This window comes from Gobio gobio (assembly GCF_949357685.1).
Source record: "Gobio gobio genome assembly, chromosome: 21".
Taxonomy (NCBI): Eukaryota; Metazoa; Chordata; class Actinopteri; order Cypriniformes; family Gobionidae; genus Gobio; species Gobio gobio.
This window is the reverse complement of record NC_137117.1, coordinates 13,052,465-13,174,360: the sequence shown is the minus strand read 5'-3', so window position 1 is coordinate 13,174,360 and position 121,896 is coordinate 13,052,465. Positions and strand designations below refer to the sequence as shown.

The following is a 121,896-nucleotide window of genomic DNA, read 5'->3' as shown; positions in this document are numbered from 1 at the left end:
GCCACAACACAACGAAAACAAGCCACAACACAAAGAAATCAAGCCACAACACAATGAAAACAAGCCACAACACAAAGAAATCAAGCCGCAACACAACGAAAACAAGCCACAACACAAAGAAATCAAGCCACAACACAATGAAAACAAGCCACAACACAAAGAAATCAAGCCACAACAAAATGAAAACAAGCCACAACACAACGAAAACAAGCCACAACACAATGAAAACAAGCCACAATACAACGAAAACAAGCCACAACACAAACAAATCAAGCCACAACACAACGAAATCAAGCCACAACACAACGAAAACAAGCCACAACACAAACAAATCAAGCCACAACACAACGAAATCAAGCCACAACACAACGAAATCAAGCCACAACACAACGAAAACAAGCCACAACACAAACAAATCAAGCCACAACACAACGAAATCAAGCCACAACACAACGAAAACAAGCCACAACACAAACAAATCAAGCCACAACACAACGAAATCAAGCCACAACACAATGAAAACAAGCCACAACACAACGAAAACAAGCCACAACACAAACAAATCAAGCCACAACACAATGAAAACAAGCCACAACACAAAGAAATCAAGCCACAACACAACAAAATCAAGCCACAACACAATGGAAACAAGCCACAACACAAAGAAATCAAGCCACAACACAACAAAATCAAGCCACAACACAATGAAAACAAGCCACAACACAAAGAAATCAAGCCAGAACACAATGAAAACAAGCCACAACACAAAGACATCAAGCCACAACACAACAAAATCAAGCCACAACACAATGAAAACAAGCCACAACACAACAAAATCAAGCCACAACACAATGAAAACAAGCCACAACAAATCAAGCCACAACACAAAGAAATCAAGCCACAACACAAAGAAATCAAGCCACAACATAAATAAATCAAGCCACAACACAACAAAATCAAGCCACAACGCAACGAAAAATCCACAACACAACGAAATCAAGCCACAACACAACGGAAATGCTCCCGACCACTAGGGGGCACTCAGAGCGCGGTAAAATTGCCACTGTTCTATAGAATTGGCAATCTTACAAAGATATCAATACCACAATTAGTTTTAACAGTATGTAGCCTAATCATTGTTTATCGACATTAAATATTAATTCAAAATCACCTACATCCATTATAGCTGCATATTTATGTTCGAGAATGCTTTGACCTGCTGCCACAGCGCTAAGGGAACGTCTGCCAATTCCACCAAGTGGTTGAAACGTATAATTACTATAAAATTACTTTTAACATTTAAAAACAGACATGTTAAAATTCCACAGCTTGATTGTATTGGTAAAACTGACTTAGTAATGCCCAACACAACATTAGAATTTGAACATAAAAAAAAAAACAAAGGTAAATGATATGTTTCAGCTCGGTGGAATTGGCAGATGTTCCCTTAGTGCTATGGCAGCGGGTCAAAGCGTTCTCGAGTATAAATATGCAGCTATAATGCACGTAGGGGATTTTGAATTGATATTTCAAGTCAATATACAATTGCACACTTAAAACTGATCGTAGTGTTTAAATATTTGTAAGACTGGTGAATCTATAGAACAACGCAAGGAAAACTAACTTTACAGCACTCCGACTGCCCCCTAGTGGTCGAGAGCATTTCCGTTGTGTTGTGGCTTGATTTATTTGTGTTGTGGCTTGATTTCATTGTGTTGAGGCTTGATTTTGTTGTGTTGTGGCTTGATTTTGTTGTGTTGTGGCTTGATTTTGTTGTGTTGTGGCTTGATTTCGTTGTGTTGTGGCTTGATACTGTTGTGTTGTGGCTTGTTTCCGTTGTGTTGTGGCTTGATTTCATTGTGTTGTGGCTTGATTTCGTTGTGTTGTGGCTTGATACTGTTGTGTTGTGGCTTGTTTCCGTTGTGTTGTGGCTTGATTTCATTGTGTTGTGGCTTGATTTTGTTGTGTTGTGGCTTGCTTCCGTTGTGTTGTGGCTTGATTTCGTTGTATTGTGGCTTGATTTCGTTGTGTTGTGGCTTGATTCCGTTGTGTTGTGGCTTTATTTCGTTGTGTTGTGGCTTGATTTCGTTGTGTTGTGGCTTGATTTCGTTGTGTTGTGAACTTATGTATGCTTTTTAAATTTCGTTGTGTTGTGCACTACTGGGCCACCGTACATCTGAAATAATAAACTATGTGCAATGTATTGTTGCGAAAAATATAGATTTTTCAATACATATCGATACTAAAATAATACTTCCAATATTAATTTTCCACAGAATAGATACACGACACCAGCTGCGCTTTTCTGTCTCTCATCTCTCCGACGGCGAGTTACACACAGACCCGCCTCCACTCACTCACTCGTTTCATTTGCTCCGGATGAATATTGTTGCCGTTACAGGGCTTGAATTTCAGCATGGGATTGCATGTATTGCGCATGATTTTACTCATTCCCACAGATTTGTGTGCATGCATAAAGCCGCCCCTCAGCACTAAATTGAGTTCTTTTCCGCTGCTTATTGGGCTTTAACAGTCAAAAACACAAAAAATAATGTCAAAATGCCGGTCTGGCGAGTATTCACAAAAACATAGTTAGTTATGTTTTAAGTGAGTGTAAACACGCATGTGTAACGGTATAATGGATCCATGTGTCATGTCTTAAAGTGACAGCAGCCTAATACCTCTTCTGTCAAATTATGAGATAATATGAAAAATATCTACAGGGAGTGCAGAATTATTAGGCACGTTGATTTTCTGATCATATTTTTTTTCCAGGCACATTTGACCAATTCCAAACCACAGTAATCCTAATAACTACTATTGATTTAGTATTTAATAATGTATAAGTGATATATAATTGTTCATGAAGGCTGGAAATGAAAATCACCTTATATTCAGGTGTGCAGAATTATTAGGCATGTTTTCTTTTACAGATAAATTGAGCCAAAAAAGAGATTTAACTCAGACTGAAAAGTCAAAAAGTATTAAATGCCCATGAGAAGGATGCAATACTAATGCAATACTAGACATTGCAGTTAAGGCGTGACCATTGGACAGTGAAATGCTCGTTGGGTCAGCAGGATCTGACAAAAACAGGTGGTGAAGAAAAGACACCTGTTAACTGCAAAAGAATTAAGAATTAAGGTGAAGAATTAAGGGTGAAACCATCAGGAACCCTTTAGTCTCCAGCGCCACCATTTTCCAGAGCTGCAACCTACCTGGAGTCTCCAGAAGTGCAAGGTGTCAGGATCTCAGAGACTTCAGTTAGGTAAAGAATCCATAAAAAATGACCCCCACTAGATAAGAATCACAAGCTGAAGTGTTGTAAAATACATGAAGAAGGTTTTTTTATAGGCTTTATGGACAGATAGGTTGAGAATGACTCTTGAAGGACCAGCACCACATCCTCTAGTACCACTGTTTGAAGAATTCATCTTCCAGAATCTGGCAGTACGTTTTGGGAGTTCATTTTAGTCCATCCTGAAGTCCGTTTTGCAGAGATGGGCTAAAAATGAACTCCCAAAACTCCCAAAACATCACGCAAAGGTGATTTTCATTTCCAGCCTTCATGAACAATTATATATCACTTATACATTATTAAATACTAAATCAATAGTAGTTATTAGGATTACTGTGGTTTGGAATTGGTCAAATGTGCCTGGAAAAAAAATATGATCAGAAAATCAACGTGCCTAATAATTCTGCACTCCCTGTATATGGCAGTTTTTCCCCATGATATTGATGTACACATTTTGGCCAGTGATAATGCTGAGTGGCTAGTAACTTTGGAAAACCACTAGCCACAGTGACTTGTGAGCAAAAAAGTTAATGTCAAGCCCTGGTTATTATAACTTTTTAATGACTATTATGTTTCTACTCGTTTTTAAAAACGAGTGGCTGTCATAAAAACATGGATTTATTCAAACAATAAATATTGAAGAACAGGTTTAAAATACAGTGAATATGTGCATATATTTAGCTAAAAGCTCCTCTCTAGAGTTTTTCTAGCTAACTATTGAGTTTGTGGACTGGAATGGCTTTCCTGAGGTAAATGTGACCACAAGCTGTTTTTTAATGTCTTTCTGAGGTTGAAACAGTGATTGAGAGATTACATGAGACATAATATGGATTTCAGTAAGTTGTACTGTATACTTTCAACATATCTTCCAATGTCCATTCATGTTTATTTGCTGCTGTTAATATTAGTAAAGAGGAAGAGATGATCAGTTCATAGCGCTTGAACCGAGGCGCTACAGCAATCTCTCATGACACATAAACGGTATTTATTGTTTGAATTTCGTAATGAAATTGATAGAATTTGAAAGCTGAGACTTTGTTTCATATCAAAATTCACAAAGATCTTTATAATAAATTTCCTTAAAAATATGAATTTTCAACATTTTTTCACAAATTTTGAACAGTAGTGCAATGTTTTGGTATAAAAGGGTAACATTTTCTTACATTCCATACATTTCCCAAGAAACATTTTCTAATTTTGAGAGATCACGTTTAGTATTGGGGTATTAAATATTTTAAGAAAAATAGAAATATCATAAATACCTATACTTGTTAAATAATAATCTTAATATTTGGGGATCTCCCTATGCTGGATCTGTAATATCTGGTCCTGTTTCTTTGAGCCTGAGATGGTGAAAAACTGATTTCTTGAAGCTTTTTGAACAATAATAAAAATGTCCCTGAGTATTTCTAGCACAAAGGGAGCGTAACCCATGAGACTTGATTGCAATTGCTTTCAAAAGCTGCTACAGCTCATAATAACTTTTGAACTCTTAAACAGCATAGAGACGCATTCACACTAAAGTGAATTGTTTGATTGGAGACAATCACTCTGAATCAGCGTTTTAACTACATGTACATGATTAGCATTTTAAACGCTCTTGCATGCATGTATACAAATGTGTGTGCATACATATGTTGAAATGGTTCTTGACGACTGCTACTTCATTAACAGCCACTACAGAGGAAACACTGAGTTGAAATGAAACAGTGTTTTTTTTTTCTTTCAGTTTTCAATAACCTCAATTTTGTGGCATAATGACTATCCATTGAAAAAGGAGAAATTTCACCTTTGTGCGAATGCTGGTATTAGCATTACATTCTCTTTCTATTTTAGCATGCACATTCTGTATGCTCTCTCCATCTGCAAAGTGGGTCAGAACAGCATCCACAATTGATTGTAATTTTTGTGAAGTGACGTGTAGCCAAGTATGGTGTCCCATACTCGGAATTTGTGCTCTGCATCTCACCCATCCAAGTGCACACACACACACAGCAGTGAGTATTGAACACACACACCGTGAACACACACCCGGATCATTTGGCTGCCATTTTTTTGCCGTGGTACCCGAGGAGCGATTGGGGGTTGGGTGCCTTGCTCAAGTGCACCTCAGTTGTGGGTAATGAGAGTTGAAGAGAGCGCTATTCATTCACTCCCCCACCTACATTTCCTGCCGGTACTGAGACTCGAACCTTTGGGTTACAAGTCAAGTCAAGTCACCTTTATTCATATAGTGCTTTTTACAATACATATAGTTTCAAAACAGCTTTACAGTGAAAACAGAAAAAAATGCAACAAGATTTGTTTCAGCTGTACAGAACAAACAAACAGAGTATGATTAGGATTCAGGCAGCATTACAGGTCAGAAGTCACATTGGATCAGAACATTCAGAATATGTATCCAGTTCCATCTGGTTGAAGATCGGAGTCATCACGCCAGAGACGGGTTTGTTGAGGATCACAGTGTCGTGTCTATGAGGCCTTCACGGGGGAGAGTCTAGTTGACACAATCTCTGCAGACACTTCATAGAAGCTGTGTGGTTGTGTTTAGGCGCAGATCCACCATCTGATCTGGATCCGTGTGACTACATCATGCGTTGTGGTCGTGTTTAGGCGCAGATCCACCATCTGATCTGGATACGGCTCAGATCTGTGTGACTACATCATGCGTTGTGGTCATGTCTAAACGCAGATCTACCATCTGATCTGGATCCGTGTGACTACATCATGCGTTGTGGTCGTGTTTAGGCGCAGATCCACCATCTGATCTGGATACGGCTCAGATCTGTGTGACTACATCATGCGTTGTGGTCATGTCTAAACGCAGATCTACCATCTGATCTGGATCCGTGTGACTACATCATGCGTTGTGGTCGTGTTTAGGCGCAGATCCACCATCTGATCTGGATACGGCCTGGATCCGGCTGACTACATCATGCGTTGTGGTCGTGTTTAGGCGCAGATCCACCATCTGATCTGGATCCGGCTCAGATCCGGCTGACTACTGTAAACCTTGGGATAAACAAAGAGACTAACATTAGCGTAGATGCCATTCTTCTGATGATGTAACAAGTACAATGCAGCCTAAAACAATCAATTGACTGATTTGAATGATAGAAATGGATAATGTTATATGTGTATGCAAAGGTAAAGAGATGTGTTTTTAGTCTAGATTTAAACTGATAGAGTGTGTCTGCTTCCCGAACAATGCTAGGAAGACTGTTCCAAAGTTTAGGTGCTAAATAGGTAAAGGATGGACCACCTGCAGTTGATTTTGATATTCGAGGTATTATCAACTGGCCAGAATTTCTAGACTGCAATAGACGTGAAGGACTATAATGCGTTACTTAAGAGCTTGTTCAAGTACTGGGGAGCTAAACCTTTATTTAGTGCTTTGTACGTAATAAGCAAGATTCTTTTTTAAAAACAAGTCAGACTCTCTAACTATTAGGCCACAAATGGCCCCTTATGAGAATATCTGAAGATGTATGTGTTGTGTTATAAAGGAGACCTGCATTTCTATGCATCACTCACTCATTTAATTTTCTCTCTCTGCAGGTGTTGTGTAGTTTGCATCCTGAGTGTGAATATATTTTTCAGTTGGCAAGGGATGAACAGCGGTGTCTGCGAGAGATCACAGAACTTGGGAACCTCAGCAGCTCCTCAGGTAGAAATAAACTAAAGCTCCTGATGAGATGTTTGTCGTTCACAGGACGTGAGATGCATGCTAACAGCGCTGAGAGTACATAGAGAGCAAACTTAGACCTTTTCTTAAGGCACGTTTATAAAAGCTACTTAATCTAGGTTTATAAAAGCTAATTGGGCTTAATCTAAGCCCTGTCTGTGAAACCACGCCATAGGCTATTCATGTTTTGGAAATAAGTCTCTCTTCTGCTCACCAAGGCTGCATTGATTTGATCGCCTAGACAGCAACATAGTGTCGGCCCAGATCCAGCCCACATCTGATACGCGTTGAATCCACACGTACCAGATGTGGCCCGGATCTGGGTTGACACTATGTTGCTGTCTGGGCAATAATTAGGGTTGGGAATCGAAAATCGATTCTAATTCTGGAATCGGATACTTAAGGTCAGGAATCCCGAACATGTTATAAAATAAAAAAATTCGATTCCACTTATTAATTACTCTGTGTACATTTTAATGTGTTTTTAAACCATTCAAGCGTAAGAAGATGCACACAAAAAGCCGCCTCTCATATGCACGAATACCCAATTGAGTTCTCTTTCGCATTGTCTTGCACTTGAACGGACAAATACACGCAAAATTATATAAATATATCCTCATAAACACAATCAGTTGTGTCTTGAGTGAACATAAACAGTTGTGAAAGAAAACGCACGTGTAACAACATTATGCATGTGATCTGTGCATTGTTTTAAAGAGACAGCAGCCTAATAAACCTGCTGCCGTCTGTGTCATTACTGTTAATCAAACAACAAAAGACAATCACTCACTGATCTTGACCGAAGAACTTTTGTAACTTTAATAAATATTATTCTATTTTTTTCTATTATTTATAAAAATAAAACTATGCAGTGTTATTTTACATTTGATTTCAATTTCTGAACTTTGTTCAGTTGTTTTTATTTGTGCTATTGCAATTTTTCTTATTTGTTCTTATTTAATAACTTGACTGTTTACTTGTTTTTAATAATGTTTGAAATGTATATAAGTTAGTCTAGTTTATTAGTTAGTTGTTCTTTAGGCTGCGGTTTTGTTCATGGTATTCAGCTGCAACAAAATGTTTTGCAAAAAGACAGAATAAATATGTTTGATATCTAAATCTTTGACTTCTTTTTTTTTTTACTTTATTGGAATTGAAACTGGGGATCAATAAGAATTGGAACCGATAAGTAGAATCGGAATCAGTAAAATTCAAACGATACCACACCATCGTAATAATAACAGTAAAATCAGTAATATTGTGAAATATTATTAGAATTTAAAATAACTGTTTTCTATTTTAATATGTTTTAAAATGTAATTTATTTCTGTGATCAAAGCTGAATTTTCAGCAACATTCCTCCAGATCTTCAGTGTCACATGATCCTTCAGAAATCATTCTAATATGATGATTTGAAACATTTATGATTATTATAAGCAGTGTTGAAAACAGTGCTTAATATTTTTATGGAAACTATGATGCACTTTTTCAGGAATCTTTGATGAATAGAAAGATTTTGAAAGTTCAAAAGAACAGCATTTATTTGAAATAGTAATCTTTTGTAACATTTTAAGTGTTTTTACTGTCACTTTTGATCAATTTAATGCATCCTTGTTGAATAATAATATTTTTTTCTTTTTTCTTTTCTTTTTTTAATCTTACTGACCCTAAACTTTTGGATGGTAGTATATACTGTCCACAACTTAGAAATAAACATAAAAGAGAGAAAATTAGAAAATACTGTAAAAAAAAATACACTCTATACTGAAGCTAAATGACTTTTAAAATGACTTTTAATGACTTTAAAACACTTTAAATGACATACAAAAGCGGGTCACAAACCCATTACATGACATTTAAAATAAATCACATCTGCATAGCATTTTACACTGCCATAAGCTGTCAGTGGTGACATTCAGAGACAGAGGTTAATACGAGATCACACTCATTGTAATGCAGCGCGTTGCGTTTGCGTTTCGTGTTTTACAGGAAATCTATGTATTTGTGCCGATCCAACATAGCAAACTGTACTGTAATAGAGCAATTCTAGCTGTGATGTGCCACAGAAAGCCCTATCAGATACATTGTTTTCTTGAGGTTTGGTGCTTGAGTGCATGGGTAGTTATAAGTGCATGCTATTTATATATATGTATATGTGTGTGAAGGTTGCCTACCAGTATGGGACTCTGTCGTGTGCTGGCCCAGAGCTGCAGTGGGTGAGACCGTCCACACTCCCTGTCCGGCTGTTTTCTCTCTCTTCAAGAACAATACTGGTACGACACACAAACACAACGTCCACTTCAGGGATGTGCACAATTTAAAAAAAATTGAGAATGCAATTCAGTACCTGAATGTGAATGAGATGGAAAACAAGATGCATAATTGTGAATCATTAAATTTTAATTTACAGTAAATGGATAGAGGTAGTTAAATAGGAATGAAATACAAAGAAATTGATGTACAAATATTAATGGATAAATGAAAATGCTTAAACATTTAAGTGCCCCTATTATGCTATTTTAAAGGTTCCTTCTACAAAAGGTTTACATGCATCCAAGGTAATAGTCATATAAAAAAATAATACGTGATAAATAAAATTATTTTTCACTATGAATTATCAATGCATGCTATTTTACAGAACAAAATTCAAACAGTGGTTGAGATGCTAGTTAGAGACATTTGTATTCTTCTCTTTGTATTTATTATATTTAATAATAACTTTAATTTAAAGGACTTTAGTTGAAAACAATTAAAAAGAATGTTATGGTCAATTTGTTGTGCTGTTTGCAAAATTAAAACCTTTTCAGATTGCTGTGTTCAATTTTTGACACCACTGAATGAAACCACTTACACAATACACATAATAGAATACGTTATTAGGCAAATTGATGTATTAGGGCCAGGCATAAATGGTGTAGTTATTTTTGTTTTGAGAATGAAATACCACAAAATGTGTGTATCCAAATGCCATAGAGACTTAGGGGTTAGCTCTTTTGACTCGAGAAATTCTAATAAATTAAAAGAGAGAGCGTTCTTAAGCTCTGAGTTTTCCCAACCTTGGTTCACACATGCATTTCCATATTAACAGCTTCTGCAAGCAAACGCGTTGTCTCAGTCTGTGGGCTTTAACAATAGACACATCTACCTTGAGAATATAAGCTGAAACCTCAAATGGTAAAATGCATGGCCCCAATTTCAAGGCTTCCTAAGCTTGAGCAAAAATAGGCAGGTTTTTATTTTTGCCACTGCAATAACATCTCAAATCTTCACAGATCTGCCAGTATAACAAACTAAACCCAGTCTAAACCTGGCCAACCAACACTACATTCAAATCTGAAAGACCACAAATGAAATTGTGCTGCTGCAGTTCATCTGATGACACAAGTAAAGTGTCACTCCATCACTGACTTGGAAAAGGACACAGACCTCATTTCACATTCAGCTTTAGCACTAGCTAATTTTATGCATTGCGTCTTGTTCTCCAGAAAAAAAAATCTCAAGGAAATCCTCAAGAAATACCAATGAAGTTGCCTGTGAATGTATAAGCATACAGTATTTAAATGTTTTTTTGAAAAGCTTGCAGAGTTTGCCTTGGATGATTTTCACTGACCTTTGACCTTGATTGATTACTCTAGGTATAGTGAGTCGTAACTGCAGCGCTGGAGGCTGGTCACGGACGTTCCCTCCTTACCATGAGGCCTGCAGTGTTGAGGATGACATCCCAGAGGTCAATGAGATGTTCTCATTTCAATTCAATACAAATATTTGATAAGAATGTTCCATTTATTCATACACTTCTGCTTCTCAAGTTGTTTTTCCATGAAAAGACCCCATATATACACACTATATTCCCAAAAGTTTTTGGACGTCTGCCTTTACATGCACATGAACTTTAATGACATCCCATTCTTAATCCGTAGGGTTTAATATGGAGTTGGCCCACCCTTTGCAGCTTTAACAGCTTCAGCTCTTCTGGGAAGGCTTTCCACAAGGTTTAGGAGTGTGTTTATGGGAATTTTTGACCATTCTTCTAGAAGCGCATTTGTGAGGTCAGGCACTGATGTTGGACGAGAAGGCCTGGCTCTCAGTCTCCGCTCTAATTCATCCCAAAGGTGTTCTATTGGGTTGAGGTCAGGACTTTGTGCAGGCCAGTGAAGTTCCTTCACACCAAACTCGCTCATCCATGTCTTTATGGACCGATGCTTTGTGCACTGGTGTGCAGTCATGCTGGAACAGGAAGGGGCCGTCCCCAAACTGTTCCCACAGAGTTGGGAGCATGAAATTGTCCAAAATGTCTTGGTATGCTGAAGCATTAAGAGTTCATTTCACTGGAACTAAGGGGCCAAGCCCAACCCCTGAAAAACAGCCCCACACCATAATCCCCCCTCCACCAAACTTTACACTTGGCACAATGGAGTCAGGCAAGTACCGTTCTCCTGGCAACCGCCAAACCCAGACTCATCTATCGGATTGCCAGACAGAGAAGCGTGATTGGTCACTCCAGAGAACACGTCTCCACTGCTCTAGAGTCCAGTGGTGGCGTGCTTTACCCCACTGCATCTGATGCTTTGCATTGCACTTGGTGATGAAAGGCTTGGATAAGCTGCTCGGCCATGGAAACCCACTCCATGAAGCTCTACACACTGTTCTTGAGCTAATCTGAAGGCCACACGAAGTTTGGAGGTCTGTAGCTATTGACTCTGCAGAGTGAGCCTCAGCATGCGCTGACCCCGCTCTGTGATTTTACGTGTCCTACCACTTAGTGGCTGAGTTGCTGTTATTCCCAATTGCTTCCACTTTGTTATAACACCACTAACAGTTGACCGTGGAATATTTAGTAGTGTTAAAATTTCACAAATGGACTTATTGCACAGGTGTCATTCTATCACGGTACCACGCTTGAGTTCACTGAGCTCCTGAGAGCGACCCATTCTTTCACAAATGTTTGTAGAAGCGTCTGCATGCCTAGGTGCTTTATTTTATACACCTGTGGCCATGGAAGTGATTGGAACACCTGAATTCAATGATTTGGAGGGGTGTCCCAATACTTTTGACAATATAGTGTATATGCACTATATACACACACTCACTGGGCACTTTATTCAACTGCTCACCAGTTCAACTGCTTGTTAACGCAAATATCTTATCAGCCAATCACATGGCAGCAGCTCAATGCATTTAGGCATGAAGACATGGTCAAGATGATCAGAATCATCAGAATGAAGAAGAAAGGTGATTTAAGCGACTTGAATGATGTGATTGTTGGTGCCACACAGGCTGGTCTGAGTATTTCAGAAACTGCTGATCTTTTTCTGCGGATTTTCACACACAATCATCTCTAGGGTTTACAGAGAATGGTCTGAAAAAGAGAAAATATCCAGTGAGCGGTAGTTCTGTGAATGATAATGCCTGGAGGTCAGAGAAGAGAGGCTAGACTGGTTCAGCTGATAGAAAGGCAACAGTTACTATATATAGTTAAATAAGCACTCGTTACAACCAAACCGAGGTCTGCAGAAGAGCAACTCTGAACACAGAACATGTCCATCCTTGAAGCAGATCATGGGCTACAGCAGCAGAAGACACACCGGTGCCACTCCTGTCAGATAAGAACAGCAAACTGAGGCTACAATTCACACGGCCTCACCAGAACTGGACGATAGAAGATTCTGGTCTGATGAGTCTCAATTTCTGCTGCCACATTTAGATGATCGGGTCAGAATTTGGCATAAAAAACAGGAAAGTATGGATCCATCCTGCCTTGTATCAGCGGTTCAGGCTGATGGTGTGCGGGATATTTTCTTGCACACTTTGGGCACCTTAACGCCACAGTCTACCTGAGTATTGTTGCTGACCATGTCCATCTCTTTATGACCGCAGTGTATCATCTTCTGATGTCTACTTTCTGCAGGACACACACACACTCTTTTTAATTTTTCAGAATAAACAGGCTTTAGGCATTCACTCTTATGTCTGTCTTAATACAGATCTGATAATACAGATCATTCTTTCATTCATTCATTCATTCATTCATTCATTCATTCATTCATTCATTCATTCATTCATTCATTCATTCATTCATTCATTCATTCATTCATTCATTCATTCATTCATTCATTCATTCATTCATTCATTCATTCGTTCATTTTAAACAGACACTGTGAAATGAACATGTTATCTACTTGAAAATACATGTAGGTTGATTGTAATTGATTTCTGCTCATTTGTCCCCCAGGAGTCGTATTTTGCCACTGTGAAACTGATCTACACTGTTGGTTATGGAGCGTCTCTGCTCTCTCTCTCTGTTGCTGTGGTTATACTGCTGCTCTTCAGGTATTGTGCTTGGTGGACAAAAAACAAAAAACAAACGCACCACTGATGTAACCTTAAAGTTACTGTAAAAAATATTGCTTTAATGTAGCTAGTCTCTTTTGTGAGTAACATTTAGCATATCTCCAGCTACTTTTTCCACATGCACTAGTCTTAAAGTAGTTACTGCAATATTCTTTACCATTTTATAATTAAAATAATGCTGTTTGTGTTATAGGCGATTACACTGTTCTCGAAACTACATCCACATGCAGCTGTTTTTCACCTTCATCCTAAAATCCGTGGCTGTTTTTATCAAAGATGCTACGCTGTTCGCCAGTGACGACACGGACCACTGCACACTCTCTACGGTGAGTCCGTCACACCAGACCCGACAGCCTGTCAATGCTGTTTAATGTGAAAAGAACAAACCTGACCTTCACATACACATATGTTCTAATATATTTTAAAATGTAAATTATTCCTGGGATGCAAAGCTGAATTTTCAGCATCATTACCCTATAGTGAAAAATAAAAATATCACAATATATTTGAAATACAATTATTTTATGCTAAGTATACTACAAATATATTTACATATTTTTGTACTTAATATAAATGCCTTACGATTGTAGTGTTGGCATATTAAATTGATATACTGAAAGTCTGCTAAACTGGAACAACTAATTTTGTACTTAATGCACTTTAGTTATCCAGAAATAGTGCTGAGATCCAACTAAAGATACTTACAGTATATCTGATTGTGCTAAAGTGGAACTATTGCGAGTATACTTTATGTACACTTTAAATATCTTGAATTTAAAGACTGATATTATACAGAGATCATACTGTCCTTACTAATTGTGATATTAAAGCACATTTCAGGCTTAATATTTAGAAATGTGCATTGTGCACTCCAAATAAAAGTTTAATTAGAATATTTATACATGTAAGTCTCAGGGGATATGTAAGTAAATACAGTATGTTAATGGTTTTGTAGTATAATTAGTATGAAATAAATGTATTTGAAATACATTTTGGTAAGTTTTTTTCACTAGGGTACTTCAGTCTTCAGTGTCACATTCTTTCAGAAATCATTCTTATATGATTTGATGCTCAAGAAACATTTTGAAAACAGTTGTGCTTCTTCATATTTTTGCTACATTTTTCTTTCAGGATTCTTTGAGGAATAGAAAGGTCAAAATAAAAGCATTTATTTAACATGGAAATCTTTTGTAACATTATAAATGTCACTTTTGATCAATTAAATCCATTCTTGCTGAATAAACGCATTCATTCCTTTGTCCAAAAACAGACCCCAATCCTTTAAACCAGGGGTGTTCAAACTCGCTCCTGGAGGGCCACTGTCCTGCAGCGTTTAGCTCCAACTTGCCTCACACACCTGCCTAGAAGTTTCCAGTATCCCTAATAAGACCTCGATTAGCTGGTTCAGGTGTGTTTAATTGGGGTTGGAGCTAAACTTTGCAGGAGAGTGGGAACAGGATTGGACACCCCTGCTTTAAACTGTAGTGTATTTAATGTATAGAAAATATTGTTAAGCACCTCTGAAAAAGCACCTTTTATGCTAAACTGTAAACCCGAATAAGTTGGGCTGACTCAAAAAATCAAATCGTTTGAGTTATGATGTTCCCAATTTTAAGCAGAACTATCAGGTTTATAGTACTCATGCATGTTAATTGCTCCTAACTTGAAGTATTGAGTTAGCTAACTCATACATTTGGATAGAAATTATCATAACAAATGTAATTAACTTTTTTATTTTGAGGTCTTGCAAATCAAATGAGTAATTTACTTCACTGCAAATCCTTGTTTAGTTGTCAGAACGCTGTTTAAGTAAGATTTTTATTTTGTACTCATACATTTTTATTGTTCTTAACTTGAAATATTTGAGTACACTAATTAATACATTTAACTTAAAATTCTCCGGTTATCTCAACATAAATATTTTGCTAGCTATAACAAACTAATTTAGAAAATGCCAACTTGCTGATTTGCTAACATGTTAACAATTCATAGTTTTCACGTGACATCACACGCTTATAGGAACGCCCACCTGGAGGGCAAAACAAGACTTTCCTCCATTGCCCGCCAGTCATTTTTACCAGGTTTGTAGTCAGTATTAATGCAGTAAGACGGTGATATTAAAATACCAAATTCAATATACACATTATTGATGTTGCATACTTTGCACAGGCAAACAAATGAACACAGAACATTAATGCAACACAAGGTTTCTCGTTAAGTGTTTTTCCCATCGAAAACCATTATAAAGAAAACACGCTTTGCATTCATATTCTTGGCTCATCTGCTTGCCTGTATAGTATGCAGCATCATAAAAAGGGTGTAAACTGAATTTAATCTTTTAATATCACTGTACATTAAGGCACTTTAAGGGTTGGTAATGGTCTTTCTACATGGTTAATCTGTGTTTAAAATTAAGTGGTGCAACATTAATCTTGCACAAAAAAAACACAATATTACACTTAATTTTAGCATTTACTCTCCCTTTCGAGTGCCATGGGCAAAGCATGCTGGGAAATAAAAAATCCCAGCCCAGTTTCACTTAAACTTAAGTTAAATGAGGAAATGGAAATGAGTTCATACAACTCAAAACAATGAAACAGTTCAGTTTACTTGAAATATGTCAGTGCTGTGAACTCAAAAGAAAAAGAAAGTTCTAAATACTCATAACAGTTCATTTAACTGAACTCATTTGTTTAATTTAGGTTTATCCTACTCAAAAACAATTAAGTATTTTGAGCGTTAGGTTTTACAGTGTAAAAAGAACGATGAAATCATTTCAAGGTTTATAAGAGTGTTAGACCCTATTTTGTACATTATTCATGAAAAAAATCATTGATTTCTTCCAGAGTCCTCCATAGCTGCATTCATTTTTTTAAAGTAGAAATATTCACCTTCCTCTATTTCCTGCTTAGTTGATACTTTCTCCACCTGTTTATCTCTTTCCTCTCCAGTTTTTTGCTGTCATGCCCTTTTTATCATTCTCAGAGTGTCTCTCTCTCATTGTCCTCTCTCTCTGCAGGTGGCCTGTAAGGCGTCTGTGGTGTTTTGTCATTATTGCATCCTGACTAATTTCTTCTGGTTGCTGGTTGAAGCCGTCTATCTGAACTCTCTGCTGGTCTCTGCCTTCCCGCGCAGCCGCCGCTGTCTGTGGAGTTTCGCTCTGCTGGGCTGGGGTGAGACTCTCATATCGTCCCTACAGCCATCACCGCCCTGTCCCCTCACACACCCTTTCCTCTGGCCATCACAAATGAGTTTTATCTTGTAGTTTCGACTATGTCAGTTATTAAAGGAACAAAAAGGCAAAAGGAGAAATTAGTCCTTACTCCCTAACTGTGACAGTCCCACTTTCAATTCACACAACTTTTTCCAGCACTTCGAAGCTCAAAAGTCTAAATATTATCCAATATAAATGTTATTTTTTAATGTGATGACCAAAAACCTTTTTTTTTTCATCTTTCAAAGATTGTCCTCACTTGTAAAACTAAAAGTTTTGCGATAAAGGAAAACTAACACTTGACTACCACTATAGCCAGCAGAATAGTAACATTTAAAAATCAATTTTTTTTACTGAAGTATTTGGGAAAAGACGATTTCTTTATTTTAAGGTGTCAGTGTTACAGTGTAGATATATATTTATGTACTGCGTAATAATAATTAACTTACCATAGGGTTAGTTGCATGTAATTATGCATAATTTATAGTTTTATTACTACTGTAACTACATAACACATAAAGTGTTAAACCGAAAAGTCTCATTTAAACAAATTTCCTCAAATTGCGAATGAAATTAGACTGGGAATAAAAAGCGCTTCCTTTATAATCCCTGACGCTGTGTTGAGTGCGTTTTTCAATCAATGAATCTGTCAAAACTGCACCATGAATCTTTTATTTACATTGTGTCTCCTCTTTGTTTGTTTTAATGAGAGGATTTGTGCACGTGCAGAACTTAGTAAACCTGCACTAAATATAAACTCATACAGCGTTTTGAGAGATACTGAGTGGATTCTCACTACCGGTAACTTGAACACCTCTGATTGGTCATTATTTTCTACAGAAATCCCAGCGATTGGCTACAATACGCAACGCTGCAAAATCAGGTTGTAAATAGACACTTTGACAGCGCAGTTGAACTCACTTGACACTAATATAACAACCAAACTTACTTACATTTCTTGTTTTATTGAACAATACAAATTATATGTTACACTTAAACGTAATATAACCGGCGTTGAGTAAATGAACGGCCAAAAAGTTGAAAAAGGTGTCGTGTACACACCCTCAATCAGCTCTCTAGTTTAGTAGTCAGGGCACTGATCAGGGGGTCGGCCATTTTAAGGGCTGTCTCAGTCGCAGAATCCGTCCAGTGCGCTGAAACATTCGTTCCCTAAAAAGTCCCACAATCCACAGCAAAAACCAGGGTGCATCGATGCTCACTATGTTCGCTTAACGAAAGTTTTGAAGTGCGAAACATAAACTCACTAGACATAATGACACACGATAGTTGTTTTTAAAATACAAACATTATTTTATTGTATTTCAGGATAAACATACATCGCCAGATGGGTAATGAACATAGGGGAGCGCGGGGCATAACCTAACACGGGGTTAATTGTAACACGCATGGTTTAAAACTTTCTACACATGCCAGGACGACGAAACTTAGTGTATTTACTAGTTGCCATATCAACATTATTTAGAGAAAAAATTGCAAAATTAAAAAATATTTGGAAGATATTACTGAACATTTATTTAACCATAGCAAAAGTACATTTCCTACTTAAGTTTAGTTTCCATCTCTGTTTTTTGTGTTTTTTTTTAAATAAGACAAATCTGATATTATTGTAATCTTATATCTGTTATTTAACAGTTGAGATCGTTCTTTAATGCTGATCTAACAGCAGAAGACACAAGCCGCAATTTAAATCCCAGTTGCGCAGGTGGGGTGCGTTGTAACACTGCGTTACAATTAGCCCCTATTAAAAATATGCAATTATATTCTATACTTTTATGAATTCTTTTGAGAAATCATAAGAAAAGGACAAATAATGACTGAGAGTCAATGTTCAGAAATTATTAATTATTATTATGTTTTGAACTATGCTGTATAGCTGTATTATGTGTTTGTTGTCAAACTCAAAAATGTGTATATTTTAAATGATTATTTTAGTTTATTAATTGTATTTTATTGACAAAATATTTAAGTTTGTCTTGGATATTTTTTTTATATATCCGATAACATTTTAAGCTGTCATATGTTAATGTTACATCGTTCCCCTCACATGTTACAATGTACCAGAGAGAGAGAGAGAGAGAGAGAGAGAGAGAGAGAGAGAGAAAGGTTCTATATGGCACCAAAAATAGTTCTTGGCTCGTAATCATAGGGGAACCTTTTTTAGTGCTATATAGCACCATTTTTGGTGCTTCAGTGGTTCTTCAGCGGTTCTTCAGAGGTTCTTCACCGGTTCTTCAGAGGTTCTTCACCGGTTCTTTGACTAAGGTGCTATATAGCACCTCTGAAGAACCACTGAAGCACCAAAATTGGTGCTATATAGCACTAAAAAAGGTTCCCTTATGATTACGAGACTTTTTTTTTTAGAGTGTACGGCTCTGGACGTATCACAGGAATAACTTACATTTGAAAAAAATATATTCATATTGAAAGCAGTTATTTTAAATACTATTTTACAATATTACTGTATTTTTGATCAAAGAAATGCAGCCTTGGTGAGCAGACTTCTTAAGACATTAAAACTAACCAACTTAAGATATTAAATCTTACCAACCCCAAACTTTTTAATGTATGTGTCGTGATCACTTGGTCTATTTTTTTATTTTTGCAGTATGACCGACGGATTGAACATTATGTCATTTCTTGGCTACTTAATCTATCATCATTTATGGTTCTGAAGTCTATTATTTTTCTCATGTTAGCAGCTATTATAGTCTCAGCGGCTCCAATCAGTGAAGTACGGCATGATCCTTCTGTTGTTCTATTTCTCAATTTCCATTTATATTCTGTCTGTCTCGCTCTCCTCTGGTCTCCCGGACCCTGGGAGGGCTGAGAAGTGTCAGAACAACTGATTGGCACCTCCGTCGTCTTTGATTTGATTTGAGCAGACAATTGACAGAACAAACAGTTCAAATGACATTATAGATGCAGTACTCAACATATGTGCAAATCATTGTTCTCGTTCTTATACGTGTTCCTGATCTTATTGTGAATGATGCATCAGTGCATGTTATGCTAATGAATTATTTTTCGTTTATCAAAACATTCTGGTATATATATAATGCTTTTTACAGTCAATTCCTGAAGTTTTAAATCAAGTCCTGTTTTGCATCACATTAGGAAAGTTAAATGGATTCCAAACTGCATTTCATGATGATATTTAGGAGATATGCTAATTTCTGTTTTAGAAATATGGAAAGCACTTGAAAATGGCCTTTTTCTAGTGCAAATATGTTTAATACTTCATGAATGCTGTCTAATTTCCATAAAGATATAATTAACATTTCTTAAATTATACATTTTTGGATTATGCCAACTTTTGGCGATTTAACTTAAAGACACTTAATATTTCATGCTGCACAGCTCTGAATATTCTTTTAATATGTTTCTCTCTGAGTATCGTTGAAATAAGTCTGAATCAAACTGTTCCAGAGTCTACATTCAGTGCCATTATGAATGCTGTCTGGCTATCACCAGACCAAGCTCAATTTAAGATTGAACATTGGTCTGGGGAGTCTGCTCTGTATTTTCTACTGCACAAGAGGCGTGATAAACAGGCATAATTCAAATGACTCTGTACGCAATTGTATAGTCCTTCAACCAATCAGACCACAAGAGGCGTGATCAACGGGCATAATTCAAATGACTCTGTACGCAATTGGATAGTCCTTCAACCAATCAGACCACAAGAGGCGTGATCAACAGGCATAGTTCAAAGGACTCTGTACGCAATTGGATAGTTCTTCAACCAATCAGACCACAAGAGGCGTGATCAACAGGCATAGTTCAAATGACTCTGTACGCAATTGGATAGTCCTTCAACCAATCAGACCACAAGAGGCGTGATCAACAGGCATAGTTCAAATGACTCTGTACACAATTGGATAGTCCTTCAACCAATCAGACCACAAGAGGCGTGATCAACGGGCATAATTCAAATGACTCTGTACGCAATTGGATAGTCCTTCAACCAATCAGACCACAAGAGGCGTGATCAACAGGCATAGTTCAAATGACTCTGTACGCAATTGGATAGTCCTTCAACCAATCAGACCACAAGAGGCGTGATCATCGGGCGTAGTTCAAATGACTGTACACAATTGGATAGTCCTTCAACCAATCAGACCACAAGAGGCGTGATCAACAGGCATAGTTCAAAGGACTCTGTACGCAATTGGATAGTTCTTCAACCAATCAGACCACAAGAGGCGTGATCAACAGGCATAGTTCAAATGACTCTGTACGCAATTGGATAGTCCTTCAACCAATCAGACCACAAGAGGCGTGATCAACAGGCATAGTTCAAATGACTCTGTACGCAATTGGATAGTCCTTCAACCAATCAGACCACAAGAGGCGTGATCATCGGGCGTAGTTCAAATGACTGTACACAATTGGATAGTCCTTCAACCAATCAGACCACAAGAGGCGTGATCAACAGGCGTAGTTCAAATGACTCTGTACGCAACTGGATAGTCCTTCAACCAATCAGACCACAAGAGGCGTGATCATCGGGCGTAGTTCAAATGACTCTGTACACAATTGGATAGTCCTTCAACCAATCAGACCACTAGAGTATCAACAGGCATCGATCCATCGCTTCTCTATCCGTCATTGTGTTAAACCCGCCAATAGCGCGCCAGGTGGATAAGCCAGTCTGTGAAGTGTGACAGAAGCAGGATAAACGAATGTACAGGTTTCCAGCCTGAGCTGCAGGGCGAAATCGCTGACAGATCAGGCTGGGTTTACCCAGTCTAATTATCATGATCATCATTAAAAGTATATTATCCATGCTTTTTTTTTTTTTTAAGGCTGCGTTCACACTGTCAGTCCAAATCCAATTATTTGTGTATCGGATTGGAATCTGATCTAAAATTATTGATGTCAAGTCAACTTTATTTATATAGCGCTTTTTACAATGCAGATTGTTTCAAAGCAGCTTCACATTGTTGAACTGAATTTTATTCGACCGTACAGCCACTCCGGAGAAAACGGTGATGCCATCAGCTCATTTCAATTATCGTACAGTTACAATGTGGGCATTAGATCAGTTATTAGATCAGTAATTTAGTTTACTAATCAGATTTATTTGGATATTTAGTTGAAAATTTTGTGACCACATAGACGTCCACATTGTGTATTGCAACTGTTCAGATCCGATTTTCAGATCCGTCTTCTGAGGCAGTGGCAGGAATGTAGGAGGATGGCTTTATTTCATGCTGCCAGTTACAAAAGTTTTGAGTTTATTGTGAGTTTATATCTTGCAATTGTAAGTTTATAAAATCACAATTGTGTGTTGTAAAGTCTTAATTACGACTCTATATCACACAATTCAGACTTTATATCACATAATTCAGACTTTTTAGGCTAATTATATCATGTAACACCGCATTTATTTGCGTTTAAGCCTTTTTCTCTTCAAAAAGTTTTTCCAAACTAGTTTTTCACGACATTTGAAGTATTGATATCTCTAAAATTAAACAAAAATATTTTGTCGACATTTGCATAAATGACAGATAATTGGCATTTCCATCAGCTATAATGGTAAACATTTTGATGCACTAAACCTTTTTTCCCTAAAAAAATCCTTGGACAGAAACCTGGCTAATTATGTGGTGTATGAAAGTCACATAAACCCTGCGAAATCCGATCAGAGCAGTCAGACTGAGACAGGTTTCCAAAAATGAGATTTTAATAGGATTTCAAACCACATATGAATGTAACTCGAAAACAGATTTGCATTAATCGAATCGACCTGCTAAATATAATCAGATATGCACAAAAATCAGACTTTGACTGACAGTCTGAACGAGGCTTAAGATTCCCTCATCAAAAATCATTTTGTCTCTCTTTCGTCTTTTCCTGCAGGTGTTCCGTTGGTCTGCATCGTCCTCTGGATCGGCTCCAGAGTGTATTTTGAGGACACAGAGTAATTGCACATTTTCTCTCTACCTTAAGTAGTGCTTCTCGTGAGGTTTTTAAACAAGCCCCTAATGCCAAACACACACTACAAGACTCAATCTCATCGCCTTTGAAGTTTTCGATCAGCCGCTAGTCCCAGATTGCCACCTGTGAAACACTCTTCTGGAATGAATGATTCACTTATTATAAAGCAATGGCTTTTATCATTTGCTGCTTTATTGCATCTTACATGGTTAAGACGTTGAAGTTGTCTCTCTAGGAACCTGGGTGTGTTTTTATTTTTTAGGTGCTGGGACATAAATGAAGATTCTCCTTATTGGTGGATCATCAAGGGTCCCATTGTAGTATCCATAGGGGTAAGATAGCGCATGAGGACATGGATGGATGGATGAATGAATGGACTCACACACAGTTATTTTCATGTCTGGTTTTTTTTCATGTCCCAATAAGGTGAACTTCCTTCTCTTCATGAACATTATCAGGATTCTGGTGCAGAAACTGAACCCTCGCTTGATCCAGTTCAACAATTCGGCTCAGTACAGGTACACGCCAGCTGTAACACAAAACACAAACCCATGAGCCGGGACATCTGAAGGGACACTAGCGGCATGTGTGGAGATGAGTGGGTGTTTTCAATTCCTTCTCTGTGGGAGATAAGCGGCAGGTTTGCGTGGGGGATTGTGGGATTGATAGCGGTAAGAGCTTTACAATAACCCTAACAATTTACTAGGCTCTATACCGCAATGCATTAGGTATTATGAACTAAAACCATTTAGCATGTTTTTTATCTTAATATATTTTAAAAATGTAATGTATTCCTGTGATCAAAGCTGAATTTTCAGCATCATTACTCCAGTCTTCAGTGTCACATGATCCTTCAGAAATCATTCTAATATGCTGATGACTAAGAAAAATGTATTATTATTATCAGTGATGCATAACATTTTTGTGGAAACTCAAAACATTTGTAGTAAGATAAAAAAAGGCAGAAATCAATGTACTTTTATTAATCAAGGATGCATTCAATTGATCAAAAGGGACATTTGTAATCAAAATCAAAAGTCAAAGTAAAGACAAAAGATCAAAAGTAAAGACATTTATAATGTTACAAAAGATTCCTATTTAATACATCCTAATATTTCGCGCCACTCATTGATAATGATCATAAATGTTTCTTGGTCATCAAATCATCATATTAGAATGATTTCTGAAGGATCATGTGACACTGAAGACTGGAGGAATTATGCTGAATATTCAGCTTTGATCACAGGAATATTAATGATCATGGCTTGGCTTCACGAACGAACGAACAAATTAATATTTAGGAAGGACATCCACGTCATCTACAGGCACGCTGGTGGCTGACGAGGCCTATGCGGGACAGGTCATGCCACAGTGGCTGCAGGTCAAGGTCTGGTCCAGGATGGGGACACGGTTTTTCCTTCTTTTCCTTTTATCCTCTATAGTGGCCCTACGGGTATCTTCAAAGAGGGACATGGCCTGATGGACTGTGATGATCTCCAGGAGTCGGGATCAGTTGCTTGTGTTGCCCACTGATGGTGATCAATGCAGCAAGCAGTGAGGGACTTCTTAAGGGAGTCTTTGTACCGCTTTCGTGGTGCCCTAATGTTGCGGTAACCAGAGGACAACTCCCCGTACAGCACGATCTCTGGTAGGCGCCGGTTCTCCATCCTGGAGACGTGCCCTGTCCAGCGGAGTTGTATCTTGAGGACCATGGATGCTAATGACCTCCGCTGACTCGAGGACTTCTGTGTTGGCGACGAAGTCACTCCAATGTTGAGGATTGTACAGAGGCAGCGCTGGTGCTCAAGGTCTCAGGTGATGACGGTACGTGACCCAGGACTCAGCGCTGTGCAGGAGAGTGGTCAGCAAAACAGCTTTGTATACACTGACTTTCGTGTCTTTTTTGAGGTTGTTGTTGTTCCAGACACGTGTGTATAACCTGCTGAATGCACTGCTTGCCTTGGCCAGCCTGTTGTCAACTTCTTTGTCGATCATGGGTTCAGACGAGATCACGCACCCCAAGTAGCTGAAATGGTGGCCAACCTTCAGTTCTGTTTGTTCGATGGAGATGCTTGGTGGATGGTACTCTTTTTGTGGTGCGGGCTGATGCTGAACTTCAGTCTTCTTTAAGCTGACTTCAAGGCCGAAGATCTGAGCAGTTTTTACATATTCAAATATATTCACATAGAAAACGTTCTTTTAGTTTGTAGCAATATTTCGCAATATTACTGATTTTACTGCATTTCTGATCAAATGAATGCAGCCTTGGTGCGCAGAAGAGACTTCTTTCAAAAACATGTAAAAAAGGTGTAATATTCCCAAGCTTTTGACAGATACTGTTATATTGTTCATTTTAGTTCATAATGCATGAACTAATGTTTACATATTCCTTAAATATTATAATGTAGCAGTGTTATTTCAGTGTTTATTGATATTTTGAATGGGCTTTTATTTTTTATGAATTATTTATTCTATTTAGTTTAGTTTAATACATTTTATTAATTAATTGTATTAATTATACATTTATTAAAATTACTTATTCATTTAAAAATTCTAATATATGTAACAGTTGGTGGTTTTTATTAAAGCGCACAATGATGAAATAGCAAAACAAGCACACTTTATAAACAATATAACCAATCAGTGGCGGTTCTACATTGAATTGCACCCTGGGCAAGACCTCCTTTGAGCGCCTCACTAGTATTAACTAAAAAATAGTAGTTTATTAGCATGCATATTAGGATATCGGCTGTTTATTGTTGCAAATATTAACGCCTTATTCTGCATGACCACATTGTACATCCCTTATCACACCCAGGACTGTAGGCAGGTTTATAATCACGAGATCCCAAGTTAGTAAGGAGGGTTCGGGGGCATGCTCCCCCTTGAAAATGTTTATTTCTGTGATCTACATATGTGCATTTTAAGATGTTCTGAAGGCCAAAAAATTAGTTAACAACAGCTTGGAAACCATGTCAGTGGGCAGAAATTTTCATCAGTGAAGAAAGTAGTAAACGTATGGTTAACTGATATTTATATGTTTTATTAATCATTTTCGTAGACACGTTAATTTGAAGCTAGGTAACTAAGTTTATTAAATTAATTCACAATATGCACACATTCATTACTAATCTTAAGCCCAATACAGGCTGAAAAAAGCTGAGCTTTTTTAATTTACTGAAGGCTATGAAATTATATTAATTTACAATGTACACATTCATTATTAATCTTATGCCTAATCTAGCTTTGTTAGTATTAGTTTGTTAATATTTCTTTGTTTGTTAATAACATTATGAATCACATTACATAGGCCTATTTTCAATTAAAAATGGCGAAATTAGACACAAGTTTATTCATTTGCCTGAATATTTTTGTAAAACGTTCAACATTTCTGACTTGAAGGAGATATGAAATGTGTTGAGATGCGCTGCTAAAATTCGCCCTCAGCAGCATTTGATTGGTTTTCTCAAATATTTAGACATTGACGAGCGGTGACAGACCAGTGAGGCTCTCAGATGAACTCTGCTTCTGACGTGCGCTCTGCTCGGTGCCGCTGCGGATTGAAGAACACAATGATAACGCAGACTGGGACGAAGCCAAAGCCTCCCGCCAGTTTCATATGTTTTAAAAGTTAATCACATATTTTTTAGGGGGACTGAAGCCCCTCTAAAAGGGGCCTTGTGACACCCATGGTCGTACGTAATTGAAAAAGTGACTTTTTGAATCAGATCGCGGTACAGATACATCTATAACAAATTAAACATCTCTAGCAGAGTATTAATCTCACTCGTTTGTGTAAAATAAATGTACTTTGCTGAGTACTCGCCGTCGTTGTCATGTGACAGCGGCTCCTGCACAGATGCGCTCTTCAGTCCCGTTTATGATTATTTTGATGCAAGGAGGATGAAACTGTTGCATTAAAAATAGTTTCTATATATTTCATGTTAATAAATTAAACTCTATGTGCTATTGAAATTGATTTCATGATATCATAATGCTTTTTCCCCCCTCATTTCGCCAAGTGTTGTGTAAATGCAGATTTAAATGCGGATACAAGTCACTTTTTAAAGATGATGTAAGTTAAGAGGGTAAAAAATAAATTCAGTATAGTCATTGGAATTGGCCATCAACACCTGCAGTGTAAATTATGCGGCCTAACTTTCAGGGAGGAGCCATTCTCCCTCAGGAATTCTATGCATGGCACACTTTTAGTTATGACTTGTTTAACTATACTTTGTCACGAAATAGAGTTGTAGCAAATGGCAAATGTTTGTCTTTGAATCTACCTACAGATTTGAAAATTCCGTTGGCTAATTAAAGGGCCTAACGTTAACCCAACTGATGGAAATAAATAATAACTGAACTTGTAACCGTTTTGTTGAAAAAACCCCACAATATTATGGTGAAATTAAATCTTGTGTTTGTTGAGCTAAAACCAAATTATTGTTGTTTAAGCATAGCAAGCAACATAGCAAAAAGGCTAACAAATGAGTTATAGCCCTTCATTCATAGCATGGGTAGCGTAATAATCATACACAGAGAACATAGTTGCATACCTTTTATCTTTTGTTCTTTTCTCCTCTTCTTCCTTTTTTTTTCTAAATTGGGCACCTGATGGCTTTGACCTTTTTCTTTCCATATTTGTATTTATTAGGCACTTGACAATCAACAGATTTCCCGCCCCAACACTGTCACACAAGACCAGAAGTCAAGACTAAACCAATTCACCTTGGTGATCACTGATCACATAATCGTTTATACCTATTATTATTAGCATTTCGGCAGAAACTACCGTATATTCCTGTATTTATAACTTTATGAATGAAATTATTTGGAAGAAAGTTGAGGTGTGACTGACTTTAGCCCAGTAATTCCATTCCATTATTAGAGTATTGCTTACTATAGTGAAAAATGAACCAGATTAGTTGCTCTTTTAAATCCCATAAACACACATGAACTCCAGGGATGTGCTGATAATGCGTGGAGCGGCTTTGAGATCATTGGATAAGCACTACAGATGCAAAGCTGAAGCAAAGCTCGTATGCTAACAGGAAATATAATTGTGTTCCTAGAATGGAGCTCGACGCGTCATCGTCACTGTTATAGGATCCCCTGATAGTTTTGAAGTGCTGTGCCTTTGTTCTTTCAGCCTCTAGCGTTTCTACTGTAGCCTACTCTCAACCCCCCGCAGAGTCATGAGAACAGTCACTGGGAATAAAAGTGCTTTTGCTGTTTTAGGTATTTTATTAGATAACCCACAAGCAGAGTTATTTTGATATTATTAAGTTGGCTTGAGAAAGCCAATTTACTGACCTACAATTTACACTTATTATTATTACTACAAACTTGGCCTAGAGACCTTCAGAATATTCTGACTCGGGTTTCTATATATTTTCAAACTGATCTGATATCTATCAAGCTAAAACGTGTTAGCAACACACTAAGTCATGCTTACAACACACTAAAACATGCTAGCAACACGCTAACTATGTGCTGGCAACACACTAATTCGTGCTAACCTGTTAACATGCTACTTCATTGTAAAACATGTTAGAAACACATTAAAACGTGCTAGCAACACACTAGGAACACGCTAAATCGTGCTAGCAACACACTAATTTGTGGCAGCAACATGTTAATTTGTGCTAGCAACACACTAATTCATGCTAGCAACATGTAAAAACTTACTAACAACAACATGTTAATTCATGTTAAAATGTGATACCAAAACGTAAAAATGTGCTAACAACCTGCTAAGTCATGCTAACAACACGAAAAATTGTGCTAGCAACACGTTAAGTCATGCTTACAACACGCAAAAACATGCTAGCAGGACGTTAATTCATGTTAAACATGCTAAAACCTACTAGCAAAATGTTAAACCTGCTAGCAACATGATAAACATGCTAGCAACATGTTAAATCCTGCTAGCAACACATAAATTCATGCTAGCAAAGAGCTAAATTGCTAGCAACATTTTAATTCATGCTATCTATCTACCGTATCTACCGTATCTACCGTATCTACCGTATCTATCTATCTATCTATCTATCTATCTATCTATCTATCTATCTATCTATCTATCTATCTATCTATCTATCTATCTATCTATCTATCTATCTATCTATCTATCTATCTATCTATCTATCTATCTATCTATCTATCTATCTATCTATCTATCTATCTATCTATCTATCTATCTATCTATCTATCTATCTATCTATCTATCTATCTATCTATCTGATTTTCTGAAAACATTTAAACTTCAAACGTAAAACTTCAAGCATTTAAAACTTCTTAAAACTTTCTGGTCTGGCTTTCTCAAGCCAGTGTGTAGAAAGACTGTATGGTGCGTTCACAAAAAAAAGTACCATGGCATTACCATAATGTGTTATTATAGTATCATAACCGTATAACCCAGGGGAATAGAGTACATTTGTGCCGCCCACTTTTCCATTCATTTTTACCATTGGGATTTTTAAAAAAAAAGCCTTATTTAAAGAGTTATAAGCCATGAACCAGGCCAACCAGCTACGAGGTGAATCACATCACAAACCTTGATTTGAAGCAAAAAAGTATTTGAAAAGGGTAAGAACTACAATCCCATGAAGCATTGCGAACAGCATAATCAAATTAAAAACTATGGAGAAAATTAAAACTACTCATTTACAAATGATTATATATATATAAACAAATGTTTGTATATGTATGCATATTTTGCAATAAACGTATATTAAGTATAGGCTCTCTGATTGGTGTAATTTTCTGTACAGCATCATGTGTAATGTAGTTTTTTTACTAGGAATTTCGCAGTTAAGCACGATTATTTTAAAAATAAGTTGAAATAATGCAGGCTGACGGCTTAAACAGAAGCAAGTACCATCAAGTAGGCCTAGCTCACAATGTCCAAAATACTGTACTTTTTGGTAGGTTTTTTGTAAGTATTAACAATTAAATGAAACAGAAACATGTCAATACCATGGTACATCTTTTGGGATATGGAACCATGGTAGTACCGTGGTTTTGGGCATGTACAACGGTAGTACTATGGTTTTCTTTGAAGTACCTTGGTATATGATTATGCCATGGTAATCAATTGAAACATTAACAATAATCACAAACCATTATTTTGCCAAGTCATATAGTTAATTGGCCAAAATGTAGGCTGTTGCCAAGCAACAATCATATTTCTACTGTTTTTACATCCACGTGTCAGGATCATTTCCAGTACATTTCTGCTCATGTTTAAGAGCACTGACCTGCACAGATTATCTGGAGAGAGAAATGTGTATCTGTTCGGCTATTATGTATCCTGTTAATGCTGTTATCATGAAGAGACTCTCTTTTTTGCCAAAATGAGTGTTGGCTGCTGTTGAGTTTATACTCATGCATATGCAGATTTCCGGTGAATGGCAGCATATGCTCTCAAGAATCTGAAGTTTCTGCCAGATTACTCTACGGTTTTGCATTAAAACAAATTTCACTGTGTGCAGTGGTGCTATCATAGTAAAACACCACGGGTTCATTGATCCGTGAGTGAAATTTTAATATGTTTAACACTGAGGGACCTCATCTATATTTATAGTTAAAGGAATAGTTCACCCCTTACGAAAAAAAAATGGCAGTACATTCCAGTGAATAAAGTTTCAATTTCACACAAAGCTATTGTATGGCTGCTTCAGAAAACTTCTAATATATTGCACAAGCTATATGGACTACTTTTCTCGATACATACATACATACATATATATATATATATATATATATATATATATATATATATATATATATATATATATATATATATATATATATATATATATATATATATATATATATATATATATATATATATATATATATATATATATATATATATATATATATATATATATATATATATATATATATATATATATATATATATATATATATAGGACTTCGCTCCCCACGAGTATCAATGAGCCTTGGCAGCCCATGTATATATATTATTCGGCAGCAATTGAACATTTTGTCCTCAAAGTTGATGTGTTAGATGCAGGAAAAATGGGCAAGCGTAAGGATTTGAGCGAGTTTGACAAGGGCCAAATTGTGATGGCTAGACGACTGGGTCAGAGCATCTCCAAAACTGCAGCTCTTGTGGGGTGTTCCTGGTCTGCAGTGGTCAGTCTCTATCAAAAGTGCTCCAAGAAAGGAACAGTGGAGAACCGTGGGGAGTGAAGGCTGGCCCGTGTTGTCTGATCAAACAGACGAGCTACTGGAGCTCAAACTGCTCAAAAAGTTAATGCTGGTTCTGATAGGGCTCAGGGCTCAGGGCTCTTTACATCCATATTCAACGAGTCCCTTGCTACATCTGTTGTCCCCACCTCCTTCAAACGATCCTCCATCATCCCTGTACCTAAGATCAGTAAACCCTCTTGCCTAAATGACTATCGTCCAGTGGCTCTCACATCTTTAGTCATGAAGGTCTTTGAGAGACTCATTAAAAACAACATTTGCTCCTCCATTCCTGACACTTTGGACCCTCTTCAGTTTGCCTATCGTCCCAATAGATCGACTGAAGATGCCATTTCTCACGTCCTTCACTCCTGCCTCACTCACATCGACAGCAAAAGTGGGAACTATGTCAGGCTGCTATTTATTGACTATAGCTCAGCCTTTAACACCATAGTTCCCATTAAGCTAACACACAAACTCCTGGATCTAGGCCTGAATTCTTCTCTCTGCCTCTGGATTGAAGATTTCCTCACTGGCAGACCCCAGGCGGTGAGAGTAGGCCAGTTCACCTCCACCTCCATCACCCTGAGTGTTGGAGCTCCACAGGGCTGTGTGCTGAGTCCCCTGCTCTACTCTCTCTACACCCATGACTGTTTGTCCACACACAGCTCCACCTCGATCATCAAGTTTGCTGATGATACTGTTGTCCTGGGTCTCATCTCCAACAACAATGAGACGGCATACTTGGACGAAGTGGAGCAACTGACATCATGGTGCCAGGACAACTGTCTCTCTCTGAATGTTAACAAGACCAAAGAACTGATTGTGGACTTCAGGAAGAGACAGCATCGGTCATACTCCCCTCTCATGATCAGCGGGACACCGGTAGAGAGAGTGAGCAGCTTCAAATACCTGGGTGTGAACATCTCCGAGGATCTGACCTGGACTACACACATCCAGACACAGGTGAAAAAAGCCAGGCAAAGACTGTACCACCTGCGCCAGCTGAGGAAATTCAGGGTTTCACCAGCCATCCTGAAAACTTTCTATCGAGGGGCGATAGAAAGTGTCCTGACTCAGTGCATCACAGCGTGGTACGGGAACAGCACCAGTCACGACTGCAAAGCCCTGCAAAGAGTGGTGCGCTTATCCGAGCGCATCTCAGGCTCAGCTCTCCCGTCTCTGCAGGACATCTTCACCAAACGCTGCAGAGGTAGAGCTACTAAAATCATCAGAGACATTAATCACCCTGCAAACTCTCACTTCACCCTGCTGCCATCTGGTAAGCGCTTCCGTAGCCTGATGGCAAAGTCTGAAAGACTCAGGAGGAGTTTCTTCCCCCAGGCCATCAGACTCCTGAACTCAGTCACGTGACTCACTTCACCCCCGCACACGCATAAACATACAGTCTTTCAACATTAACATCCACATACTGCAATTGCACTGCACTTTACGTCCCTATTGTTACTGCGTAACAACCTGTAATAAACCTTGCACATTATACTTCTTTATATATACATATTATATATTTTATGTTAACCACTTATTTTTAAGTCTACAGTTTATCTCACTTATCATATCCACATATTTTTTATATTTTTATTTTTATCTTATTTCCTATTTTTATCTTTTACTTGATTTATTTATAATTCTACTTATGTTAATACTTTTTATTCTAATTTTATTCTATTTCTATTTAATTTCTTGTAACTGTTATTTGCACTGTCCATGGAGCGGACCTGTTTACATTTCACTGCCAGTTGTATATTGTGTATATAACTGTGTATGTGACAAATAAAACTCTTGAATCTTGAATCTTGAAAAATCTTGATAGAAAGGTGTCAGAATACACAGAGCAGTTTGTTGAGTAGGGGGCGGCATAGCCACAGACCAGTCAGGGTGCCCATGCTGACCCCTGTCCACCGCTGAAAGCACCAACAGTGGACACGTCAGCATCAGAACTGGACCACGGAGCAATGGAAGATGGTGGCCTGGTCTGATGAATCACGTGGATGGCTGGGTGTGTGTGCGTTGCTTACCTGGGGAACACATGGCACAGGATGCACTATGGGAAGAAGGCAAGCCGGTGGAGGCAGTGATGCTTTGGGCAATGTTCTGCTGGGAAACCTTGGGTCCTGCCATCCATGTGGATGTTACTTTGACACGTACCACCTACCTAAGCATTGTTGCAGACCATGTACACCATTTCATGGAAACAGTATTCCCTGGTGGCTGTGGCTCTTTCAGCAGATAATGCACCCTGACACAAATCAAAAATGGTTCAGGAATGGTTTGAGGAGCACAACAACGAGTTTGAGGTGTTGACTTGGCCTCCAAATTCCCCAGATCTCAATCCAATCGAGCATCTGTGGGATGTGCTGAACAAACAAGTCCGATCCATGAACACCTCACAATTTACAGGACTTAAAGGATCTGCTGCTAACAACTTTGTGCAAGATACCGCAGCACACCTTCAGGGGTCTAGTGGAGTCTATGTCTCATGGGTCAGGGCTATTCGTTTTCTACATTTTTGAGTGAACTGTCCCTTTAAGCTCAGAATGATGGTCTTCTATAAGTAAATAATACATTTTACATTTGTGTAAAATTATCAGAGCAATTATAATCATCATTGCAAATATGTTTACATTCATGCATATTCATTAGGCAGATGTTTTTATCTAACTCGCAAATTAAAAACAATACAAGCAATAAAAGCTTAGAACATTACTCAAAGTATTTATAAATGCACGTACGAATATTCACATGTGCATACAGAAGAAACCTGTGAATGTTAAACGAATAGTTCATCCCAATAAAATATTTGGCCCCACTTTATATTAGGTGGCCTTAAGTACTATGTACTTATATCAAAAAATAAGTACAATGTACTTACTGAGTTCAAATTGTATTGGGATATGGGTAGGGTTAGGGACAGGTGTGGGGGTCTGGGTAAGTTTAAGGGTAGGGTTAGGTGTAAGGGAAGTGTCAACAGTGTAATTACAAATGTAACTACTGAAATTAATTACAGACGTAATTACATGCAGGTATTTTTTAAAATGTAAGTACAATGTTAAAACATGTATGTACGTGCATTGTATCAAATTATTAATTAAAATGTTAGTACATAGCAGTTAAGGCCACCTAATATAAAGTGGGTCCAAATATTTTTTTTATTTTTACCATAGAAGACGATAAAAGTGAATTGCTACAGACACACCTCATTCTCCATCCATGTGTCGTTGATATCGAAAACGTTTCTCTCATATAATAATAATAATAATTTGTTACATTTATATAGTGCTTTTCTGGGAACTGAAAGCGCTTTACATAAAGAAGGGGGGAATCTCCTCAACCACCACCAAATATATCATCATGACCTAAAACGACATGCTAGATTTCTTTCACACAAATCTCTCAAATCGGTCTCAACATATAGCCTACAAGTCATATAGACTAATTTCATGTTTCTTTTAGGATGCTTTCTGGTCCTTTTTGGAGCTTTCACAGGTTAGGTTAGGGACGACATTGTGAGTAAATGTTGTCATAATTTGCATTTTTGCATGAACTATCCCTTTAAAAGTGTTGATTAAAGTAATGCAATGTTATGCTTTTACTCGTTTGAATCCATAAAATCCACTCAGCAGAAGCACCCATCTCTACCTAATAACCTCTTACCCTTCCTCCTCTCCATCCTTTATCTCTCCTTCTCTCAGGCGACTGACCAAGTCCACCCTCCTCCTCATCCCTCTCTTCGGCACTCATTACATGGTCTTCAGCTTTCTCCCAGACTACTTCAACGTGAGCCTGCGGCTTTGCATCGAGCTGTGTCTGGGCTCCTTCCAGGTTATCCAGCTCACTATCAGCACAACACAGCTTAAACCCAAACCTCAGCAGGAGTGGGAATTATTGAACGTAGACATACTCAGGCTGGAATACACTACTTGATTTTTGCACAGATTTTCACCCCAATTTCAGTCTGGACGCGTCAACGATAGTTGCCAAAAGTCAGAGCCAGTCTTCAGATTTTTGGCAGTCAGAGTTGACAGATTTCACAGAAAGTATGATGAGCACAGGCTCTGTTTTTTTTTATTAAGCTTCAGACTGTTATGATTCTATCCGGTCTGATTATATCCAAAGTCCCTTTAAGACAAGTCATTTCACATGGCGGCCATCTTTGAAACGCATCTCTGGCATTCAAGTGCAGCTCCTATCTCTTTGATTGGGGAAACATCAAATTCTCCAAAACTGTTCGCCAAGCTTACGGTTAAATTTCATATTTGAACTGTTGCATAAAATTTTGTTTCTAAATGCTCGAATCATGACAAAAAAAAACTTCATTTGTCAGCCTGGACAAAGCTAATGCGCATGCACAATCCTAAACGCCTGTCTCAGAACACTGTCTGTTTCTATAGCAACCGTAGCTTCTAACTGCAGCTGCGATCGCCGATTGGCTCTTTCATTTAGAAGGCGGGGCTTAGTCACCATATTGGCCGTTGCACTTTCTCCCATTCATAAGTAATCGGAGTGCACGTCTTCCTATATATAAAGTCTTTGCTTATAGTCATTTGAATTTCTGTTGGAGGACCATCAAAATAAAGTGTTAGTGGATATTAAGCAGACCATCTACTAACATTCTATTACTAATGTGAGTTTAGTTGAAATGTTGCAAAATTACTTATAGTCAACAGAATGTCTAAAGGGGACCATCAAAATCAAGTGTTACCATTATATCAAACATGTTTGATATTTTGAGCTGATTTTAGAAACACATACTGCCAGATTTACTAAACAGGGCATAATAGCGTGAGAGCGCAATCCCATAAAAGCGCCGATGGGAGTGGAAAGTTCAGCATGTGATCTACTGACGACACCCAAATTAAAGAACACAGAAGCAGCCGGATCATTTCCATAATAACCAACACAATCTACCAAGAGCAGCGCAAATTAGTGTCTGGTTTAAGACAAGCTTTTTTGGGCAGTAATTAATGCCGCAAATACCAGTAAATTGACAAGTGCAAACCTCAGTAAATCACCTTACACGATAAGGTCAGCCACAAAAATAACTCTGTCCACACCTTTTCAGCGCAAATTTTTCACTGCGTTTCTTTAGTAAATCCAGACTGCAGTTTTTTATCGCCAAAAGGGGGTTTGTGCTGGCACAAGCTGTTAGTAAAGTGTATGATACCCACTTTTTTCTCTGTAACCATTTACAAGTCGGCAAGTGTGTTTTAAAATCTGTTCAGAAGTCATGTGGTGTATTCCAGTCTTTAGATATGCTCCCCTCGGTACAGTCGATGAGCTCTGATCAAAACAACCTCAGAGCAGACCTCATACTCACCATTGATCTGTTGAGACCGAAGATGGACATTTGGGTTTTAGAGACATTACTTAGTTAGCCGGAACACTAATTGAGTTTCCTGAAGGGCCGGTAACTAATTTTGCAGATTAATTCCATGCAGGTGTTTGAGAAACATAACAGGAAAGCTGTTAACTTCTTGTAAAAGTTTAAGTAAGTCAATATAATGTCCGTGATGTGCAGTTTTTAGTGCTAATTACTTTCTTTGAAGGCTAACATTGAAGTAAGACTGCTCTTTGTCTCGACTAGTCAGACATGTCAGCTCACCCGAATGTGAAAATGATTGAATTGTGCAGGCGGTTTTCAGAGCCTACGGCTTTATCAGTGACAGGTTTGGTATCTTAAGACATCTTTTTTAGGGTTCTCTACTATATATAGAGTATATACACCAATCAGGCATCACATTATGTATTAATAACACTGATTATCTCTTCATCTCCGCACCAGTTAATGGGTGGGATATACACTCACCTAAAGGATTATTAGGAACACCTGTTCAATTTCCCATTAATGCAATTATCTAATCTAGGGATGGGCATGATTAATCGACGATCGATAATTGATCGTTAAGAATTTCGTCGATCACGTTAATTTGTTATCGATTAATCTAATGCATTTTTTAAAATCTAATGCAGGTTGCGTAGTGTGAGTCTTGAAGCAATTAAATGAATGTAATCATTTGACTGTGTGGTTAAGTTCACTGCAAACATTGCGATGCCGTGTATAAGTACAACACGGCCACGACTCAAATGATGTACCACTTAAACAAAGTGCGTCCGTCCCTGGTTAATGTCGGTGGCGGTGCATCCTCTCAGTCTCAACCTAGCATCAAGTCGGCGTTAGCACGGACTCGGAGCCGTGATGTACAACGAGCAGAGAAAATTACCCAAGGGATCTGCAAGTTCATTGAGTTGGATATTCTGCCCTTAAGTATTTTTGAGGGCAATGGTTTGAGAACTGCAATGGAGAACTGATACATTTATTGGAACCAGCATATCACTGGCCATCACGACGTACCATCACCAGACTGATAGAAACTCACTACGAAGAACGAAAGCAGCAGCTGTTAAAAGAATTGAGCAAAGCTGAGAGAGTTGCTCTAACTACAGACTGCTGGAGCGCTTTAACAGCTGAGAGCTACATCACCATAACCTGCCACTACATCATTCGCCGCGTTTCCATTACAGATTTGCCCAAAACTTTTGCGATATTTTCTAAAGGTCGATAAAAAAATATTGCGAAACGACGGCGTATCCATTAACTGCTGTTATGCGACTAAAACAATTTTTTTCTTCTCGTTATAAGTCATTCCAAAAATTATGCTACGTATGTTGTTAGGTTTATGTATATCCCAGCCACCGCGCGCCATTATTTTTAATGGAAGGAGACGTGTGTGTTATCCAAGCATTGATGGCAAAGAAGGCATACTTGAGCGGCACATATGAGGTGTTATGATAAATGGTGGCATTTTATATTCTATTGTTTTTATGAGTTTAATAAAGAACTTTGTCTCGTCTTCTGTCCAAACATACCATCATCTGTAAAGAATTATCCACTTTGACGCATTGCCACATACAGAGACGAGCGAAAAATTTGAATCTTCATGGTGATAACTCAAAAAAAATTTTTTACCACTTCGTTATTTTGGCTTGGAATTTCGTTTGTTGGAAATATAAACTGAATTTAGAAATGCTTTTGAAATGAAAAACTTTGCGTTTAATAAATAAAATATATTTTTGAAATTAAGCGTTTGGAGTGGAGTGCAAAATAATCTGTTCCCAGAATCCACGGCCTTTGCCGTTATTGTGAGTGTACACAAATAAAAGTAGAGCATTTACTGTTTATTATAATTATGTCTTGCACTTATCTGTAGTATGGCTAGATATTATGGAGTATTGTGATTTGTATCCGCTGTCATAAAGGAAAAAATCCATCAGAAGGCGCCGACGACTTCGTTGGACAGAGGGTTAAAGAAAATTTAGCCTATTTAGTTTCATATAGTTAGGCTATGTTAAAATATTAAATTTTTTTAATTTCATATGTTGATTATGAAAAGTGAGCAGCATGAGTAAACGTTGAATTGTGTTTTCTAGAAAGTCTTTCTTTAAAATTCGTTTTGTGTAAATTGTATTTTAATTTTGATCAATGTTTAATACACTATTTGCCTGTATATTTAATAAATAAGAAGCAAACCAAGATCGTCCGGAATGGATTGACGTGCGTAACTGGGCTGTTTCCGCTGCCTTTGAGTTACATGTTGACAAAACCTGTCAGATCTAAGTATTATTATGTTTTTTGTTTAAGTTATTGTTTTACATGATTCTTTTTTATTATTATTTTGGAACAAATGAGGTCTCTGTTTAAGAACGCCGTCTCGCAGCTTCAGCTTCCGCTGCTTTAGAGCACCGCATATGCACGCGCATATATGTTCTGTTTGCCTAACTGAACGTAGTTTAACTGTCTGCCACAAGTTAATCTTGTAATAAAGGTCTCATCGAGGAAAAACACGCTGTATTTTTGTATTCATTGCATTTTTGAATTATAAAAGTAGAATAATAAATGTTATTATAAAAATATTAATGATTAATCGATAGTCGATCATTAATTCTCCAGACGATCGACCTAGAAAATGTAATCGAATGCCCATCCCTAATCTAATCAACCAATCACATGGCAGTTGCTTCAATGCATTTAGGGGTGTGGTCCTGGTCAAGACAATCTCCTGAACTCCAAACTGAATGTCAGAATGGGAAAGAAAGGTGATTTAAGCAATTTAGAGCGTGGCATGGTTGTTGGTGCCAGAAGAGCCGGTCTGAGTATTTCACAATCTGCTCAGTTACTGCGATTTTCACGCACAACCATTTCTAGGGTTTACAAAGAATGGTGTGAAAAGGGAAAAACATCCAGTATGCGGCAGTCCTATGGGCTAAAATGCTTTGTTGATGCTAGAAGTCGAGGGAAAATGGGCCGACTGATTCAAGCGGATAGAAGAGCAACTTTGACTGAAATAACCACTCGTTACAACCGAGGTATGCAGCAAAGCATTTGTGAAGCCACAACATGCACAACCTTGAGGCGGATGGGCTACAACAGCAGAAGACCCCACCGGGTACCACTCATCTCCACTACAAATAGGAAAAAGAGGCTACAATTTGCACAAGCTCACCAAAATTGGACTGTTGAAGACTGGAAAGTTGTTGCCTGGTCTGATGAGTCTCGATTTCTGTTGAGACATTCAGATGGTAGAGTCAGAATTTGGCATAAACAGAATGAGAACATGGATCCATCATGCCTTGTTACCACTGTGCAGGCTGGTGGTGGTGGTGTAATGGTGTGGGGGATGTTTTCTTGGCACACTTTAGGCCCCTTAGTGCCAATTGGGCATCGTTTAAATGCCACAGCCAGCATTGTTTCTGACCATGTCCATCCCTTTATGATCACCATGTACCCATCCTCTGATGGCTACTTCCAGCAGGGTAATGCACCATGTCACAAATCATTTCAAATTGGTTTCTTGAACATGACAATGAGTTCACTGGACTAAAATGGCCCCCACAGTCACCAGATCTCAACCCAATAGAGCCTGGATGTGCATCCCACAAATCTCCATCAACTGCAAGATGCTATCCTATCAATATGGGCCATAAAGAATGCTTTCAGCACCTTGTTGAATCAATGCCACGTAGAATTAAGGCAGTTCTGAAGGCGAAAGGGGGTCAAACACAGTATTAGTCTGGTGTTCCTAATAATCCTTTAGGTGAGTATATTAGGCAGCAAGTGAATATTTTGTTAATGTGTTAGAAGCAGGAAACCTGGGCAAGCGTAAGGATTTGAGCGAGTTTGACAAGGGCCAAATTGTGATGGCTAGATGACTGTGTCAGAGCATCTCCAAAACTGCAGCTCTTGTGGGGTGTTCCCGGGCTGCAGTGGTCAGTCTCTATCAAACATGCTCCAAGGAAGGAACAGTGGTGAACTGGTGACAGGGACAGGGTCAAGGCCAAGCCTCATTGATGCACGTGGGGAGTGAAGGCTGGCCTGTGTGGTCCGATCAAACAGACGAGCTACTGTAGCTCAAACTGCTTAAGAAGTTAATGCTGGTTCTGATAGAAAGGTGTCAGAATACACAGTGCATCACAGTTTGTTACGTATGGGGCCGCAGACCCTGCTGACCCCTGTCCACCGCCGAAAGCGCCAAGAGTGGGCACGTGAGCATCAGAAATGGACCAAGGAGCAATGGAAGAAGGTGGCCTGGTCTGATGATGAATCACGTTTTCTTATACATCACGTGGATGGCCGGATGCGCGTGTGTCGCTTACCTGGGGAACACATGGCACCAGGATGCACTTTGGGAAGAAGGCAAGCCGGTGGAGGCAGTGATGCTTTGGGCAATGTTCTGCTGGGAAACCTTGGGTCCTGCCATCCATGTGGATGTTACTTTGACACGTACCACCTACCTAAGCATTGTTGCAGACCACCTTTCATGGAAACAGTATTCCCTGGTGGCTGTGGCTCTTTCAGCAGATAATGTTTCTGCCACAAAGAAAAAATGGTTCAGGAATGGTTTGAGGAGCACAACAACGAGTTTGAGGCGTTGACTTGGCCTCCAAATTCCCCAGATCTCAATCCAATCGAGCATCTGTGGGATGTGCTGAACAAACAAGTCCGATCCATGGAGGTCCCACCTCGCAACTTACAGGACTTAAAGGATCTGATTGAATTAAACTGTTTGTGTTGCATGTTTTTGATTCACTAAAAAGAACCAGTTTTGAGGAGTCATTCGTCGGTGAATCGTTCTACACAGTTGTATGTTTTTGATTCACTGATAAGAGTCAGTTTTAGGAAGGACTTCCAGTGAGGTTTCAATTAACCTTTTTATGGAAAAGAGTATGTTCATTCTTCTGAATTAACCCTTTTGAGTTCTGAAGAACAATTAACAGCACGTAAATTCATGAACGATTTCTATCAGGTTTATATTCAGAGTCACACTTGTAAAACATGTCAGCTTTTGGATGTCATCATTAGTATGGAAATATCTGGATTAGCTGTCTCATGCACACATTGCAAGTCAATTCCTCTCTGCCGATGAATACTTTAGCACTGGACCGTCTTGCATTTCAATCTCATGGACACTCCTGGTGGATTAAGATTTGATCTGACTGGCTCAAAACACAGATACATCCATGATTATGCATAAGTATGGCCCTGCAGAAATGCTGTTAAAAGCATATATATTTTGTCTCAAAGCACTCAATCTAAGATGAAAGGGAGATGAAGAGAGATGGATTTATAATATTTGTAGATGTTTGATCTGAGGAACATTTTCTGCAATTTACAGACACTGACTTTCTCCTTTTCATTGATTTTTTCTTAAGGGCTTTATCGTGGCGGTTCTCTACTGCTTCCTGAACCAGGAGGTGAGTGATATTTGATCGACAGCCGTCACACACCATCAAAATACAAAATAAGCACCAAAATTCAAAATAATGGGCTGGATTCTATAAGTGCAATGCCCTTTTTAGTTTACAAACTGTCAAATGCATGCAAGTCAGGTTTGTGTTTGAATGGATATAATCAGCATTCTCAGAGGACTAAACAACATTTGCACTCAAAATCTGGCCCAATAAAATCCTCAACAAACATGTTTGCCAGTCTTTATTAATTTGATTAAGAAACAGATTGGGGAATTACAAGAGCACTGCTCAAAGGCCAATAAGCAATTAAGGATGAATAATAATAATTTCAGCCTGTGCTCACGATAAAGGGGAGCATCTTGCATTTAATGAAACTCGTTTCTAACAAAACCACCGTATGAACTAATCTTTTAGACACTGTTCGTTATGATATTTTAGTCTACATACAGTTTAGTGGTTATTGGTGTGATTATATATCATATATGTATTTGTCTGTCAGGTTCAGAATGAAATACGCTCACGATGGCTTCGATATCAAGAGGGGAGTTACGTTGTCGTCCCTGTTGGAGCCAAAGGAAGTCAGATGGACACTCGGTTCTAGAGTCACTAAAACTCATCAGTATCCGCGTTTCCATTACAGATTTGCGCAAAACTTTTGCGATATTGTCGATAAAAAACTATTGCGAAATGACGGCGTTTCCATTAACCGGTGTTATGCGACTAAAACTTTATTTTTTTTCTCTCGTGATAAGTCATTCCAAAAATTATAACACGTGTGTTGGTAGGTTTATGTATATCCCACCCACCGCACTAGCCATTATTTTTAATCGAAGGAGACATAGGCGTGTTATTCAAGCATTAATTAAAATTAAAATTGAAATAGTGAAATGTTTGAATTTGCATGGTAACTCAAAGTTGTTTTTTACTATTTCGTTATTTTGGCTTGGGAATTTAGTTTTTTGGAAATATTGACTGAATTTAGAAATGCTTTTGAAATTAAAAACTTTGCGTTTAATAAACAAAATACATTTTTGAAATGAAGACTGCGTTTGGAGTGGAGTGCATGCACGCTGTTTATTTTGTACACATCACTATACAACATTGTCATTTTAACGAGAAAAATATGTTGTTTTAACCAGAGCCGTTGAAAAAACAGAGTTACGACACTCCCATAGACTTCCATAGGAACTGAGGAATGCGGAAGTAAAGCGTGTCATGGAGTGTTGAACCCAATTCATTTCAGTGTATCTCAAGCACACTCACTGGCAAATTGATGAAATTACTGCATATATTGAGATTTTATGGCATTAGCCGACCTCTCAGGAATATTAATAGAAGTGGTATATTTTATGAAGCGCGTTATTGTTGATGTTTATTGTTATATAATAGATTGTTAGACTCTAACTGCATTTTGATAACGTGAGCAGCAATGCAACAGCTACTATATCCAGATGTTATCTGTCATATTTCAACAGTTTTTAGTCTCTGAGATCTTTCTGTCGAATACGTTTCTATGAAGTACTTGAGTAGCCTATGAATAATGAATATGAATAACGCCTGGATAAAAAGAGTTGAATTAAATTGGTTGCCCTGTTTTTTTTAAACACTATTTAAAACTTCTTTCTTGGGTTCAATTCTGTATATGCTAGAATGATTCATTTATATTCACCTGTTGTGTATGCTTATGTGAGAATCATAAAATAACATTCGGACGTTAACAACATTTAAATTATAAAATAAATGAACACTAACCAGTAGATGGCGGAAGAGGAACACTTATTGGCTCATTAGCCATTTTTTTCTCTTTTTTTTATGCATTTTTATAAATCATCAAATCACTATTATAACATTAAAATATCTATTTGTGTTACTTTATTTGTACTGAAGTGTTAAATATATAGGCTAATTGTAGGGAAAAACACAAAGTCTCATGAAAAACAAAAACTTCTGACTAAACTTCACAATAAATGTGTTTGTGTTTGTTATGATGAGAGGATTTGTAGATAATGGGAAGATTCGTGTAAAACGTAAACTTGCACCAAAATTCATTCAGCGTTTTGAGACTATATAAAACTTGTTTTAATCGATAAGGATTCTCATTCCTGGTAAATTAAACATATGACTGGTCATTATTTTCAACAGAAATGCCCGTGATAGGCTTCAACACTCAACGCTGTAAAATCATGCACTCACATGAACCCAAATAAAATAACCAGATCATTCAAAAAAAATATTAACATTATCTCTTCTTTATCCCTCCCCAGAATAAAATGCTACTGTAAAGCCTAGTCAAAGTCGATGCACATATTGTGTTAATATTTACCAGAAATTGCTGCAAATATAGTGAAACTGCTGTCCTATTCAAACAGATTGACAGCGCGCAGTTGTCTGGAACTATTGAGAGCTCCATAACCACGTGACCGTGTGACGGCGAGATCAAAGAGTGTCGCAACTCTCTTTTTCTATGGCTCTGGTTTTAATGACATAAGATTTCGTTATTATGAGAAAATAGCTGTCGTTTTTACGAGAAAAGATGTTGTTAAAACGACATATCATCTTGTTTTTACAAAAAAAAAAAATAATAATTATATGTAGGCCCTATGTGCTAGCAATGAGTCACCTGGTATGGTGACCTGTAAAAGCTGAAAAAATGTTTCCATTGCATTTTCACGGAAATTTCCTTTTTCGAATTGCCTGAAAAACCACCTCATGCCAGCATAAAAACTTTTTTTTACAATATTTGGGAGTTTTTGCGAAATTGACGCGTTTCCATTGGGCGTATTTTAAATTCGCAATTTCAATGTGCACAATTTGAAGGGTAATGGAAACGCGGCTAGTGTGTAACAAGGAGAATGAGTTACTGCTCCTTTAAGGCGGAACTCGCTGATGTTCATGTATGCGTGTAATATATTTCTGTTGCTCTTTGCCCTGTTTATTTCTGTTCAGTAACGCAGTTGTTAGTGGAGTGTTTTGCATACCGCCACTTGTGTGCGTAGGATCGACGACGCTGATAATAAACCCCTGTGAAATATCAAGATACCAGATGAGTTTTCCTTACACTTACAAACACTCAGGCAAGCTATCCAGCCTCTCTGTGTAAAGCGTTACAAGTGCCTCCATAAAACACCAACATCTGAATGAAACACTATTTTGTTGTTGGATGCAAACTGTTTGGATCCGTTTATATGACAATAAATGGCTTAAGGCCTTTGCACACTGAGTCCGAAATTCGCATGCGAAATTTTCGCACGTCAAAAAATAAATTCGACCTCACGTTATGTCAATTACGCTTGCACACTGTTGTGTTCTTCTGTGCATATTGGCCAGTAGGTGGCAATAGAGAGTTGTGATATGTGAGATTGAAAACAGAAAATAAGAGAGTCTGAGTTATTGCATCAGCTGCTGTCTGCGCTGTTCTATTTTGCTACTTCTATTGTTCATTAAAGAATTCCTTAATTAAGAATGCCTTTCATCCCTTCTTACTAAGGATATAACAAATTGGCGACGAGGTACTTTTCTTTTTTTTGGAGATGGCAGCTGTTTCTACTTTTTCCACGCCATTTTTGCCATGTCCTGGTGAACCAACTATTCCTTTCGACACGTGGCTACGGATGTTCCAGAATTATTTGCTTGTTGTTGGAGCTTCTGGAGATGCATGGCCAGTTGAGCGCAAACGAGCACTACTGCTACATTGTCTGGGGACTGAAGGACAAAGACTGTTCTATTCCTTGCCGAATCAAGGTAATACGATGGAAGATGCGATTGCTGCCTTGAAAGAGCATTTTACCCCTCGACGGAACATAGTAGCTGAGCGCCATGCTTTCAGGAAACGTGTTCAGGCACCAGGAGAAACTATAATTCAGTACGTAGCTGCTCTACGGGATTTAGCAGTTACTTGTGACTTTGCAGCTACTTTGGATGACATGTTGCGTGATCAGCTCGTGGAGAATGTGTCCAGTCATCGGATTCGTGAGAGACTGCTTTTGGAATCTGAATTGACTCTAGAAAAAGCCATTACTATAGCCACCCAAACAGAAGCTGCTGGTGAACAAGCCAAATTATTATCGAATACTCGTTCAGTTCCTGTGCAAGTGATACATGGAAAGCCTCCACCTGCAGCTGGACGTTTCCGTCGTAGACCACCTTTAAAGCCACCGTCTCCAATGCGTTCTTCAAAGCCTTCGTCAACTACTGCACCTGCTTCGTCCTCCCGTGAATGCTATCGTTGTGGATCTAAGAAACACCTCGCGAATGATCGTAGTTGTCCTGCTGCATCGGCACAGTGTAATAACTGTCAAAAAATGGGACATTATTCGCGGGTGTGTCGTTCAGAACAAGCTTGCTCAGTGCGTGAAATTGACTTGCCTGAAGTTCAGATCCTTTATATGCATGACTCACTAACTGACAAAATTCAATGCACTGCTCTCATTGCGACCGCAACTACGTCTGTGCCTATCGAGCTTACCGTGGATTCTGGGTCATCTGTTTCTATACTGCCTAAAATTGTGTATGATACACACTTCCAGAAAGATGCTCTGCTGCCTCCTTCATTGAAACTGGTGCTCCGATTCCTGTACTTGGCTGCTTACCTGCCACTGTATCTATGGATGACGTTACCTGCTCCACGTCATTCTTTGTGGTGGAATCTGGCACAGCTCTGCTTGGGATGGATCTTATTAATGGCTTACATCTTCGTTTTGAAGGCAATTCAATTTTGCCAGCGCAGTCATCAACACCTGTGCTGCGATTGTCTGCGTTGACGCCTTCAGCTGCATTGGGATGTGCAAAAGGCTTTGTGCACAGAGTAAAGACTTCTCCAGCTGTTGCTCCTGTGCGGCAGAAACTCCGCCGTTTACCGTTGTCTGTTAGAGCTGCAGTCAGTGAGGAAATTCATCGCCTTCTCGAGTCTGACATTATAGAGAGAGTGGACGCTTCGCCATGGGTCTCCCCGATAGTAGTAGTACAGAAAAAGTCGGGTGCCATTCGAATGTGCGTGGACCTGAGAGAACCCAACAAGGCTGTAATTACGGATAGCTACCCATTGCCACACATTGAGGAACTGCTGTCTTTGTTAAGGGGAGCAACTATATTTTCCACTATCGATTTGGAGAGTGCTTATTTTCAGTTGCCCTTACATGAGGAGAGCCGCGATCTGACCGCCTTCATTACTCACGAAGGACTTTTCAGATTTTGCAGCGTACCGTACGGACTTGCTTCAGCACCTTCTGCTTTTCAGAGAATGTTGGTAACAGTTTTGCAGGGACTTCCGAATGTTGCCAATTACCTTGATGATATCATTCTCTGGGGACGTACGCAAACTGAACATGATCACACGCTCAAAGCCGTTGTTCAGCGCTTACAGGATGCTGGACTGAAACTGAATCAATCGAAATGTCAGTTCAACAAAACCAGTCTGCGTTTCCTGGGCCATCTGGTGAATGCGCAAGGAATTCAACCTGATGAGGATCACCTTTCTGCCATTCTTCATGCACCCGCTCCAAAAGATGCACCTCAACTTCGCTCTTTCATCGGTCTCCTATCCTGGTACAATAAGTTTATTCCTAACTTTGCCACGGTAGTTGAACCTCTGCGTGCGTGCATCAGGCAGGGCTCAGATTTCGTCTGGTTGGAGGAAGCTCAGCAATGCTTTGATGCTGTAAAAAAGTTGCTCATTGACAGTCCTGCACTTTCATTGTTCGACCCCGATTTGCCTACGGTGGTATCTACAGATGCCTCTGACTATGGTCTGGGCGCTGTTCTTGCTCAAGTTCACGAGAATAAGACTGAGCGCGTCGTTGCTTTTGCATCCCAGACATTGTCGCCTGCTGAACGCGAGTACTCGACCATTGAAAAGGAAGCACTTGCGTGTGTCTGGGCAGTTGAAAAGTGGCGAACTTACTTGTGGGGTCGTAAATTCCTCCTGCGGACGGACCACCAGGCATTAACTGTGCTCCTCTCATCCAAAGGTACTGACCGTGCCGGAATGCGCATTGCGCGCTGGGCAGCACGGTTACTGTGCTTTAACTATGATGTGATTTACCGGCCTGGGGCTCAAAATTGCACTGCCGACTGTCTTTCTCGTCTGCCTTTGCCTGCTTCGGATGAAGACTGCATGGACGCTGAACCTGAGTTTGTGGCGTTTATGTCTCCTGCACTGTCACCTGCTGAGTTTGCTTCTGCCTCCGCGACGTGCTCGGAACTGAGTGCATTACGCACACAAATAGCTCGCGGTTGGCCTTCCTCTTCAACTTCTGTGGATAATATTCTACGTCCATACTTCAAACTACGTGACGAATTGAGTGTGCAGCACGATTATGTGTTCAGAGGATCACGTCTGGTTGTGCCTGTTGCGCTAAGGCACACGATGGTGAAGTTAGCTCATGAAGGCCACCAGAGAATTGTGCGCACAGAACAACGCCTTCGTGAACTGTACTGGTGGCCAGGCATAGATTGTCTGGTTAAAGAGCACATACAAACCTGTCAAATGTGTCTGTCCTCTGACAAAACTGCCAACACCTCTGCTGCTCCGCTGCAGCCAGTGCCTTTTCCGTCTGTACCGTGGGACAAGGTAGCTGTAGATGTGGTGGGTCCATTTGAAACCGCTGTGTGGGACTGTCGTTATGCGCTGACATTAGTTGATTATCACAGTAAGTGGCCTGAAGTCGCTTTCACCGCTTCCATCACAACTCAAAATGTTATCGCCTTCTTGTCATCTGTGTTTAGTAGATATGGCAACCCATGTTCTATCGTGTCTGATAATGGAACCCAATTCACGTCAGCGGAATTTGCTACATTCCTAAAAGAGAGAAACATTCAACACATACGTACTTCGGTCTACCATCCAGCCGCGAATGGAGCTGTGGAACGTTTTCATCGCGTGCTGAAAAGCTGCATTCAGTCTGCTGTTCTGGGAACAAAACCGTGGAAATCTACCGTCACGGAATTTCTCCAAGTGTATCGTGCCACACCGCATTCTGCCACAGGACTATCCCCGTTTGAGTTGCTTCATGGCAGAAGGATGCGAACGCGTCTTAATGTTCTTCCTCTTCTCACCACACGTCAGGATGCTCCTTCGCTTCTTCAGCGAGTTTCTTTGAAACAACAGAAAATGAAAGCTTACACTGACTCCAGACGTGTGGCTCGCACTCCGGATTTCAAAGTGGGAGATTGGGTGCGTGTGTGCATTCCAACTCACGTTCCGAAAGCGCATCCAAGATTTACCAACCCACGTCAAATTGTGCGTAAACTGGGTGCGTGTACTTACCTGTTATCAGACGGGAAGAACTGGCATGCTTCTCACCTGGCTCGTTCTGTTGCACCTGTTTCAGAGGCTACTGATATGGATGCTGTGGACTTGTCATTTCAGTTACCTCCTCCTCCGGCGCCTCAGGCTCCTGAAGCTTTTCAAAGGGGTTCTTCCCGTGTGAGATGTCCTCCTCGTTGGCTGGAAGACTGTGTTACTTAGTCGCTTGCATTGCGTGAATATAAAGGATGAGTAATTCATTAAGTCACCTTGTTGTTGATTTTAATATGAATACTACATTCTTGTGGTTGTCGTGAAACTTATTTTGTTCTTTAGTCTGATTGAGTCAAGTAATTATGTTACATAACCAAGTTAATGCTTTGGTAATTTTGTAACTTTGTTATTCTGTTTCCTTTTGTTCTTAAATATCTGGGTAGACAGTTTGCTTTAAGTGATGGGGGAATATGTTGTGTTCTTCTGTGCATATTGGCCAGTAGGTGGCAATAGAGGGTTGTGATATGTGAGATTGAAAACAGAAAATAAGAGAGTCTGAGTTATTGCATCAGCTGCTGTCTGCGCTGTTCTATTTTGCTACTTCTATTGTTCATTAAAGAATTCCTTAATTAAGAATGCCTTTCATCCCTTCTTACTAAGGATATAACACACACTGCCTCCGAAACTTTCGTCCGTAAAAAAAAATTCGGAACAGGTTCGATTTTCTGCGTTTTTCGCATCCGTTTTTCCATCTACAGCTGATGCCCAACCTAAAACTGCTGGCAATGCTGGTGAATGAATCGCCAGTGCTCAGATACCTGCAATTATATATACAAATATTATTGTATCAAAAATACTACAAATATTATTATATCACAGCTATAATTATAGCACACCAAGTCCCTGTAAACCGTGTGTGTGTGTGTGTGTATGTGTGTGTGTGTGCGCGCGCGTGCGGATCCATACCTTTAGGGTGTACTCACACTAGCCAGTTTGAACCGTGCCCGAGTGCGTTTGACCACCAAAGCGCGGTTCGTTTGACTAGTGTGAGTGATCCGAACCGTGCTCGGGCGCGGCTCGATTAGCCGGCCCTGGCCCGCTTGGAAGAGGTGGGCCAGAGCACGGTTCAGTTGGACTCGGGCGCGGTTCGCATGCAGTGTGAGCGCTAACCGTGCTGGAGCACGGAACAGCTGCGCGCTACTATCAACATTACAACAGCAAACACCAAACTCTTACTACTTGGATACACTTTTCAATTAATTCAATTATATTTTGGTTTATAATGGTTCTGGTTCTCACCTTATTGATGAACATGAATTGAAGTTTGCGGGTAAAGCTGCAAATTCCTCCGTCAAAGTCAGCTGCCTCCGTAATAATCTTCTGATATGTGCAGTGCAATCAAGTGAAAATCGCTGCGCGGCATAAATTATAAATGTATTAGGCAGTCTATTAGCGAAAGCGCTTTTCTTCCTGTCTTCTTCAAAACAAAAAGTTGCATCGTGAATGACTTAAGCGTGCTCCGGCCCGGTACGTTAAGTGCAATGTGAGTGCAGGCCAGCGGGGGAGTGGGGAGGGGGGACAATCGCGCTCGGGCACGGTACAAGGCAATCGTGCCTAGTGTGAGTACACCCAGACATAGGCTGCCAGTCTCTGTTCAGGATAAATTGATTCACGGAAATTGGTGGTCTTCTTTTTAATATGTGGCTCCAGTATCGCTAGCAAAGCATCAAACGGAGTCACTGATATTCTAAAGTAAACTTTGAATCGGTCTGGATAATCCCGCGGCTCCTTGATAAGAGGAACTCTCCTTCCTCTCTACGCAATCGCAGAAGTGGATGGACCCAATATTTCCTCTTTTTCATTTTTTAAGAGAGAGGACAAAAAAATCATCCTCACTACTTGAAGACGGCATTTTGTGCTGTTTTGCGTTTTTTCCGTATTGCATTCATTAATACGCATCGGACTCTGTGTGCAAGGTCTCTGTGCGTGACGAATTTTTCGGATCACGAATACGAAAAAACGCATGCGAAAATTTCGGACTCAGTGTGCAAAGGCCTTTAAAGTGAGACACTAAAGGTATTCAGACAGTTTTAAAAACTACTTAAGTGTTCAAATACTGTGCATTTGGGCTGCAGTATATCTGTGAATCTCACACACTCATGATTAATTAGAGAGCATGGAGAAAGATATGTTAAAATAATGTGAATACTGGAATTTATCGTTACAAAACTGCTGTCAAATATAGCAGTGGCCAAAAGTGATGTCTTGGATAATTTACATCTTCCCCCTTTATTCAAATACCATTAAAAACGTGTTCAAGATTTTGTAAGCGTATTGTGTTGTACATTGCATTGTATTGTAAGCAATTGTTTTATTTGTGGTGATGACGCAATGAAACATGCCAAATTGTGCAGAATTAATCTTCGTCAAAGAAATTATGAACACGTGCAAAAACGAGAGAGAACCAAGGAAATATTAATAACTGATTATGTTGTAGTCAAGGTATGCTTTTTTATTTTTCTATGCATTTTTGTTTTACATGTTATATAAAATAAAATAAAAAATCATTTTGTTCATCGGAGTGGTCCAAGACCTCAGGACTTTTATTGCACTTGAACCACAAATACACACTAAAAACACGAGTTTATGTGGTTGTAATGGAAACAGTAACAAATCCTTCACTCGGGTCAATTTGACCCCCTTAGGGATGAATGGAACGCAAGGAATTACAACAAAATCAAAACTTAAAATGCTAAAACTTTACCCCCCAAAAATGATTTTATAATGTCTACATGTGTATCTGAATGCATTCTGAAGAGATACACTCGAAAATGGACTTTAGGACCCAGCGGAACAGCTCATTTGCTCATTTGCATATAAATGTTTATATATATATATATTTTTATTTTTTTTATTTTTTTTATTTTTTATTTTATTTATTTATTTATTTTTTTCTGGCAGAGACACCCAAATTGACCCAATGTGAGATATTTTGAGCTGATTTGAGCTGGTTATGCATGTATTGGAGAGTTATTTTGAATTTAAGTTGAAATAATGTGCTTAAATTGTATTATTCATTGATCAAATCTAGTAATTTAAAGGTAAAAAAAATCTCCCCAAAAATGCATAACTCTATTTTAAAAACAATAGACAACTGAAAAGTTATAAGCTTTCTGGACAATTTTTTATTAATAATTTTAGGGCTTTTGGGTCATTTTGACCCGGAGGGAAGGATTTGTTACATATATTATATTATATATATATATATATTGTATAACTGATAGATTCATGAATTTCTGAGAACCGGGGCAAGTTGTCACATGTTTTTGTTTCTGTTGGACAAAAACAGTGCTTTGATATTTTTTTTATGTTACATTTAAATTTTTATTGAATGGGTTGTTTTGTTTCAATTGTTTTATTGTCTACTTGTCTTATAATCCCATAAAATCCTTCCTATTGTGACAATTTACCCCATATAGTGTAACAACAGGCCCTTTTCCTTTACTTCTCATCTCTTATCTTATCTTCTTTTCTTGTCTCTTCTCTTCTTTTTACTTCTCGTCTCTTCTTTTTACTTCTCGTCTCGTCTCTTCTCTTCTTTTTACTTCTCATCTCGTCTTTTCTCTTTACTTCTCGTCTCTTCTCTTCTTTTTACTTCTCCGCTCTTCTCTTCTTTTTACTTCTCTTCTCGGCTCTTCTCTGCTTATCTGTTCTTATCTCTTTTCATCTCTGCTTGTTTCTTTTCTGCTCTTCTCTTTATTTCTCTTCACATCTCTCCTTGTCTCTTTACTTCTTGTCTCTTCTCATCTCTTTACTTCTGTTCTCTTTTCTCTTCTAGTCTTCTCTTCTCATCTCTTTATTTCTGTTCTAGTCTTTTCTCTGCTCATCTCTTTACTTTTGTTCTCGTCTTTTCTCTTCTCATCTCTTTACTTCTGTTTTAGTCTTTTCTCTGCTCATCACTTTACTTTTGTTCTAGTCTTTTCTCTTGTCTCTTTACTTCTGTTCTAGTCTTTTCTCTTATCTCTTTACTTCTGTTCTAGTCTTTTCTCTTCTTGTTTTGTCTCTTCTCTGCTTATTTCTTCTCATCTCTTCACTTCTTGTCACTTCTCATCTTGTGTCTTCTCCTCTTACCAAACGTGCATTTATACTCTGTTGCCAATAAACAGCTATTAAAATCATTGTAAAAGTCTTGTATATTGTATTTGTAATGTATGTATTTTTCAGCTATAATACATTATTTTGTTTTGAGTGGCCTTAAGTGTATTACAGTTTTTCTGAATTGCTAAAACACTAAACCCCATTCTCTGAACCAAATTCTCAATATCCTAAACCCATTTGTCGAATAAATCACTCTTTCTGCAAAACCTTAAACAAGTCCAGACACCTCATGCACTGTCTCATGCACTGAATATACTGTAGTATAAGTGCTGAATATACAGACATTCAGTAATATTCAGTACAGTACTAATTGCAGTGCATATACAATGCATTCACCTTACCACTGTAAGTTTTTTTTTTACATAATTGCAAATTGTATTTACTGTTACAATATACATTTTTTCTGTAACTGCATGTTTTGGATTCTGTGTTCTCCATTTTTTTGATGTAGTGATGATCTGTAGTGTCTATATTATGACTGGCTGTGTGTATGATCTGAAAGCATAATGATTTTGAGCACAGATAAAATGGTTTTGGGGTAATTGTTTGATTTTGCCAGAAGAGTCAGAGGTTCTCTGAATGTAGTTTGAAGATTTGGTTTTGTGTTTAAAGTTTTGGGAAACTAGAGAAATTTGTTTTAGCAATTCAGAAAAACTAATGCATCAAATCATCAGAGTGCGTTGTAGAGATGGAAATATTACCCAATTTTATGATGCATTAGGACTAATTGATTTTAATAGTGCAGCTAAGCTGACCTCGTCATACATGTTTGTGCAGGCTATATATGCGTACGCAACCTGGCACAATCTGTACATGTAACTATTTTTGAGTTCAAGTGCTCTTGATCTTTTGCTTTAATGTCTGACATATACGGTTGCAAGAACAAGTAAGTGAACCATTTGCAGAATCTGTGCAAATGTGAATAATTTTAACAAAATAAGAGGCATGTTATTTTTATATTTAGTATGGTCTGAATAAGCAATTTTTGATAATTTTTTATAGTCCAAAGGCTATGAACCAAAATTTTATGAACCCTTGATTCTAAATGTGTGTCATCATTACTTGATCCACGGCAGTTTTTGTGTTTTGTGATGGTTGTACTTGAGTCCTTTTTTTGTCCTGAGCGTTTAAACTGCCTAGTGTTCTTCAGAAAAATCTTTCAGGGTCAGTTTTCCAGCATCTTTTGCATATTTGAACCCTTTCCAGCATTTTGAGATCCATCTTTTCACACTGAGGACAATTGAGGGACTCAAACACAACTATTAAAAAAGGTTCAGACATTCACTGATGCTCCAGAAGGAAACATGACGCATTAAGAGCCGGGGTTGAAAACTTTTGAACAGGATGAGGATGTGAATAAATTGTACACTGTATTCACTGCAACAGCTACTATATCCAGATGCTATCGGTCATATTTCAAACAGTTTTTAGTCTCTCTGAGATCTTTCTGTCGAATACGTTTCTATGAAGTCAGCCCATTCAAGGAATGACGTATAACGCGGGGTTGTTTTGTTTCAATTGTTTTATTGTCTACTTGGCTGATAATCCCATAAAATCCTTCCTATTGTGACAATTTACCCCATATAACAACAGGCCCTTTTCCTTTACTTCTCATCTCGTCTCTTATCTTCTTTTCTTGTCTCTTCTCTTCTTTTTACTTCTCGTCTCGTCTCTTCTCTTCTTTTTACTTCTCATCTCGTCTTTTCTCTTTACTTCTCGTCTCTTCTCTTCTTTTTACTTCTCATCTCTTCTTTTTACTTCTCGTCTCGTCTCTTCTCTTCTTTTTACTTCTCATCTCGTCTCTTCTCTTTACTTCTCGTCTCTTCTCTTCTTTTTACTTCTCATCTCGTCTCTTCTCTTCTTTTTACTTCTCATCTCGTCTCTTCTCTTTACTTCTCGTCTCTTCTCTTCTTTTTACTTCTCATCTCGTCTCTTCTCTTTACTTCTCGTCTCTTCTCTTCTTTTTACTTCTCATCTCGTCTTTTCTCTTTACTTCTCGTCTCTTCTCTTCTTTTTACTTCTCGTCTCTTCTCTTCTTTTTACTTCTCCGCTCTTCTCTTCTTTTTACTTCTCTTCTCGGCTCTTCTTGTCTCTTCTCTGCTTATCTGTTCTTATCTCTTCTCATCTCTGCTTGTTTCTTTTCTGCTCTTCTCTTTATTTCTCTTCACATCTCTCCTTGTCTCTTTACTTCTTGTCTCTTCTCATCTCTTTACTTCTGTTCTCTTTTCTCTTCTAGTCTTCTCTTCTCATCTCTTTATTTCTGTTCTAGTCTTTTCTCTGCTCATCATCTCTTTACTTTTGTTCTCGTCTTTTCTCTTCTCATCTCTTTACTTCTGTTTTAGCCTTTTCTCTGCTCATCACTTTACTTTTGTTCTAGTCTTTTCTCTTGTCTCTTTACTTCTGTTAGTCTTTTCTCTTATCTCTTTACTTCTGTTCTAGTCTTTTCTCTTATCTCTTTACTTCTGTTAGTCTTTTCTCGTCTCTTTACTTCTGTTCTAGTCTTTTCTCTTCTTGTTTTGTCTCTCCTCTGCTTATTTCTTCTCATCTCTTCACTTCTTGTCACTTCTCATCTTGTGTCTTCTCCTCAAATGTGCATTTATACTCTGTTGCCAATAAACAGCTATTAAAATCATTGTAAAAGTCTTGTATATTGTATGTATAATGTATGTATTTTTCAGCTATAATACATTATTTTGTTGTGAGTGGCCTTAAGTGTATTACAGTTTTTCTGAATGGCTAAAACACTAAACCCCATTCTCTGAACCAAATTCTCAATATCCTAAACTCATTTGCCAAATAAATCACTCTTTCTGCAAAACCTTAAACAAGTCCAGACACCTCATGCACTGTCTCATGCACTGACTATAGTATAAGTGCTGAATATACAGACATTCAGAAATATTCAGTACAGTACTATAATTGCAGTGCATACAATGCACTCACCTTATTAATATAAGTTGCGATTACTATACTTGTTTTTTTTTTTACACAATTGCAAAATGAATTTACTGCGTTACAATATACCTTTTTTCTGTAACTGCATCTTTTGGATTCTGTTCTCCATTTTTTTGATGTAGTGATGATCTGTAGTGTCTACATTTTGACTGATTTTGAGCACAGATAAAATGGTTTTGGGGTAATTGTTTGATTTTGCCAGAAGAGTCAGAGGTTCTCTGAATGTAGTTTGAAGATTTGTGTTTGTGTTTAAAGTTTTGAGAAACTAGAGAAATTTGTTTTAGCAATTCAGAAAAACGAATGCATCAAATCATCAGAGTGCGTTGAAGAGATGGAAATATTACCCAATTTTATGATGCATTAGGACTAATTGATTTTAATAGTGCAGCTAAGCTGACCTCGTCATACATGTTTGTGTAGGCTATATATGCGTACGCAACCTGGCACAATCTGTACATGTACCTATTTTTGAGTTCAAGTGCTCTTGATCTTTTGCTTTAATGTCTGACATATACGGTTGCAAGAATCTGTGGAAATGTGAATCATTTTAACAAAATAAGATGCATGTTATTTTTGTATTTAGTATTGTCCTGAATAAGATATTTTGGATAAAAAATGTTTACAGATATAGTCCACAAGACTATGAACCAAAAGTTTATGAACCCTTGATTCTTAATACTGTGTCATTACTTGATCCATGGCTGTTTTGTGATGTTGTTCTTGAGTCCTTTTTTTGTCCTGAGCGTTTAAACTGCCCAATGTTCTTCAGAAAAATCTTTCAGGGTCAGTTTTCCAGCATCTTTTGCATATTTGAACCCTTTCCAGCATTTTGAGATCCATCTTTTCACACTGAGGACAATTGAGGGACTCAAACACAACTATTAAAAAAGGTTAAAACATTCACTGATGCTCCAGAAGAGCATTAACGACGCATTAAGAGCCGGGGTTGAAAACTTTTGAACAGGATGAAGATGTCCATTTTTTTTTGTTTAGTACTGCCCTTCAGAAGCAACCGAAGATAGCCTACTTACATGTTTCCCGGAAGACAAATTAAGTACAAATTATCTAAGTTTTCACCCCAAAAAGTTTCACAATCCAAAACGTTTTGAAATGGAGAACATAGAATCCATGCAGTTATAGAAAAAAAGTATATTGTAAACGAAAATTGTTCACATTTATTTGTAATGATGTGACCAAAACAACTGTACAAGTCAGTTCAGACTGAGAGTGCCAGAATTGACTCAAAATGTTGCATTGAATTTTGATCTCAACAATGTATAATTACATTTAAAAGTATAGTAATCACAACTTATAAGTTGTGATTACTATACTTTTTTATGTAATTGCAAAATTTGTTTACTTTGTAAAATACTTTGTGAATAAATTGTACACTGTATTCACTGAGAGAAAACGGATTTCACATTAAGTGATATAATTTTTAACAGTAAGAAAAAAAAAGTGTTTTAAAGCTTTAAGCTTTTAAGAGCAAGGCCTTAGTTCGGGATTAGCCTACTTGTTATTTAAGGAAAATATAATTATATTTTCAGAATTACTTTTTTTCCCCCTCCAAACATAGTCTGTGGGGAAAAACGCCCCCGGAGGGAATTGCTTCCCACTATCATAATTACTGTAGTTACCATGTTTTGAACATCACATTCTTTGTTTTTCCATCGCATGTAATCTAACTAGGTGGTTGAATAAAAATATCTGGACTTTTATATTTAAAAATTACTTCACATTGCATCAGCTAGCTAGTTAGCCAGCCAGTTAGCATCAGCTTTGTTTAACAGAAAGTTTAACAGTCCTTAAAGGTATAGTTCACCCCAAAATTAAAATTCTGTCATCATTTACTCACCCTAACGTTTTTCCAAACCTGTATGAGTTTGAGAATCTTTGTAACAAAGCAGATCATTGACTACGATAGTATTTTTTCCCTACTAGTCAATGGTTGCTCTATCTGCTTGGTTACAAACATTCTTCAAAATATCTTCTTTTGTGTTCAGCAGAACAAAGAAACTCGTACAGGTTTGGAAAAACTTTAGGGTGAGTAAATGATGACAGAATTTTCATTTTTGAGTGAACTATCCCTTTAAGGGGGGCGTTTTCCCCCTACCCTATATTGTACTGAATATTGTATAGTAGGCCTATCAACTGTTTGTATTCAGCATGCATAATGTAAAAATACAGCAGTCCAACTGCAAAAGCCAGAAAGGTTAAAAAAAACTCTAAAAGAAAGCATGTCACGGTACACTCAAAAGAGTTGTGCAACTGCAACATCAAAGTCAGTGAGAGATTAATTCTGCCTCAGCATCATGTCTTCATTTGGGTCCGGCCTAAGGACTTTGTCCACTTCAGGCAATGCCGTCTCTTGCCAGGCAAAGGGAAAAACCCTCTGGTGTGCCGGATCCAGCCTTGACAACACTGTCCACACCTCGCTCTTTCTCATCCTCAGCCTCTTCCTCCTTGTTCCCCACCTCTTACACATAGCCTGATCTTCCTCCTCTCCCTCTCAGATTGTTTCCATCCATTGTTGGGATCAACATTCATTGCAACATGTTGAGTCAATTTTGGCACTCTGACATGTATTATGTACGGTTTGGTCACATCATTAGAAATAAGTGTGAACAATTTTGAGTCGTGTAAACGATGACAACTTTTATTTTTAGCGTTTTGAAACACAAGTGCATCACGTGTTAAATGTGTTTTAGCGACTGAGAATGTGTTTTTTGAGAGTGAGATTTTCAAATGTTGTCTTAACTACCTGAACTTGTTTAAGGTTTTACAGGAAGAGTGATTTATTTGACAAATTGGTTTAGGCTATTGTAAATTTGGTTCAGAGAATGGGATTTAGTGTTTTAGCAATTCAGAAAGACTGTAAATTAACTGCTGGCTTTGTCCGTCAGTATTAAACAGAGACCTCTGCTGGTCAATACATTACACTACTATATTTACTCACCATAGTTATTTTTAAGACGTTTGAAGTTAAGTTTTTGTATGACCAAGTCTTCCCCTTTACAAACAGTTATAACCAAATTGAGAAATAAATCCGTGAACGGCTTTCAACACCGTCTAGCACTGAAAAGGAAGTCCAATTCATTTTAGTGAACTGATTCTTTCAGACGTTCAGTGAATCAATTCACCACGAGTGAGTTCGCTTCATTTTGTTGTTAAAATGTCTTTTATAGCCTATATAGCCTAGATTAGTTTATAGTATAACTTGCCTAGTATGTGCTGATTATAATTTAAGCATTGTCCATTAACAAAGTAGCCTATTAGTCTATTAATAATATCAATTAATTAGGCACATGTAAATTATTACTTTTCTCTCAATATTTTTTTACAACATTGTCCTTAAAGCCCTTAAAGGGGTAGTTCACCCAAAATTAAAATAAATTATGTCATCATTTATTCACCCTCATGTCGTTCCAAACCCGTAAGACTTTAATTCATCTTCAGAAGACAAATTAGAACGAAATTGTTGAATACTTTTTGTTTGTTTTTGCGCACAAAAAGTATTCTCGTCGCTTTCATAAAATTAAGGTTGAACCACTGGAGTCACATGGACTATTTTAGCAATGTGTTTACTACTTTTCTGGACCTTGAAGTAATTAATGACAGAATTTTCATTTTTGGGTGAACTATCCCTTTAAGTGATTTACAAACGCTTTGTGAATCGGTTCGATCAAAACATTCAAAAGAATCGGTTCTGCATTAGCACATCAACGCTAATTATTATGGAGGACGAAACCTGCGAAAACAATAAATAAACATGCAAATAAATAAACAAACAAGCAAAGAAATCCACAAAATTCAACATAAATAAATTAATAAATTAATAAATGCGCAAATAAATAGGCCTACATAAATCCACATAATTCCTGCATACATAAATATATAAATAATTAAATGTGCGAGGAGATAAATGATTAAATAAATAAAACGAATGTTGGGGGACATGTATATATTGAGCCACTTGCTAATGAGGAGGAAAAGGGAAAAAGTAAACTTTCAGTTTAGCGTAAAAAAAAAAAAAAAATAAAAAAAAAAAATATATATATATATATATATATATATATATATATATATATATATATATATATATATATATATATATATATATATATATATATATATAATTTTTTATTATTTATTTATTATTATATTTTTTTATGCTAAACTGAAGGTTGACTTTTTCCCTTTTCCTCCTCATTAGCAAGTGAAATAAATACGGAGTTACATTCAAAAATGAATAAACGGTTATTTACTTTAAACTACTTACTTTAAATTATTTTCCCCAACATTCATTTTTATTTATTTATTTATATTTATTTATATATTTTTTTCAAGTTTAGTCCTCCATAAATTATTACGATTGGCGAATCGGTTCGATCGAATCATTCAAAAGAGTCTCTTTAAATGAACGATTCGTTCGTGAGCATTACTTCAGCACATGCATCATGATGACGAGGCGTGGCGTTTACAAACTCCTGTGTAATGATTGGCGTGCCAAAGCAAAAGACGCTTTCCTTTTTTTTCCGAAAAAGTTAGGAAAGAAAAGTGTCTTGAGAAAACATGGCGGAGTAAGAGAAAGAAACTTTATCGATGCTTCTTGAAAAAGGGAGACACGTTTCCATCACAGGACATGTAGCGCGATTACACACGTTAAAGTACAGATCTGAAAGAGTCTAAGGTACGAGTTTGATTTCTCCTTCAGATTTATTTATTTATTTTTAGTAGTGGTTGAACATTCTCCACTGAACTATTCCGTATATGTGTTGCATATTAAGTACTTCCTTGTCTTGTCTTTCTTGAGCAACGTCTTTGATTTATTTATTGCTGCTTCTATGATGATTTCGTACAAAAAACGACTTCCTACTAGTCAAAAATGATCTTTACAGTTTATCTCAATGTATGTCAATGTATGCTGACCATGGCATTATAGAGAATAAATGGTGACCATGACCAGTTCTGTCAAAACAAAGTTCATTACTACACTAATAAGTTTTATTGAATATAGAAATGGGTGAATTTGTTTTCCAAATTTGCATGGAAAAAAAGTGTATTAACATCACAAATCATATTAAAAGACTATTTAAATAGTTAGACATCAAAAAGAAAGTAAAGTAAAGCAAAAGTAAAACCTAGTTTCCATGAATTTGAAACTTATTTAAAATAGGTCAATGAAAAGATTAAATTACAATATAATAGGGGTCATTTTCTTAATGCAAAATATAATATTTTCTTTAAAATTTGGGAGGTGAAGTTCCCCAAAGTTTCTTCCCGTGGGATTTTATGAGAAACACCTGGACCGGCTCCGGCTGACAGAATGGACACAGCAGCTCTTGTGTCAGCACTGCAGTTTATGAATCACAGCTGTTTACAGGCGGTACCTTGTGTACCTTTTTTTTCATTGAAAAGACTGACTAATCTGGACTATTACTGCTCACAAAGCTGCTGTCACCATAATACAGGGTGGTTGAATAAGTGGCTCTGGAACCGTTGGCATACATAAAACATGAAGGGAAATGATGGTGTAGACCAGATTGAATATTCCTGGCATGCCTGTTCAGTGAAATTACGCTGGCAGGGAAGTTCGCACGCTTGACTAAACTCTCAGTTGGACATGGCCTGAGGTTTGCTGGACAAACTGGCTCAGGACTTTAGGAAAGGAGCCACACAACCACAATGTTTGGCCGTGATCAAATTAACTTTTTGTGCTCGAAATGACGGTCACAGCCCTTTCCTGAGTATCCAGACTGTCCGTTGATCCAGTTTTGAAAGTGTGAACAATGCTTTGTACGATTGTTGTTCAATTCAAAGAATAAAATGACGCCTCACCCTCTTGTTTTTCCAAACCAAGAACTTTCTTCTGTGCGGTGTTATTTTAGCATTGTTTTTATATTGTAGTATTTATAAATATTTTTGAAAATTTATAACATTTTAAAATGGTTTTGTTATGTGCTATTGTCATTTGTATTAGTTTTTTTTTTTTTTATAAATCTTATCTATTTAGGTTTAATTTATTTTTATTTGAGTATTGTAGTAATTGTAGTATTGCAACTTAAAGTCAGTTGGCAAGGCAAACTAATCTAAATCTAAATCTAATATTTATATTTTATCTTATTCCAGGTAACGAGATTTGTAATAGTTTTAGTTTTAAATAGTAACAACGCTGCTTCTGTGGAATGCAAAAGGAGATATTTTAAAGATGACAATCTCCAAAATGACGTTAAAGGTCATGCACATCGAGTTCATCAAGTCCTCTGAAGTCATATGACAACTTTGTGGGAGGAAAACAGCAGAATTTAAGTTCATTCCTAAAATATCATTCCCTCGCCCAATCGCTCTCAAACCTCATTTGCATAACTTGTTGCATAAAGAAGCATCACTACATGCAGGTTTGATATCAAAAATGCCAAATGGCATTGATTATTGGGCTTTTCTTCATGCACACAATGCTATCATATGTCTTCAATATAGTATGAGTCATATGGACTTTTTTTATGGTGGTTTATGGCCAATTTTTTAGCTTGACGGGTTCTGGCCTCTCTAATGTTTTTGAAAATGTCTTCTTTTATGTTTCTTTGAAGAAATCAAGTCACAAGGGTGGGTTTGGATCAGTGTGAGGGTGAGTAAGTGATGTCTAATGTGTCACCCTTCAAATGAAATCATTCATCAAGATTATTGATGGTGAGGGGATTATCAATTCTTAAAGGGATAGTTCACAGAGAAATAAAAATTCTGTCATTATTCTGGGCCGGGCTCAGACACAACGTGCACGGGCTTGGGTAGGGTCGGGCTGGATTTTTTGAGCCCAATCTAAGCTCTAGACGCAAGTCATTTATAATGTAATCGGCTTCCCGATTACAGCAACTTAAATTTTTATTACACATATTTGTGCCAATTTCCCAAGAAGTGTTGCTTTATATTTCTCAAATGTTTTATAAGATATTCAATTTTGCGCTTAAGTTCAATGCGCAACTTTGGAGCTACTGTAATACAACAACATCGACTTTCCATCCTGGAAAAAGTGTCTTTTGATGATCGGATGGTTGCTCACAAGGAAGTCAAGAGACTTCCTCCTGTTCAGCCTTACACATGAGATGTAACATGATGCATACTATGTCAGAATTAGTTTGTGGGGTGGAAGTGTACAGCGTGTTGTGATGAATCAGTCAATGACTGTTTTCTTAGTGAAATCATTAGCTATCTACACCTCAATGTGTGTGTGTGTGTGTGTGTGTGTGTGTGTGAGAGAGAGAGAGAGGATCATATTTCTTAGACTCTTTCTTTAGTGTTGCTCGCCTGTCAGATGGTTCAGATACGGTGAAAACCTGGATATCTTCGCTCCATCTTTAAGTTTGTCCTTTGTTTTAGGGTTATGATGACATGATACTGGATTAATTTCCAAATCTTCCTGGTGTTTACTGTTGCATTTTTGTTCCAAACTTGGACTTTTACTATGAATCTAAATGGATGCGATCACAAAAGATGAGGAGCAAGCGTTTCATGTCCGTTCCAGGTAGGAGAATAGACTTGTCTTGCCAAGCGGTACACAAATTAACAAGTTAAATCTACAGGCATTTTCTGATGTGCATCCATTCTCTATTAACTCGTCATGTTAATGGAGTGTTTTACGCAACAGATCTGGCTGTAAATACCAAAAGACATGTCTTTCTCTCCATTGACGTGCGCTTGTTTTTCCATCAGATAAACAGGGTTTGAAATGTAATACAGTGCTGCGGGTGGAGGCGAGTGAATAAGGGCTCAGGTTGGTCGAGAGATCTCCCCTGTGTACATTTTTAATAGCACTGTTTAATAATTAAAATGGAGGGTCATTGCTTGTTGGCACTGTTTTGTCTCTGTGGCTGTCGTTCATCCTGAAATACAGCAGGTCCATCTCACAATGGAGCTGAAAGATGAGTCAAGGGCCTATGTTGTTGAGTGTTTTTTCCAACATTTACAGAAAAAAATTTGTGTGAACAGGAATGGGATCGAATTCGGCTCAGCTTGTTTCGGAGTACATGCACAAACCACTAAGTCATGGCTCCCAAAACAGGGCTTGACGCTTACTTTTTTCCCCAAGTTAAATATATATATAAAACAATTAAGTAATTGTCACAGGTTTTGCCATACTTTATGTCAGTTAACATTTATTTATTTCAAGTAATGAGATTTTTTATGGTTTTTGTTAACTATAATAACACAGTAAAATCTATATATTTAATAATGTGTCAAATAATCTTAAGTCGTTCCTTTCTGTGACGGGGCATCCCAGACAGAAGCTAAATTAGTTTTACTTTAAATTAAATATAAATCAAATTAAATTGCATACAGTTTGTGTAACCAAATAATAACCGGGTGGAAATTGGACACACCACACACGGCGTGACTTTTATTTAATAAACAAGCCTGAGATTCACCGGGACTCTTATTTTGAAATGTAATTGCTTTATTATTGCTCATTCAAATTCGCTTGAGGGAGACAAATGCTGCGTTCCACCCTGCCGCCATTTTGAAGTGCGTTCCACTTCGTTAAGTGGACGAGGGAAGTTTATATGGACAGACCCCAGACTCTCATTCCTGCGTAATAATCAAGGAACTTTGTTGCCGTACCATGGGTGCAGCGGAGCAATGATATTACTTAGCGCCTGGAAATAGTCCCCAGCACGCTCCCTTTGCAAGCAGGTTGTCACGTTGGTTATGTTGACTGAAGTTAGCCTATTTTCAGGCGCTGGGTGATATTGCACCGCTGCACTCATGGTACGGCAGCAAAGTTCCTTGATCATTACACAGGAATGAGAGTTCCTAGCCATATCGGCCTAGAAAATCACAACTTTTCATTTTCTGTAAACTCTTTGGTAATTTTTGAGCAAGATGCTAACGATCTAATCAGATTCAATTATCTATGCTAAGCTATGCTAAAAGTGCTACCGCCAGACCCGGAGATCGGCTGAATGGATTCGAAAACGGTAAAACTCAAGGGGAAATGGAAAATGAGCCTATTTTCAAAAAAAGTGGCGTGTTCCTTTGAGACGCTTGTTATACCATTTAAGGTATTGAAGACTTTTTATGATCTTTTTAAGAAAAGGATTTTTTATACGCACACATGCTCCAAAATACATTGGACAGTTCGCACACATCTGTTTTTAGTCGCAAATGTGAGTGAAATGGTCACACTGTTGAGCCCAGCACCAGCTCCTGAAATAGGGATCAGTGTTGCCAAGTTCGCCAAATTGGGCTGAATAAGTTTTACACTGTTGCATAGGTAGTTTTTTTGGCGGGCTAGTTTTGGCCATGATTGGGTGGGTTTTGAATAGCAGTTGGGCTGGTTTTGTTACGCAACCCTGGTTGGGATGGGAATGGGATATTTCCCCCAATCATGGAAATTAGGGATGCACTGAAATGGAAAGCCGCTAACTGATATATTGGCTGATAAATCTAAATCCACGTTTTTATATCATTTTTGAGACACAAGTACAAAAACTAAAGTCTCACCATTAAAGCCATGTCCCAAGCGCACAATTATGTTTTCATTATAATTTTATGTAGGCTATATGACAGACTTGCGCTGCACATGTTGCACTGAACTAGGGATGTCACGGTACCAAAATTCCAGTAGTCGGAACCAATACCATAAAAATTGTTCAGTACTCTGTACCAATCTCGGTACCACAGCTAAATATTTGTTTTATTTGTTTTATTTACCTATTTAAATTTTTTTTTTTAATGTATTAAGTTTATTATTTATGATGATAATCATTAGTAAATAATACAAAAATGTAAAGGCTGTATGCGGTTTAAAAGTAAACAATGTTTATAAAAAAAATCAAGTGAAAAATAATCAACCATCTAGGCATAATTATTATTATTAATAGAGACGTATTATTATTACATAGAGACGGCGCTAAATGTGTATTAGTGCAATAGTAGCCTAATATATTGTCAATTTCATTTTTTTAAACAAACTTTTATTTTGACGGGTTGCCGTGAATACCTTTTGAGTGTCTGTTTTGATATGACAGTTTTCTCAAATGAAACTGTAAATTCTCATGAAGTGTTATGTGTTATTATGCGTTCGTGTCCTCATATTATGACACACGGCAGAGACTACAAAGACAGCGAGCGAGTGTGTGTGTGTGTGTGTGTGTGTGTGTGTTAGGGATGCGCGGTATACCGGTACTGGAAAATACCGGTATATATTTTATTTCAAACGGTACGATATCATGATTTTGCTCATTTCGGTATATGCTGCTGTTCCGAAGTACACCGCTAGGTGTCAGCGCGCTACCCAAACTGACGTGAAACCGGCAAATGTGGCAACAGAACAAGATGAATACAGCAGTTGAATCTCACTCAACACGCACAAAACTCATTAAAAAAAGAGAGGAGTAGACGTGAAACTTGGAATTACTTTGCTTATAAAACTGCTGAAGAACCATCAAACCTTGCCAAGCATCGGTCACTTAATTCCTGACTTGTAAGACATTATGAGATCGACAGGTGAGTGCATCATTCTAACAATCTAATTTAGACATTTTTCTTTTAACACTGATTAACGCACATACATAAGATCGTATCGTTTAAATATAATGAAATCTCCAGCGTTCGTTTCAACCAGTGACGTTACTTTAGACCTAATATTTGCACGCATACTATTGCACTATTTACATCCGCGAAAGACATACCCAACTCTGTTTATGTGACTACTCACTAAAGATTGACATTTTTGACATAATTTTGTGTGTATTTGACTGAGGAAAAACAATTTAATTTGGAATGCGCGAGCTCTTTAGGCCTGTGTGTGTGTGTGTGTGTGTGTGTGTGTGTGTGTGTTTGTTGTTGGCATGAGCGCAAAGAAAGCTCTCTCTCAAAGAGCTCTCATCCCATATGTATTACGAAATGCTATAAAATCGCTTGCATGTTCAAATTGGCGAGGTTTAAAAAGACGTGGGCAGTGATTTCCGTCAGCTGTCCCGCAACGGAAGCGAAAGTGTTGAATCTGAGCGTGCAGATGCTTTTATAGTCCATGCATGATGTCTTTTGAAGCCAGAAGCAATTTGCTCATTTTGAGAGAATGGAGACGCGCAGTAATGCTGAAATTACTTACAAAAAAGTTTCCAAATGACTGATTAATGTGATAATCTTTGTTGATTAATTTAATAATAAACATTTGCGGTAATTTCCCGCTTCATAAACCTAAAACTTGCGAGAGTGAGTAAAATTATGCGCAATACCCGCATCAAAATTCAGACCCTGTATGGTATAGATTTAATATCGGTACTTCGGTATTAGATTGTGGTACCGTACCGAAGCCAAAATTGTGGTATCGAGCCATCCCTAGTGTGTGTGTGTGTGTGCGGGATTCGGAATTTGGCCGATACCGATTTGGTAGCCAATATATCGTGCGTCCCTAATGGAAATGTTGTCATTTTATCACAATTTTTTGTCTCACCATAATATTCCAAACTATTTTGATATTTTATGACAGCAAAATATGATTTTCTTTCTTTTGTAGAACAAAAAAGATGTTTAACAGGATGTTCACTCTGCCCCTTTCCATACAATGAAAGCATATCAGGTGCCGTCGAGCTCCAAAAAGGACAAAAAGCACCATTATAACAGTAGTCCATTGTATTCATGTTGTAGGCTATTCCAAATCTTCTAAAGCCATATGGTGACTTTTTTTGTACCGACTCATGAAAAGAGACATTGTGCTAAACTTTCTCCTTTTGAGTTCCACAGAACCTGCGGAACAAAATATGAAGGTGAATAATTAATAACTGAATTTTCATTTTTGAGTGAACCGTCCCTTTAATGTCAGGGTTTTTGAAATAATGAGCAACATATGCCTGGTGTTTCAGCAAGAATCAGTGATGTTCATTACTTCATGAGAAGTAGGAGTTAATGTATGGTGCGAATTAGTCATTTGCGTCGGTCAGTGGAGAAATCGCGTCAGCCGCTCGGCCCTCGTCCCACCTCACTCTGAGGACAAAGAAATTAGAGCATGTGAACGCCGCCAGGACACTCTGGGCAAAGCGTGGGATTTAACTTGGTCTAATGGATTTTTCCAGCGTGGCCTTGGTTACCTGACTGTTCCTCTGGCTTGAGTCGATTCGCTTTCACGACAACATCTCACTCTACTTCTGCAGATTAATTGATTCAAGGTGGTTTTCTTGGGCTGCTTTGTCCCTTGACACAGTACTAAAGCCTTCATGCTCTCTCTTGCTAACTCTTATTATTGGCATGACAGGCTATATCTTTACATATTCTAAAGAAAATGTTACGCTTGCCTGGACAAAAGTTGCTGGCTAGGTTTTTTGCTGACTGGTTTGAGACAAAAGTGTGACTCCAAGACTAGTCTTTTCTTCGGTCCCACGTCAATTTACTGTAAGTTCATGTATTTTGGGCTGGTTTTATTTTTTAAATTGTAATTCTGACACTGAGAAAGGTTATGGTAGTGCTGTCCTCAAGAAGCCACATTATTTGAGGAATTCTTGTCTCTGTAGCACAAATGGTGCAGGGCATAGTTTAATTAGGTTTTATATTACTATTGCTCATACTCCCAAATTAAATTTTTCATTTTCTGGATTCTGTGAAAAAAAAATGTTGGACTCCATTTTAATGGTTAAATAAAATTGTTGTAATCCAAAAGCATGTCTAATTAATTGAAATCGTGAAACAATATAAGAACAATTTATTAAAAGTTTAACACAATTTTATTTATGGCCCTACAAAATACGTTTTAACTTTTTTTTTTTTTTTTTTTTCAAATTACGTTTTATCCAAATTCTGTTTTCTTTCTGGAATCTAGGTTTCTAGATTCCATTTGAATAGTTTAATTACATTTTAAAAATCAAAAAGCATGTCTAATTAATTTAATTAAAATAAAAAACTAAACAATTTATTCATTAATGAAAAAACAAACATTCATATAGAAAAATGTTGTGTATTTTAATATTTCTGTCAATCAAATGAAGGCACAAAACATTCATTTAATTTATCTTTTAATCACGTTTTTTTGGTTTAAATTACTTACTGTTAAAATTAAAACATTTGTGATTGTAAACATCCAAAATTTAAATTATTCCTTAAAATTCCTTCAAAATAAAGTTGAATAATAAAGTATTATTATTATTATTATTATTAGTGTTATTATTAAATTGAGACCTAGCTCAATTCTACTGTACAACAGTAATATATTTCTTCAAGATAGGTTGACATGAAGACCTTTGAGAGTGGGTGTGTGTGTGTGTGTGTGTGTGTGTGTGTGTGTGTGTGTGGTAAATGAAATCAGGCGTCTGCACCATTTATTAATTTACACAAGAGACACGCAGAACATGCAGTATTCATATTAAAATTGTCTTTTTGCGATTTAATATTCACAGACACTAGTGTATATCACGATTTGATTTAAGTGTACTGACCTGCTTTTTATTAATTCATAAAAATTTTGACAAATTCCGTGTAATACAGTAAATTCTCAAGTGACTGGATTCCGCATTTTCTGTATCTCATTAAAACATAGGGCCCTAATTTTCAGTTCCATAAAGAACCTTCCATTGAACAGTTCTTACTATTTTTACCATTGGTAAATGTTCTTAAGGGTGCTTTCAGTTCGTTTGGTCCGGACCAAAAAAACCAAAAACAAAACATATAGTCCAGGCCCGCTTAGCGTTCACACTGGCATTTTTAACAGCGAACCTAAAGTTACCGAACCAAAGGCATAGGGATACGGTCACAACCTGATGGGTCGGCTTTTATGACGTATATTTCGCGACAGAGCTTGCTTACCGAACATTCAAAACAATGCTGTGCGCTGGATTAAACGCCATCATTTTATACGTGTATGGTTTTATTTTTACCAGCTGAGAACTCATGAAGAGCTTATAAAATATTCAAAACATACAAAACAGCAACAGGATTTCCTCCGTTGTATGCAGAAACGAAGATCTGCATATATTGATGAGGCACTTTACCTCCTTTTAAAAAGGTACTTTACGACAGTACCTTTTTCCACTATAAAAAAAAAAACGTTTCATGCAATGGAAATTAAACGATTAAAATGAACCCTGGTGTGATTGCTCTGTTAGTGTGAACGCTGCCATCTGAACCCTGGTGTGCACCAAACAAGCGGACCGAGACCGCTAAAAAGATGGGTCTCGCTCCGCTTCCAAACGAACTCTGGTGCGGTTCGATTGATATATGAACGCAACACGGACCAAAGACATGTAAACGAACCAAAAACAGGACATGATGTCACAAGATGCGACCCTAAAAAGGACAGAATGCTCAGTCATACCGGTCTCGACGTCACAATGTTGCCCATCACAGTTCAGTACAGGCGTCAGAACCTCGTCTCCTCGTACTAGATCTTCGTTTGTGTGTGTGACAGAGGGATTCCTGCCGCTGTTTAGACTCCTTTACACAAGCTCTTAACGTTTTTTAAAGGGGTGGTAAACCATGATTTCACTATTCTAACTTTAGCTAGCGTGTAATGTTGCTGCTTGAGCATAAACAACATATGCAAAGTTACAACGTTCAAAGCTTAAAGCAAAGGGAGATATTTGCTTTTAAAGAAATCCATTTCTAAGGACTACAGCAAACGGCCGGTAGGGACTACAGACATTCCTCCAGGGTTGGTGACATCACCAGCCCCAATATTTACATAAACCCCTCCTCCGAGAATATTAAATAAGGGGGGCGAGGCCATTTTGTATCGCTGCGTTGTTGTGGTTAGTAGGAGGGAGTGGTGTTGCTGCAATGCCTACGAAACGCTGTTATTTTCATCCGGATTGCAGGTCTGGGGTACTTGCTTTGTTCAGCCTTCCTAGGGACGGGGGTGCGTTGCAGAGCGTTTAACATACAGCATGTTATATGCATGTGTGTAGACCGCGGGGAACAGGTCGCATTTGCAGCAGATATATGCTGCCCATCATAAATCAACGCATGAGACAGACAGGGGTCGGAGGAGAAAACCGGAAAATGTGACATAATTGACAATATTCGTCTGTATTTGCAATTCACGAGCCGCGGTTCAGCTGCGCGAGGCAAACACTGCCAGTGTGTGGATGCACGACGGGCGCGCGCGCACTGCACATTTTACGGAGGAAAGCTTCCACAATCTTCACAAGTTCAATGCAGGATTCGCACAACGGCTTGTCCTGAAAGATGGATTTAAAAACAGAAGCTGTTTACGGACCTCAACCTGTAAGTCTGATTTATTTTTCATCGATGTGTTTTCCTGTAATGGGTTAATTGTACGTTGTAGCAAGGAAGTAAACAGATGACAACGCTGTTCTGCAAACCAGTCTGTTAAATGCTCATTCATACTTAACGTTATCCGACGAACACCTAACGTTACAAACACTAACGTTAAAATCTCAACAGCGAACCTTGCATTAGTGTAAATTATTCTTTGATTAGAGCTTTTATGTATTGTTTGTCTACAGGCATGCTAAACATGGTTCTGTGTTTGATTTGGCTACTAGTAAAGCCAATGTTTAGTGTTCGTTTTGGGTTAATCGTTCTTGCGACAGATATTTGGCTATAATCGTTCTAAAAATACAAAAGTAACAGTGCCATTCAGTAGCGATCACTGTAGATCCGCAGTCTTTACTCTTGAGGACTGAACAGGTTCTGCTCGATCATCTTCACTAAAATGTTCTGGGTCTGATTCGGGCTCAGATTGGTGTGGTTTTATTGACGCCATTGTTTCTAATACTGACCAAAGCACAGTCTACCTGTAAAGGTAAGGGGCGTGACGTTTCCGACAAATGTGCACTAGGCGGTTAGCGAATCACAACACGCCAATGTCACACAAAGCTACCAATCTGAGCCCATCGCGTATTTTTGAGGGACTGGCTTCATAGAACCCGGAAACCATCAGACCGTTTTTACAAGGAGGGACAGAGCAGTGTAGAATAAAGGTCAAATAAATGAAAAATAAGGCAATTTTTAAAAAACGAAGCATGAACACATGTTACAGTGCACCCCACAAACACAATCAAGCCTTCGAAAGAATGTGTTTTACCACCCCTTTAAGCTGGTCAAAATACCATCATACACACAGCATTGTTTTGGATGTTCAACAAGTTCCATTGCAAAATATGCATCACAAAAGCCGCTTTTTTATTTTGTATATTAAGGTTCGATGTTAAAAATGAAAGTGTGAATGCTAGGCGAATCAGAACTAAATGTATCATTTTTCTTTTTTAAGAACTGCAAGTGTGAACACAGTCTGAGAAAAAAAAAAGTTATTTTAAAAACCTTTTTCCACTATAAAGAACCTTTTGTGGAATGGATGTTAAAGGTTCTTCATGGAACTGTAGATGCTAGTAAAAAACGCTTATTTTGTTAAGCATGCAAGTAAAAAAAATCAGAAGCTGCACAGCGTTATTTTTAATGAGGTCGACCCACTCAACTGGAATAACTGGTTTAGGAGCTGTTCAAAGCACATCAGAGTTACTCTGTTTCCCCCTTTACACGCGTGATAATCTCCATGTGTCGTCTCACTCATAATTGGAATTGACGCTTGCCATCGGGTGTCCGTAGATGACATGAGCATGTTGCACTGTTGCATCTGTTCTCGGCAGGCTTACCGCTGACCCTGCGTTTATGTGTACGAGACCCAGCGTAACCTGTCACGGCATGTCAACAACGCAACATTTTAGATGCTAAAGCCTTGTCTGTTTATGCAGAGGCTTCTCACAGGGGTAGAGGGTTGGGAAAGGTCTCGCAGAGGGGGTTCTCCTGGAAGTTGGTGTCTTTTGGAAGAGGTAAATCTGTTTCGTGATGTGTCTGAGAGGGTCGAAGCTGTGGCACTCAGGCTGCACCCCGTGGAGAATTAAACGCGTCTATCACATTGGAGGAGAAAAAGTCATCAAAAAGATTGAGATGTTTGGACGGTGCACTAAATTTTATAAAAAGAAAAAGGATAAAAGGTGAGGTGAGTTTGATAATTGTCATATGTGGTTGCCAGGGCGTTGCAGTGTGGTTGCTAAGGGGTTGTCAGGGTGTTTGAGGTGATTGCTAGGAAGTTGCTATGGTGGTTATAGGACACATTACATTGATCAAAAGTGAAAATCAAGATATTTTGTAATGTTACAAATGAACTTGTATTTCAAATGAACACTTTTGAACTTTCTATTAGAATCCTGAAAAAAAAATAGGAATGATAATCAGAAAATCATCATATTAGAATAATTTCTGAAGGATCATGTGACATTGAAGACTGGAGTAATGATGCTGAACACATTGTGTTAAAAAAAGCTTTGCATCACAGGAATAAATCATATTTTACAATATATTACAATAGAAAGCATTTATTTTAAAATAAAATATTTCACAATATTACTGTTTTTACTGTATTTTTGATCAAATAAATGCAGCTTTGGTGAGAATAAAAACATAAAAAAAAAATGTATAATACCATGAATAAATGTAGGGCCTTTATGTATTTAAAGTTAAATAGTTTTAACTATTAACTAATACAGGGTTTTTTTCTTCTCAGTATTGACAATTATTCCTAGAGACAAGACACGTTGTGTAACTTCTTGCTAATTTCTTATTTTCATTCATTCTCCAAAATTTGCTGTATTTTAGACGTCAGATATGTTGTGATTAACTAATTTTGTCTCTTTAGTCAGCGTTTTCACATTTTAGTGAGGACCAAAAGTATACTCATTTCAGACAAAAAATGGCACCTAATGTCTATACATAACATACTGATGGACACACACTCTCAAAGAATACTTGAGAAGGTTTACAGACATTCAGATCTAGGGCTGGGGAGTATATCGAGTTTGTACAATATATTGATATATTTTTTTTAGAAATGATATGGAATGAGGCAATACCGTTTGTATTGGTATATACAGTAGATTGATACAAACGCATCTGAAAAATAGCGAAGTAGGCTATATAGGCCTATGCAGAATAAGCTGATGCCAGGAAAGTGCATGATACAATTTGTCCCAAACATGACACATGCTTCATATTAAGGGCTTTAAAATAACTGGTAAGATATAGTTAACATGTATAGTATAAAGCAGCTTGCCCTGTCATATGCTCTGAGAGATAGGCTACTTGTGCTGACAGACATATAAATACTTGCTGTGTTTAATTAGTTTGAAATGTGGTGCTTTCCTCCGTTTAGTGAATTTAAAAACAAAATTATTAGATTGTAAACCCCTTTTTGCACATAATATATTGCATAGCCTACATTACATTCACTGTATTTGTTTATAGCCTTCAATATCAACATTGTTTTAGGACATAATTGGGCAGGATGTGAAATAAAATCATTCTTAAAATAAATACAGATTTTTTTTATCCAAATAGAAAAACATAGTAAATACCGGGATACATTGAGGAAAATAAGTATTTGAACACCCTGCTATTTTGCAAGTTTTCCCACTTAGAAATCATGGAGGGGTCTGAAATTGTCATCGTAGGTGCATGTCCACTGTCAAATCAAATCAAATCACTTTATTTGTCACTCTACATATGCACAAGTGCAACAGTAGGTGAAATTCTTAGGTGCAGTTCCGAGCAACATGGTAGTCATGACATGACATGTACAACATTTAAAGCAGCATCAGATTACACTGATGCGCCCACAATTACTCACAGCACAGTAAACTCTACAATAAACAATAAATAATTTACACAATGTGAGTGTAGTTCTCACAGCTTTAAACAATATACACATACTTACAATATACATATACTTTAAACAATATACACTAAACATACACTAAACAATATACATTACGCTATAATAGTAATAATAATATACAATGTACAGTATAAAATATTATTCACAGATTGAAAAATTGAAATCCAAAGTGCAATAGATGCTGTATGATAAATAAATGTGTATATAATGTGTGTTTATCTACAGTGGGTTGTGCTGAGTGATATTCTGTCCAGTGTGTGTTATGATCCTGATGGGTCAAGAGTTAAGGAGTCTGATTGTTTGTGGGAAGAAGCTGTTCTGGAGTCGGCTGGTGCGTGATCTGATGCTGCGGTACCGTCTGCCTGATGGCATCAGTGAGAGCAGCCCATGGCTCGGGTGGCTAGAGTCTCTGATGATCCTCTGAGCTCTCTTCACACACCGCCTGACATAAATGTCCTGGAGGGAGGGAAGCTCACCTCCGATGATGCAGCTGTGAGAGACATAAAAAAAAAAATCCAGAAATCACATCGAATGATTTTTTAACGATTTATTTGTATGATACAGCTGCAAATAAGTATTTGAACACCTGTCTATCAGCTAGAATTCTGACCCTCAAAGACCTGTTAGTCTGCCTTTAAAATGTCCACCTCCACTCCATTTATTATCCTAAATTAGATGCACCCGTTTGAGGTCGTTAGCTGCATAAAGACTAGGGCTGGGTAAAAATATTGATTCATCAATGCATTGCAATTATTTGTTTCTCAATTCAATATCGATTCAGCCCACCGGCATGTGGCGGCGCTGTGGGTAAACACTCTAGTGAGAGCGTTCAGCGCGGTTCAGCGTTGTACAAGACGCGCTTTACAAAAACAGCAAGATGGCAGACAGCAGCTGCGCTCCGTTCAAGCCTGCACCGGCAACGTTAAAAGCCGACGTAAATAAGTAAATAAGCCAAAGGTTCTCTGATCAGCTGTTCAGTGTTATTTATTGTGTGGACAAAATAGCATTTTGTAATGTTATCATATCTATGGTTGCACTTTCTTTTATGAGTATGGACATTTTGTGCTTCTGTTTACATTTCTTTTGAACTTGAATGTATAGGAAGAAAGAAATATACTTTCTACTACTTACAGCTACATGCACTTTAGAGGTGTTAATAAAGCACCTGTTTGTTACAGTTGTGGTTTGTATTCAACACATGTACAATATTGTACGGTTTGTTCTGCTAAATAAACCATGACAGGAAACGTCCGGTTACGTATGTAACCCTCGTTCCCTGAGGAGGGAACGGAGACGTACGTTAGTGACTAACGAATGGGGGTTTCGCTTAGAAGCCAATCATCTTCATCGTATTCAACAGCGCCCAATGGCAGTGCCAATGCCATGGGCATGCGGAATTTGCATGCGTAACTCCGCCCCACCTCGTGGGTATATAAGGAAGTACGCTGCGAACATCGCATTATGTTACTGCTGCAGGAGCCAAGACTGAACTCCGCGTTCCAGGCAGCACAGCTGACGTGGCTAAGGAAACGTACGTCTCCGTTCCCTCCTCAGGGAACGAGGGTTACATACGTAACCGGACGTTCCCTTTCGTTCAGTCACTACGACGTACGTTAGTGACTAACGAATGGGGGAACCTGTAAAACAGCGCCACTCAGCTGTCATCCAGTGCCCTGCGTAAGTGTGAGATCCCGCCACTTAAGGCCCTAGGACTCCCACTTATCACAGGATTACCAAGGTACACTGGGAAGCATATCCCAGTGAGGGAATGCCAAGGTGCCTACCGTAGGGAGGACTTAGAGAATACACATATGACCCGCTGAGGGTTGCATATGGAAGATCTCTAGGGTACCAGCCGAAGGTGGATTTTTAACCCTAGGGGTGGCAGGGACTTGCCAAGGGAAAGACACCTGCTCACTGAGGAGGCTTACGGTGGGAATACTCGTGTGGGGGTCGCCGGAGGGGAACCATGCACACGGAGCACCTGGCCGGACATGAGGGTCTGGGCTCGAAAGGGCAGACTGAACTGATGTCGGCGTAAGCAGTGCTGGAGGAGCTCAGGGCTCTCGGGGAGCTCACCTGAGGAAAATATCGCACGTATCCAGTCCTTGGAGTGGAATGGCGAGCAAGCGAAGACACCTGAGCCTGGCCCATTACCGGCCACCCGTAGGGGCGAGTACATAGTCGGACACTGGCTCCACTCGGAGATTGTAGAATCTGGCGAATGTGTTGGGTGTCGCCCAGCCTGCAGCTCTGCAGATGTCTGTTAGCGAGGCGCCATGCGCTAGAGCCCAAGAGGAGGCCACACTCCGGGTGGAGTGTGCCCTCACACCAAGGGGACACGGTCGGCCTTGCTGCTGGTATGCCAAAACAATGGTGTCCACTATCCAGTGAGACAACCTCTGCTTAGAGAGAGCACTTCCCTTCCGCTCTCCACCATAACAGACAAAGAGCTGGTCTGAGGTCCTGAAACACTGCGTCATGTCTACGTAGGCGCGGAGAGCGCGTACTGGACAGAGCAATGCCAAGGCTGGGTCTGCCTCCTCCAAAGGCAGCGCTTGCAGGTTCACCACCTGATCTCTGGAACGGAGTGGTGGGAACCTTGGGCACATATCCGGGCCGGGGTCTCAGGATCACGTGAGAGTTAGCCGGCCCGAACTCAAGGCACGCTTCGTCAACCGAAAATGCTTGCAGGTCCCCGACCCTCTTAAGCGAGGCCAATGCGGTCAGCAGAGCCGTCTTCATAGACAAGAACTTAATCTCGGCCGACCGCAAAGGCTCAAAGGGAGGCCTCTGCAGAGCACTTAAGACTACGGAGAGGTCCCAAGAGGGAACGAGAGGAGAGCGAGGAGGATTCAGTCTCCTCGCTCCCCTCAGGAACCTGATGACCAGGTCGTGCTGACTTACCTTTTTGTCTCCCAGGAGATCGTGGTAGGCAGATATTGCGGCCACGTACACTTAAGGGTGGAAGGAGACAGCCTTCGTCCCACCCCCTCCTGGAGAAACGAAGCACAGACCCGATCGGGCATTTCCAGGGGTCTTCCTGGCGGGAAGAGCACCATGTGACGAAGAGGTCCCACTTCAACGCATAGAGGTGTCGTGTAGACTCTGCCCTAGCGGAAGTGATGGTAGCGACCACCGCAGGTGGAGGGCTACTCAAACCAGCCGCGTCCCGTCCAGAAGCCACACGTGGAGCTTCCAGAACGCTGGATGCGGGTGCCAAAAGGTGCCCCGTCTCTGAGGAGTCTCAGAGGAATAGGCCAGGGAGGGGCTGTCGCAAGGAGTAGCAGTTCTGAGAACCAGGTCCGGCCGTGCCAACGGGGCGACCAACATGACCTGCTCCTTGTCCTCCCTGATCTTGCACAGTACCTGTGCGAGAAGGCTCACTGGGGGAACGCATAATAGCGTAGCCCCGACGACCAGCTGTGCGCCAGTGCATCCGTGCCGACCATAGGTCAGGGAATAATACAGGGAGCAATGGGAAGAGTCCTGGGAGGCAACAGGACTACCTGTGCGTCACCGAACCGTTCCCATATCAGCTGGGCCGTCTGGGGATGGAGTCTCCATTCTCCAGGAAGTGGCTGAAGCCGTGAGAGCTCGAGGCTGCACGGTTCAGGACTCCCAGGATGTGGACAGCATGAAGGGACCTCAGATGCTTCTGACTCCATAAAACGAGATGGCGGGCGAGTTGAGACATACGGCGGGAGCGTAGACCGCCCGGCCGTGTCGTCTGTCCTGACTAGTACATGTTGACCCTTCAGCAACGCTCGGAAGCGGTGCAGGGCGAACCGTACTGCCAGCAACTCGAGGCAATTGACATGCAGAAGGCACTGGGGTCCTATCCAGGAGCCCGTGGCTGCTTGTCCATTGCACATGGCACCCCAGCCCGTGGATGATGCATCTGTTGATACAACAAGATGCCTGGAAACTCGTTCTAAGGACACTCGGGTCCGTAGAAAGCTGAGGTTCGACCACGGGGAGAGAGTCTGTAAGCAGGCCCGAGTCACTTGTACCCGGAGCGTGCCAGACCGCCATGCCCATCTCGGGACTCGATCGCGTAGCCCGTGCTGAAGCGGTCTCATATGAAGCAATCCGAGCGGCGTTACCGCGGCTGCAGATGCCATATGCCCCAGGAGCCTCTGAAACAGTTTCAGTGGAACCGCACTCTTGCCCTCGACTTGTCGAAGGGAAGTCAGCAGAGACTGCGCGCGCTCGCTCGAAAGCAGCGCGCACATGGCGACCGAGTCGATCCATACCGAGAAAAGAGATCCTCTGCGCGGGGCAAAGTTTGCTCTTCTCCCAGTTGACCCGAAGGCCCAGACGGGCTAGGTGATGGAGCACCAAATCTCTGTGTCCGCAAACCTGCTCTCGAGAGTGACCCAGTAAGCCAGTCGTCGAGGTAATTCAGGATGCGAACCCCGTGCTGCCGAAGGGGCGCAAGGGCTGCCTCGGCAATCTTCGTAAAGACGCGAGGGGACAGAGATAGCCCGAATGGTAGAACTGCGTACTGATATGCCCGCCCCTCGAAAGCAAACCGTAGGAACGGTCTGTGTCAAGGTAGAATGGAGACATGGAAGTAGGCGTCCTTCAGGTCGATCGCTGCAACCAATCGACTGGACGAACGCTTTCGAAAAGGCGTTTCGCTGTCAACATCTTGAACGGAAACCGGTGGAGGTAACGGTTCAAGACGCGCAGGTCCAGGATCGGTCAAGCCCACCGGTCTTTATGGGTACAATGAAGTACGGGCTGTAACACCCGGAATTCACCTCGGCTGGAGGGACAGGTTCGATCGCACCCTTCGCCAGTAGGGTGGCAACTTCCGCTCGCATGACGGGGGCATTAGCCCCGATCATAGTGGAACGGACTCCCCGAAAGCGGGGAGGAACCTGCGCGAACTGAATCGCGTAGCCGCACCTGACTGTCTTCGCGACCCAGCGGGACAGCCCTGGAATCTGAAGCCAGGCTCCCAGGAACTGCACCAGCGGGGTCAAACGGACTACAGGTGTACCCGGAGTGGGGCAGCGATGCAGCGTTACCGACCCGGACAAGGGAGGCTGTTGGGCGTCCCGGTGTGGGGGTGCGGTTAACGGCTGCGTCCTGACAGAGGAGACCAGGGAAGGACGCGCGTTCCACTGGGGTCTGCTCTGCCAGGAGGCTGGCGACAGAGAGGGATGCGAGTGGCGGGACCCGTGGGTGGCGCGCACTGTCATCACCGGTCTCTGGGCTCTCAGAGACAGGAACATGGGTTCTTCCCAAGCGCTGCTAGCCCGGGGGCCAGCAGCGGAAGGATTTTCCCCCGGCCCTCCACCGGGGGAAGGAGAGGCCCTGCTACCATCCCCTGGGAAGAACTGGAACCCATCTCTGAGTTGTCCACTTCCAGCGTGGCGTTTAACCAGGCTGGGGAGCGGACTGGGCGTCATCCTCAACCACCTCCACGGCGCGGCCCGGGTGAAGGCTGCTGCTGGGGCCGGGCGGGAGGAGGGAGGGCGCCCTCGGCGGCGAGCGGACTGAGGCGACTGAGCCGGCGGCTGGTGCAGCAGCTGGCCGCCGGGGCAGTACGTGTTACAGCCTCAGTCTGCTCTGGGGCGGCCGAGAACTGTTGGGCGCAGTTCCCAGCCGCGCCGCCGAAGAGGCCAGCCTGGGATATGGGTGAGTTGAGGGGGCGGGCCCACTCAACGTCCTCCAAATCACCAGGTAAGGCCAGGTGTTCTCCCGGACCACAGCTGTGGACATCTCCCGACCCACGGAGCGTGTGGCCACCTTCACCGCCCGGGGGCGGGATCAGTCGCGGCACGCAGCTCAATGAAGAGCCCTGGGTCGGCTCCACCCTTGTGCATGTGCAACGGGGCGGCGGCCTGCCCGTAGCTCTGCAGGACCACGCCACCGAAGTAGACGAGCCCACAGGCTTTGGGAGGGTGCTTAGGACAGCCACACCACGCCACGTCAAGCCCCCTGTGGACACCGTAGTGCGCAACAGAGAGTTCAACAGTGGGGGTGAGGGGGCCCCAGTGTACCCTAGGCCGCGGCCCCATCAAGGGCAGAGAAGGTGGAGGAGGCCACCAAACGATCGCGGGAAGCACGGGGACTTCCAGGACCGCGTGATCTCCTCATGCACCTCGGGAGCGAAAGGCATTGGGGGCGGGGCCCAACAGCTGTCGGGTGCCGTCCCCAAAAACCAATCGCGCAACCACGAGCACTCGCGACTGGGCGGAGTTCCACACCAGCGCGAGACTCGCGGCTGCCCGAGATAACATGGCTGTCAACCTTAGGTCGGATCAGGCAGCGCTGACACACCCGGAGGCGGAGCACAACTCCTAATCGTCATCCCCAAAGGACTCCAGCCCACCTTGGGATGCGGCGATCGACATCTCACTGCTATCTGGAGCGTGAACGAAATGAACGAGGCGTCAGAGACGGGCCGCTGTTTCAGTCCAACACTCGCGGGTTTAAGCAATGTGCAAGAGGGGGCGTGGCCCGAGGAATGATCGTCGGGGTTCTTAATACCACGGCACCGCACTCAGGTCACCCTGGCCACCAGCCAAAGTACCGCCTCACTCGGAGACGGTAGATTGGGGTGTGGCAGAGGGGACTCTCTCTCCTCACGGAGATCACTGAGTCTCGACCGCAACATCGCGATGGTCACGTTCCCGCAGTGGGAACATGACGCATCCACAAACACTGCCCGAACGTGCTGAAGCCCAAACACATCGAGCAGTGAATGTGCCCATAGACAGCAACGGAGATCGATCGCACCCGGAAGTGCACGGGCGAACCGTCTTGAAAAAGACGTGCCACGCGCAAGCTCTTTTTGTGAGAGGAAAGCTCTGCAGAGTGCCGAAGCGCCCAGGGAAACACACACACAGCTGTTGCAGATCACTGCACAGATCAGCAGGCAGGCAGCATGAGATCGCTGGAACGCGCCGTAACACCAACACCCTGGAGAACCGCTGGTCTCTCGAAGACTGAAGAGAAGACTTCAGAATTCAGGCTTGTAGGAGTGAAGAGATCCTCTTGGCTCCAAAGCAGAAACATAATGCGATGTTCGCAGCGTACTTCCTTATATACCCACGAGGTGGGGCGGAGTTACGCATGCAAATTCCGCATGCCCATGGCATTGGCACTGCCATTGGGCGCTGTTGAATACGATGAAGATGATTGGCTTCTAAGCGAAACCCCCATTCGTTAGTCACTAACGTACGTCGTAGTGACTGAACGAAAGGGAACATGCGGGGGTCAATTTGTTCTTAAACATTGGTAATACTGCACACATTATTTAAAAATATACTCAGGTACTTCATTACTTGTGTATTTACTTATTATTGAATCGATATCGAAGCTAATAAATCAATATCGAATCGAATCGAAGCCTCAATAATCGAAATCGAATCGAATTGTCAAATTCCTAACAATACCCAGCCCTAATACAGACACCTGTCCACCCTGTACAATCAGTAAGAATCCAACTACTAACATGGCCAAGATCAAAGAGCTGTCCAAAGACACTAGAGACAAAATTGTACACCTCCACAAGGCTGGGAAGGGCTACGGGGAAATTGCCAAGCAGCTTGGTGAAAAAAGGTCCACTGTTGGAGCAATCATTAGAAAATGGAAGAAGCTAAACATGACTGTCAATCTCCCTCGGACTGGGGCTCCATGCAAGATCTCACCTCGTGGGGTCTCAATGATCCTAAGTAAGGTGAGAAATCAGCCCAGAACTACACGTGAGGAGCTGGTCAATGACCTGAAAAGAGCTGGGACCACCGTTTCCAAGGTTACTGTTGGTAATACACTAAGACGTCATGGTTTGAAATCATGCATGGCACAGAAGGTTCTCCTGCTTAAACCAGCACATGTCCAGGCCCGTCTTAAGTTTGCCAATGACCATTTGGATGATCCAGAGGAGTCATGGGAGAAAGTCATGTGGTCCGATAAGACCAAAATATAACTTTTTAGTCATAATTCCACTAAACGTGTTTGGAGGAAGAAGAATGATGAGTACCATCCCAAGAACACCGTGAATCATGGGGGTGGTAGCATCATGCTTTGGGGGTGTTTTTCTGCACATGGGACAGGGCGACTGCACTGTATTAAGGAGAGGATGACCGGGGCCATGTATTGCAAGATTTTGGGGAACAACCTCCTTCCCTCAGTTAGAGCATTGAAGATGGGTCGAGGCTGGGTATTCCAACATGACAATGACCCGAAGCACACAGCCAGGAAAACCAAGGAGTGGCTCTGTAAGAAGCATATCAAGGTTCTGGCGTGGCCTAGCCAGTCTGCAGACCTAAACCCAATAGAGTATCTTTGGAGGGAGCTCAAACTCTGTGTTTCTCAGCGACAGGCCAGAAACCTGACTGATCTAGAGAAGATCTGTGTGGAGGAGTGGGCCAAAATTCCTTCCTGCAGTGTGTGCAAACCTGGTGAAAAACTACAGGAAACGTTTGACCTCTGTAATTGCAAACAAAGGCTACTGTACCAAATATTAACATTGATTTTCTCAGGTGTTCAAATACTTATTTGCAGCTGTATCATACAAATAAATAGTTAAAAAATCATGCATTGTGATTTCTGGATTTTTTTTTTTAGATTATGTCTCTCACAGTGGACATGCACCTACGATGACAATTTCAGACCCCTCCATGATTTCTAAGTGGGAGAACTTGCAAAATAGCAGGGTGTTCAAATACTTATTTTCCTCACTGTATATACCGTGTATAGCTATTCAACCAAAAAATACATGCTTGGCCATATCGCCTGTCCGTGTTCTCCTTGATTCTTGGAAGCTGAGATTCTTAGTCATTCTATGACACCATTTGAACTCTTAATATGGAAGTTAGGGCTGTACGATTAATCGAAAAATAACAGATTATTTCGGTTTTAGTCACGTGACTCCGCCCCGTCAGTCACATCAAGTGCAGTTTGCAGGCACCCAGAGAGATGCAAGAGCAGTTATCTTTGTTTATAGATGCCCTGAATCACCATAGTAACTGCATGTTTTACACAGTTTATATACAGGTCAGTTAATCGCCGTTCTTATAGCCTATACACGCTGCCACCGACACACACACGGCGCGCGCAAGCCCCGAAGCCAGATCGCTTTCACTTTCGTGCTCATAAAGTTTGTCAAGTAAATGCGTTTAAAGGCTTGCCAGTTTCAACATTTAAAGCGATTGTGCACTATTCAAAAACAACAATACGGAAAACGTATCCGTTCAGTGCTCCGCATCTTTCTGTGACACCAAGAGCCGAGCCGAGCCGTGTCGCGTCTCTGACAACGCGCGCGCCCTGAAGGCAGACCTCTCACCTGCGTCCTCACAAAGCTTTGTCATTTGTATGTGTTTTAAGCCCTGCCAGTTTGAACATTAAAGCGAGTTTAGACCATCAGATGTGTATTATGTTGAGCTAATGTCTGATATATTGTGACAAACGAACACTCAGACAGAAGCTCGCACATCACGTGAAGATCGCACGCAGAGAGGAGCGCAGAAACGCAGTCACCGCTGCCCTGTGACTAAAGTAAAGTCACTAAAGTAGCTTAGAAACTCAACCGTTATAGGCATATATTTTGATACCTTTGAAGTACAAACCACAGTTTCATAATGAATAGAGACGGTATGAGTAATTCACACACACAATTACTCTCATTAATGCATTCAAATAAATGTAATGTAGGCCTACTATTTTAATGTATCTGTATCTGATGTACAACAAACAGAAATCTGCTCCATAGACAATAACTGCTGAAAGTGAACCGTTTCCTTCAAGTGTTTTAAAATCACAAAGAAAAGCACTTTTTCATCAGAAAAAAAAAATCCACCTTTTAATAGTAGAAACTATTTACAGTACAATCCTTATCAGGAACTTGCTCAAAAACCTTACGAGTGCAGAAAAAAGCAAAATAATCGTTCATTAATCGTAATCGAGGTAAAATGTTCAATTAATCGAGGTTTTTATTTTTGGTCAAATCGTTACAGCCCTAATGGAAGTCATTCATATTTTTTATTGCATGTCAGCCTACAAGAAATTTTTGAGAACTTGTGTAGATGCAGACCTAATGATGTTGGTGTTGTAAGAATTCTTTCTAGGTTTTTCTACCATGTCTGTGGAATGCTTTTGAAAATAACAGGAAGTTTACACTAAATGGACTTCAAATGGAAGCTATTCAAGAGAACCCGGACCCTCATTGTTCTTCAAATAGAAGACCTCTCAAAAAGGCCTCTGCAGTGTCAGAGTTGCTCTTTTCTTTTAGTAGTCTTGTCAAAATGAATGAAAGTTTCTATATAATTTTACTCACCCCCATGTCATCCGAGATGTTCATGTCTTTCATTCTTCAGTCGAAAAGAAATGAAGGTTTTTGAGGAAAACGTTCCAGGATTTCTTTCCATATAGTGGACTTCAGTGGGGTCCAACGGGTTGAAGGTCCAAATTGCAGTTTCAATGCAGCTTCAAAGAGCTCTACACGATCCCAGCCGAGGAAAAAGGGTCGTATCTAGCCAAACGATTGGTCATTTTCTAAAAGAAATAAAAGTTTATATACTTTTTAACCACAAATGCTTGTATTGCACTAGCTCTGCGATGCGCCACGCATTACGTAATCACGTTGGAAAGGTCACATAGTCTTTGCATGTTCGCTTTGTAAACACTGGGTCGGTACTTCCACTTACGTCACACTTGACCTTTTCAGCGTGATTACGTAATGTGTTGCGCATCGCAGAGCTAGTGCAAGACAAGCATTTTATGGTTAAAAAGTATATAAATTTTTATTTTTAAAACCAATGGTTTTGCTAGATAAGACACTTATTCCTCGGCCAGGCTCGTGTAGAGCTCTTTGAAGCTGCACTGAAACTGCAATTTGGACCTTCAACCCGTTGTACCCGATTGAAGTCCACTATATGGAGAAAAATCCTGCGATGTTTCCCTCAAAAACATCGACAACTACCAATTTAGGGGACATCGCCCAATCCTACTGCTAACATATTGGTGCCAGATACCACAGCACACCTTCAGGGGTCTAGTGGAGTCCATGCCTCGACAGGTCAGGGCTCTTTTGGCAGCAAAAGGGGGACCAACACAATATTAGGAATAATGTTATGCCTGATCGGTGTAGTATGAATGTAATCTGGATGTACTACATCTGTCATGTTGTCATTATTATGTGACCTACCAGCGTCAATTGCGTTGCTTCACTGCCATTCATATATCGTCTCCCGTGGCCTCATGGGATAGTAAAGTGTCCCATCGCATGCACACTTCAGAATCCCGTCAGAAGTAGTAGGTCATCCGGGTACTTTTTGCGGACTATTTTATGGGTACTGTAAATTTGGATATACTAAATGTGTCGCAGCCAACGTCTGAACACTACCTCATGAACCCATTTCTTCCTAATCATGCTCTTTGCTCACCTCTCTGCTGCCCCTGCAGGATGGAGGCCTCGTGTCTGGAACTGGCTCTGGAAGGTGAGCGTCTGTGTAAAGTGGGAGATTACCGTGCAGGCGTCTCTTTTTTTGAGTCGGCCATCCAGGTGGGCACAGAAGACCTGCAGATTTTAAGCGCCATCTACAGTCAGCTGGGCAACGCCTACTTCCACCTGCACGAATACAACAAGGCTCTGGAGTACCATCGGCATGACCTGACGCTCACCAGGTCTGAATCTGGAATGTCACTGTTTTAAACCCGTTAGGATTATATCCTTATCTAAAATAACAAGTTGTTATTATTATGACTCTTTTAGAACTATCGGAGATCAGCTGGGAGAAGCTAAAGCCAGTGGAAACCTTGGAAACACGTTGAAGGTTTTGGGACGCTATGACGAAGCAGCAGTTTGTTGCCAAAGACACCTGGATATTTCCAGGATTCTCCATGATAAGGTGAGGTGCTGAATGGATCTAAAGGCCTTTTAATACAATCGCTTGAGCCATAATGGCATTTCTGTCATCATTTATTCTCTTTCTATCTTTCAAAACCTGTATGAGGTTTCTTTCTTCTGTCGAAACATGCAAAATAAGATGTTTTCTATATAAGAATCTACAGGAATCAATGCTGATGTCAAACTTGGCATGTCAAGGCACAAAGTACATATGTGTGTGTGTATGTGTGAATAAGATGTGACCGCCACGGTGGAAGCTATCTCACCAGACTGGGAATATCACATATTGAATAGTATTGACTGGTTTTATGGCACTTCTTGTCCTTGTTGGGACTTGAAGCTCCCGGTCAATATATACTTGCAGAGACAAAGAAAATGTTCAGCTAAAAGAAAAATAAATAAAATAAAATAAGCTGTTTAAATGTGTTTATTGACTTTATTGATTTGTGATTCTTTATGTAAGCAAGTAAATAAATACACAAATAAGAATATTTATTTATTGATAAAATAATTAAACATAATTAAACAAAATAAAATAATATTAATTGAATTGCTAAAATAAACAAATCTGTTCACATAAACAAATTAAATAATTTTATTTTCTAATTATTAAAATAAAAATAAAACTGACTTCAAATAAATAAATTAATAAACAGTAATATGATTATTTTTGAAATTGTTATAAAGACTTTTAATAAATTTTTATACAAATTTTCCCATAAAAAATTGATTATACATGGTTATCTTTATTATATTTCATTATCAACCGAACAGTCAGTAATATTGTGAAATGTTTTACCTATATTTTTCATGCCAATAAAAAGTTGGTCTATAAATGCATTGACTGATAATATTTATTTATTGATGCAAATAATAAATAAACATTTAAAACAGACTATTTTTTATAATTTGTATTGATAAAATACAAATAACTAACTGTTTTTATATATATATATATATATATAATATACATACTTTTAAAAAAATATAATCAAATAAATTATTTATTATTTATTAAATTATTTTATTTGAAAGGTTTAGTTTTATTTTCATTTCATCAAATATCAATAAATAAATGCCATTTTAAATAAAACATCTTTTTTTTTTTTATAGGATTACTTTGGGAATTGTCATAAGGCCATAAGCATTTTTCCGTTTTTAAACACTTTAAAGTTTTTTTTAAAGATGAATGTGATATAATGCTGCTTGCCTGTATCTCCCGTCTAAGTGTGAGTAAATGATGACAGAATAATTGCATTCCTTTAAATTCCACTTGAATGGCCATGTTAGCCTCGGATGTTTTTGAAAGTCACATTTGTCCTGTAATCCAAAGACATGGCTTGATCTATTTTAGCAGACCATAAACATAGTTTAAATGCAAGCTGTCGATCTGTTTTAGATGTGTAATCCGTGCTGGTTGCGTGTGTTATCTGGACATGTGTCTGTGTGTGGTTTTGTTAGGTGGGGCAGGCTCGAGCGCTGTATAATTATGGGAATGTGTACCACGCCAAGGGGAAGAACATATGTTGGAGCGGTATGGACCCCGGAGACTTTCCAGAGGAGGCACGCATCGCTCTAAAGAAAGCAACTGAGTACTATGAGTGAGTGAGCCAGCATTGGTTGTTTTCATTCTTTTGAACGTCCAAAACTAGTGTAGACGACACACATGTGCCAAAAGACAAAACATTTCATTTCTGAAAGAGATTTGTTTGGCCTCGTGGTCAAGGGCAGCAATGTTTTCCAGAAGCATGCTAAACTTTTTTATTATTTTATCTCCCCTACTTCTACTGTACGTCTCGGTTTGAAGAGCGAATCTGGCCATTGTGAAGGAGTTGGGGGACAGAGCGGCACAGGGCAGGACCTACGGCAACCTTGGCAACTCCCACTATCTGCTGGGAAACTTCCAGGATGCGGTTCTTGCCCACGAGCAGGTATTTCACACTGAGAGTTTCTTAAATAAGCTTAATGTACTTGTGGTTTCTAATAAAAATTATGAGGAGAAAAAATGCAATGCATCAAACTGTAATTAGTGTACAGAAAGTTTGCATTATTGTGTGTACAAAAGTTAATTATTATAATAATAATTAAATATCACTACTTATACAATAAACAGTAGTCTGTACTCATTATGTACATGTTTCATGATGTAAATATTAATAATGCTTTCTTCTTTTTACAGCGTCTGCTTATTGCGAAGGAGTTTGGAGACAGAGCCGCAGAGCGGAGAGCATATTGCAACCTTGGAAATGCATACATATTCCTTGGGCAGTTTGAAATTGCAGCCGAACATTACAAGTCAGTATTTTATTTTTATTTTATTTTATTTTATTTTATTTTATTTTATTTTATTTTATTTTATTTTATTTTATTTTATTTTATTTTATTTTATTTTATTTTATTTTATTTTATTTTATTATTTATTTTATTTATTTTATTTATTTTATTTATTTTATTTATTTTATTTATTTTATTTATTTTATTTATTTTATTTTATTTTATTTTATTTTATTTTATTTTAATGTATTTATTTATTTTATTTGTTTATTTATTTTATTTTTTAATTTAATGTATTTATTAATTTTTTTATTGTTTGTTTTTTATATTATAGTTTTTAACAATAAACAAGTAAGGAAAATGAACAAAGCAACAACAACAATAATTATTTCATTTTATTTTATTTGACTTTATTGTATTTAAAAAAAAAATTCTACGTTTTTAACAATATACAAGCAAGGAATACGAACAAAGCAATTTTATTTTATATTATATATATTTTTAATTTTATTTGTGTATTTAATTTAATTTTAATTTTACTATTTATTTTATTTATGATTAGTTTTTTTATATATATATATATATATATATATATATATATATATATATATATATATATATATATATATATATATATATATATATATATATATATATATATATATATATATATATATATATATATATAAAATATATATATATATAATTTTTTTTTTTTTTTTTTTTATAATATACAAGCAAGGAAAATGAACAAAGCAACAACAACAATAATTATTTTTATTTTATTTGACTTTATTGTATTTATTGTTTAAATATTTTTTTCTACGTTTTTAACAATATACAAGCAAGGGATACGAACAAAGCAAAATAAATGTATATTTTTTATATATATTAGTGCTGTCAAATCGATTAATCGCGATTTAATCACATCCAAAATAAGTTTGTGTTTACATAATATGTGTGTGTGTGTGTGTGTGTGTGTGTGTGTGTGTGTGTGTGTAATGTGTATAATTATTATGTATATATATATACTCTAATTCATGTATTTGCATGTATATACTGTATATATATACAGCTCTTAAAATAATTTAGACCACTTAACAATTATATAAATAAATAAATAAATAAATAAATAAATAAATAAATAAATAAATAAATAAATAAATAAATAAATAAATAAATAAATAAAAAATATTTTGGATTCATGATGGACTCGCTGATTATATACATTTTGTAAGTTTGCCACAAAAAAGTTGCGGACTGCAGCTTTAAATGTCTTTTAAACCCCAACTAAGCAAGCCAAAGGCGACAGTGGTGTTCTCAAGCGTGTTCGGAGCACATCTCGAGGTCATTTTGGTGAGTGTCTTGTCCATCCCACAGGCGGACGCTACAGTTGGCGCGGCAGCTGAAGGACAGGGCCGTGGAAGCGCAGGCCTGCTACAGTCTGGGCAACACCTATACGCTACTGCAGGACTATGAGAGAGCCATAGACTATCACCTCAAACACCTCATCATCGCTCAGGACCTCAAGGACAGGTAGGCTGTCTTTGACACTTCCTGTGTGTGCTGCTGTTTATGAGGTCTAATCCTCCTCCTGTTTCTGTGTGTAGGATCGGAGAAGGGAGGGCGTGCTGGAGTTTAGGGAACGCATACACCGCACTGGGAAACCACGAGCAGGCCATGAGCTTTGCTGATAAACATCTGGAGATCTCAAAAGAGGTGTGTGTTTGTGTTTGTGTGTTTGTCTGTGTGTGTCTGTCTGTCTGTGTTTGGGGTGAAATGTGAGTCCAACTCCAAAAGCTTTCATGAGATTCTCCCCCACAGTGCATGTTCATGACTGAACTGAGCGTGTGTTTTCAGGACTAGCACTTCCAGTAATGTTTGTTCCTTCCTGTATGTGTGCACTCCTCAGATTGGAGACCGCAGTGGCGAGCTGACGGCTAGAATGAACGTATCTGACCTGCAGTTAGTTTTGGGTCTGAAGCAAAACAGTTCAAACACAAACACCCCTGCCTTCATTGAGAGTCCCTCCGGTGAAAGCAGTTCGCCTGGTAACAGCACACACAACTTTCCTCAAACATTCAAACCAAACACCCTATAAAATACACAGTCATTTTTTGTATCTATACGTTTTTATGATACATACCGAATGGGAGGGGGAAAAAATATCTGGATAAGCATGTAATATTAAAGCACTTAAAAAACTATATATTGAAAAAAAACCTCACCCATTTAAGCCATCTTTAATGAAAATTATCAAATAACTAAAAAATCTGATTAAAAGGAGGGCATTAAAAGTGTTCAAATGTTTTAATTTAATTCCCTAAATATGCAAACACATTTTTAGGGGTTGTATTTAGCATGTACAAATTTTGTTTGTTCAAAGTGCCATAGTTATGTACACAGGTTTGTTCATTTAAGACGCTGACATTGGTCATAGAACTGGCCATAGTTTTGGTGATAGGAGTTTGGTGATAGTGCCATCTACTGGTTAAAAGATGTACATTTTGGTAAAATATGTTCAAACTTTAACCTTTAACAGGTTTTAAATATCTAAAATAACTGTGCAACTTTAATATTCTTGGCAGCAACAATATTAGTAAATTGGGAAGCTGACATCAGGGTGTATAAGCAATAGTTCCTCTTAGCACAACTGATCTGCAAAGAATGAGAATCATATCCTTGTTTTTGCTCGTGTAGATGGAAGATCCAGAGGAAGCCGTAGGCTAAGCATGGAGAACATGGAGCTCATGAAACTGACCTCTGACAAAAATACGGTGAGACATTAAACACATTCAAAACATCATATATGCAAAACTAAATACTTGGGATCAGGGTAGATGGAAGTGGTTAGCTTCGTCCACTTGGGATCCGACTGACCAAAACGCATCTTAATACCAGGAGTAAACAGGGCCATAGGACTTGCATGCATCGCATATACGTTTTGTCACTTACATTTCACAGTGTTAATGTTTTGCATATCAACAAAAGTGTGTCTATAAAGTCTTTATGCTTCATCTACCCAGGAGCAGGCCTGTGAGGAGACCACAACCCCTCAGCAAACTAAATCACCAACGTCCAAAACATCCATAGCCAAGACATCTTCCAAACTTTTCTTCATCAATCGCTTCAGGAGCAAAAAGCACAGGTTGAATGGTTCAAACTCCTGTCCACCTGCTGAGAACCACAGCAGCAACAGCCCAACTTCATCCCCTCTAGACACACAGGTACCTTAAAGACCCCTTTAAAGTCGGCATGAAGTTGTCTTTTCTTCCCTATGTTGACATACACCGATCAGGCATAACATTATGAAGTTGTTGTGAACTTCTTTTGTTTCTTGAAGTAGAGACCAGGAGAACTTGGATAGGTTTTTTCAGCAGGATTCTTTATTGAGAAAAACGTGCGGTCTTTCCGCTGAGGTCATCAAGTCTAACTAAAGGAGTTGTACATTGTAATTGATCTACATTTCAGAGGGAGGGATTATACAGCAGAGGAGGAGACACTCTGAACAATAAAATGCAAATGTTGTATAGGTAAAAGGACACACCCTACATAACTGTGTCACTCGTCCAGATTCAATCAGCATAATAGTGTCATTCAGATGCATAGATGCTAATCCAATCACTCAAGGGCTCGAAGAGCCATTAAAGACAAATTGTGCTCATTTTACTTACAATGAAGAGAACAGGAACTGGCCTGGAAGATTTGCATAGCAGACTAATTCATCTGATATCATCATTTTTACCTTAAATGCTAAATGCAATGTACTTTCTTAAATTTGTAATCCCACAAAGTGAATAACACTGATTATCTCTTCATCACGGCACCTGTTAGTGGGTGAGATATATTGGGCAGCAAGTGAACATTTTGTCCTCAAAGTTGATGTGTTCGAAGCAGGACAAATGGGCAAGCCTAAGGATTTGAGCGAGTTTGACAAGGGCCAGATTGTGATGGCTAGACGACTGGGTCAGAGCATCTCCAAAACTGCAGCTCTTGTGGGGCGTTCCCGGTCTGCAGTGGTCAGTCTCTATCAAAAGTGGTCCAAGGAAGGAACAGTGATGAACCGGCAACAGGGTCATGGGCGGCCAAGGCTCATTGATGCACGTGGGGAGCGAAGGCTGGCCCGTGTGGGCCGATCAAACAGACGAGCTACTGTAGCTCAAATTGCTCAAGAAGTTAATGCTGGTTCTGATAGAAAGCAAATATTTATCAAAGCAAAAATTATTCAGGAATGGTTTGAGGAGCACTGGTTTGAGGTTTTGACTTGGCCTCCAAACTCCCAAGATCTCAATCCAATCGAGCATCTGTGGGATGTGCTGAACAAACAAGTCCGATCCATTGAGGACCCACATCGCAAATTACAGGATTTAAAGGATGTGCAGCTAAAATGTTGGTGTCAGATACCACAGCACACCTTCAGGGGTCTAGTGGAGTCCATGCCTCGATGGGTCAGGGTTGTTTTGGCAGCAAAAGCGGGACCAACACAATATTAGAAAGGTTATGCCTGATCGGTGTATATATCTGAGTGAAATAGATTGGATGGTTTGCTATTGGTGGATCTCATGTGAGTGACAGGTTGCCCTGCCATCTTGCCAGTAAACACGTCATCAGAGAAGAAAAGAGATGTCGCTGCAAGAGGGAGGGGAAATTATTTTGATTGGCACATGAAGGGCACATGAATTTAAAATGATTAATGCATGAATAAATCTAAATCTAAATGTATAATAAATTCTGCAATATTCCATTAAAAATACACATATTAGTCAGTTATTGAGGTCATGTTGACTTTAATTAGCAATGTCTCAAAAAACATATTGGTAACAGCCTGGAGAGAGAGGCTGGAATACTGTATTATCCAATCAATTTTATCATTTAGATTTAAAAAAGGTGCATGCAAATTAATAATCTTTTCTAAATGTGCTTTTTGGGTTTTGCGGTTTTTAAATGATGTACTATTTATTGTTTTAATTATAACTTCCTTGAATGGGGCTTTTCCACAGGACACTCCAGACACTCTGGGTGACGACGGCTTTTTTGACCTTCTAAGCCGCTTCCAAGGCAGCCGCATGGATGATCAAAGGTGCTCATTAGAGGACGGCATAAGCCGTGTTCCCGCCCCTTCCTTTCCCCGTGAAACCCCGTCCGTAGCCTTGAGGAAACGTGAGTCGACCCTTCCTCCCTGACTACTGACCTGTGCTCATACTTGTACTATATGAATGTGCAATAAAATCCCTGAAGATGCATTCACACTGAAAGCAATTTAAAGCAGCAAAGCCTAAAGAAAATCATTGTTATTTTACTTAACGCAAAACTTTATGCACTATCAATAGAGTTTCAGTGTGAACGCACCTTTAGTGTGTAACAATTAAAGCAGTGTATATAGTGACAAGCAATTTGTTTGTCCACATTGATCACTAAACTACTGTATCACATGAGGAAAATCGCAGCCAATCTGAAGAAAATTGATGTTTAATGTACAGTTAATTGAAGTGGGAATTTGGAAGGGATTGCTTGTCACTTTTGCGCATAATGCCTGGTTAGGACATGGTGTTAACCTTCAGAAATGTATCAAGATATCATGATAAAAAATATATTACACTTTTTAAAGTAATCATAATACATATACCGTTCAAAAGTTTGTGGTTGGGAATGTTTTAAAATATTTGTCTCTTCTGCTCAACAAGGCTGCATGTATTTGATAAAAAATACAGTAAAAACTGAAATATTGTGAAATATTATTACAATTCTATTTCTATTTTTCATATATTTTAAAATGTAATTTATTCCTGTGATCAAAGCTGAATTTTCAGCATCATTACTCCAGTCTTCAGTGACACATGATCCTTCAGAAATCATTCTAATATGATGATTTGATGCTCAAGAAATATTTTTGTGGAAACTGATGCATTTTTTTCAGGATTCATTGATTTGAAGCATTTATTTGAAATAGAAATGTGTTCTAACCAGTGTTGGGGTAATTACAAGTAACTTGAGTTACTTAATCGGATTACTTTTTCAAATTTACAACAAAATATCTGTTACTTTTTCACATTTATTTGACTGACCGCTCTCCTGTCCCCATGTTGAGAAAAATCGGGAGTAAGTGCAGAGGCGTTGTTTGTGTACATGAGTGTTATTGTAGTTCTAGACTAAATGTGAGCATTTATTCATCTCACTTGCACAATAAAGATTCAGTACTCCTCAAACTGAATAAAATCAGTCAAATGCAAAATCAGAGTACGATGCAAACCTCCAATAATTAAATGTTAAATAAAACAAATATTTTGTATGCATTTAATCTACCTTTATAGACCAATGTCTTGATGATTCAGTTAAACCATGAGCAAAAATGACTAGATTTGTAGTTTTTATTGGTATTCTTCCATTATCCAGAATGGCAGCACAGCAGAGCTGAGTCCTCTACTGTTCATGTGTGAATTTGCATTTTTACCTCAGCTTAATGCTGTGTTCACACCAAACGCGAATAGAGCGTCAAAATCGTGTCTACCGCGTCTAGCTGGACGCTTGAACATTTTAGATTCATGACATCAAAGATCGCCCCTTTAGATCCACACAAGACAAACCACTACAGGACATCCGAGCCAGCGGCAAACGTCAGAAGGACTGGCCGAGGAAAGGCTGCTCTCGCCGGGGTTAATGAGTGCTGAGCTCCCGGTGATCGCCTGGATCTCACAACTCCACAAACCCAAGATTTTTATTTTTTTAAATAGCCGCTCTCTTTATAAATAAACCACAGATTTGAGCTTTAAACAACTACATTCCCACCTGAAAAAGTTTTAAAACGTCTCGGTTACGTATGGTAACCCTCGTTCCCTGAAGGAGGGAACGGAGACATACGTTGGATGTACCGACGAATTGGGATCACTTCAGAGAGACCCTATCAGCTTCGAGATATGGAGAACAGGCCAATGGGCCATTGACGTGCGAGATTTGCATCTCGCGCTCCGCCCCCGCACTGCGGGTATAAACAGGAAGCGAGAGCAACACGCAGTTGTTTTTCACTGAGGAGCCGAACTAGTGATTTGGCCCTGCAGTGATGGTACAGCAACTGTGGCGACGGGACGTACGTCTCCATTCCCTCCTTCAGGGAACGAGGGATACCATACGTAACCGAGAAGTTCCCTTTCAGTCGGACACGTTCGACGTACGTCGGATGTACCGACGAATTGGGATCCCTTTGGAAAACACCACAGTTACTACCACTTCCAGCGCCCAGCAAAGAGCCCCTCAGACCCCGTCTGTTCCGGGTGGGAAAACTCACGCAGGGAGAGTCACACTGCTGTTCCGCAAGACCCACTCAGCAGACCTTTATTGGATAACGCTGGGAAAGCGTGCCCAGAAGGGCCGCTGCGGAAGCCACATCATGCCCGGAGGGAGTTAACATGTGGAGAAAACATATGGACTGGCCTTGGGCAGTACACCATACGGAAGTCCCAGGGGTGGCCCCGGCCAAGTCGGCGGGGGAACATCACCGCACTGAGACGGCAGAGGAACTCTGCCAAGGGAAAGAAACAAGCTCGCCGTAGGGAGCCGTACCGTGGAAGAATACACATATGGGACCTCCGTTCCATGGGGAAGGGAATGGCGCAGAAAGCTGACACTAAAACGGGCACTCCGGTGTTACTGACTATGGGAAGCGAGCACACGGGAAGCTACTGGCTCTACACGCAGGCTATCGAATCTAGCGAACATGTTATGTGTCGCCCAGCCCGCAGCTCTACAAATATCTGTCAGCGAGGCGTCACGAGCCAATGCCCAGGAAGAAGCCACACCCCTAGTGGAGTGGGCTCTTAACCTGTGCGGGCAGGGCACGTCTTGTGTCTCATACGCCAAGACGATGGTATCCACTATCCAGTGGGCCATCCTCTTCTTGGAGACAGCCTTTCCCTTCTGCTGTCCTCCGTAACAGACGAAGAGCTGCTCTGAGGTTCTGAAGCTTTGCGTTCTGTCCACGTATGTCCGCAGGGCGCGGACGGGACAGAGAAAAACCAGGGCTGGCTCTGCCTCCTCCAAAGGCAGCGCTTGCAGGCTCAACACCTGGTCCCGGAAGGGAGTGGTGGGAACCTTGGGCACATATCCAGGCCGGGGTCTCAGGATTACATGAGAGTTACCCGGCCCGAACTCCAGGCACAATTAGTCGACTGAAAATGCCTGCAGGTCCCCTACCCTCTTGATAGAGGCCAATGCAGTCAGGAGTACTGTCTTTAGGGACAGGATTTTAAACTCTGCCGACTGCAAAGGCTCAAAGGGCCCTCTCTTGGGACCCAGAGATAGAGTTGGAAACTGCTTTTTTATTGAGAATTTGGTCGGAACAGAAACAAAACGAGAACTCAAGATTCTCCCCGGCACTCCTCCGGGGGAAAGAGTGGAGCTGCGGCCATCTCCTGTAGAGCAGTTTCCTCCATCTCTGGGTGATCCGTCTCAGGGTCGCTTGCAACGGCGCTTGCCACCTGGCTTGGCAGCGGCCTGAGCGGGCTGGATGTCCTTCCCACGACCGGCTCCACGACGACGCCCGGGTGGAGGCTGCTGCTGGGCTTTGGCGGGAGCGGAGGCGGCGGCGGGTGGATGTCCTTGGCGACGAGCAGCCGGAGGCGCTGCGACCGGCGGCGGGGTGGAGGCAGCAGCGGGCCGCCGGGGCAGGATGTGTTTAATCGCCTCCGTCTGCTTCTAGGCGGCCGAGAACTGCTGGGCAAAGCTCTCGACCGCATCGCCGAACAACCTGGCCCTGGAGATGGGGGAGTCCAGGAACCGATATTTATCGGTCTCCCTCATGTCGGCCAGATGGAGCCAGAGATGCCGCTCCTGGACCACGAGCGTGGACATCGCCTGACCAAGGGAACGGGCGGTGACTTTTGTTGCCCGTAGGGCGAGGTCCGTCGCCGTCCGGAGCTCCCGGAGGAGCTCTGGGTCAGGCCTACCCTCGTGCATGTCCATGAGTGCCTGGGCTTGATGCACCTGAAGCAGTGACATGGCATGCAAGGCGGACGCGGCCTGTCCACAAGACCTGTAAGCCTTCGCGGTCAGACCGGAAGAGAACTTACAGGCCTTGGAACTTACAGGCAGTTGGAAGCGGTCGCCGGACACAGCTGCATCACGACAGCCCGCTCAACTGGTGGGATTCCCACGTAACCCTTGGCCTGTCCGCCATCGAGGGTAGTGAGGAGGGAGGAGCCACTTGGTCTGTTCCGAGCACTGAACGGCGTCGACCACGACCTAGTAAGCTTCTCATGCACCTCCGGGAAGAAAGGCACCGGGCGGGACGGGACGCTGAGAACCAGCGCGACCCACCCCGAGAAACCAATCATCCAACCTAGAAGGCTCGGGACATGGTGGAGGGTTCCACTCAAGCCCGACCTTTTCGCCGGCCCGGGAAAGCATAGCCGTCAACTCCGGGTCCGACTCGACCGTTGCCACTCTCCCAGAGGGAGGCAGTACAGCCGAATCTTCATCCCCAGAGGACTAGAACTCCCCCTCCGATGCAGCGATCGACATCTGATCATCCGCTGGAGCCCCGAAAGTCACCGCTGGACGCCCATGGGAGGGGTCAGCGGGTTCTCCCAGAAACTCTACCGGTTGCGACGCTTGTGAGAGATCAGGGGCCCGTGGATTTGCTCGGCGGGTTTGCCCTGAACGTAATCCTCAGGTCATCCCGGCCATCTGTCGAAGTAGGTCTATTCTGCGGTGCAGGAATAGCACTAGATCGAGGTATGGGTAGGGGGACTCCGCCTTCCCGAAGGTAGGTGAGTCCAAGGTTATTTTCGTAAACGAAAACTGAAACTAAGACTAAAACTATTGGTCAAAAAAAAAATTCATAAACTGAAATAAAATAAAAAAATCATAATAAATGAAAAACTAAAACTAAACGAAACTAACAACTCTTACTGAGAAACGAACTGAAATAAAATAATAATTAGCAAAAATAAATATTAGTTTTCGTATTTAATAAGCTATCTTTACTGTGTCGGAAAATCTGACCTGTAGCGGTTGAGGGAGTGTCTGTATATGGCGCTACTGCGCATGAAGTGATCTGAGGAGATTAACCGCTGTCCTGTGACACGACGCGTGCAGTGAACACATCGCTAGTCCTAAGCAGCTGTTCACAAAGAATTCATTCGTGGCAGTGAAATGGGAAATGACACAAGGTAATGAGATGCATTTTGAACTTCTTTTAAGTTAAGCTCACTGCTTTTAGAATGCCGTTTCATACGCAACGAGACGCAGGTGCAACAGCAACTATAGTAGCAAGTACTGTGTGTTTGAGATTTCATGTTAGCATAATATTGACAGGCTCAAACGTGTTATCATTGTTTTTACAAATCATTTGCTACTAATAATATTATCATCCGTGTGGAGACATTTCCCCACAAAGTAGGGAATACCAGGACACACAGACACACACAGACACACACAGACACACACAGACACACACAGACACACACAGACACACACAGACACACACAGACACACACAGACACACACAGACACACACACACACACACAGCATATACACTTCATTATTTAATCACACTGTCTTCACAACAATTTGTGTTGGCTGTAGTCAGATGACTTTAGCTGTGGTCACACAGCTAGCCTACATTGTACTACTGAAGAAATTAAAATAGGCTTATAATTGTTTAACAATATTTCATCTTTAATATGAATGAGTTCGTCTGGAATTTATAATTTTTACTTTTAGATTTTTACATTGCATTTATTTGGTTCTTTGTTCAATCTTAGACCATTGTTTGTCGTATAGGTCATAGTTTGACTCTTAAAGGTGAAGACCCAACTTTATGCATGTTTTGTAAGATTCCCCTCTCCGTTAAACATGTTTTGTTGGACTGTCCTGGGTTAAAACAAGAATGCTCTTTTATCAAGTTATTTCACTTAAGGACTTATTTAGTAAGATTATACATGAAAAGGTTTTGAATATAGCCTTAGATGCTGACATGGCATTAAATAAAACAATCTGTATTCCATTATTTTATTATTATTATTATTATTAAGATGTCTGCATAAGAGTAAACTCTAATCTGTGCAAACATTAAACTTTGCTGAAATTAAAAATCTTGATTTGGTCTTTACACTTCGTTCTGGTTACTCTGCTAAACTATAATTACTATAACTAAAACTGGAACGAAATATATAAAAACTAAATAGAAATGTGTTTACAAAATAAAAACTAAACTAAAACTAGTAAAACAATTTATAAAACTAAAACTAAACTGAAATTTGTAGAAAAATTGAAAACGATAATAAAATAAAAACTAATTTAAAAATGCAAAACTATAATAACCTTGGGTGAGTCTCGACCTAAGCGCCGAGATAGTCATGTTCCCGCAGTGGGAACACAAACTATCCGCAAACACTGCTTCAGCGTGCAGGATGCCCAGACACGTGATGCAGCGATTATGACCGTCAGCAGGCGATAGGGAACGACCGCATCCAGAAACACACGGGTGGAATGACATCTTGAAAAAGACGTAGTGTCACACCCGTGTACTCTTTTGTGAGGAAACGCTCTTAGTGCTGAAGCACCCAGGGATAACGGGCGGCAGAACACAGGGAAAAGGTGCAGCCTGTGTCTGCACTCACTGTATGGAACGCCCTCACCGAACCAACTCAGAAATGTTTTGGGTTGCTGTGAGAACAGCAGTTTTTGCTGCATGCAGCGGTGAGCATGCGGTCTCGCAGTTCTGTGCCGTTTTGCCGACACTAGCGTCCTCACGTCCTCCTTTCTCTCTCTGCTGATAAGCAAATTCTTTTTTGAAGAATTGCGTCTGTTCTTCGAATTAACCGCCAGTTCGGCTCCGATGTGAATGACAACTGCGTGTTGCTCTCGCTTCCTGTTTATATCCGCAGTGCGGGGGCGGAGCGCGAGATGCAAATCTCGCACGCCAATCGCTCATTGGCCTGTTCTCCATATCTCGAAGCTGATAGGGGCTCTCTGAAGTGATCCCAATTCGTCGGTACGTCCGACGTACGTTGAACGTGACCGACTGAAAGGGAACTACATTTTGTGACACAATAGTAGTATTTTTAAATTATGCAGGGTTTTTCATCACGTCACTTTACCACGTGACCGCAGCAAGCAGGCTCCTGATTGGTTAATGCCGCGCGAATTGACGCCAAAGTTCAGTTTTTTCAACTCGGGCGTCAGACGCGAATTTGCTTCAAAAGCGTCAATGCACAAAAAGCACCATTCGCGTGTAACGCGCAAGACGCTCAATTTGCGTCAAATTCGCGTCATTCGCGGAAATTGGACGTGCGAATGAGGTGGAATCGAGTCCATTGCGTCGCGCGAAACGCGTCTATCGCGCCGCAGGACCTCCAGACGCGCATCAACGCGCCTTTCCATTGACTTAACATTGAAATCACTCGCTCCTGACGCTCTATTTGCGTTTGGTGTGAACGCAGCATGATGCTTATTATTTAAATTTTGGTATGAAGAGGTCTTTACATTTGCACAAAAATATTGCTTTTTTGTTATAAAAATGAAAACAAAACAAAAAAACAAGCCCAGCCCAGGTGAGAAAAAGTAACGCAATAGAAATGAAAAAGTAATGTAACGCATTACTTTTCTTAAAAAGTAACTCAATTAGTTACTTTTTAAGGGAGTAACGCAATATTGTAATGCATACATTTTATAAAGTAACTTTCCCCAACACTGGTTGTAACATTATAAATGCTTTTACTGTCACCTTTGATCAGTTTAATGTGTCCTTGCTGAATAATTATTCATCTATAAAAATAAAATCTATAAGCAGTGTACTGTAATTTAATTGGACTATACTGTACTGTTTTTAACCTTCAGCTACTTCCGCGCCCGAAGCGGATGCCTCGGCACAACCTGGTCATTTTCTAGACCTGCTGGCCAGCTCACAGAGCCGTCGGCTGGACGAGCAGCGGGTCAGTGTGAGCAATCTTCCGGGTCTCCGGCTGGACCAGCGCCAGGATGTTCTCAGCAAACTCATGGCCACGGCCGATGGCAAAGAACCAGATGAAGACTTCTTCGACATGCTGATTAAGAGCCAGGTTGAGGATGTTTATTATTAGGCTGCATCATTAAAGAGGCCACATTATGCCCTTTTACAAAGTCTTGATTTTGTTTTTGGGCTCTACTAGAATAGGTTTCACGCTTGAACACATTCTTTTTCACATATTTCCAATATTGCAGTTCCTCTCTTCCCAGGCTGTGTTTGAAATCGCCCTGTATGCCCTCATTCACTATTCTCTATATTAATCCACTAATATAGTCGGAGTGTGCCGGAAGGGCTGCTGCTTTTGCATAGTTTGTACTTGGTGTTTAATACGGAGCCCCGTGACATGCAGGAAAAAACTAGTAGGCTAAATCGTGCGCACAATTTATAAATCGAGGGAACAAATTAGTAAATAATGTGGACGGTTTAGCAAATAGAGGGAACTAAACAGTGCTAAATAGGGAACTAAACAAGGAACTTTGCTTCCGTACCATGGGTGCAGCGGCGCAATGATATTACGCACCGCCTGAAAATAGGCTAACTTCCGTCAACATAACCAACGTGACCAACGAAAATGAGCCTATTTAAAAAAAAAACGTGCCGTGTTCCTTTAATTAAACAACTTAATAATCAATTAAAAGTAATTTATTCCTGTATGATATTACGCTGTACCCACATTGGACCAGCAGTTTGGAAAATTCAGCTGCAGGCGCCATCTTCTGTCAAGACGCGGGAATTCATTCAGCTCGAACCTCACAGTGCATTATGGGTATTCTGCAGCCATTGAGTGTACATCAAGCGGCAACCTCCCCGCAGTTTCTCTTGAAGCCAATACGGAAGTGACTTAAACTGCAATTCATCGACTGGCCACTAGAGACAGGCTCCAGAAGGGAGCAGAATCTCATTGAGCCCCATGTTAAAATGGCCAACTTTACAGCAGAAGAAAACATGTTCAGAGCCTGGGACAAATTGTGGTTTTGGTCTATACGGCTAATTTTGCCCTTCATGACAACTGTGAGGAGGGTAAATGTTTTACAACTCATTCGTTTACATTATATAAAGCCTTAAAGTTCTGCATAATTAAGGCCGTGGCCAATTTGAGTGACAGGTGGATAGCCGTTTATTTGCTGTCTGTTAGTCATAGCGTCACCTCAGCTCCAGCCACATCCCGCCTCTTTGCCCATTTTCTATTATCTGGGAGTGACGTGTCTTGCTGCCAAAATGGCAACGGCCAGCTCGACCATACTTTACGCTTAAAAACTGTTCCCATTCAGTCGGTCACTCTCGACGCCACGTCGGAGTACCGATGAATAGGAATCTCGCTCGCGAGAGCCAATCTACTTCGAGTGTAACTAAACGAGCCAATGCACATTGGCATGCAATGATTGCACCAGGTGCTCATGCCACGCCGTGCGGTTATAAATGAGACACAGGTGATTGCATCAAATCAACCTTTTGCTTCAGAGCCGAGTGGTGAATGGTTTGTCCTGAAATCACTCTCTACAAAGCGTGTTTTAACATTATAACGAGTCAAGCTCTTCGGTGGACCTCTCCTCGTTTGGTGTTGGAGTGACGGCACTGCAGCGGGGTTGATTTCTCTCTTTCTTTTTCTATTTTGTTTTTTGAGCAAAAACAAAAGGCTGTTCTCACAGCTGGTTCGGTGGGCTGTTAAGAGCGCTGAAAAGCCGTTTTCACAGCTGGTAAGAGATCGCCTCCTATGAGAGAGAGAGAGCGCGCATGACAGGCTGCACATTTTCCCTGTCTGTGTTGCCGCGACTATTCCCCTGTGTGCTTCAGCACCGCGGAGAGCAGTTTCCCTAAAAGAGCTACACAGATAGAGCTTGCGTCTTTTTAAAGATGACATTCTATCTGTGTGTTTCTGGATGCGGTTGTTTCCTGTCCTCACTGACGGCCACGAACACTGTTTCACATGTCTGGGCGCATGCTGAGATTGTGTTCGTGGGTGGTCATGTTTTCTAATGAGAACATGACCACGTCGGCACGCCGGTCGCCACTCATCTTTCTCCGGGAAGCTTGAGTCCCCGTTGTTGTTGGCCAGCCGCCGCTCGTGTGTAGAAGCACAGCCGCGGGTCTGCTCGTCACTCTGGGAGACCGCGGAGATCAGCGAGAGTTGCCGTCGGGGAAACCCGGATGGACCTATCGCTTCTCTGCGTGCCGTGTGCCGTTGAGTGCTAGGCTGTAGCGCGGGTTGTCACAGCAACCGAGCGCTCGCTCTGCGCTCTAGGTGCGCTGTCCCCTTTCCTATTTCTCGTTGTAGCGCCCTCCCTGGCAACAGGAGAGGTCTACTTCAGTGAAATAGCTGGGGTAACCTGAGGAAGAGGGCGTTCGCATCCTCTACTATCTCGACGACTGGCTCATTCTAGCACAGTCCATCCAGGGATCAGTTGTGCGAACACAGGGACCTGGTGCTCAGACACCTCAGCCAGTTGGGTCTTCGGGTCAACTGGGAAAAGAGCAAACTCGCCCCCGTGCAGAGGATCTCTTTTCTTGGTATGGAGTTGGATTCGGTCGAACGGACAGCGTGCCTCCCAGAGGAGCGTGTCCAGTCGATGCTGAACTGCCTGAACACGTTTCAAGGCAGGATGGCGGTTCCACTGATACAATTTCAGAGGCTCCTGGGGCATATGGCAGCCTCTGCGGCAGTAACACCGCTCGGCCTGCTTCATATGAGACCGCTTCAGCATTGGCTACACGGCCGAGTCCCGAGATGGGCGTGGCAACGCGGCACTCTCCGGGTGAGCATCACACCGGTCTGCCGCCAGTCTTTCAGTCCATGGTCAGTCCTCTGCCATGGGCTGGGGAGCCACGTACAACGGGCATGCAGTGTCAGGGGTTTGGACGGGCCCGCACCTGCATTGGCATATCAATTGCCTCGAGTTTCTAGCAGTGCATCTTGCTCTGAGCCGCCTCAAAGCGCGGTTACGGGGCAAAGATGTACTGGTCCGCACGGACAACACCGCGTCCGTTGCATATATCAACCGACACGGTGGTCTGCGCTCCCGTCGCATGTCGCAACTCGCCCGCCATCTCCTCCTCTGGAGTCAGATGTGTCTGAGGTCGCTTCGGGCCATTCATGTCCCTGGTGTGCACAACCGTGTGGCCAACGAGCTTTCACGAGCTGCGCTCCTAGGCGAGTGGCGACTCCACCCCCAGTTGGTTCAGCTGATTTGGAGACAATTCGGGGTGGCACAGGTCGACCTGTTTGCCTCCCCAGAAACGTCCCACTGCCAGTAGTTCTATTCGCTCACCGTGGGTACACTCTGCACGGATGCCCTTGCGCACAGCTGGCCCCAGGGGCTGCGCAAATATGCATTTCCCCCAGTGAGCCTACTTGCACAGACACTGTGCAAGGTCAGGGAGGACGAGGAGCAGGTCCTGCTGGTGGCGCCGTACTGGCCCAACCGGACCTGGTCCCCAGAACTTATGCTCCTCGCGACAGCCCCTCCTTGGCCGATTCCTCTGAGGAAGGACCTTCTGACTCAGAGACGGGGCACCCTTTGGCACCCGCGTTCAGACCTGTGGAAGCTTCATGTCTGGCCCCTGGACGGGACGCGGAGGTTCTAGGTGACTTACCCCAAGAGGTAGTTAACACCGTCACTTCGGCACGAGCACCGTCTACAAGACAGGCTTACGCCTTGAAGTGGAACCTGTTCGTCGAGTGGTGTTCTTCTCGCCGAGAAGACCCCCAAAGATGTTTGATTGCATCTGTGCTTTCCTTCCTGAAACAGGGGTTGGAGCGTAGGCTGTCGCCCTCCACCCTCAAGGTTTATGTTGCTACAATATCCGCCTATCACGACCATGTAGAAGGTAAGACGGTTGGGAAGCACGACCTGGTCGTCAGGTTCCTTAGGGGGGCGAGACGGTTAAATCCTCCTCGCCCTCCCTCCATACGCTCTTGGGATCTTGCTCTGGTGCTCAGAGCACTTCAGAATGCCCCATCTGAGCCTATGCAGTCAGCAGAGCTAAATATTCTGTCTATGAAAACTTTGCTGTTGGCTGCATTGGCCTCCATCAAGAGGGTAGGGGACCTGCAGGCATTTTCGGACGACGAATCGTGCCTAGAGTTCGGGCCGGGTGATACCCACGTGGTGTTGAGACCCCGGCCTGGCTATGTGCCCAAGGTTCCTACCACTCCCTTCAGGGACCAGGTGGTGAACCTGCAAGCGCTGCCCCCGGAGGAGGCAGACCCAGCCCTAGCTTTGCTCTGTCCCGTCCGCGCTCTGCGGGTTTACGTGGATAGAACTCAAAGCTTCAGAACCTCAGATCAGCTCTTTGTCCGTCACGGAGGCCAGCAGAAGGGAAAGGCTGTCTCCAAGCAGAGGATGGCCCACTGGATAGTGGATGCCATCACCTTGGCTTACCAAGCACAAGGTGTGCCCTGTCCGCTCAGGGTGCGAGCACACTCTACTAGAAGTGTTGCATCCTCCTGGGCGCTGGCACGTGGCGCCTCGCTGTCAGACATCTGTAGAGCTGCGGGCTGGGCGACACCCAACACGTTCGCTAGATTCTATAGCCTACGTGTGGAGCCGGTCTCCTCCTGTGTTCTCACCTCAAACGGGTAGAAGCACTGAGAGGCCTGTTTCTTGTCAGCTTGCTGCGCTACAGCGCTTATATTCTCCAGAAGCAAACTCTGTGAGTCCTCCACCGCGAGCGAGATTCCTATTCGTCGGTACTCCGACGTGGCGTCTCCGTTCCCTCCTTCAGGGAACGAGGGTTACATACGTAACCGAGACGTTCTTCAGAATCCTAATCCAGAATCCTATGGGTGATGTCACGGACAATACATCCATATTTTTTTACAGTCTATGGTTTAAACACACTACTAACTAACTCAACCAGGCACCGCCGATATTTTGCACATGCCTTTGGCATTAATTATTTAAAGGAGGAATATTGTGGCGTGTTCGTTCCCGGAAGAAAACTGACATAGAGAACACTTTGGAGTGACTTGACCTTTTTCATGCTCAAACATCAACATTACACACTGAAGAGAGTTGAAAATGTAAAAAAGCATTTCTTTAAATATTACATATCACATCCTTTTGAAGGCGTATGTTCAGTGTCTGTTTTTGACTCGCACAGGGATCCAGACTGGATGATCAGAGGTGTGCTCCTCCTCCTCCCCCCACCAGAGGCCCCACAGTCCCAGACGACGACTTCTTCAGCCTCATCCTTCGCTCCCAGGCCAAACGGATAGATGAGCAGCGAGTCATATTACCATCAGACACAAGACCCCTTCAGACCAATCCTGACTGACCTGCTCTTTCTGAAGCCAGTGTACTGTTTCGGGACCTTGCGTCCTCGCTGAAGTCGTGCTCATGAGTTGATGCCTTGTTGAAAATCAGACCCTACAAGATAATTTCCCTTCTCGCTTAACATGAAGATTTTTGCATGAGGAGATGCTCAAAGTTCTTTTAATCTCTACAACCGTGATCCCAACTGGAGTCAGATGTGTTTGTGCAGAATAGATGCTTATTCAGAATCGGACCAAGACCGCCGTCTCTTTCTCAGGGATTCAGTACAATGCACTGAATGCGTTTCATTCGCCTGGATAACTGGATGGACTTAATCAGCCGTTACTGGATGGTAGATTCAGATGTCAGACCATTTTATATATATATATATATATACATGTAGTATCAGTTCTGTTTTCTTAATTATTTGACTTGAAATGTGTTTTATATTATCTTTTATTACAATGTTTTTGAGGTTTTAGAAACCAGTGATGACAAGCAGTCTGCAAAAGTCTGGATTTATGTGAATATAAAATTACTTGTTCTGGAAAGGATATAAGTCAAGAATGTATTATTTTGAATGACGAGGAATAAAGCCTCATTTTAATAGATACATGACAAACGGACACAGTTTAGTATGCTGGGAATATTTTATTTGAGTCTGAAGCTACAAAGGACAGAGTAACCAACACCATTAAACAATTATGATTATATGATTAAACTTGATTATAAGTGATGATTCAGTATAACATTTGTAAACTAGGTAAAGCCCATAAATGCCACCAAAATTACTACTTAAAAAGAGAAGATGAGAAGACCGTACCATCCTAGATCGCGATTAAATGCAACATGAGAGGTTTAATGCTTACAGATAGTAGGTAAAGTGAAACTAACAGATGCAATTGAATTCCATTTAATGTGAGAGTTTTCTATTCAGTGGAGCCTTGACGTTTGTTCTCTGTTGGTTATTGGATTGGTTTAACAGTGCTGTTTGACCACAATGTTGCTGAATCCATGCACCTGAGTGAGCTGAGGACAGTCGAATGAGGCCAGAAGTTTATGTGAGCCGTGACACTTGGGAACAAATTTCTCAGTCAGGCACACGGAGGCATGTCCTGCAATGTCACTGTGGAAGAAAAAAGAAAGAAAATGTAGTATTTTATTGCAATCATTTTTGTTAGATTAAATATTCACAAACTGTATTGCGACACATAATATAATATTACTATATTTAAAAAAAAAAAAGATAAACTGTAGAAAAAAATACTATTATGTAATATAACTGTCATTTATATATTTATACAATTTTGTTTTAAAAATAATTTCATTTTTTAGATTAAATAATTATCTATATAGCAACACCTTATTATTTAATATATTTTTTAATAATTATTTTTGCTGGATTAAATATTCACAAACTGTAGCGATGCAATTTTATATTACTATGATTTATATATTAATATTTAATTATTTTCTAAATATTTTTTTTAGATTAAGTAAGATCTTTAGCAACACAATATTATTTAATATAACTTTAATTTATAAGTGAATTATTTTAGATTAAATATTCACAAACTGTATTGCGACACAAATATAATATATTACTATTATTTATATTTTTATATTTTAATCGTTTACTTACTATCATTTATATTTATATTATTTTTTTATTTTAAATAATTAACTATATAGCAACACATTATTGTTTAATATATTTTTTTATATATTTTAATTCTTTTTAATAATTATTTTTTTTACATTAAATATTCACAAACTAGCGACAATTTTATATGACTATAATTTATATTAAATTATATTCTAAAAAAATACTTTTTAGATTTAATAGTAACAAGCTACAGGAACACACTATTATTACTATAATTTATATATTTTAATTATTTTAAATCATATTTTTTTAAATTAAGATTTTTAGCAACACAATATTATTTAATATAACTATAATAGTCTTTTTTTTCTCAATTAAATGATCACAAACTGTTAAGCAACACAGAATGAGTGTTGAGCATTGCGTTCATCAATCAACTTTATATAATTCAGTGAAAATTAAAAATATTCTCGTGTCTTACCCGTAGTTAACAACTCTGGGATGCTTCAGTCCAAGTCCCGTAAAGCGGAATACTGTGTTCTTCAGGACACAAGGCAGTGGATTCTGGAAGGTGATTTTCACTGGCACTTCTTGACCCAGGACAGCATCACAAACAGGCTGAGAAGAAGCACATACAAGACACAATTCAGCACTAAAATATTTCAACTGATCAACAGAATAAGTGAAGTACTTTAACTCACAGCGATAACCAGATCTGGAGTGCGCAGTCTGAAGCTGTACTGGGTGGCCAGAATCTGCTTAGTCTGAGCGACGTGTCCAAAGAGGTTGAGCATCAGTGGGGCGTGATCCACCAGGTGCTCCTTATACTCGTCATAACTCAGGGTCCATTCCATAGGTTTGCCTATAAATATTCATGCTTTCATTACAAGTGTCTATTTTAAATGACTAACAGATTAACTTTACACACTAGTAACTGTGTGGTCTCATGCATTGCAACTCAAACTTGATCATTTCTCACATTCAGAGGGCTTGAGCTCAATGCATGTCTGGTCTCTCTTCAGGAAGGTCTTCCTGACTCCAGTGTAGTACGTGGCTGCTGCATGGCTGTGGAGGGTGACGCTACGAGGTGAGCTGCATTTGTTTTTTAGATTGATGCAAAGCACGGCATCTTTTCCCACACACGGTCCATCACCCTTCAGGCTGACTTCACAGACCACATCCTCAGCGCAGGGCAGTGGGTATGTGCATCTCCTGGAGCCATGACGAAGGGCTGTTTCCAAAGCAGTGCACTTCTCAGACGAACCTGATTAATGGAAGCAGGAGGAGATGGTGAGACCATGAATCTTAACCAGATGTTTTAAGAGACATGCATGTGGTTTTTACCCAGTGGGTGTTTGTAGAGGTTTGTGATATCCACACGTTGATCTGAGCCGACGGCCTTGGTGCTGATGCAGTGACCTACTACATCCTTCTCAACGTGGACAACACCAAATGTCCCATCACATTTCCTCTGCCAGTAAACTTTATCATTGTTCACCTAGAGACAGCAGGAATCATTAGTCATTGTAAATTAGTAATTGACAGAATGCGAAATTGAAGGAATTAACGCACTTCTGCAAAAATGAAGGGCACGTCATGCTTCAGGAAGGTCTGCCCACTGCGGATGGCAGCAACAGAGGTGGGGCCGCAGCGGAAGAAGCCCTGGCTGGTCAGCTGAGGAGTGGAATCAAGCACCTGCCAACCTCCAAAACCAGATGGCAAGTCTGAACGAGACATCCAGGCCTCATTCCACACGTGGTAGTTCCTACACAAAGAGAAGAAGACATTCACTTCATGCACATTCAGAGGAACTGAATCCCAAATGTTCATGATACTTACCAGATTGAATCACGGTTCATGTGATCAATCAGCTGAAACTTCTCATCCAAATAGACGTCACTTGTCAAACAAACATCAGTGTCATGAGCAGAACAGAAGTTTGAGACTGGACGAACAGGAATGCCCAAACACCTCAACACTACGAGAAAGAATCCCAAGAAGAATAAGTGCCTCGCATCTACAATCACTTTCTCAAACTTGTCCATTCTGCCTGAACTCTTACGTGTGTTGGTGACTCCAGCAAAGGCCAAGCTCTGTCCATATTTGACAGGTATTCCTCCACATTTGTGGAACTGCTTCAGGATGGCGCTGCTGCCGCACCAGGATGTAGGAGAAGTGCCATCTCCATAGCAGTTTGACCAGTTACCCATCAACACACCACAGTCTTTGTTGGCAATAACCTGTTAAAGAGAGACGATTGAAAATGTTGTTTTTATGCCTCAAGCTTCATTCAACACCAAATTCAGGATGTTGTTAAGAAGAAAATGAAGACTCACCATGTCAGACAACACTCTGGAAATGTTAATGGGGCTTTTCCATCCTGAGCAAGGGGTGCAACTCTTCTCCAGCACATATAAGCATGCAGCCAAAACTCCCTCCTCAAACTAAGAATCAGACGGTAGAGTGAGCACATTTGATATTATGATCAACAGAAACAAAAAAAACAACTCACAAACTACACTTAATCACACATAATTTAAAAACTGTTTCATTGTATAATTACTTTGATTTAAATCCCATTACAAACCTAACAGATAGAAATTAAAAGCTCAACCGCTCTAACAGATTCAGGGAAGAATTCGCTGAAATGATTCAAACCAATTAGCCCGAAGTCTTTTGATCGGTTCTTTTAAAGAATTGAAAGAGTCATAGGTTCGTGAATCGTACTATGTAGGTTTCAAGTCTTTTTTTTAAGTCTTTATGAGAGCGATCTCATTTTATAATAGATGTGTAGTAAACCTTGTGAAATATTTTACGCTAATGTTTAATAATCATTTTAGAGAACTGCTTTGTAACTTTTAAAGGCTAAACCAAAACGCTGAAAGTAATTTGCAGGACGGATTTACAAACAGTTGGGGTTTCCCAACATCCCCATTGAAATCAAGCGGTCTCTGAAATGTGGTAAATACTAGTAATATGTGAATGAAAGTTTGGCTCTTACTTGACCAAAGTTCCATGTCCTGCAGCCGATCTGCTGTTTAGTTCCATAGTAGATTCTGCCCATGTCATTCAGCACATACTCAGCTCTCTCCGCCTCTTCATGCAGGTACACACAGTCGTCTGAGAACAGAGAAAATTGGATTTGAAGCTTCATAAAGCTTAATCAAGCTTTCTCTCCACATTCAATTTAATCTTCATATAATTAGGTTTCGTATGTTATTTTACGACTCAAACCCGTACCTTTACACCAGGGGTTGAACAGCATGTAGATGTCATTTTCAGGAACACATGGTGAAGTGAATCTTCCTCCTGCACAGTGAGTCACGACACTGAGTTGGTATCGTCCAACACAAGCAGTCGGAAGAGAGTGCACACACAGTTTGACTCTGTTTTGGCCCTTTTCGACAATCTTTGCCCCCCAGCAGTCTTTCTTGAATTCTTCCACAATTGGAATGATCACAAAAGTGCCGTCCCGGATGGATGAGATATGACCTGTAAAGCACACAGAAGAACAAGAGATTCCAGTGAGGGTAGAAGTGGAAGTTCCTCCTCTATACTGTATCTGCGTGTGCTCTTGCTCGCGCGGGCCATACAGTAACTAACCTAGTTTCAGCTCCAGGTGAAGTTTGTCACAGCTGGGATTGAAAGGACGGCACAGATCAACCCACATATGGAAATACTGTCCTCTGCGGACGATGAGGTGATCATCTGGGAAACAGTGTGTGTGATGCTCCTGACGATTCTGTCCGGTCCTGCACTTGAGAAGATCGACTTTACTCACCCGGAGGAGAGCTTCTGAGAAAACAAAACCGCAGAAGACAAGCCATTAAATATCAAACAGATCCTTCATTTAGTTATTACAATAACAATTTTCACTTTTTCATCATGCATTGCAGGACAAAGATCTACAACTCTTACCCTCACTTCCACAGACTCGCTTGACTGTGCAATCATCCAAACACTCCTTGATGACAACTTCTTTAGTCTCATAATCATGGCATGGGGAGACATAGTTGCAAGGATTAGTGTATGGAGTAGCACAAGGGTTAACGCAAGGGTTGACACAAGGGTTGACACATGGGTTAACACAAGGGTTGACATATGGGTAATGATAAGGGACAGAGTAAGGGTTGGCACAAGGGTTTACATAAGTTTTAGCGCAAGGGTTGGCACAAGGGTTAACGCAACTATAAGGATAAGCTGGTGTGTAGCATGTTGATTTCCTGCAGTCGTCCGCTTGCAGTTTAACAACTGGGAAACGACCCACGGTGCAGAGGTTTTTGTATGGGTTGTACACAAAAGGCATGCTGGGCAAAAAGGACAAAAAAAGAGATGCATGTCATTAGATGGTTAATAAGTCATAAATAAGGTCTCTTGGATGTTTCTAGATCTATTCATTTGGATGTTTTCAAAATTATCAGAGCAATATTTTTAACTTCCTTATGTAATCATACCAGAAAAAGAAAGACTTCAGAAATAATAATCTGCTAAAGAACCCTTGATAAAAAACATCCTATGAAATCTAGATCATTCTAGTTTTCTAATAGCAATATCTGTGCACAATAAGACCAGATCATAACTTTCAAACAATGTCAAAGTCGATTACTTACATGTTTTAGTCCTAGTCCTTGTTTAAGAGAAACTACACCGAGAACTTGATTTACTGAAGCAGGTGAACAGTGAGTTTAACCAGCTCGTTGATCGCACTGATGTCCGTCGCCACTGAACACGGGATTTTTATACTTCATCTCGATCTCCACCCCATCCACACCTCATAGAAGAAGAATGTCAATTGTCCTCTTAGAAAGGGATCAAAAGATCTTGAGTCACGCATGTTCATTTTAATGGTCTGTTTTAGAGAATTAATGGGACAAATTAACATCTTAGTTTAATTGTTCTGAACTTTTAAACTAGGCAGTGTCCTTTTACTGTAATTTTCATGACGGAGCAGGTTTGTTCATTTAAGACGCTGACATTGGTCATAGAACTGGCCATAGTTTTGGTGATAGGAGTTTGGTGATAGTGCCATCTACTGGTTAAAAGATGTACATTTTGGTTAAATATGTTCAACCTTTAACCATTAACACATTTTAAACATTTAAAATGACTGTGAAACTTTAATATGCTTGGCAGCAACAATATTAGTAAATTGGGAAGGTGACATCAGGGTGTATAAGCAATAGATCCTCTTAGCACAACTGATCTGCAAAGAATGAGAATCATATCCTTGTTTTTGCTCGTGTAGATGGAAGATCCAGAGGAACCCGCAGACACAGCATGGAGAACATGGAGCTCATGAAACTGACCTCTGACAAAAATACGGTGAGACATTAAACACATTCAAAACATCATATATGCAAAACTAAAGACTAGGGATCAGGGTAGATGGAAGTGGTCAGAAGTGGTCAAAAGCTCAACTTTTACACCTGTGTTTAGCTTCGTCCACTTGGGATCCGACTGGCCAAAACGCATCTTAATACCAGGTGTAAACAGGGCCTTAGGACTTGCATGCATCGCATATACGTTTTGTCACTAACATTTCACAGTGTTAATATTTTGCATATCAACAAAAGTGTGTCTATAAAGTCTTTATGCTTCATCTACCCAGGAGCAGGCCTGTGAGGAGACCACAACCCCTCAGCAAACTAAATCACCAACGTCCAAAACATCCATAGCCAAGACATCTTCCAAACTTTTCTTCATCAATCGCTTCAGGAGCAAAAAGCACAGGTTGAATGGTTCAAACTCCTGTCCACCTGCTGAGAACCACAGCAGCAACAGCCCAACTTCATCCCCTCTAGACACACAGGTACCTTAAAGACCCCTTTAAAGTCGGCATGAAGATGTCTTTTGTGTCACGTGGATGGCCGGGTGCGTGTGCACCAGGATGCACTATGGGAAGAAGACAAGCCGGCGGAGGCAGTGTGATGCTTTGGGCAATGTTTTGCTGGGAAACCTTGGGTCCTGCCATCCATGTGGATGTAACTTTGACACGTACCACCTACCTAAGCATTGTTGCAGACCATGTACACCCTTTCATGGAAACGGTATTCCCTGGTGGCTGTGGCTCTTTCAGCAGATAATGTGCCTGCCACAAAGCAAAAATGGTTCAGGAATGGTTTGAGGAGCACAACAACGAGTTTGAGGTGTTGACTTGGCCTCCAAATTCCCCAGATCTCAATCCAATCGAGCATCTGTGGGATGTGCTGAACAAACAAGTCCGATCTATGGAGGCCCCACCTTGCAACTTACAGGACTTAAAGGATCTGCTGCTAACATCTTGGTGTCAGATATCACATTACACCTTCAGGGGTCTAGTGGAGTCCATGCCTCGATGGGTCAGGGTTGTTTTGGCAGCAAAAGCGGGACCAACACAATATTAGAAAAGTTATGCCTGATCGGTGTATATATCTGAGTGAAATAGATTGGATGGTTTGCTATTGGTGGATCTCATGTGAGTGACAGGTTGCCCTGCCATCTTGCCAGTAAACACGTCATCAGAGAAGAAAAGAGATGTCGCTGCAAGAGGGAGGGGAAATTATTTTGATTGGCACATGAAGGGCACATGAATTTAAAATGAATAATGCATGAATAAATCTAAATCTAAATGTATAATACATACTGCAATATTCCATTAAAAATACACATATTAGTCAGTTATTGAGGTCATGGTGACTTTAATTAGCAATGTCTCAAAAAACATATTGGTAACCGCCTGGAGAGAGAGGCTGGAATACTGTATTATCCAATCAATTTTATAATTTAAATTTAAAAAAGGTGCAGGCAAATTAATAATCTTTTCTAAAAGTGCTTTTTGGGTTTTGCGGTTTTTAAATGATGTACTATTTATTGTTTTAATTATAAAACAATGCTTTTTTGACCTTCTAAGCCGCTCCCAAGGCAGCCGCATGGATGATCAAAGGTGCTCATTAGAGGACGGCATAAGCCGTGTTCCCGCCCCTTCCTTTCCCCGTGAAACCCCGTCCGTAGCCTTGAGGAAACGTGAGTCGACCCTTCCTCCCTGACTACTGATCTGTGCTCATACTTGTTCTATATGAATGTGCAATAAAATCCCTGAAGATGCATTCACACTGAAAGCAATTTAAAGCAGCAAAGCCTAAAGAAAATCATTGTTATTTTACTTTACGCAAAAATGTATGCACTATCAATAGAGTTTCAGTGTGAACAAAAATACAGTAAAAACTATTTATTTTCTACTATTTCAATTTTTTTCTATTTCCTATTTTCATATATTTTAAAATGTTATTCCTGTGATCAAAGCTGAATTTTCAGCATCATTCCTCACATAATCCTTCAGAAATCATTCTAATAAGATGATTTGATGCTCAAGAAATATTTTTATGGAAACTGTGATGCATTTTTTTCAGGATGTATTGATTTGAAGCATTTATTTGAAATAGAAATGTGCTGTAACCAGTGCTGGGGGTAACGCATTACAAGTAACTTGAGTTACGTAATCGGATTACTTTTTCAAATTGACCGCTCTCCTGTCCCCATGTTGAGAAAAATCGGGAGTAAGTGCATAGTCGTTGTGTGTGAACATGAGTGTTATTGTAGTTCTAGACTAAATGTGAGCATTTATTCATCTCACTTGCACAATAAAGATTCAGTACTCCTCAAACTGAATAAAATCAGTCAAATGCAAAATCAGAGTACGATGCAAACCTCCAATAATTAAATGTTAAATAAAATAAATATTTTTTAATGCATTTAATCTACCTTTATTGACTAATATCTTGATGATTCAGTTAAACCATGAGCAAAAATGACTAGATTTGTAGTTTTTATTGGTATTCTTCCATTATCCAGAATGGCAGCACAGCAGAGCTGAGTCCTCTACTGTTCATGTGTGAATTTGCATTTTTACCTCAGCTTAATGCTGTGTTCACACCAAACGCGAATAGAGCGTCAAAATCGCGTCTACCGCGTCTAGCTGGACGCTTGAACATTTTGAATCCATTCGCGTTCGTTCACAGCGAACTGGACGCGCTTATAAATCGAGTGTTTGAAGCGAAATAGACGCGCGTTCAAGGCGCTCCAGGAGAAATATGTCATAAAACACCACAATATTGTTGTTTGGGTAAGAATTACACAGACACAGAGAGTTGCATCGACTTATCGTCTCTTCTTTTACTTAACGCCCCCTTCCAGACCCAAGTGAACGAACCCATCCATTCGTCAGGCATAACAGAATGCTTCAGCACAATCAAACTTTATGCATCACTGAAAACAAACTCAATGCATTCTCTAACAACACTGAAGAGAACACAACATTCCTCCCCCCCCCCTCCTACGGGGTTTCAAACAAGAAATGTTGACACAAAGTCCTGTAAGTGCCCCGGCCGAGAACGAGTGCGAACAGGCCGCGGGGAAACATGTGGATGAGGCTGAGCAGCCTGTGATGGGCAGGCACAAATCTCAGCTGGCTGGTTGATAGGCATGTCTGGAGCCTGTGCAGGAGCTATCTGAGGTGTCTGCTGAAACCCTGGGGTGTCCTGCCAAGCTGGGGGTGTGGCTTGAGATGCGATACCCGTTGTATGTGCCGGGCGCGGCACTTTGCGGAGGCGGCTTGCATGCCACCGCGTGCCATCACTGAGCAGGAAGGTGACTGGGCCCAGCTGATGGGTAACTTGGAGAGGGGAAGACCTATATGATGCGAGTTTGTTGTCTCTGTGGGGCCTGCAGACCCTGACCCAATCTGCGGCCTGTATGTCAGGGACCTTAGCACGTGCTGAGAGATCAAATTTCTGCTTCATCCGCCTCTGCTGGCGAGCAACAGCAGCCTTAACTCTCGGTAGTGGTTCCTGAGGTAGTGAGGGGCTGAGCCTGTCGAGGGGAAGGTGGAGCTCACGGCCAAGCATGAGGGAAGCTGGAGAGACCCCCGTCGTAGAGTGTTGGGTGGCCCTGTAGTGCAGCAGTGTGTGACGGATGGCCTGTGAGAAGGTCCAACCCTGGAACAAGTGCGCTCTGAGACTGTTTTTCAGTGACTGGTGGAAGCGTTCGATGCCACCATTAGCTTGGGGGTGATAGTATGCCGTGCGTATGTGACGAATACCCTTGTTTTTGAGATATGTGGTAAACTCAGCCGAGATTAGCTGCGGGCCATTGTCAGTAGTGATGGTATTTGGAAGGCCCCAGCGGGAAAACAGAGAGTCCAGAAAGTTAATTATGACCTGAGAGGTTACAGAGCTGGTGGCAATGAGCTCGGGCCATTTCGAGTGCAGGTCATAGACAACCACTAGGAAGCGTTGGTGATGAGGAACTCCCTGTATCTCACCACATATGTCCAGCTGCAGGTGGTCCCAGGGCTGCGATGGCCAAGCAAGAGGTTGTAAGGGTGGGGGGGCCTGGTGACCGGTCTTACCGCTCAAGAGACAGGCGGCACAGTCTTTCACCAGGGCCTCGATGTCTTTATCTATCCCTGGCCACCAAACCCGGTCTCTGCAGCGCTGCTTCAACTTCACAATACCCAGGTGGCCCTCATGAGCCATTGGCAAGACGCTTGCACGCAGGGTACTGGGGATGACTGTGCAGAGGCCGCGTGCCACACAGGTGTCGTTCCAGCAGGACAGCTCTTGCTTTATTCTGGAAAATGCTGCCAGCTCCTCTGGTACCTCCTGAGGCCACCCGTTCAGGATATATACACGGAGCTGGGAAAGGGCCAGGTCCTGTTCAGATGCCTCCTTCAGTTCTTGCAATGATATGACGGCCTGGAGGGGTGTGTGTAACATTTGGACAATGTCCCTGTCGGCGTGTGTGTGTGTGTGGCCAGGTGGGGTGGAGCTGAGCGGGACAGTAGATCAGCCACAACATTGTCCCTGCCAGGGGTGAACTTCAAGTCAAAGTTATACTGGCGGAGGCGGTCAGACCAGCGGTGTAGCCTCAGTGGTCTGTGGCCTGTCCCAGATGTGGAAAGCAGTGCAGTCAGGGCCTGGTGATCTGTCCTTAGGGTGAAGGCACGGCCATAGAGATATAAATGCAACCTCTCGCAGGCCCAGATGCAAGCTAATGCTTCACGTTCCCCCACCGAATACCGTTGCTCCGTGTGGTTGAGGGCCCGTGACGCAAAGGCAATGGGCTTCTCTACGCCCCGCTGGATCTGTGACAGCACTGCTCCTATGGCTGTGGCCGACGCGTCGCAGGTCACTAAGGTGGGGCCAGAGATATCGAAGTGAGCCAACACTGGAGCTGTGGTGAGCTGCACTTTGAGCATACGCATCGCATCAGAGCATGCCTGTGACAACACCCATGGCTCATCCTTACGCAGCAGACGCCGTAGTGGGGCAGTGGTAGCAGAATAATGTGGGAGGAACTTCAGATAGTAGCCGGTCATGCCCAAGAAGGAGGCGACCTGCGCAGCTGAGCTGGGTTCGGGAATTGCCAGTATGGCGTCTACATTTGACTGAAGTGGTGTGACGCCATCCGCCGACAGCCGGAAACCCACATACTCAATGGTCGGTGCAGAGAAAACACATTTTTCAGCATTGACTGTTAGTTTATGTTCAGCTAGGGCTGCAAAGACTCTGCTGAGGCGTTCGTCGTGGCTCTCGGGAGTGGACCCATGGATAACCACATCATCCAGGTAAATGGCCACCCCTGGTATACCAGCCAACACCGACACCATGATTTTTTGAAAACAGCTGGGGGCGGGGCTAAGTCCGAATGGCATACGCGTATAGCGAAACGCACCTGCATGGGTCACGAAAGCTGTGAGGTTTCTGCTGCTGGGGTGGAGAGGTACTTGTAGGTAGCCCTGTCTGAGAACACGGTTGACCCATAGAACTGATCAATGAGCTCTTCTGAAGTAGGCATTGGGAACCTGTCCGGGATTACTGCCTTATTCACTGCTCGCAGGTCGACACACACCCGTAGGGCCCCTGATTTCTTCTGAGCTACCACCAAGTTCGAGACCCAGGGCGATGCATCCACTGGTTCGATGATGCCAGCGTCCAGTAGCTGCTTAAGCTCAGCTGAGACACCATCACGGAAAGCCTGGGGGATGCGGCGGAGTGGTTGGATGACTGGTTTAATGGCAGCGTTCAGGAGAGGTTTGTGGGCAAAAGCAGTAAGGCAACCCAAACCTTCAAACAGGGAAGGCCACTTTTGCTGCCAATGTATGGAGACTGTCAGGATCGCAGCTCCCTTTGTGTCCACTAGGGAGAATCCCAGAGCCGAGAACAAATCCAGACCCATAAGGTTGGCCTCGCGACGGGCGACATGGAAGGTGAAGCTGGGTACCATCTTGTTGCCATACCCTACAGTCACCTGCAGGGAACCCACTAGGTCAATCTTTGAGTCGCCATAGCCACAGAGTGAAGCAGAGGGTGCCGAAATTGGTAGCGCTCTGAAGAAAATGTTGTATGTGTGCATGTTCAGGAGAGACACACTGGCACCAGTGTCCAAAAGCAGTGGAATACACACATCATTTAGGCGCACTGAGCATGCTTTAAATGAGGCTGGTCCAGAGTAAACATTGTGAATGATAGTGGGTGCTTGGACTGACTCAGCTGGGGCAGAGCGGCAGACTGAAGCAAAATGGTGGCGTTTACCACAGTTGTGACACGTTTGGCCACGGGCTGGGCAGTTCTGTGCTCTAGATGGATGAGATGAAGATCCACAGTTGTCACAGGGCCGTGATGTTTGTGTTTGTGGGCGTGGCCGAGACCGCTGCTGGAGTCTCAGTTGCATAACTACAGAGGAGTCTGCGTCTGCCAATGTGTCGGTCTGGCTGGGCTGTAATATCGATGGGGGCATGGGGGAGGGGGCTGGGCAGTCCGTGATTGTTTGCCGTTTAGTCAGAGATGATGCACATGCAGCTGCACTCTCTATTTGTAATGCAATCGTGATTGCTCGGGCCAGTGATAAATCATCCGGTTCTAATAATAGAGTTTCACATATTTTTGCGTTGTTGGTATGTTCAATTAACTGGTCGCGAATCATTTCGTCCTGCAACGCACCGAACTTGCATGAGCTGGCCAACCCCCGCAAGTTGGCGACGTACTGTTGCACAGACTCACCGGGCAGCTGGTGTCTTTGGCGGAAGAGAAAACGGCGCAAAAGTGCGCTCTGTGGGGCCGCAAAGTGTGCGGTTAATAGTTCCACGGCTGTGTCATAATCGCTTATGGTGCCCGACTCAAGCGTTCCCAGCACACGTTGACCCTCAGCTCCCAAGCAATGCAATAACAGCGCCTTTTTGCGGGCTGCGCTCACGTCAGTCAGCTCCACTGCCAAGATGAAAGTCTCGAAGGACTGTAACCAGCGAGTCCATGGAATCGGAGGCTCGCCAGGTAGAGCAAGGAAAGGAGCAGGAGGTGGTAGTATGCCGTGCGTATGTGACAGCCACACAAATGTGGGCCAGGAAACTCCTACATTATCTTCACTGCATGTATATCTAAATATCCTTAAAAAATAAAGTTTTGAAACTTCTCTTTGCCCTCAGTCAAAACGATTTGGCAGACAACAAATTATAGATTCATGAGACCAAAGATCGCCCATTAGATCTACACAAGACAAACCACTACAGGACATCAGAGCCAGCGGCAAACGTCAGAAGGACTGGCCGAGGAAAGCCTGCTCTCGCCGGGGTTAATGAGCGCTGAGTGCCCGGTGATCGCCTGGATCTCACAACTCCAAAAACACAAGATAATTTTTTTTGAAAATAGGCGCTCTCTTTATAAATAAACCACAGATTTGAGCTTTAAACAACTACATTCCCACCTGAAAAAGTCTTCAAACCTCATTTTGTGACAATAGTAGTATTTTTAAATTATCTTTACTTTGTCACTTTACCAAGTGACAGCAGTAAGCAGGCTCCTGATTGGTTAACGCGGCACGAATTGGCACGAGTTCAGTTTTTTCAACTCGGGCGTCAGACGCGAATTCGCTTTAAACGCGTAAATGTACAAAAAGCACCACTTGCATGTAACACGCAAGACGCTCAGTTTGCGTCAAATTCGCACAAACTGGACGCGTGAATGAGGTGTAATCGAGGCCATCGCGCCGCGCGAAGCCATTGACTTAACATTGAAATCACTCGCTCCTGACGCTATATTCGCATTTGGTGTGAACGCAGCATGAGGCTTATTATTTAAAATTTGGTATGAAGAGGTCTTTACATTTGCACAAAAATATAACTTTTTTGTTATAAAAACAAGCCCAGCCCGGGCGAGGAAAAAGTAACGCAATAGAAATGCAAAAGTAATGTAACGCATTACTTTTCTTAAAAAGTAACTCAATTAGTTAATTTTTAAGGGAGTAACACAATATTGTAATGCATAAATTAACTTTTCCCCAACACTGGTTGTAACATTATAAATGCTTTTACTGTCACCTTATGCCCTTTTACAAAGTC

The 121,896-nt window shown here is 40.6% G+C and overlaps 3 protein-coding genes across 6 annotated transcripts; 2 read left to right on the top strand and 1 right to left on the bottom strand.

Moving 5' to 3' along the window:
* Positions 1-6,424: 6,424 nt before the first annotated feature.
* Positions 6,425-42,094, top strand: ghrhrl (growth hormone releasing hormone receptor, like; the record flags this gene model as incomplete). Its single annotated transcript, XM_079802018.1, has 13 exons — positions 6,425-6,445; positions 6,857-6,965; positions 9,149-9,256; positions 10,619-10,710; positions 13,216-13,313; positions 13,528-13,660; positions 16,354-16,507; positions 22,432-22,492; positions 22,772-22,841; positions 22,936-23,027; positions 34,440-34,569; positions 41,455-41,496; positions 41,993-42,094. 13 exons carry the CDS (start codon positions 6,425-6,427, stop codon positions 42,092-42,094), a joined length of 1,212 nt encoding a protein of 403 aa, XP_079658144.1.
* An 18,171-nt stretch (positions 42,095-60,265) lies between these two features.
* Positions 60,266-107,653, top strand: gpsm2l (G protein signaling modulator 2, like). 4 transcript variants are annotated; one of them, XM_079803716.1, is made up of 14 exons: positions 60,266-60,533; positions 85,944-86,165; positions 86,254-86,389; positions 87,850-87,989; positions 88,196-88,319; positions 88,568-88,683; positions 90,043-90,198; positions 90,273-90,381; positions 90,575-90,713; positions 91,363-91,439; positions 91,689-91,889; positions 93,663-93,742; positions 101,498-101,718; positions 106,767-107,653. In XM_079803716.1, exons 2-13 carry the CDS (start codon positions 85,945-85,947, stop codon positions 101,685-101,687), a joined length of 1,689 nt encoding a protein of 562 aa, XP_079659842.1. In that variant the 5' UTR covers positions 60,266-60,533; position 85,944; the 3' UTR covers positions 101,688-101,718; positions 106,767-107,653. The 4 variants fall into 4 exon arrangements, with proteins under 4 accessions (XP_079659842.1, XP_079659840.1, XP_079659841.1 ...); XM_079803714.1 differs by having other exon boundaries at positions 60,335-60,533; positions 93,663-93,822; positions 106,767-107,636; XM_079803715.1 differs by lacking the exon at positions 60,266-60,533 and adding an exon at positions 72,416-72,786.
* Positions 107,654-107,896: 243 nt separating this feature from the next.
* Positions 107,897-112,830, bottom strand: LOC307117225 (protein-glutamine gamma-glutamyltransferase K-like; the record flags this gene model as incomplete). The annotated part of the gene is made up of 13 exons (XM_079802017.1): positions 107,897-108,044; positions 109,006-109,142; positions 109,226-109,386; positions 109,504-109,788; positions 109,869-110,022; positions 110,097-110,289; positions 110,364-110,502; positions 110,587-110,764; positions 110,861-110,968; positions 111,526-111,644; positions 111,765-112,016; positions 112,128-112,319; positions 112,443-112,830. 13 exons carry the CDS (start codon positions 112,828-112,830, stop codon positions 107,897-107,899), a joined length of 2,454 nt encoding a protein of 817 aa, XP_079658143.1.
* Between the last annotated feature and the right edge of the window lie 9,066 nt (positions 112,831-121,896).

Excerpts from the sequence above, each read along its gene's own strand:
- gpsm2l (XM_079803717.1), top strand. The coding sequence starts at position 72,740 with ATGTTTGGACGGTGCACTAAATTTTATAAAAAGAAAAAGGATAAAAG. Across the intron at positions 86,166-86,253 it reads CATGACCTGACGCTCACCAG|AACTATCGGAGATCAGCTGG; the intron begins GTCTGAATCTGG and ends TGACTCTTTTAG. Across the intron at positions 86,390-87,849 it reads CCAGGATTCTCCATGATAAG|GTGGGGCAGGCTCGAGCGCT; the intron begins GTGAGGTGCTGA and ends TGGTTTTGTTAG.